This window comes from Oncorhynchus keta, chromosome 18 (assembly GCF_023373465.1).
Source record: "Oncorhynchus keta strain PuntledgeMale-10-30-2019 chromosome 18, Oket_V2, whole genome shotgun sequence".
Lineage (NCBI taxonomy): Eukaryota > Metazoa > Chordata > Actinopteri > Salmoniformes > Salmonidae > Oncorhynchus > Oncorhynchus keta.
In genome coordinates this window covers 17,559,760-17,703,938 of record NC_068438.1, presented here as the reverse complement: position 1 = coordinate 17,703,938, position 144,179 = coordinate 17,559,760, and the positions used below count along the sequence as shown (strand labels likewise).

The 144,179-nt window shown below is 44.2% G+C and overlaps 2 protein-coding genes and 2 long non-coding RNA genes across 6 annotated transcripts; 3 read left to right on the top strand and 1 right to left on the bottom strand.

Annotated features, from left to right (window-relative positions):
• Window positions 1-43,874: 43,874 nt before the first annotated feature.
• Window positions 43,875-71,219, top strand: LOC118396851 (short transient receptor potential channel 4-like). The gene is made up of 18 exons (XM_052467511.1): window positions 43,875-43,944; window positions 44,199-44,299; window positions 44,554-44,630; window positions 44,757-44,944; window positions 45,983-46,201; window positions 53,330-53,470; window positions 53,685-53,861; window positions 54,257-54,457; window positions 56,470-56,651; window positions 59,034-59,188; window positions 60,459-60,598; window positions 61,167-61,310; window positions 61,606-61,778; window positions 62,261-62,456; window positions 66,169-66,363; window positions 67,034-67,075; window positions 67,395-67,484; window positions 67,670-71,219. Exons 4-18 carry the CDS (start codon window positions 44,786-44,788, stop codon window positions 68,270-68,272), a joined length of 2,817 nt encoding a protein of 938 aa, XP_052323471.1. The 5' UTR covers window positions 43,875-43,944; window positions 44,199-44,299; window positions 44,554-44,630; window positions 44,757-44,785; the 3' UTR covers window positions 68,273-71,219.
• LOC127908664 (uncharacterized) lies at window positions 48,098-50,047 on the bottom strand. The gene is made up of 3 exons (XR_008067907.1): window positions 49,469-50,047; window positions 48,231-48,396; window positions 48,098-48,140 (listed from the first exon to the last, which is right to left on the bottom strand). It is a non-coding gene; the product is annotated as an uncharacterized LOC127908664 (long non-coding RNA).
• Window positions 71,220-75,456: 4,237 nt separating the features above from the next.
• LOC118397380 (periostin-like) lies at window positions 75,457-122,900 on the top strand. 3 transcript variants are annotated; one of them, XM_052467509.1, is made up of 22 exons: window positions 75,457-75,670; window positions 76,909-77,007; window positions 97,950-98,014; window positions 98,465-98,622; window positions 98,884-99,048; window positions 99,348-99,494; window positions 99,701-99,842; window positions 104,238-104,450; window positions 104,793-104,927; window positions 106,807-106,955; window positions 107,473-107,609; window positions 108,278-108,408; window positions 108,759-108,889; window positions 112,068-112,170; window positions 117,863-117,930; window positions 118,359-118,404; window positions 118,530-118,562; window positions 120,809-120,942; window positions 121,175-121,271; window positions 121,602-121,664; window positions 121,894-121,932; window positions 122,114-122,900. In XM_052467509.1, exons 1-22 carry the CDS (start codon window positions 75,555-75,557, stop codon window positions 122,155-122,157), a joined length of 2,415 nt encoding a protein of 804 aa, XP_052323469.1. In that variant the 5' UTR covers window positions 75,457-75,554; the 3' UTR covers window positions 122,158-122,900. The 3 variants fall into 3 exon arrangements, with proteins under 3 accessions (XP_052323469.1, XP_035647952.2, XP_035647951.2); XM_035792059.2 differs by having other exon boundaries at window positions 75,458-75,670; window positions 120,809-120,903; XM_035792058.2 differs by having other exon boundaries at window positions 75,459-75,670; window positions 120,809-121,020.
• LOC127908663 (uncharacterized) lies at window positions 78,014-79,334 on the top strand. Its single transcript, XR_008067906.1, has 3 exons — window positions 78,014-78,723; window positions 78,880-78,973; window positions 79,142-79,334. It is a non-coding gene; the product is annotated as an uncharacterized LOC127908663 (long non-coding RNA).
• Window positions 122,901-144,179: the final 21,279 nt, after the last annotated feature.

The window sequence follows — 144,179 nt, the reverse complement described above, 5'->3', positions numbered from 1 at the left end:
ATGATACTCATAGGACTTCATGTTACACAATACATGTATGTTTTGTTCGGTAAAGTTCATATTTATATGAAAAAAACTCAGTAAACATTGACACGTTATGTTCAGTAGTTCTAAAAACATCCAGTGATTTTGCAGAGACCCACATCAATCTCCAGAAATACTCATAATAAACATTGACCAAATATCAAGTGTTATTTATGGAATTTTAGATCCACTTCTCCTAATTAATGCAACCTCTCTGTCAGATTTTAAAAAATCTTTACGGAAAAATCAAACCATGCATAATCTGAGGTCGGCGCTCAGAGCCCAATCAAGACAAAAATATATTTGCCATATTGTGCAGACAACAGAAGTCAGAAATAACATTATAAATATTCACTTACCTTTGATGATCTTCATCAGAATGCACTCCCAGGAATCCCAGTTGCACAATAAATGTTTGACTTGTTCGGTAATGTAGCTATTTGTACATAAATGATGGACCTTTGTTAGCGCGTTTGGTAAACAAATCCAAGGTCACGAAGAGCATTCACTAAAAGCACATGAAAAAAAGTTTCATTACAGTCAGTAGAAACATGTCAAACGATGTATTGAATAAATCTTTAGGATGTTTTTAACAAATCTTCAATAGTGTTCCAACCGGAGAATTCCTTTGTCTTCAGAAATGCGATTGAACAGAACTCACTCTCACATGAACGCACATCATCAGCGCATGTTCAGGTCATGGTAGACCTTACTCAGTCCCCTCTCATTCGGCCCCACTTCACAGTAGAAGCATCAGACAAGGTTCTGAAGACTGTTGACATCTAGTGGAAGCGTTAGGAAGTGCAAAATGACCCATATCCCACTGTGTAGGCGATGAGTTGAAAAACTACAAACCTCAGATTTCCCACTTCCTGGTTGGATTCTTTCTCAGGTTTTTGCCTGCCATATGAGTTCTGATATACTCACAGACATCATTCAAACAGTTTTAGAAACTTCGGAGTGTTTTCTATCCACATATACTAATAATATGCATATATTAGCATCTGGGACTGAGGAGCATTCATCCAAGCTACTCAATACTGCCCCGCAGCCCTAAGAAGTTTAAAGGGCAACAAAGTCAAGGTATTGGAGTGGCCATCACAAAGCCCTGCCCACAATCCTATGAAAAATTTGTTCTGGCAGAACTGAAATAGTGATTGAGAGCAAGGAGGCCTATAAACCTGACACCAGCTCTGGCAGGAGGAATGGGCCAAAATTCACCCAAATTATTATGGGAAGTTTGTGGAAGGCTTCTCAAAATATTTGATCCAAGTTAAACAATTTAAAGGCAATGCTACCAAATACTAAGTGAGTATTAGTAAAAGTCTGACCCACTGGGAATGTGACAAAATAAATAAAGCTGAAATATATAATTATCTCTACTATCATTCTGACAGTTCACATTATTAAAATAAAGTGTTGATGCTAACTGACCTAAAACAGGGAAATTTTATTCAGATTAAATGTCAGGAATTGTGAATTTGAGTTTACATGTATTTGGCTAAGGTGTATGCATTCCGACTTCAACTGTATATGGTACTTTTCATTACAAGAAGATTCTTGACTTCAATTTGCCTAAATAATCCCAAGACCCTGTGAAAGACAGAGTTTTACCTCACCAGCCCAGCGCTGCATCAGCAGCCTGAGCCGCTGGGTTTGTTTCTCCCTGTAGCTCAAGCCACGTTGACTGTCTAATAATCAGTACACACTTGGAGAAGCGCTTGACCTTGATGTCCTGCATGACACCTATTCCCATTTAGTACATTACCAAAGTGCTCTGGATAAAAATAGTGCACTGTATAGGGAATAGGGTACCATTTGGGACTTCCTGTTTTTACCTTCTCAAACAAAAGACCTAAACGAAACGTAAACCACAGAATCATTCATTTTAAAATCAATGTTGTGGCAGAACAGCCTTTGTCATTAGGAATAGTAATGAAAACAGTTAAATATGCTGTTGAACCTATGATATGAATGGGTGTAATGCATCAATATCTTCTCAAGGAGACATCAGTTTAGCATTATGTAGATACTAATAGCGATAAGATGACAAAAATAACTCATTGCTCTGACATTAGTCTTTAATCTCATTCTAACATTTATACTGTTATATAAACTGTCTTCTGTAGGACAGGGAACCCTCAAGTCAATTGCTCTTCTGAGAAGTTCTGTTAATTTCCAATGTATTGTTTTTAACTGTATACTTGTCATTTTATACTATGATCATGACCTGAATATCACCTCAGCATGATGTTAGATCCTGACCCAATATTCAACAGGAGTAGTCCCAAACTACCCTCTGTAGTGCATTGCGGTCATAGGTCGAGTAGTTGCCATATCAGGCAGTGATGCAACCTGCCTCAATGGTGCAGATGTCAAACTTTGGAGGATCTGAGGACCCTTGCCAAAAAATTAAGTTTCCTGAGGGGGAATAGGCTTTGTCATGCCCTCTTCACGACTGTCTTTGTGTGTTTGGACCATTCTAGTTTGTTGGTGATGTGACACCAAGGAACTTGAAGCTCTCAACCTGCTCCACTTACAGCCCCATCGATGAATGAAAGTGTGTGCTCAGTCCTCATTTCTTGTAGTCCACATTCATCTCCTTCTTAGTCTGGTTAAGTTTAGGATAGTTGTTATTCTGGCACCATCCAGGTCTCTGACATCCTCCTTTGTACTCTGTCTTGTCATTGTAGGTGATCAGGCCACTGCTGTGTCATCTGCAAACTTAATGATGATGTTAGAGTTGTGCCTGCCCATGCAATCATGGGTGAACAGTGACTACAGGAGGATACTGAGCATGTAACCCTGAGGGGTTCCAGCATTGAGAATCAGCGTGGGCAGATGTGTTGCTACCACCACCACCACCTGGGGGCGGCCCGTCAGGGAAGTCCAGGATCCAGTTGCAGAGGGAGGTTGTTTAGTCCCTGGATCCTTATCTTAGTGATGATCTTGGAGGGTACTAAGGTGTTGAACGCTGAGCTGTAGTCAACGAATAGTATTCTCATGTAGGTGTCTTTTTCTAGGGTGGGAAAGGGCAGGGTGGAGTGCAATAGAGATTGCATCATCTGTGAATCTGGGCAGTATGGAAATTGGAGTGGGGTCTTGGGTTTCTGGGACAATGTTGATGTGAGCCATTACCAGCCTTTAAAATCACATAATGGGTACCTACCTGAGTGCTACGGGTCTGTAGTCATTTAGGCAGGTTGTCTGTTTGAAACATGTTGGTATTACAGACTCAATCAGGGACATGTTGAAAATGTCAGTGAAGACACTTGCAGTTAGTCAGCACATGCCCACATGCCCCTTCTCCCCCCCTCAACAAGATTTAGATGCAAGTGGCTGTTCCACTGGTTGTCATAAGGTGTATGCACTAATTTGTAAGTCGCTCTGGATAAGAGCGTCTGCAAATGACTTAAATGTAAAATGTAAATGTAACACATGTCCTGTTATTCCGTCTGGCCCGCGGCCTTGTGAATGTTGACCTGTTTAAAGGTCTTATCAAAACGGCTACGGAGAGCGTGATCACACAGTAGTCCAGGACAGCTGATGCTCTCATGCATCCTCAGTGTTGAATACCTTCGAAACGAGCATAGAAGTGATTTAGCTCATCTGGTAAGCTCGTGTCACTGGGTAGCTTTGTGGCTGTGCTTCTCTTTGTAGTCTGTACAGTTTGCAAGCCCTGCCACCTAAGATGAGCATCGGAGCCGGTGAAGTACGACCCAATCTTATCCTGTATTGGCGCTTGCCTGTATGATGGTTCGTTGGAGGCTGTGGCAGGATTTCATAGCCTTCCGGGCTAGAGTCCTGTACCTGAAAAGCAGCAGCTTTACCCTTAGGCTCGGTACGAATGTAGCCTGTAATCCATGGCTTCTGGTTGGGGGTATGTACGTACAGTCACTGTGGGGACGATGTCCTCAATACACTTATTGATAAAGCCAGTGAGTGATGTGGTGTACTCCTCAATACCATTGAAGAATCCCGAACATGTTCCAGTCTGTGACAGCAAAACAGTTCTATAGTTTAGCATCTGCTTCATCTGACCACTTTTTTTATAGATAGTCACTGGTGCTTCCTGCTTTAATTTTGCTTGTAAGCAGGAATCAGAGGATAGAATTGTGGTCAGATTTACTAAATGGGAGGGCGAGGAGAGCTTTGTATGCATCTCAGTGTGTGGGAGTACAGGTGTTCCAGAATTTTTTTCCTCTGGTTATGCATTTGAAATGTTGATAGAGGTGAGGTAAAACTGATTTAAATTCCCTGCATTGAAGTCCCCGTCACTGGGAACATGCCTCTGTTTGCTTATTTCCTTACACAGCTGACTTGCGGTCTTAGTGCCAGCATCCGTCTGTGGTGGTAAATAAACAGCCACAAAGAGTATAGATGAAAACTCTCTTGGCAAATAGTGTGGTCTACAATTTATCATACGATACTCTACTTCAGGCAAGCAAAAACTAGAGACTTCCTTAGATGTCGTGGCACCAGCTGTTGGTTAGAGACCACACCCCTCGTCTTACCATGGGTGCCGTATCTAAACGGTGCAGCAATGTTCCTGCTGAGATCAGTCACTAGAAATCACTATGGGTGCCACATAAGATGTTCAATGTTCCTGGAGAGCAGTTGAGAAATCAATGGGTGCCTCATCTAGTTTTATTATCCAACGAGCAGTTGGAGAAATCAATGGTAACAGAAGCTTTCCACTCGCCTCAATGACCCTGACGAGGCAGTGTCCTCTGTGCCTGGATCTTCCTCTTGCCAATAACGGGTCTTGCCTTGTAAGTTGTTCGAAGAATATCCCAGTTCCTGCTTGAAGCAGTTGGAGTTTACACTTTAAAAACTTCAAAACATGAAATTATAGCATACGATATCAAGGAAATCATGTTTGTTCCTGGAGAGCAGTTGGACCTTTAGTGAAATATCAACATCCTCATCAATCATGGGGTGCCATGTCACACTGAGGAGGATCAATGTTCCTGGAGAGCAGTTTGTAGATGCCAATGGGTACCAGATGTCCAGTGCTGCTAAGGAGACAGAAAGCTCATTTGTAAACACTGACTCAATGCAAGTCAGACTAGCAACAGAATCGATCTCCTGGGGTAGATAATGAATCCGGGTGCACACTGACCATTGTAGCTGGCTAGCCCAGTAGTGGAACACCTGAAACTGACTTTCTCTCATTTGTTTACACATGCATGCATGCACTAGCAAAAAATCTATGAGGGAGACTGGTGTTGTGTTGAGAAGAGCACACAATCAATTCCCAATCCTCACCCCGACTTCCGCCTGAAGAATTGCCCCTGGTGATGTTGAATCATGAGCATCACCATGGCTGGGGCAAGAGCATTCAATCCTGGTGTTCCACCACCACAAGCGGGACGTCCTGATGGCTTCATTGAAATGGTCACTGTTCATACGGTCGATGAGATGAAGGTCAGCAATCTTCCTCCTGAGGAGGAGCCTAGAGGTGCATGGTTTACTCTTGCAGTCCCCATCCTGCTCTGGTCAGTTGGAGGATCAATGGGTGCCTTCACATCTGTGTCCTGGAGAGCAGGGGATCATAGTGCCATATAAGTCAATATTCCTGATGATGAGCAGGGTTGAAGAGGAGGAAGGAGAAGAAGAAAGTTCCTGGAGAGCAGTGAGATAAGGGAGCTTTCAGTGGAAACACCACGCGGTGTGTCAGGGTGCCATCTGCAGTTCCTGGAGAGCAGTCTGCAGCCTCAATGGGTGCCGTATAAGGATCAATGTTCCTCGAGAGCAGTGACTTCAACTGGGTGCCATATAAGGATCAATGTTCCTGACTGAGAAATCAATGGGTGCCATATATGATTGTTCCTGATTGACCAATTCCTGTCATTGTTAATTGTTACGATCATTGAATGCTCTAGAGCATTGTATTGATCAATGGGTGCAATCAGTTCAATTTACCAGAGCAGTTGGAGTGATCTGGGTACCAGATGTCATCCAAACAGAAAGCCTTATTTGCAGCTAATCAGTTACGACTCCTTACCACTACTGACTCATGCTGGCTATCCCGGCTCGTGAACACCTCAAACTTTTCTTCTGGGCAATGGAGGTTACTTGTGTTTGGAAGAGCACAAATCCATCCCCTCACCCCCGTACTGGAGCCCTTATTTGCAGCCCAGGACCTTTTTCAACTTCCACCACTACTGATGCATCATTGAAATGGTCCTTCTGATGAAGTGCAATCTTCCTGCCCTAGAGGTGCATTTCTTTACCCGTTGGTCATTGCCAGTTGCCTGTCCTTCCATCTGTGTTGGTGTTATTTTGTCACCTGCATGATGAGAGGGTTGAAAGAGGAGGAAGGAGAAGAAGAAAGAGATGAGATACAGGGGGCTTTCAGTGGAAACACCAGCGGTGTGTCAGCCTCTCTGCAGCCTCTCTAGCCTCTCTGCAGAAGTGTCGGCTCATCGAGAGCAGTGACTTATACCTTGACTGACTGACAGTTACCTTGATTTGTTGTCCTGATTGACCTTTCCTGTCATTGTTAATTGTTACATCATTGAATGTCTAGTTGTATTGAAATGGGTTTGCAATCAGTTCTTTACCACTACTGACTCCTGTCATCCACTGGAGTCTTATTTGCAATCAGTTCTTTACCACTACTGACTCATGTCATCCACTGGAGTCTTATTTGCAATCAGTTCTTTACCACTACTGACTCATGTCATCCACTGGAGTCTTATTTGCAATCAGTTCTTTACCACTACTGACTCCTGTCATCCACTGGAGTCTTAATCAGTTCTTTACCACTACTGACTCCTGTCATCACTGGAGTCTTATTTGCAATCAGTTCTTTGCCACTGCATTACTGAATCAGTTCTTTACCACTACTGACTCCTGTCATCCACTGGAGTCTTATTTACAATCAGTTCTTTACCACTACTGACTCCTGTCATCCACTGGAGTCTTATTTGCAATCAGTTCTTTACCACTACTGACTCCTGTCATCCACTGGAGTCTTATTTATTTTGCAATCAGTTCTTTACCACTACTGACTCCTGTCATCCACTGGAGTCTTATTTACAATCAGTTCTTTACCACTACTGACTCCTGTCATCCACTGGAGTCTTATTTGCAATCAGTTCTTTATTTAAATCAGTTCTTTACTACTGACTCCTGTCATCCACTGGAGTCTTATTTGCAATCAGTTCTTTACCACTACTGACTCCTGTCATCCACTGGAGTCTTATTTACAATCAGTTCTTTACCACTACTGACTCCTGTCATCCACTGGAGTCTTATTTACAATCAGTTCTTTACCACTACTGACTCCTGTCATCCACTCAGTTCTTTACCACTACTGAGTCTTATTTACAATCAGTTCTTTACCACTACTGACTCTGTCATCCACTGGAGTCTTATTTTGCAATCAGTTCTTTACCACTACTGACTCCTGTCATCCACTGGAGTCTTATTTGCAATCAGTTCTTTACCACTACTGACTCCTGTCATCCACTGGAGTCTTATTTTACAATCAGTTCTTTACCACTACTGACTCCTGTCATCCACTGGAGTCTTATTTACAATCAGTTCTTTACCACTACTGACTCATGTCATGTCATTTGCCACTGGAGTCTTATTTGCAATCAGTTCTTTACCACTACTGACTCCTGTCATCCACTGGAGTCTTATTTGCAATCAGTTCTTTACCACTACTGACTCCTGTCATCCACTGGAGTCTTATTTGCAATCAGTTCTTTACCACTACTGACTCCTGTCATCCACTGGAGTCTTATTTACAATCAGTTCTTTACCACTACTGACTCCTGTCATCCACTGGAGTCTTATTTGCAATCAGTTCTTTACCACTACTGACTCCTGTCATCCACTGGAGTCTTATTTCCTGTCAATCAGTTCTTTACCACTACTGACTCATGTCATCCACTGGAGTCTTATTTACAATCAGTTCTTTACCACTACTGACTCCTGTCATCCACTGGAGTCTTATTTGCAATCAGTTCTTTACCACTACTGACTCCTGTCATCCACTGGAGTCTTATTTACAATCAGTTCTTTACCACTACTGACTCCTGTCATCCACTGGAGTCTTATTTACAATCAGTTCTTTACCACTACTGACTCATGTCATCCACTGGAGTCTTATTTACAATCAGTTCTTTACCACTACTGACTCATGTCATCCACTGGAGTCTTATTTACAATCAGTTCTTTACCACTACTGACTCATGTCATCCACTGGAGTCTTATTTACAATCAGTTCTTTACCACTACTGACTCCTGTCATCCACTGGAGTCTTATTTACAATCAGTTCTTTACCACTACTGACTCTGTCATGTCATCTGTGTGAACTTAACAACGTATGTTATCACATGACTGAAATGTAGTCAGATACCAATACAATACTTCATTCTTTCAACCAAACCTAACCCTAACCTTTGCCCTGAAGTTAACCCCTTACGCTACACCCATCTCCCAAAGACTAACCTCAACCCCTCACCTTAACACATAACTTTAGCTCTGAATTGAACACATTTGGATCCCTATGCCTAATCCTAACCTATGGATCTATCCGGTTGAAAATACACTTCATAAACTATATCTATTTATTTTATTTTTACTGCCACATCACATGGCTAGTACGTATCCTGTCTCTAGCTACTATATAGATGCAGTCACTTACAAAGCCTCCTCAATCAGTCATAGACTGTGTATGGCCATTAGGTTCTGACAAACAACCATCATTTGCATATGTGTAATGACCTGCTGCACCTGTTTGTGACTCACAGGTGTACAAGCTGGGCCTAATAGACCTGGCTAGATTTCAGAACTCAGGAAATGGAAAACGTTTTGAATGAGGTTAAAACCAAAGATGAGCTTTCTAATTGGATACGGAACCCATTTCCATGTGTTTTTGCCCCTGTTATGTTGTGCCTGTTGTGTATGACCCAGCATTTACAATGCCGGTCAAAAGTTTGGACACACCTAATCATTCAAGAGTTTCTTTATTTTTACTATTTTCTACATTGTATAATAAAAGTGAAGATATAACAACTATGAAATAACACAATCATGTAGTAACCAAAACAGTGTTAAACAAGCAAAATAGTAGAAAAAAGTTTTAAAAACTAAACAATGTAAGCCTTCACTGAGTAGGTGTGTCCAAACGTTTGATTGGTACTCGAGGTGAAATAATAATACTAGTATGTACAAAATTACAATACCCAAAGGCAATCTATCAATGGAATGACTCAGCCACCACTACATCAGAGACCACTGATAGAGGACAGTGTCCAAGCCATGGGGAGGAAGAGGAGGGGCTAACACAGGACAGCGTCCCAGCCCTGTGGAGGTAGAAGAGGGACTGATACAGAAATGTGTCCAAGCCCTGTGGAGGTAGAGGAGCTGATACAGGACAGCGTCCCAGCCCTGTGGAGGTAGAAGAGGGACTGATACAGAAATGTGTCCAAGCCCTGGAGGTAGAGAGGGACTGATACAGGACAGTGTAACAGCCCTGTGGAGATAGAAGAGGGACTGATACAGGACAGTGTAAAGCCCTGTGGAGGTAGAGGGGACTGATACAGGACAGTGTAACAGCCCTGTGGACATCAGAGGAGGACTGATACAGGACAGTGTAACAGCCCCTTGGGAGATAGAGGAGGGACAGTGTAACAGCCCCATGGAGATAGAGGGGGCTGATACAGACATTGTCCCAGATCTGTGGAGGTAGAGGGGGAGACTGATACAGGACAGTGTACCAGCCCTGTGGATGAAGAGGAGGGCTGAAACAAGACAGTGTCCCAGCCCAGTTTAGGTAGAGGGGCTCATACAGGACAGTGTAACAGCCCTGTGGAGGTAGAGGAGGGACTGATACACAAATGTGTCCCAGCCCTGTTTAGGTAGGGAGAGTGATACAGCACAGTGTCCCAGCCCTGGGATGCAGAGGAGGGACTGATACTGGACAATGTAACAGCCCTGTAGAGGTAGTGGAATGGTTGATACAGGACAGTGTCCCAGCCCTGTAGGGTAGAAGAGTGTCTGAAACATGACAGGATCCCAGCCTTGTTTATGTAATGGAGAGAATGATACAGCACTGTGTCCCAGCCCTGTGGATGCAGAGGAGGGACTGATACTGGACAATGTACCAGCCCTGTAGAGGTAGTGGAAAGGTTGATACAGGACAGTGTCCCAGCCCTGTGGATGTAGAGGAGGGACTGATACTGGACAATGTACCAGCCCTGTAGAGGTAGTGGAAAGGTTGATACAGGACAGTGTCCCAGCCCTGTGGATGTAGAGGAGGGACTGATACTGGACAATGTACCAGCCCTGTAGAGGTAGTGGAAAGGTTGATACAGGACAGTGTCCCAGCCCTGTGGATGTAGTGGAGAGACTGATACAGCACTGTGTCCCAGCCCTGTGGATGTAGAGGAGGGACTGATACTGACAATGTACCAGCCCTGTAGAGGTAGTGGAAAGGTTGATACAGGACAGTGTCCCAGCCCTGTGGATGTAGAGGAGGGACTGATACTGGACAATGTACCAGCCCTGTAGAGGTAGTGGAAAGGCTGATACGGGACAGTGTCCAGCCATTTGAGTTGTAGAAGAGTGTCTGAAACATGACAGGATCCCAGCCTTGTTTAGGCATAAGAGGGGCTGATACAGGACTGTGCCCAAGCCCTGTGGAGGTAGAGGGACAGATACAGGACAGTGTACCAGGCTTGTTTAGGTAGAGGCGTGGCTGATACAGCACTGTGTCCAAGCCATTTGGTGGTAGAGAAGGGGCTGATACAGGACAGTGTCCCAGCCATGTGGAGGTAGATGAGGGGCTGATACAGGACAGTGTCCCAGCCCTGTGGAGGTAGAGGGGGGCTGATACAGGACAGTGTCCCAGCCCTGTGGAAGTGGAGGAGGGCTGATACAGAACAGTGTCCCAGACCTGTATAGGTGGGAGGAAGGGCTGAGACAGGACAGTGTCCCAGCCATGTGGAGGTAGATGAGGACTGATACAGGACAGCATCCTAGCCCTGTGGATGTAGAGGGTTGATGCAGGACTGTGTCCCAGCCATGTGGAGGTAGATGAGGGGGACTGATACAGGACAGCATCCCAGCCCTGTGGATGTAGAGGGGCTGACACAGGACAGTGTACCAGCCCTGTGGAGGTAGAGGAGGGGCTGATACGGAACAGTGTCCCATTCCTGTAGAGGTAGAGCATTTGCTGATATTGGACAGTGTCCCAGCCCTGTGGAGGTAGAGGAGGGGCTGATACAGAACAGTGTCCCAGCCCTGTGGAGGGAGTGGAGAAGCTAAAACACAAAAGTGTCCCTGCCCTGTAGAGGTAGATGAGGGTCTGATACATGACAAGATCCCAGCATTGTTTAGGTATAAGAGGGGCTGATGGGACTGTGCCCAAGCCCTATTTAGGTAGAGGACGGGCTGATAGACGACAGTGACCCAGCCCTGCAGAGGTATTGGAGGGGTTGATACAGCACTGTGTCCCAGCTCTATGGATGTAGAGGATTGGCTAATACAACACAGCCTTCCCAGCCCTGTTGAAGTAGAGGAGGGGCTGATACAGGACAGTTTCCCAGCCCTGTTGAGGTAGAGCAGGGGCTGATACAGCACTGTTTCCCAGCCTTGTGGATGTGGAGGAGGGGCTGATACAGGACCATGTACAAGCCCTGTGGAGGAAGAGGAGGGACCGATACAGGACAGTGTGCCAGCCCTGTGGAGGTAGAGGAGGGAATGATAAAGTAATGTGTCCCAGCCCTGTGGAGGTAGAGGAGGAGCTGATGCAGGACAGTGTCCCAGCCCTGTTAAGGTAGAGGATGGGTTGACACAAGACAGTGTCCCAGACCTGTGGAGGAAGAGGAGGCTGATACAGGACAATGTACCAGCCCTGTGGAGGTAGAGGAGGAACCGACAAAGAACAGTGTACCTGCCCTGTGGATGAAGAGCAGGAGCTGAAACATGACAGTGCCCCAGCACATTTTAGGTAGAGAAGGGTCTGATACAACACAGTGTCCCAGCCCTGCGGATGTAGAGGAGGGGCTGATACAGGACACTATACCAGCCTTGTGGAGGTAGAGGGAATTATATAGCAATGTGTCCAAGCCCTGTGGATGTAGAGGAGGTGTCACGCCCTGGTCAAAGTATTTTGTGTTTATCTGCATGTATTGGGTCAGGCCAGGGTGTGGCATGGGTTTTTGTATGTGGTGTGTATATATTGGGATTGTAGCTAGTGGTGATCTAGCAAAGTCTATGGCTGTCTGGAGTGGTTCTCAATCAGAGGCAGGTGTTTATCGTTGTCTCTGATTGGGAACCATATTTAGCAGCCATATTCTTTGAGTTTGTCGTGGGTGATTGTCCTTAGTGTCCTTGTAACTATCTACTGTTAGTTTGCACCAGTTTAGGCTGTTTCAGTTTTCATTACGTTTATTGTTTTTTGTATTGATTCGTGTTTACTTTGTTTTTATTAAACATGGATCGCAATCTACACGCTGCATTTTGGTCCGAATCTCCTTCACCACACCTAGAAAACCGTTACAGAATCACCCACCCGAAACGGACCAAGCAGCGTGTCAACAGGCAGGAGCAGCCCAAAGAGGAGATGCGCAATAAGGATTTCTGGACATGGGAGGAAATCCTTGACGGGAGAGGACCCTGGGCTAAACCAGGGGAGTGTAGCCGCCCAAAGGTGCAGCAGGAGAAGAGGCAACTGGAGCAGCCCAAGGAGGAGGACGAACTGGACGGTAAAGGACCCTGGGCTCAGCCTGGAATATATCACCGCCCCAAGGAAGAACTGGAGGCGGTGAGAGCGGAGAGGCGCCGGTATGAGGAGCTAGCACGGCGACTCGGAAGGAAGCCTGAGAGTCAGCCCCAAACATTTCTTGGGGGGGCTCAGGGAGAGTGTGGCAGAGTCAGGAGTCAGACCTGAGCCAACTCTCCCTGTTTATCGTGAGGAGCCAAGGAGGAGACCAGAACCAGAGCCGGTGTTGGAGGTGAGCGAAGCAGAGACTGTGAAGGAGTTAATGGGGAAATTGGAGGAGATAGAAATGAGGGAGTTGCTGTGTTGGTGCTTTTTGCATGGAATTCGCCCGACGGAACGTGTCGGGGATTTGATGGCACCTGGGTCAGCGCTTCCATACTCGTCCTGAGGTGCGTGTTAGTCGGCTGGTGAAGTTGGTGCCAGCCTCAAGCATCAGGCCTCCTGTGCACATCCCTAGCCTTGCACGTCCTGTGCCAGCACTGCTCTCAAGATCTCCAGTACGCCTTCACGGTCGAGCCCATCCTGTGCCACCTCCACACCCAGCCTCCGGGTAGCAGCTCCCGCACCAGGCTTCCTGTGCGTGTCCTCGGTTCAGTTCCACCAGTGCCAGCACCACGCATCAGGCCTACAGTGTGCCTCGCTCCAGTGCTGTCGGAGTCTCCCGCCTGTCTAGCGCTATCAGAGCCTTCCTCCTCTCCAGCTGCCGGAGTCTCCTGCCTGTTCAGCGCAGCCAGAGCCTTTCTCCTCTCCTGCGATACCGGAGTCTCCCGCCTGTTCAGCGCAGCTAGAGCCTTCTTCCTCTACAGTCTGCAAGGTGCTGCCAGCCTGCATGGAGCAGCCAGAGTTGCCAGCCTGCATGGAGCAGTCAGAGCTGTCAGTCTGCATGGAGCAGTCAGAGCTGTAAGTCTGCATGGAGCAGCCAGAGCTGTCAGTCTGCATGGAGCAGCCAGAGCTGTCAGTCTGCATGGAGCAGCCAGAGCTGTCAGTCTGCAAGGTGCTGCCAGCCTGCATGGAGCAGCCAGAGCTGTCAGCCTGCATGGAGCAGTCAGAGCTGTCAGTCTGCATGGAGCAGTCAGAGCTGTCAGTCTGCATGAAGCAGCCAGAGCTGTCAGTCTGCATGAAGCAGCCAGAGCTGTCAGTCTGCAAGGAGCTGTCAGTCTTCAAGGAGCTGCCAGTCTGCAAGGAGCTGCCAGTCTTCAAGGAGCTGGCAGTCTGCAAGGAGCTGCCAGTCTGCCCAGCGCCGCCAGTGCCCCCAGTCTGCCCAGCGCCGCCAGTCTGCCCAGCGCCGCCAGTCTGCCCAGCGCCGCCAGTCTGCCCAGCGCCGCCAGTCTGCCCAGCGCCGCCAGTCTGTCAGGATCAGTTAGATCCGCCAGTCAGCCAGGATCCGCCAGTCGGCCAGGATCTGCCAGTCGGCCAGGATCAGTTAGATCCGCCATTGCCAGGATCCGCCAGTCTGCCAGGATCCACCAGTCTGCCAGGGATCCACCAGAAGTGCCAGTCAGCCAGGATCCGCCAGAGGTGCCAGCTCGGCCAGGATCTGCCCGTCGGCCAGGATCTGCCAGTCGGCCAGGATCAGTTAGATCCACCATTAAGCCAGGATCCACCAGTCTGCCAGGATCCACCAGAAGTGCCAGTCAGCCAGGATCCGCCAGAGGTGCCAGTCGGCCAGGATCTGCCAGTCGGCCAGGATCTGCCAGTCGGCCAGGATCCGTCAGTCAGTCAGGATCCGCCAGTCTGCCAGGATCCGCCAGAACTTCCAGTCGGCCAGGATATGCCAGTCAGCCAGGATCTGCCAGTCAGCCAGGATCCGCCAGTCAGCCAGGATCCACCAGTCAGCCAGGATCCGCCAGTCAGCCAGGATCAGCCAGATCCGCTGGTCAGCCAGGATCTGCCAGTCAGCCAGGATCTGCCCGAACCACCAGCCAGCCAGGATCTGGTAGATCCATCAACCTGCCTGAGCTCCTGAGCTTCCTCTCCTGAGCTTCCTCTCACTCCTGAGCTTCCTCTCACTCCTGAGCTTTCTCTCACTCCCGAGCTTTCTCTCACTCCCGAGGTTTCTCTCACTCCCGAGCTTTCCTCAGTCCCGAGCTGCCTCAGTCCCGAGCTGCCCTTCAGTCCCGATCTGCTCATCAGTCCAGTGGGTTCTGGGTGAGGACTACTAGGCCATGGTCGGCGGCGGGGTGGACAATCCAGGGACGCGAGGAGAGGGGGACTAAGACATTGACTGAGTGGGGTCCACGCCCCGCGCCTGAGCCGCCACCATGGACAGACGCCCACCCGTACCCTCCTATTGTTTTGAGGTGCGTTCGAGTCCGCACCTTAGGGGGTTCTGTCACGCCCTGGCTCAAGTATTTTGTGTTTATCTGCATGTATTGGGTCAGGCCAGGGTGTGCCATGGGGTTTTTGTATGTGGTGTGTATATATTGGGATTGTAGCTAGTGGGGTGATCTAGCAAAGTCTATGGCTGTCTGGAGTGGTTCTCAATCAGAGGCAGGTGTTTATCGTTGTCTCTGATTGGGAACCATATTTAGGGCAGCCATATTTTTGAGTTTGTCGTGGGTGATTGTCCTTAGTGTCCTTGTAACTGTCTAGTGTTAGTTTGCACCAGTTTAGGCTGTTTCAGTTTTCATTACGCTTATTGTTTTTTGTATTGATTCGTGTTTACTTTGTTTTTATTAAACATGGATCGCAATCTACACGCTGCATTGGTCCGACTCTCCTTCACCACACCTAGAAAACACAGAACCCTGTAACAGGAGGGGCTAGACACAGAACCCTGTAACAGCCCCATGGAGGTGGAGGAGGGGCTGACACAGGAGGAGGGGCTGACACAGAACCCTGTAACAGCCCCATGGAGGTGGAGGGGACAGACACAGAACCCTGTAACAGCCCCATGGAGGTGGAGAGGGACAGACACAGAACAGCCCCATGGAGGTACCAGCTCTCTGTGGATGAACATGAGGTGCTGATACATTCCAGTTTCCCAGACCTGTTTAGGTAGAGGAGGGGCCGATACAGAACTGTGTCCTAGCCCTGTGGATGTAGTGGAGTGTGCTGATACAGGACAGTGTCCCAGCCCTGTTGAGGTAGAGGACAGGCTGATACAGGACAGTGTCCCAGCCCTGTTGAGGTAGAGGATTGTCTGATACAGGACACTGACCAAGCGTTATGGAGGTAGAGGACAGGCTGATACAGGACAGTGTCCCAGCCCTGTTGAGGTAGAGGACAGGCTGATACAGGACAGTGTCCCAGCCCTGTTGAAGTAGAGGACAGGCTGATACAGGACAGTGTCCCAGCCCTGTTGAAGTAAGGGGTCAGCCCTGTTGAGGTAGAGGGACAGGCTGATACAGGACAGTGTCCCAGCCCTGTTGAGGTAGAGGACAGGCTGATACAGGACAGCGTCCCAGTCCTGTTGAGGTAGAAGGAGTGCCTGATACGCACAATTCCACAGATCACACTGATGGAGAAAGAAATGGATAATGAGAAAACAGCACAACCGGATCGAGGACATTGTACAAAGACATAATTACTATCACAGAGAGGACGTTCACCATCATGGACACAAGAATCATCAACATGAACTTAAAAACCTTCATCTCCCCTCTCTGTCCCCTTCTTCATAAGGGGACGTTTCAGAGCCCTGAGAACTGAGCGGCATCAGAATGACATCACAAACATTAGGATGATGTAGTTAAAAAAATATTTATTAGGCCTTGAGGCAACTGAGACATGGATTGTGTATAAGTGCCATTCAGAAAGTGAATGGGCAAGACAAAAGAATGAAGTGCCTTTTAACAGGGTTTGGCAGTAAGTGCCAACAGCAGGGTTTGAGTGTGTCAAGAACTTCAACTCTGCTGGGTTTTTCATGCTCAACAGTTTCCTGTGTATCAAGAATGGACCACAACCAGGAAGGGATGTATACCTGAATGGTACATCAACATACTGCTAGACTTTCTTGGTTAACTTCTTGTGGCTGCAGGGGCAGTATTGGGTAGCTTGGATGAAAGGTGCACAGAGGTGCCCAGAGTTAGCGGCCTGCTCCTCAGTCAGACTTGCTAATATATGCATATTATTAGTAGTATTGGATAGAAAACACTCTGAAGTTTCTAAAACTGTTTGAATTATGTCTGTGAGTATAAAATAACTCATATGGCAGGCAAAAACCTGAGAAAAAATCCAAACAGGAAGTGGAAATTTGAGGCTGGTCGATTTTCAACCAAGATACCATTGAAATCACAGCGAGATATGAATGTGTTTGCACTTCCTACGGCTTCCACTAGATGTCAACAGTCTGTAGAACTTTGTCTGATGACTCTACTGTGAAGGGGGGCCTAATGAGAGGAGAATTAGTCAGGTCTGCCATGAGGTGACCATTCTTTGACCATGCACGCTCACATGAGCAATCTCTGTTCCATCGCTCATCTGAAGTCAATGTAATTCTCCGGTTGGAACGTTATTCAAGATTTATGTCAACCTCTTACGGATCCATTCACCCCCTTTCCCGCTCGAATCCCGTTGACAGGATTGCTTTGACCACATCCAGTGAAATTGCATCATGCCAAATTCAAAAAAAGAAATAGTCATAATAAGAATTCATAAAACATACAAGTGTTATACGTCAAAATACAGTTTAACTTCTTGTTAATCCAGCCGTAGTTACAGATTTCAAAAAGGCTTTACGGCGAAAGCAAACCATGCGATTATCTGAGGACAGTGCCCCACATACAACACAAAAATCGACACAAAACTCAGAAATAACGATAAAATGCATGCCTTACCTTTGAAGATTTTCTTCTGTTAGCACTTCAAAATGTCCCAGAAACAACACAAATGGTCATTTTTTTCCGATAAATTCCTTCTTTATATCCCTAAAATGGCCATTTATTTGGCGCATTTGATTCAGAAATACACCGGTTTCAACTCGCCCAATGGGATATAAAACTGATATACTGATTTATGATGGGATATACTGTGTCCAATACAGAATGAAAACAAAATCAAGCGCATTCCAGGTTGCGCTAACTAGAAGACTTCAGTCACTCTGAGTGACATGGAAAGAACAGGACTAATTCATCATTTCTCAAAGAAAACATCAACCAATTTGTAAAGACTGTTGACATCTAGTGGAAGCCATAGGAAGTGCAACCATAATCCTATTAAAAAGGGCTTCCCATAGAAATAATGGAAAACAGATTGACCTCAAAACATTTTTCCCTGGATGGATTTTGCTCAGGGTTTTCTAATGGAACGAGCATGTGTTCTTAATGTTATTGAAGTACATTATAATATGAATATTTATTTGGTAGTATAATTATTTTTATTATTTATTATTAATATACAGACATATGTTTTATTTATCCTCTTTAAAGAAGACAGACAGACAGACAGGAAGTTCCTTAATAAGTATTTATTGATTCACAACAACTACAACAATATCTACAATGTAACTTTCAAACATTATCATTATCCATCATCTCAAGAGAAAACACATGTAAATGATTGGTGCCAGTCTGTTTCTGAATTACAGTGAAATTTTCTTTCTCTCTGCCAATAAAAATATCACAAAAAAGAGGAAACCAGAATGAAACCAGGTCTACAAACAAGTATTTAAAGGTCATTTCTAATTGAGCCGACTTGTAGCATTTTACCCACAGGTGTCGTCTCCATGAACACAGTAAAACAGACATTGTCTACAAGTGCGATCAGTTTGAATCCTGGCCTGTAAATCACAATTGTATTGCTAAATATGGACAAATTTGTAAGTTTGTTAGCTGGTTCACGCTCTATATAAGTACACAAACTGTAGACTCAATATTATCAAAACATAATCTACAAAAATTTAAACCAGCACTTTCTGTGATTACATTGGAAATACATTCAGACATCATGGATTGGAAAACAATAAAATCTATTAAGGAACAAAACTGTACATTAATCTCAGAAATGAATCTGGAAGAACATAAATATACGGTATATCCAACATTTTTATAGCACTAATTGGGTGAAGAGATTTAGACTTTTCTGATACTTGATACAGGGCAGCTTTCCAACCCTGTGGAGGTAGAGGGGCTGCACAAACCCAGAGAGATCACACTTGATGCTGAAGCAAATGGCCATGCCTGAATAAAAGTCCATTACAGGAATGTAACTTTGAGTCAGTGCCATCAATGCCAGTGGGAGTTGAGACACCACAGCATAAACCAGGATAATCAAAATGATCTTAAAGGCCTTCATCTTAATGCTGTTTGTCCCCTCCCTGTCCCCATCCCCCGGCCCTGGACGCTTCAGAGCCCAGAGAACTGAGAGGCAGCAGAATGACATCAGAGAAAAATAGATAATTGTCTGGGCAAAGACAGTGTATACGAAAGGTGGTAAATCAAAACTCAAACATACACAGACAGCAAGAACCAAGAACCATCAGCCAGACAACACTACAACACCCCGCCCTGTATCTCAGGGGTTTGTACTTCAGGAAGACCACAGGATGGACCACCGCCAGGTAGCGCTCCACACAGATACAACACTGGAACAGGGGACGGCCAGTGAAGGTTAGCCCAAAGGAAAAATCTGCAACTTTTTGGAGAAAATCAGACTGGATGTAGAGTTCAGACATGCTGATGGTATTACAGAGGCAGAAGATGATCTCAGACAGGGTCAGGTTGAGAGAGAAGAACTCTGAGGCCATCGACCCACCCTCTCCGGTCAGTATCAGCCACAGGATGTAGACATTGGTGGGGAGACCCAGGATGATGTTGATTGAAAAATGAAGTATGAATGTGGATAGAATTTGCCAAATGGAAAGCCGGTACACCTAGCTCCGTAAGAGAGCTAGGAGAAGGGCTGGACGTGTCATTGACCTTAGTTAAGTACATCTCAACAACACGGGTAACTGTAATGTGTGAAAGTTCTTGAGATCTTTAAGGGAAAACAAACAAAGAAAGAGAGACAGACAGACAGACAGACAGACAGACAGACAGACAGACAGACAGACAGACAGACAGACAGACAGACAGACAGACAGACAGACAGACAGACAGACAGACAGACAGACAGACAGACAGACAGAGAGGAGGATTGTTATACAAACATCAGGATCATATCAAAGTATTTCTGTCTATAAAGATTCAGTCATTACTGATCTAAACATGAATTTATAATAATTATGTTAGCATTGCAATAGGGTGTTAAGTTTTACTCTGGTAAAGACAGTTGTTTTGACCTGGTTGACAAATACATGTAAAACGCTGAGTGCCGTCAATTACTAGTATCACAATGAAGCACACAAAAAAATCCCTGATGAAGTTAAATTAAGAAAGATGCTTTCTAACATTCCTTTGTAGATAATATATGCAGTAGAGATTATCACTTTGTAAACATGATGAAATATCAAAATGTGTCCACAAATTTACATAAATATCCAATAATCCAATTAAAAACATATTTTTCTACATCTTATGCTTTTATGCTATCTATATCAATTAAAGTTTAAATTAAAACATTTAAAATGATTATTTTTTAAATTAAAAACTAAGGTTTTAGCTAACCTGTATAGATGCCTGTATAGATGTATAGATGCAGTGTCCTTCTCTTCTGGGGTGTGGTGTGGTTGACCTGACCTGCCCTGCTCTGACACACCTGAGTAACACGTTAACCTAATGATTTAGACCAGACTGCATCCAAAAAGGCACGCTAATCCCTATATAGCACACTACTTTTGATCAGAGCACTATGGCCCCTAGTCAAAAGTAGTGCACTATAGAGGGTATAGGGTGCCATTTCAGACGCCGACTAGAGCACCAACAAGAGGAGTGTCAGTTTGTAGGCAAATAAGATGCACTCTTGGTTTAAAGCAGGTATATGACAACTTGGTCAGCCAAGAACCTCTTAAAAAACCTACAAATAATAATAAACTAAAGAAGAAACAACACATTTCACTCCAATTAACAAATGAACAGTTAGAAAATAATTTATAGAGAAATTGGAATCCAGGAAATATTGGAGGTAACAAACTAATGTGAAACTAAATTAACAATGGTTTTTCAATTGTGTTTTCTTTAAATGACTGGTCAAAAGTGCTTTAGAGTAAAAGTGCTTTTCAGTTTCTATCTGTAAAATATTAGACCTAGTTTTAGACCTAGTTTCTATCTGCTCTAGATCAGAGATTAGACACCGTTTCTATCTGCTCTAGAAGGGCCTCTGATTAGACCTAGTTTCTATCTGCTCTTGAAGGGTCCCTGATCAGAGATTAGACACAGTTTATATCTGCTCGAGAAGGGCCCCTGATTAGACTCTGTTTCTATCTGCTCTTGAAGGGTCCCTGATCAGAGATTAGACACAGTTTATATCTGCTCGAGAAGGGCACCTGATTAGACTCTGTTTCTATCGGCTCTAGAAGGGTCCCTGATTGTAGATCAGACACAACATCTCAGCAGATCTGGGTTCAAATACTATTTGAAATCTTTTAAATGCTTTTAACTTTGCTCTAAACCAGGGCTGTTCATTTACAGTCCTCGAGGGACGAAGCACTTATATCTTGTCTTTCTACCTGGTAGTTAATTGCACTCACCTGGTGTCCAAGGTCTGCATTAGTCTCTTATTAGAAGGAGAGGATGAAAACCAGAAGAGTTTCATCCCTCCAGGACTGACATTGAACAGGCCTGATCTAGACTAACTGGGTGGGAGTAGGGTAAAGTTGCAGATCTTGGGTCAGTTTATCATTTTCTCAAATAATGGTTATTTCAAATAGAATTTGACCCAGGTCTCCTTCTCAGATTATAATATTTTACTGATTTAAGTTCCTATCTATTAAAATAATGAAAAGTTTCAAAATAATTTGAGGCCTGACATCACCACTTCCTCAGAGACCTCTGATACAGAACAGTTTCCCAGCCCTGTGGGAGGTAGAAGAGGGCTGCACCAATCCACAGGCACAACTGATGGACATGGTCACACTGTCGATGACACAATACATAATCCTTTACGTTCCCAAACAGGAAGTACATGACAACGAACGGGAGCTGGTCGATCAGCATTGTCAGGAAAACCACAGAGACGACAAAGAAGGCTTTTCTCTCATTTACATTTACATTTAAGGCAGACGCACCATCCCTCCACCTTATGACATCCAGTGAACAGTCAATAGTGCATCTAAATCCTCCTTCCTAGGTATTCCTTGAAGAGGTGGGTTTCAGGTGTCTCCGGAAGGTCCCCTGTCCTGGCCTCCACCTCCAGAGCCTCCTCCGCCTCCTCCAGTGCCTCCTGACTGGAGGTACTGAGGTCCTCTCACAGCTCCGCAGGCCACCATGGTCTCCCTTCAACTGAAGCCCCGGTAAGGAACTTGGCACCAGACGGGCTCAGGATGAGTGGGGGTTTAATGGCACAGGCAGGGAGCCCAGCCAACAGGATGGAATCAAGAGGGAGATGACAAGTGCCTGGAAGAGAGGCAGGCCGTACTCATGAGAGCATGAACCTAAGAACGGAACCGATGTTGTAGAACGACAGGGTCCAGGAACGCCAATGTTCTTAGCGCTCTGGGAGGACACTCTGGGCACATCCCTCCGCTGAGGTCATTCTCCCTCCTCCTCCCTCCTCCTCCTCCTCCTCCTCCGCCTCTCCCTCTCCCTCCTCTTCTCTCCGGTAAGGGGCGCCTTCATGATGTGGAGGATGGAGAGGCTGCAGAAGAGATCGACGAGAGTTACCAAGAGGAAGATGTTGTATCCAGAAACAGGGAACTCTGGGAGGTATGCGTAAAAGCACCGGTGAATGCCGCTCCCTCCCCAGACCGATGCCACCAACCCCAACCTGTATCTCAGGGGTTTGTACTTCAGGAAGACCACAGGGTGGACCACCGCCAGGTAGCGCTCTACACAGATACAGCAGTGAACAGGGGCGGCTGCAGTAGAAGACGGCATAAGGGAAGACGATGGTTTCTACATAGTGTTGAAGGCCGGTGACGATGAGATGGACGGTGGTTACGACTGAACGCACAGGCAGAAGATGAGCCCAGCGGCTGCAATGTTGAAAATGAAGATCTCAGAGGCCAAGGCGTTGCCAGTAGTGATCAGCCACAGGACGTAGTCAAAGATAGGTACGCCGAGAACAAAGTAGACCATGCTGATGGATACATAGATGGGAGTGTTACTGGCACATAAGTTCCAGAATCCAGAGGAATAGGAGGAGGCATTTCCACCTGTGGTGTTCATATCTTCAGAGGAAGGACTGGAGAGAATGAAAGATTACTTTAGTTTTATTTCAGTATGCATGCCAGCTAAGTGCTGCTGAATATGTACTGAATACATTAGGAAATTCAGGAAAACTAAACAAATCAATACATTTCAGCAGTTAGCTAATATAGAAATGAAGTCATGGATATGATCATTGATCAGCGTTGAGAGATAGCTTGTGAGAATTCTATTCCAGGATCTATTATTGGGAATTTATATCACTGATATGGTTTATTGATGGAAGAAAATATCCCCTTTTCCTTCTCTGACGCATGAAGATAATTTAATTAGCATAATGTTATACACTATATCTCTGTTTGAATAAAAACACGTAAATAATCATATTTTTCATCAAATAGATATTTAAAGCACTACACACCTGGATGGGTGCAATAGAGCTGGCTGCTTTGTCCTGGACTCTGATGGAAGTGTTCAGTAGAACAGAGAGTGATCCCTGATAGTCAAATCCACCCCTAGAAAGCACACCTGTGTGTGCGTACGTACGTGTGTGTGCGTTTGCACGCGTGGGTCTACATCACCATAGCGATGAATTCCACCTCTGGTTGTACACGGGCTGTCAGCAGGTAGCATTAGACATGCAAATCTATGTGCAGCATGGAAAAGGGCTGGGATGCTTGTGAACTTACATACAATCATATTGTTGTTATGATGTCACACTTTCTAAGACATCCTTTGTCTGCCAGCCTTATCAGTTATATCATATTATATGTACTCCTTTTCACCCATGACTGTGTGACCAAGCACAACTTCAACACCATCATTTCATTTGCTGATGACACAACGTTGGTAAGCCTGTTCACCGACAACGATGAGACAGACTATAGGGAGGAGGTCAGAGACCTGGCAGTGTTGTGCCAGGAAAACAACCTCTTCCTCATTGTGAGCAAGACAAAAGAGCTGATCGTGGACTACAGGAAAAGGAGCAACAAACTGGTTTCATTTCAAGTTCCTTGGTGTCCACATCACCAACAAACTACCATGGTCCAAACACACCAAGAAAGTTGTGAAAAAGGACACGATAACACATTTTTCCTCAGGGGACTGAAAAGATTTGTCATGGGTCCTTACGTCTTCAAAAAAGTTATACAGCTGCACCATCGAGAGCATCCTGACCGATTGATCACAGCCTGGTATGGCATTTGCTCGGTTTCCGACCATGAGGCGCTACAGTGGGTAGTGCATACAGCCTAGTGCATCACTGGAGTCAAGCTTCTTGCCATCCAGGACCTATATACTAGGCGGTGTCAGAGAAAGACGCAAACAATTGTCAAAGACTCCAGTCAAGGAAAGTGGTACCGAATGCCAAGTCAAGGTTCAAAGGCACCTTGACAGCTTTTACCCCTAAGCCATAAGACTGCTGAACAATTTATCAAATCGCCACCTGACTATTTACATTGACATTTGTCTTTGCACTACTGCTTCTCGCTGTTTATTATCTGTGTATTGTCACTTTACCCCTACCTACTTGTACAAATTACCTCGACTAACCTTTACCCCCGCACATTGACTCGGTCCCGATACCCAATGTATTTAGCCTCATTATTGTAACTTAATTGTTTTTTTTAATTGTTTTACATGTGACATGCAATTTGATTTCAACTTGGTAAAAACAAAATTGGGAGATGCAACATGATAGCCAAAAAAGAAATATATTCTTGGTATGATATGCTAGACGAAATGGAAATGATTTATCAAGTTGCACAGTATAACAAACGTACTGGTAGACAGAGAATTGGAAAGATATTAAAATATCTCTGCAAAGGTTAATGACAGTGTCTTCTGACATTTGGTCATTGTTTGTTAGCTGTAGCCTCCTCACATGCTATAGTAGTATAGTAATGAGGTCTGGCCATTTTCTCTTCTTTACAACAAGTAACAGAAGGATACATATGTAGTTCAGCAAAATTATTTATTTAGTATTCAAAGAAGAAACATGTAATATACACACATATTAAAAGTACAATGTGGGTATTATTGCCACATTTCACTATTAAATACAGATATGAAATTAAGTCAAAAAGAAAAATAAGTAAAAATATAAGTAATGTAAGTATAAGTAAATATAAGTAAATAAGTAAAAATAGTTTTAAAAAATGTGAAGTATTCTTGCACTTTTAACTAATGTCTAATCAAAATATTGTATGTCAGCTACAAACATGCTGTAACTAGTTGACAATTTTAACAAGTATTTAATTGAACCTTTATTTAAAACCTCCTTTGGGATAGCAGGCAGCATTTTCACTTTTTGATAAATAGCGTGCCGAATTGCAACTTCCTGCTACTCATGCCAAGAATATAAGATATGCATACTATTAGTAGATGTGATAGAAAACACTCTGACGTTTCTCTGACGTTTCTGTTTGAATCATGTCTGTGAGTATAACAGAACTTATGTAGCAGGCAAAACCCGAGGACTAACCATTCAGATTTTTTTTTGAGGTCACTGTCTATTCAATGTAATTTCATTGGGAAACAAGATTTCTAAGGCACTTGTATGCAGTTCCTACCGCTTCCACTTGATGTCACCAGTCTTTGGAAATTGGTTGAGGTTATTCGTTTGTGTAATGAAGAAGTACGGCCATCTTGAATTTGTGTCATTGGAAGTGTACTTTTGAGAAGGCGCATGACTGGAAAAAGTAGCGTGAGATTGTTGTTTTCCTGTATTGAACACAGATTGTCCCGTCTACAATTTGATCGATTATTAAGGTTTAAAAATACCCAAAGTTGTATTACAAAAGTAGTTTGAAATGTTTTGACAAAGTTTACAGGTAACTTTGAGATATTTTGTAGTTGACGTTGGGCAAAATGGAAGACGTTTTTTCTGGATCAAACGCGCCAAATATTTGAACATTTTGGATATATATCGACAGAATTAATCGAACAAAAGGACCATTTGTGACGTTTATGGGACATATTGGAGTGCCAACAAAAGAAGCTCGTCAAAGGTAAGGCATGATTTATTTCTGACTTCTGTTGCGCACGGCTGGTTGAAATATGACTTTTGTGTGTTTGTATGCAGATAATCACATGGTCTGTGTGCAGGGTTGAAATATGACTTTCGTGTGTTTGTATGCGGGGTGCTGTCCTCAGATAATCACATGGTCTGTGTGGTACCTGCAGGGTTGAAATATGACCTGACCTGCAGGGTTGAAATATGACTTTCGTGTGTTTGTATGCTGCTGTCCTCAGATAATCACATGGTCTGTGTGGTACTCAGGGTTGAAATATGTTTACTGTTCCTCAGATGCTTCCTTAAATGCTACTTCTGTTGTGCTATCAAAAATAGCCTTTTTTCGAAATCTGACATGTTGGCTGGATTCACAACGAGTGTAGCTTTAATTTGGTATCTTACATGTGTGATTTAATGAAAGTTTGAATTTTATAATATTTTATTTGAATTTGGAGCTCTGCATTATCCCTGGCAATTGGCCAGGTAGGACATTTGCGTCCCGCCTGTCCCAGAGAGGTAGCAGGGAGTCATCTTGAAACCACAATCTCTTTTTGCAGTTGAGCCCTGCATGAACACATCAATTAAACAACAATTACACTATGCATTTCTACATGAATATACACATCAATTACATACCTCACCCTTGGAGTCAGGTGCTAGACATACAGGACTAGATAATAACTACTATCTAGCCTCTATTATCTCTTAGAGACCTATGATACAGGGAAGTTTCCCAGCCCGGTAGAGGAGAGGCTGTACCAAACCAGTAATCACATTGATGGTGAAACAAATGCTTAAGGCTGACAAACACTCTCCACCATTCACGTAACATTTTAAAGGTATAGTTATCTCATATGGAAGATAATTCACCACCATAGACAACATGATAATACAAATGATCTTAAACGCCCTCATCTTCATGTTATTTGTCCCCTCCCTCTCCCCTTCCCCCGGCCCGGGACGTTTCAGAGCCCTGAGAACTGAGAGGCAGCAGAATAGCTTCAACAAAAACATCAGAAACTCACACCAGTAAACATTAAATAGAACATATCTTTCATTCACCAGCACAAAGAACAGACAGGATCCAAGAACCATCAGCCAGACAACACCACAACACCCCACCCTTTATCTCAGAGGTTTGTACCTCAGGTAGACAACAGGGTGGACCACTGCCAGGTAGCGCTCCACACAGATACAGCACTGGAACATGGGACGACCTGTCATTATAAAACCGAAAGAAAATACCATGATGTACGAGACAACGATTGTGGGGTGGTGTAGCCAGATAAAATACATGATAGAACACAGGCAGAAGAGGATCTCAGAAACAGCCAGGTTGAGGGTGAAAAACTCTGAGACCATCCTCCCTTCCACTTCAGTCACTATCAGCCACAGGATGTAGATATTGGTGGGGAGACCCAGGATAAAGTTGATTGCATAGCAAGCAGTGCTGATTGTTTGGTCTTGGGACAAGTAGGCAGTAAATGGATATCCAGACAGGGAAGAGTTTGTAGCTGAAGTTGAAGTATTCATCTCTTCACATGGTGCAGTTCTGTGTGTGTGTGTGTGTGTGTGTGTGTGTGTGTGTGTGTGTGTGTGTGTGTGTGTGTGTGTGTGAGAATAATGCATAAAAACACCATATGAACAGACAATCATATAGTTGATGTACATGTGGATTATTACAATTACATGTAGTACTACAATACTATCTAAAACCCAATACATTCATATTCAGAATTTCAGAACTTGCATTGAAATCAAAGGAAATTATATTACTTTTGTATAGGGTACACTCCCTGACCCCCAAGAAACTCAAAAGTGACGACAGCAATAATTCAGATTTTTAGGAGAAAATTACCTAGACTGATGGAGCTCTTCTCTCCTGGAAAGTTTGTGTGTCAAGAAGTGAATGCTGGGTCATACACAACAGACACAACACGGGTGAAACACGGGTGAAACATATGGAAATAAAGGAGGTACTTCCTAACCTTATCCAATGAGAATGCTGATTTTTGTTTTTAAAACCCATTCAAAACCTTTTCCATTTGGTGAGTCCTGAACACAAGTCAGGTCTATTAGTCTCAGCTTGAACACCTGTGAATCACAAACAGGTGCAGCAGGTCATTACACCTATGCAAATGATTGTGTTTGTCAGGACCTAATGGCCATACACAGTCTATGATTGATTGATTGTAAGTGACCACACCTACACAGTCACTAGGAACAGGAGACTTCACAACCATGTGACGTGATCGGAATAATACTGAATAAAAATAGAAATGCAGCATGCACAAATTTCAAAGATTTTACTGAGTTACAGTTGTCCGTAGTTTACGCCTGACTATACCATAACCCCACCGCCACCAATGGACACTCAGTTCAAAATGTTGACATCAGCAAACTACTCACCCACATGACACACGTGGTCTGCACTTGTGAGGACGGTTGGACATACTACCAAATTCTCTTAAACGATGTTGGAGGCAGCTTATGGTAGAGAAATGAACATTCAATTAATAGGCAACAACTCTGGTGGTCAGTCCTGCTCTCAACATGCCATTTACAATCTCCCTCAAAACTTGAGTCATCTGTGGTGTTGTGTAGCGTGACCAAACTGCACATTTTAGAGTGGCTTTTTATCTACCCCAGCACAAGGTCATCCTGTGTAAAAACCATGCTGTTTAATCAGCTTCTTCTTCAGGGCTAAGCTGCCTGCCATCCAGGACCTCTACACCAGGCGGTGTCAGAGGAAGGCCCTAAAAATTGTCAAAGACCCCAGTCACCGCAGTCATAGACTGTTCTCTCTACAACATTTACATTTACATTTAAGTCATTTAGCAGACGCTCTTATCCAGAGCGACTTACATGGCAAGTGGTACCGGAATGCCAAGTCTCAGACAAAAAAGCTTCTCAACAGTTTTTACCCCCAAGAAATAAGACTCCTGAACAGGTAATCAAATGGCTACCCGGACTATTTACATTGTGTCCCCCCCCACCAACCCCTCTTTTCACGCTGCTGCTGTCACGTCGTTCTTCGTTTGTCGAAAGAGAGTCGGACCGAAATTCAGCGTGTTTGTTACTCATGACTTTAATGAATGAAGAGCGTAACATGAAATAACTATAACATATACAAAAACAACAAACGGAACGCCTATTACAGCCTATCTGGTGAACACTACACAGAGACAGGAACAATCACCCACGAAATACAAAGCGAAACCAGGCTACCTAAATACGGTTCCCAATCAGAGACAACGACAATCACCTGACTCTGATTGAGAATCGCCTCAGGCAGCCAAGCCTATACAACACCCCTAATCAGCCGCGATCCCAAATACTACAAATCCCAATACGAAAAACAACATATAAACCCATGTCACACCCTGGCCTACCCAAACATATATACAAAAACACAAATTACAATGACCAAGGCGTGACAGCTGCTACTATCTGTTTATCATACATGCATAGTCACTTTAACTATATATTCTTGTACATACTACCTCAATTGGCCCGACTAACCAGTGCCCCCACACATTGGCTAACCGGGCATCTGCATTGTGTCCCGCCACACACCACCCACCAACCCCTCTTTACTCTACTGCTACTCTCTGTTTATTATATATGCATAGTCACTGGAAACCACATTATGAGGCTGGATTTATTGTAGTCGGGGGATTTTAACAAGGCTAATCTGAAAACAAGGCTCCCCAAATTCTATCAGCATATCGATGTGCTACCAGCCAAACCCTACCACTGTTCTTCTAACGTCGCATTGCGGCGAACAACAACATTGATGAATACGCTGATTCGGTGTGCAAGTTTATTAACAAGTGCATCGTGATGTTGTACCCACAGCGTCTATTAAAACATTCCCAACCAGAAACTGTGGATTGGTGGCAGCATTCGTGCAAAACTGAAAGCGTGAACCACTGCTTTTAATCAGGGCAAGGTGACCGGAAACATGACCGAAAACAAACAGTGTAGGTATTCCCTCCGCAAGGCAATCAAACAAGCTAAGTGTCAGTACAGAGACAAAGTGGAGTCGCAATTCAACGGCTCAGACACAAGAGGAATGTGGCAGGGTCTACAGTAAATCACGGACTACAAAAAGAAAACCAGCCCCGTTGGGATCACAATGCCTTGGTCCCAGACAGACTGAACAACTTGTTTGCTCTCATTGGGGACAATACAGTGCCACTGACACAGCCTGCTACCAAAACATGTGTGTTCTCCTTCACTGTAGCCAACGTGAGTACAACATTTAAACGTGTTAACCATTGGAAGGCTGAAGGCCCAGACGTCATCCCCGGCCTCGTCCTCAGAGTATGCAGACCATCTGGCTGGGGTGTTTACGGACATATTCAATCAATCCTTATCCCAGTCTGCTGTTCCCACGTGCTTCAAGAGGGCCACCATTGTTCCTGTTCCCAAGAAAGCTAAGGTAACTGAGCTAAATGACTACCGCCCCGCAGCACTCACATCCATCATCATGAAGTGCTTTGAGAGACTTGTCAAGGATCATATCACTTCCACCCTACCTGACACCCTAGACCCACTCCAATTTGCTTACCGCCCCAAAAGTTCCACAGACGACGCAATCGCCATCACACTGCACACTGCCCTAACCCATCTGGACAAGAGGAATACCTATGTAAGAATGCTGTTCATTGACTACAGCTCAGCATTTAACACCATAGTACCCTCCAAACTCGTCATTAAACTTGAGACCCTGGTCTCGACCCTGCCCTGTGCAACTGGGTCCTGGACTGGGTCCCCACAAGGGTGTGCTCTGAGCCCTCTCCTGTACTCCCTGTTCACCCATGACTGCGTGGCCATGCATGCCTCCAACTCAATCATCAAGTTTGCAGACGACACTACAGTGGTAGGCTTGATTACTAACAATAACGAGACGGCCTATAGGGAGGAGGTGAGGGCCCTCGGAGTGTGGTGTCAGGAAAATAACCTCACACTCAATGTCAACAAAACAAAGGAGATGATTGTGGACTTCAGGTAATAGCAGAGGGAGCAGCCCCCTATCTACAATGACGGGACAGTAGTGGAGAGGGTGGAGAGTTTTAAGTTCCTAGGCATACAAATCACTGACAAATTGACCTGGTCCACCCACACAGACAGCGTGGTGCAGCAGTGCCTCTTCAACCTCAGGAGGCTGAAGAAATGTGGCTTGTCACCAAAAACACTCACAAACCTTTACAGATGAACAATCGAGAGCATCATGTTGGGCTATATCACCGCCTGGTACGGCAGCTGCTCCGTCCATAACTGGAAGGCTCTCCAGAGGGTAGTAGGTCTGCACAACGCATCACCGGGTGCAAACTACCTGCCCTCCAGGACACCTACACCACCCGATGTCACAGGAAGGTCAATAAGATCATCAAGGATAACAACCACCCGAGGCACTGCCTGTTCACCCCGCTATCATCTAGAAGGCGAGGTCAGTACAGGTGCATCAAAGCGGGGACCGAGAGACTGAAAAACAGCTTCTATATCAAGGCCAGCAAACTGTTAAACAGCCACCACTAACATTGAGTGGCTGCTTCCAACATACTGACTCAACTCCAGCCACTTTAATAATGGAAAAATGTATGTAACCAATTTGTCCAGGCCACTTTATATTTTCTAATGTTTACTTACCCTGCATTATTCATCTCATATGTATATACTGTACTCTATACCATCTACTGCATCTTGCCATCTTGATGTAATTAGCCACTTTAAATAATGCCACTTCATATTATGTTTTCATACCCTACATTACTCATCTCCTATGTATATACTGTACTCTATACCATCTACTGCATCTTGCCTATGCTGTTCGGCCATCACTCATTTATATATTTTTATGTACATATTCGTATTCATTCCTTTACACTTGTGTGTATAAGGTAGTTGTTGTGGAATTGTTACGTTATATTACTGGATAGATATTACTGCATGGTCGGAACAAGAAGTAAACATTTCACTACATTTGCATTAACACCTGCTAACCACATGTATGTGACAAATAAATGTGATTTGATTTAATACATACTCACCTCAATCAGCCTGACAAACCGGTGTCTGTATGTAGCCTCGCTACCTTTATAATTATTTTCCACCATAATTTGCAAATAAATTCATTAAAAATCCTACAATGTGATTTTCTGGATTTTTCTCATTTTGTCTGTCATAGTTGATGTGTACTCTATGATGAAAATTACAGCCCTCTCTCATCTTTTAAGTGGGAGAACTTGCACAATTGGTGGCTGACTAAATACTTTTTTGCCCCACTGTAGTTATCACGTTTCACATTGGTTTATTAACTACAAAAAGGTGAGATGAGAGTGATGCTGCCCATTAGGCTCAGACACCCACATGTTTTCTCCCATCTGTAAACTTATACTGCCCATTAACTGATATAATAAAAAAAAAATGTATCTAAAATTATTTTCCAGGTAAGCTGACTGAGAACACGCTCTCATTTACAGCAACAACCTGGTGAAGAGTTACAGGGGAGAGGAGGGGGATGAATGAGCCATTTGTACTGGGGATTATTAGGCAACCATGACAACACAGAGGCGGATGCAAGATGCAAGCAACGATGGTTTAATGAATATAGTTTACAACAGCAACAGGACAGACAGACTGTACTCAGACGGAATCCGACCCAGGGACTAGGGCGCATCTTCCAATGATAGCGTGCTGAGAAATCCCAGGGAGTGTGTCCGGAATGGGTAGGAAGGAGCACAGCAGATAATCCACACAAGGGCGGCGAGAGAAGAGCACAGACACACGACACAACCTCAGGGAAGTAACAACGATCTGACAACAAGAAACACTGGTTACAGAACATATAAAGGGAAGATAAGTGGTTCCAGCTGGCGCAGACAATCAGGCCGAGATTGGGAACCACGCCCACACAAACACGAGAGAGAGAGAGAGAGAGAGAGAGAGAGAGAGAGAAGAGAAAGAGAGAGAGGCAGTGGATTCATGAACCGTGACAATACCCCCCTAGGAACGCCTCTTGGCGTTCCAGAGCGAATTACCTGTCGATTGAAATCATCGATAAGGGAGTGATCCAGAATGTCCCTAGCAGGTACCCAACTTCTCTCCTCCGGGCCGCAACCCTCCCAGTCCACCAGGTACTGGAATCCGCGTCCCTCCTTCTAGAGTCCAAAATACAATTGACAGAAAAGGTGGGTTCCCCATCAACAAGTCGTGGCGGCGGGGGAACCGGGACCGGCGGGTTAATGCGTGCCTGAAACACAGGTTTTATTTTAGACACATGAAAGGTAGGATGAATTCTCCTATACGCCGGAGGAAGCTTGAGCGGACCGCCACCGGACTAATGATCCTGGTGACTCTGAACGGGCCGATAAATTTGGGGGCAAGTTTGTTCGAAACGGATCGGAGTGGAATGTTCTTAGTAGAAAGCCACACTCTTTGGCCAACGACGTATACCGGAGGCTTCGACCGGTGGCGATCGGCCTTAGCCTTGGTGCGCGCCCCACCCGGAGAAGAGTCTCACGGGCTCTGCTCCATGCGTGACGGCACCTCTGGATGAAAGCGTGAGCGGAAGGAACAGTGACCTCGGACTCCGTACTGGGAAAGATAGGTGGCTGGTAACCTAAACTACACTCAAACGGAGAGAGACCCGTAGCTGCCACTGGCAACGAATTGTGAGCGTACTCAACCATAGAGAGTTGTTGACTCCAGGAAGAGGGATTCTTAGAAACCAAACATCGCAACACTCTCTCCAAATCTTGGTTGGCCCTCTCCGTTTGACCGTTGCTCTGGGGATGAAACCCTGAAGACAGGCTGACACTCGCTCCCAGTAACCTACAAAACTCTTGCCAAAACTTGGACACAAATTGGGGCCCCCTGTCAGAAACTACGTCCATCGGCAGGCCATGTAAGCGAAAGACGTGATCGACGACAGCTACCGCTGTCTCCTTGGCAGATGGTAATTTAGGCAAGGGAATAAAATGAGCCGCCTTCGAGAATCGGTCCACCACGGTCAACACCACCGTCTTGCCCTGGGAGGGCGGGAGGCCGGTAACAAAATCTAGCGCGATGTGGGACCAGGGTCTCGAAGGGACCGACAGCGGTTGGAGTAACCCATCTGGGGGTCGATTAGAAGTCTTCCCAGTGGCACAAACCGAGCAAGCCAAGACAAAACTGTGAATGTCACGAGCCATCAGTGGCCACCAAAAGCGTTGCTTAACCAAAAGCTAGTGCGGCTGACTCCTGGATGACACGCTACGTTGGAGCAATGCCCCACCGAATAACATCGGACCGACACCCCTCCGGCACAAACAACCGATTAGGCGGGCAACCGGGCGGAGGCGTTACCCTTCTAAGGCCGTTTTGACCCTCGATTCAACCTCCCATGTGAGTGTGGATACTACTAGGGTCCCGGGTAGGATGCACTCGGGAGTGGATGGGCGTTCGGAATGGTCAAAATGCGAAAGGGAATCGGGTTTGACATTCTTGGAACCCGGGCGATACGAGAGAGAGAAGTCAAAACGTCCGAAAAGAGTGCCCACCGCGCTGCCTGGAGTTGAGTCGCTTGGCGGTTCTGATATATTCCAAATTTTGTGATCGGTCCAAACTATAAAAGGTACCCCCAACCCTCTAACCAATGGCGCCACTCCTCCAGTGCTAACTTCACTGCCAACAACTCTCTGTTGCCAATGTCGTAGTTCGTTCGCAGGTGATAACCGATGGGAAAGGAACGCACAAGGGTGCATCTTGTCGTCAGAAGAGGAACGTTGGAAAGTACCGCACCTACCCCCACCTCTGAAGCGTCCACCTCTACTACGAACTGACGCGGGATCGGGAGCTATGAGGATGGGAGCCGAAACAAAGCGGCTCTTGAGTTTGGCGAATGCAGCCTCGGCTGTATCGGACCACCTGAACGGCACTCTGGGGGAGGTTAAGGCGGTAAGAGGAGCGACTATCTGACTAAAGTTGCGAACGAAACGCCGGTAGAAATTGGCGAATCCCAGAAACCTCTGTAGGGCCTTACGGGAATCTGGGCTTGGCCAATCCACCACAGCCTTAACCTTGTCAGGATCCATGAATACCTTCAGTCGAGACGATGTAACCTAGGAATGGAACGGATTGTGCATGAAAATGCATTTCTCCGTCTTGACAAAAAAGTCCATTCTCCAACAACCTCTGAAGCACTGCGTCTGACGTGCTGAACGTGTTCCTGGAGAGAAGAAGAAAAATCAGTATGTCATCCAGGTAAACATATATGAACTGATCAATCATATCTCTCAGCACGTCATTGACGAGTGCCTGGAAAAAACGCTGGGGAGTTGGATAGCCCAAAAGGCATGACCAAATATTCAAGTGCCCTCTGGGGTGTTAAACGGTCTTCCATTCGTCCCCTCCCTTATGCGAACCAAATGATATGCATTACGTAAATCCAACTTAGTGAACACGGATGCTCCTGTAACCTTTCAAAGGCTGAGGACATCAACGGTAAGGGATAGGTATTCTTCACTGTGATGTTATTCAACCCACGGTAATCAACGCAAGGACGCAGAGATCCGTCCTTCTTCCCCACAAAAGAAGAACCCCGCCCCGCTGGAGAAGAGAGGAAGGACGAATGAATCCAGATGCCAGAGAATCAGAGATGTATCTCTCCATAACCTCCCGCTCAGGAACAGAGAGTGAATATAACTTGCCTTTAGGCGGGAGACTCACCTGGCAATAATTCTATTGCACAGTCATAGGGACGATGCGGAGGAAGAGAAGCAGCACGGGACTTACTGAACACCTCCTTCAGGTCGAGGTATTCAACGGGCACGTTAGACAAATCCACTGCCTCCTCTAGAAACACAGAATCAGACACAGACGAACAAGCAGACACTAAACAGGACTCAAGACACTTGTTACTCCACATGGATATAGAGTTATGACCCCAGTCAACTCTGGGGTTGTGTTAGGTGAGCCAAGGGTGGCCGAGGACTAATGGTGCAAGGGGTGAGTCCATGAGTAGAAATGATAGTGTCTCAGTGTGATTGCCAGAAGTGATGAGTGTGATAGGTTCAGTGGTGTGAGAAATGTTGGGGAGTTCTTGACCATTGAGAGCGTTGACGGATATCTTGTGCGTGAGTGAGGTGATAGGAATCTGGAGTTTGTGAGCGAGCTTGAAGTCCATGAAATTACCCTCTGCTCCTGAGTCCAGTAAGGCTTGGGTGTCGTGCGTGTGGGTGGCCCATCTTAGTCTTACCGGGAGGAGAGTAGATGATGAGGTCTTCTCTGTGGTGACACCACCCGATAGTAGCCTCATGTTTACTACCGGGCCTGATCTTTTACCGGGCAGGAGTGGATAAAGTGGCCCGCTCTACCACAGTAGAGACAGAGTCCTTGGGATCTCCGCCTCCCCTCTTCCCGGGAGAGGCGAGCTCTCCCAGCTGCATGGGTTCGTGAGCGGAGGCTGAACTGGCCGTGTTCCCGCCGCTGGCCTGCCCGCCCTCCGTGTCGTTATACGGTCTGTTAGGGCATGCTCGGCGGCCAATACGACTCAGACGAGCGTCGACCCTCAAGGCTAGTTCCACTAGTCCGTTTAAACTCCTGGGAAGGTCCAGAACATAAATCTCCTTCTGGATCCGGTCCTCCAGCCCATGCAGGAACATGTCCCACTGCGCCTCCTCGTTCCACTGACACTCTGCGGCCAGAGTGCGGAATTGGATGGAGTATTCCGATACTGAACGGTCTCCTTGGCGAAGGTCAGCGAGTAGTCTGGCCGCCTCCCTACCCGCCACGGCCCGATCGAAGACCCTTCTCATCTCCTCGGAGAGTGTCTGGAAAAGAGGTGCAGCATGGGTCCTGGTTCGCCCACACCGCCGTTCCCCAAAGAGCCGCTTTGCCTGATAGCAGTGTGAGTACGAATGCTACCTTAGACTGTTCACGGTTGAAGGTCCGTGGCTGCAACGAGAAATGCATGGAACATCTCGTAAGAAAGGCTCTGCAATAGTCAGGATCACCTGAATAACCCTCTGGTGTCGGTAGCCGTGGCTCTAGCTGGGAATCCCGGCTCTGGCGGGGCGGGTTGAACTGCCGGTGTAGGTGGCGCAGCGGAACCCCTCAGATGTTGTAATTGTTGGATCAGCTGGGCTACCTGCGTCGCAAGGGCTTGTACTGCCCGACCTGTGTTGGAGATGTTCTCCTCTTGTTGATCCATCCTCGTGATACTGCGGGAAATGAATTCGGTCAGACTCGTTGAACTCGCTGCATCCATGGTCTGGTCAGATCGTTCTGTGACAACACAGAGGCGGATGCAAGATGCAAGCAACGATGGTTTAATGAATATAGTTTACAACAGCAACAGGACAGACAGACTGTACTCAGACGGAATCCGACCCAGGGACTAGGGCGCATCTTCCAATGATAGCGTGCTGAGAAATCCAGGGGAGTGTGTCCGGAATGGGTAGGAAGGAGCACAGCAGATAATCCACACAAGGGCGGCGAGAAGAGCACAGACACACGACACAACCTCAGGGAAGTAACAACGATCTGACAACAAGAAACACTGGTTACAGAACATATAAAGGGAAGATAAGTGGTTCCAGCTGGCGCAGACAATCAGGCCGAGATTGGGAACCACGCCCCACACAAACACGAGAGAGAGAGAGAGAGAGAAGAGAAAGAGAAAGAGAGAGAGGCAGTGGATTCATGAACCGTGACACACGCACGCACGCACGCACGCACGCATGCACGCACCCCCCCCACACACACACACACACACACACACACACACACACACATGAATATTGATGAGACACACACACACACACTCATTCATTTTCTTTCACACTCTTCACATAAGCTGCTGCTACTCTCACTTTACCCCTACCTACATGTACTTATTACCGCAATTACCTCGACTAACCCGTAGCCCTGCACATTGATTTGGTACTGGTACCCCTTCTATATAGTCTCATTGTTGTTATTCTATTGTGTTACTATTTTTCCTTTAATTTATTTAGTAAATTCTTATTGTTGGTTAGGGGCTTATAAGTAAGCATTTCAAGGTAAGGTCTACAACTGTTGTTTTCTGTGCAAGTGATAAATCAAATGTTATTTTATTTGACTCATTTTCTGGCTTGCAGAGAGGACCTTTTCCAAACAATTCTATGTCTTTGTGTCAGATAGTGAATGGTGCTACCTGTCACCAGATGACTAGCAGGCATAGAAATTGGGTGTTATTCTGCTGTGAGGTCTATCCTATGATTCGGTCTGCCATCTGTACTGACAGATGCTTTGCGTCATGCCTAAGAACAACTCTTAGCTGTGGTATGTTGGCCATATATCACAACCCCTCGGGCCTTGTTGCATAAATATTGCATTGCCGGTAAAGCCTATCTGGGTACAGAGTGGTTCTGAAACCACTAAAAGCTGCCATGATATTATGATACTAATGTGGTTGTAGCACTAGAAGATAGAAGATAATAGAACACGGAGTGAAATCTGACTGAGAATACAGAGTAAAAGTGTGCAGAAATGGCCTGGGTGCCATTTGGGATGCAGAGATGGAAACATTGCAGCAATCTAAATCTGATCACCTGGTCATAGTGTAAGAGTACCTCTGGAGTCGTTGTGTGTTTCGATTTGGTATACCCTACCTTCACAGAGCTTAGTAACACAAGGCCCAAACAACTGTCATTCTGCTCACATACACACACGGCTTCCAATGCTGTGGAGGAAAGACTGGTTCAAAACTGGGCTGAGTAGATGTACTGTAGGCCTATATTATTCCCTAGAAATAAAATAATAAAATATACAAAACTGCTTTGTGCTTTTAACATTCTGGGCAATGGTTATATCAAGGCCACACTACTGCAGTGAATGCCCTGATCCTCTATATCAATCTATGTCAATTTGATTGGAGAACCTAATAGACATTATTTGTGGTAGATCACAAGGTCTTATACATTTTGTTTAGGCTAGTTCCATGGTTTTAGATGCATAGGAAGAACAGATGTCGGAAGGCTGTTTTAAGGACCGCTGTTCTTTCAAACATAAGGTCAATTACAGTCGCGTCCCAACTGGGACCTTATTCCCTATGTAGTGCAATACTTTTGACGATACTATTCCCCATTATGTAGGGAATAGGATGCCATATGGGACGCAGCCTAAGAATGACGTTGTGGGGTGGTAATGGACATGAAGAAAACAAGTTCACATCAGTTCCGGCTGATCAAATTATCATTTGATCAAATTATGTGTAAGAACGACAATTATATAAAGAAGACTCCAACTCATCATTGCAACTGCTCCTTGGCCGGTATTCAATCTGTGGAGCACTGTCGACAATGCACCGCTTAAAGGCAATGCTCATGCTTTCACAGATTAAAGATGCAGTCCGGGATCTTAAGGACAACAGATTTGTGACATAATGTACAAATTGGATTCGTAAACACACACGCGCATGCACACACAATCGCACTACACACAAACACACACCTCATGTTCTCCTCTCCTCATTACAGTACCAGAGATGTCTTCTTTAGAGTTATTTGACATCAGCTCGTGCCTGTGTTATAAAGTACTGTTATACTTAAAGCCTTAACAGAGAAGAAGCCTATTATAAATATAGATTGACATGAAGCACACAGGGTGGCACTTTGTTTCAATCTGGAGACTGCCATGTTATAGTCAATGCAGAAGAAGTGAGATGCTGGAGACCTACAGTACATCAGCATTTGTAATGATGCTGGAAATATACGGTAGCCTGGTCCCAGATCTGTTTGTGCTATCACGTCAACTCCTTGCTATGCCAAAACAAATGACAATGTGTGGCAAGGAGTGGTATGATGGGACAAACAGACTGGTACCCGGGCTAAATATACCAACACATCACCATTTATTAATATAATTAGAATACAAGATAATGGGCCCCCCGAGTGTCGCAGCGGTCTAAGGCACTGCATCGTGATGTTGAGGCATCACTACAGCCTGGGGTTCGATCCCAAGCTGTGTCACAGCCGGCATTGACTGGGAGTCCCATACGGCGGTGCACAACTGGCCCAGCGTCGTCCGGGTTAGGGGAGGGTTTGGCCGAGGGGGACTTTCCTTGGCTCATTAAACTCTAGCGACTTCTTATGGCGGGCCGAGCGCAAGCTGACTTCAGTCATCAGTTGAACGGTGTTTCTTCCAACACATTGATGCGGCTGGCTTCTGGGTTAAGCGAGCAGCAATGAGACAACATTTGATCGCAACTGGATGTCACGAAAAAGGGGAGAGGACTGTCATGTGGCTGAGAGAGAGAGAGAGAGAGCAGAGAGAGAGAGAGAGAGAGAGAGAGAGAGAGAGAGAGAGAGAGAGAGAGAGAGAGAGGAGGACTCCTGAGAGACATGGCTGTGGGAGAGAGAGTCTCCTAGACAAAGGACACTGTCATGCCTCTGACAGGGCTGTGGGACTCCTGACTCTGTCTCCTTACTGCCTCTGAACTGTGGGAGAGGGACTCAATGGATCAAACTCCTCATTCTGTCTCCTACTGCCTCTGACAGAGCTGTGGGAGAGGGACTCCTGACTCTGTCTCCTACTGCCTCTGACATGGCTCCTACTGCCTCTGGGCTGTGAGGGACTCCTGACTCTGTCTCCTACTGCCTCTGACAGGGCTGTGGCCACTGAGAGGGACTCCTGACTCTGTCTCCTACTGCCTCTGACAGGGCTGTGGGACAGGGCTGTGGGAGAGGGACTCCTGACTCTGTCTCCTACTGCCTCTGACAGGGCTGTGGGAGAGGGACTCCTGACTCTGTCTCCTACTGCCTCTGACAGGGCTGTGGGAGAGGGACTCCTGACTCTGTCTCCTACTGCCTCTGACAGGGCTGTGGGAGAGGGACTCCTGACTCTGTCTCCTACTGCCTCTGAAAGGGCTGACTCTGTCTCCTACTGCCTCTGACAGAGGGACTCCTCTGTCTCCTACTCTGTCTCCTACTGCCTCTGAAAGGGCTGTGGGAGAGGGACTCCTGAGTCTCCTACTGCCTCTGACAGGGCTGTGGGAGGGACTCCTGACTCTGTCTCCTACTGCCTCTGACAGGGCTGTGGGAGAGGGACTCCTGACTCTGTCTCCTACTGCCTCTGACAGGGCTGTGGGAGAGGGACTCCTGACTCTGTCTCCTACTGCCTCTGAAAGGGCTGTGGCCTCTGAGAGGGACTCCTGACTCTGTCTCCTACTGCCTCTGACAGGGCTGTGGGAGAGGGACTCCTGACTCTGTCTCCTACTGCCTCTGACAGGGCTGTGGGAGAGGACTCCTGACTCTGTCTCCTACTGCCTCTGACAGGGCTGTGGGAGAGGGACTCCTGACTCTGTCTCCTACTGCCTCTGACAGGGCTGTGGGAGAGGGACTCTGTCTCCTACTGCCTCTGACACTGTGGGAGAGGGACTGTCTGTCTACTGCCTCTGGCACGGCTGTGGGAGAGGGACTCCTGACTCTGTCTCCTACTGCCTCTGGGCTGTGGGACTCCTGGCTGTGGGGCTGTGGGAGAGGGACTCCTGACTCTGTCTCCTACTGCCTCTGACAGGGCTGTGGGAGAGGGACTCCTGACTCTGTCTCCTACTGCCTCTGACAGGGCTGTGGGAGAGGGACTCCTGACTCTGTCTCCTACTGCCTCTGACAGGGCTGTGGGAGAGGGACTCCTGACTCTGTCTCCTACTGCCTCTGACAGGGCTGTGGGAGAGGGACTCCTGACTCTGTCTCCTACTGCCTCTGACAGGGCTGTGGGAGAGGGACTCCTGACTCTGTCTCCTACTGCCTCTGACAGGGCTGTGGGAGAGGGACTCCTGACTCTGTCTCCTACTGCCTCTGACAGGGCTGTGGGAGAGGGACTCCTGACTCTGTCTCCTACTGCCTCTGACAGGGCTGTGGGAGAGGGACTCCTGACTCTGTCTCCTACTGCCTCTGACAGGGCTGTGGGAGAGGGACTCCTGACTCTGTCTCCTACTGCCTCTGACGGGCTGTGGGAGAGGGACTCCTGACTCTGTCTCCTACTGCCTCTGGCACGGCTGTGGGAGAGGGACTCCTGACTCTGTCTCCTACTGCCTCTGGCACGGCTGTGGGAGAGGGACTCTTGACTCTGTCTCCTACTGCCTCTGGCACGGCTGTGGGAGAGGGACTCCTGACTCTGTCTCTTACTGCCTCTGGCACGGCTGTGGGAGAGGGACTCCTGACTCTGTCTCTTACTGCCTGTGGCACGGCTGTGGGAGAGGGAATCCTGACTCTGTCTCTTACTGCCTGTGGCATGGCTGTGGGAGAGGGACGCCTGACTTTGTCTCCTACTGCCTTTGACAGGGCTGTGGGAGAGGGACTCCTGACTCTGTCTCCTACTGCCTCTGACAGGGCTGTGGGAGAGGGACTCCTGACTCTGTCTCCTACTGCCTCTGACAGGGCTGTGGGAGAGGGACTCCTGACTCTGTCTCCTACTGCCTCTGACAGGGCTGTGGGAGAGGAATTTATAAAGGAGGCAGTCTAAGAGATGGCGCATGTGCCACATCAACTTCCCTCTCCTGTCCCCTCCTATCCTCTCTTGACTCTCAGCTTGTTTAAAGATGTGGTGCATCGTGTTGACGATGGGAAATGTTCACCAGAGTCTGCTCTGCCCTCCTGACTGCCCTTAGTTTTTGAAGCTGTGCAGTGTGCAGAATCATGGCCCTGCTGCCGGGCTGATGGGAAACATTCACAACTCATGCATCTGCTTTGTCTCACTGTCAATGTTACAACTGATAGTGAGGAGAACAAAACCTAATGTTGCCGTATGTTTACATGAGCTTGTAAAACAAAGTAGGTTACCAATTATGGTGGACCAAACTGTATACTGTAAGGATTGGTTGTACAGTGTTTAATCTTATATACGTTTTTCTACAGAAAAGCTTCTCCAATTTTTATCTTGTGGGGACTTGAGTTGCTCTTAGATGTTCACTAAGATTGTGAACACATCTACATGCGGATGGTAAATGCTGTAAGGATGATAAAAACGGACGAATAGTAATGAAGATTTTAGGACACACCTCACACACATACATGTCCTCAACTGAAAGCTCCACTATCAGGAAGTTCATTAATCCTTCTGTTGCTCAGAACTCCTAACTAAACTAATTGAATGTAACTCAATCATATGATTAATATTAATTCAACTAAAGTCAACTACCCCTCTTCAGTTCTTCTCTAATGTGATACAGACAACTGTTCAGCAGGAAAGTATGTTACACTGTCAGAGGCATGGTAAATGTAAAACTATGTTCAGTCCCTGTCCTCATGCACTGAAGTGAGTGTCTGTCTCTGTTTGTTTCAGGATGAACATCACCTTGGAATTCACAATATTATTTACAATATTAAGTTCCCTCGGGAATGTTCTTCAGTCCCCTCTTCATCCTCTCTGTTGAGTCTTCCTAACTCTACCCAGAGGCTCTAACTAAACCATCACAATTCTCTTAGTTCTACTTTATTCAGATGGAGCCTAATGAAGATATTGAAGTGTCTGTCTAGTGCAGCATAATGTTGTTCACAACGTCAGCTAAATCAACCTCTTATTACAAAGTCAATGCCACGTGTTACACCTCACGAGATATTTCAACCTTGTGTTTTCCTACTCTAAATGTATTGTAAAAGGTTTGCTTAAATGAGAAAAGGATCGTTGAGTTTAATTTGCAGTGGTTTGTGTATTCCTTGCGATGTTGCCATGTGCAATGTTGTCTCTGGCTGGAACAACCTTTTACGTTAAATAATAAAATAAATGAAACCAATCAATCAATTCACATGGACATGCATCTCAAAGGAAGATAGCGGATGGCGCTTCTGTATTATCCCTGCATGTTTTTCTTCTGCGAGCATACACACTCCTACTGAGTCACGAGAAGCTCCTGCAGTTTATCAACGGAAGAGCGCGCGAAGCTGGAGGCAGCGAAGAGGATGCGTGCGTCTCCGGTGGACTTGATTGCTTGCTTGGGAATGTTTTTAACGAGGTTGGATTTCCTACTCTTGAACAAATAATTGTTTCCCAAGATCACACCTCCTGAATTGTTGGACATTCTGGAAAATGATGTTTTTTTGCATGTTTGATCGCGACCAGAGAGGAAGATAGTATCAGCTTGCTCTAATTATAACGCTGTTGCTTTAGGTTACATATTCAGTATAGGCTACTTCTGTCAACTGGAATACCCAAAGGAACAAGGTGGAATAATTTGTATTAGTCCTATTTCTGTTCTGCAACCCACAGAAGCCCTGCTGTAGTAGGCCTATGTGTTTCAAGCAATGAAACAGAAGTGCATAAGTATTTGACAGTCAAATGTCATAGTCAAAACGTACTGGACTGACACGGTAAGTTTAGCTGTGTATTTTTGTTTGCTTGTCAAATGCGTGTGTATAGTATATTGACATTGATGGGATGATCTGCAAACAACCACATTCAACGTTTGTGAATATGAATGGTTTCACCAAATTCAGTTATTACCAGCAGTTGTTGTTATCGTATTCATTTAAAAAATAAACTAAGAAATATTTATATTATCCAGAAAATTTATGTAAATGCTTTGCTGACTTTGTTGTTAGCCTTTGGATTTTTGTTGATTTAGATTCCGCTGGACTTTTTCTTTACTGCCAAGAACGTTGGAATGAGTCAACCTGCCCTCAGGGCAATTAATACGATTTGGTATGTAAATCTGATCCACTCCATTGAGCATGACACATTACAAATCTGATTCCCCCTGTCTCTGTCCACTGCCTCCCCAAAATGTAGATTACGGGTAATCAATGTTATCCAATCTAACCTGTCTAGGTGAGTGAGATTGCCTAGCAGTAGCAGCGATGTCTCGACTGTACTACAGGAGGACAGACAACTCCTCCTACAGGGACCGGATCGCTCTGAGGATTGTCAGGGCTGAGTCTGAACTGTCTGTCCTGGAGAAGAACTACCTGGGAGCAGTGGACAAAGGAGACTATGCCTCAGTCAAACAGGCTCTAGAGGTAGGGATGAAGGGAGGAGTGGAAAGGAGGAGGGAGGAAGGAAGGGAGGGGATGGAGGAGAAAGGAGACTATGCACCTCAGTCAAACAGGCTCTAGAGGTAGGGATGAAGTGAGGCGAGGAAAGGGGGAGGGAGGAAGGAAAGGAGGGGATGGAGGAGAAAGGAGACTATGCACCTCAGTCAAACAGGCTCTAGAGGTAGGGATGAAGGGAGGAGAGGAAAGGAGGAGGGAGGAAGGAAGGGAGGAGATGGAGGAGAAAGGAGGCTATGCACCTCAGTCAAACAGGCTCTAGAGGTAGGGATGAAGGGAGGAGAGGAAAGGAGGAGGGAGGAAGGAAGGGAGGGGATGGAGGAGAAAGGAGACTGTGCCTCAGTCAAAGAGGCTCTAGAGGTAGCGATGAAGGGAGGAGAGGAAAGGAGGAGGGAGGAAGGAAGGAAGGGAGGGGATGGAGGAGAAAGGAGACTGTGCCTCAGTCAAAGAGGCTCTAGAGGTAGCGATGAAGGGAGGAGAGGAAAGGAGGAGGGAGGAAGGAAGGGAGGGGATGGAGGAGAAAGGAGACTATGCACTTCAGTCAAACAGGCTCTAGAGGTAGGGATGAAGGGAGGAGATGAAAGGAGGAGGGAGGAAGGAAGGGAGGGGATGGAGGAGAAAGGAGACTGCACCTCAGTCAAACAGGCTCTGGAAGTAGGGAAGAAGGAAGGAGAGGGAGGGTTGAAGGAGTAAGGGGGAAGGGAGGGATAAAGATGTGGAGAGAGGGTGGAAGGGAGGAAGGGGGGGGGGAAGGGAGAGAGGGAAAGTATACTACACCTCCCTCCAACAAGCTTTAGAGGTAGGGATGGAGGGAGGAGTGGGAGGAGAGATGGAGGGAGGAATGGAGAGAGATGGAAAGGAGGGAGAGAGAGAGGAAGAGGGAAGGGTGGGAGGGAGGGATAAATAAGTCTCAGTTCAAGTACAACATCAATAAACATGATACAATTTGCTATCCCAATACCATATAAATAAGTAAACATCTGTTGTAATTCCCTCTCCCGCCTGTAGGAGGCAGAGATCTACTTCCGGATCAACATTAACTGTATAGACCCGTTGGGCCGCACAGCTCTGCTGATCGCTATTGAGAATGAGAACCTGGAGATTATAGAGCTGCTGCTCAGCTTTAACGTGTACGTCGGTGACGCTCTGCTACACGCCATCCGTAAAGAGGTGGTGGGGGCCGTGGAAATGCTGCTCAACCACAAGAAGCCCAGCGGGGAGAAACAGGTAGAACAGTCACAGAGTGCTTCCCAAATTGCACCCTTTTCTTGAGTGTTGGCATACAGCACGACACACTGTCCTTGTGTTATCACCTACATACCAATAGGCTACCTGCTTTACAATCAGATTGGTCTTGAGAAAGCCCTTAGACCAGACATGTCGATATAGAACAGTCACTACTATATGCCCTCTTCTTGTTTTCCTGTGTTTAACACTACCCCATCCCCTCCCAGGCACATACTCATTCCTATAAGGATTACTTCAACCCTATTTTATTTTTCATGGAATAGATCAGCTATGAAATGAGCAGATTTGAGTCTATTAAATAACATTACTTGCATCACTTCTAATCCCGTCCCCTTCTTATATTTAGTGGACACAACCCTATAAGCCCTTATCAAAATGAATGCACTTATATAGGGAATATGGTGCCGTTGAGACTTAGCCATGAACAGGTGAACAGAGGTATGATAAACCAGACCACTCTGCTCATCACTTTATTTAAATCACTGCTGATCCACTATACTAGATCCTCCTCATCACATCTCCTAGCCCTCCCGTGATTCCTCTGTTTGCTGTCTGTTTACTTATACACTCGCTTCGTGATATGTTAATCATCTGATTTACATGTCTGTTGATCACTATAGCAAACGAGTCAATAGGCAGGTACTGTCTTTCATTTGTATAGGCTACTGTATTTGTCTGATTTGTGTGTACAGTCATACATCTGTAGCCTATTGACGACATCTGGTAATGTGAAAGTGTGACAAGGTTACATGGTCTCACCAGTGCTAAGGGCAGGCAGGCAGTCAGTAGGAAAAGGATAAGGTGCAAAAATAGATTTGTCTAAATAACGGTAGTGATGGTAGAATAAATAAACATGTTGGGAAGATAGGCAAAATGACCTACAAAAACAAACGAACTAGGAGGAAAAATGTATTTCCCCGATGCGCCAGGTAGCCTAGTGGTTAAGAGCCTTGGCACAGTAACTGAAAGGTTGATGGTTCACTGTCCTGTATGCTCTGAAGGGGAGAGTAAACATATGTGGGTGGGGAGCGAGGGAGCTCCAAGAAGCAACACACAAGGACACGGTCAAACTATTCAAAATACATGCTCAAACTGAAGGAAAATAACTTCACTAGAATCACATAGATAATTGGACACTTGCAAACAAGTATTTAACAGCGGTGCACATGTTAAAAACAGTAACAATATAAACAGTAACATAATTAGGCCTATTTTTTATTTTTTTATTTTACCTTTATTTAACTCAAGGGTGCACAAGTGAGACCGGGGCTATGGCCATGGCAGGCAAAACTCTTCCTAACAAAGGATACAATATCTTGAATTATGATATTAGGCTATTTAAACTGAACCATATATCTTGAAAAAATATATTTTAGTGTGACTATTACTCTTGTTTGCAGAGGGCCAAAAATAGAATGTGAAATGTAACCGGAAGACACAGTCCTGAAATGCATACAACTTTATAAAATACACTGCATTATCAAGTATATGATTCAGCTAGTTTTAAAACATGTAACAGAACAGAATACAGTAGGTCTGACACACACACACACACACACACACACACACACACACACACACACACACACACACACACACACACACACACACACACACACACACACACACACACACACACACACACACACCTCTCCTTCTCCATCTCTACTGTATCCCCACCTCTCCTTCTCCACCTCTCTTCCTCCATCTCTACTGTATCTCCACCTCTCCTTCTCCACCTCTCTTTCTCCACCTCTTTCTCCACCTCTTTCTCCCACCTCCTTCATCTTCCTCCATCTCTACTGCATCTCCACCTCTCTTTCTTCACCTCTCTTCCTCCATCTCTACTGCATCTCCACCTCTCTTTCTCCACCTCTCTTCCTCCATCTCTACTGTATCTCCACCTCTCTTTCTCCACCTCTCTTCCTCCATCTCTACTGCATCTCCACCTCTCTTTCTTCACCTCTCTTCCTCCATCTCTACTGCATCTCCACCTCTCTTTCTTCACCTCTCTTCCTCCATCTCTACTGTATCTCCACCTCTCTTTCTTCACCTCTCTTCCTCCATCTCTATTGTATCTCCACCTCTCTTTCTCCACCACTCTTCCTCCATCTCTACTGTATCTCCACCTCTCTTTCTCCACCTCTCTTCCTCCATCTCTACTGTATCTCCACCTCTCTTTCTCCACCTCTCTTTCCACCTCTCTCCCTCTCTTTCTCCATCTCTTTCTCCATCTCTACTGTATCTCCACCTCTCTTTCTCCACCACTCTTCCTCCATCTCTACTGTATCTCCACCTCTCTTTCTCCACCTCTCTTCCTCCATCTCTACTGTATCTCCACCTCTCTTTCTTCACCTCTCTTCCTCCATCTCTATTGTATCTCCACCTCTCTTTCTCCACCACTCTTCCTCCATCTCTACTGTATCTCCACCTCTCTTTCTCCACCTCTCTTCCTCCATCTCTACTGTATCTCCACCTCTCTTTCTCCACCTCTCTTCCTCCATCTCTATTGTATCTCCACCTCTCTTTCTCCACCCCTCTTCCTCCATCTCTACTGTATCTCCACCTCTCTTTCTCCACCTCTCTTCCTCCATCTCTACTGCATCTCCACCTCTCTTTCTCCACCTTTCTTCCTCCATCTCTACTGCATCTCCACCTCTCTTTCTTCACCTCTCTTCCTCCATCTCTATTGTATCTCCACCTCTCTTTCTCCACCTCTCTTTCTACACCTCTCTTTCTCCACCTCTCTTTCTACACCTCTCTTTCTCCACCTCTCTTTCTCTTTCTCCACCTCTCTATTGTATCTCCACCTCTTTCTCCACCTCTCTCTTTCTCCACCTCTCTTCCTCTTCCTCCATCTCTACTGCATCTCCACCTCTCTTTCTCCACCTCTCTTTCTCCACCTCTCTTTCTCCACCTCTCTTCCTCCATCTCTATTGTATCTCCACCTCTCCTTCTCCACCTCTCTTTCTCCACCTCTCTTTCTCCACCTCTCTTCCTCCATCTCTACTGCATCTCCACCTCTCTTTCTTCACCTCTCTTCCTCCATCTCTACTGCATCTCCACCTCTCTTTCTCCACCTCTCTTCCTCCATCTCTACTGTATCTCCACCTCTCTTTCTCCACCTCTCTTCCTCCATCTCTACTGCATCTCCACCTCTCTTTCTTCACCTCTCTTCCTCCATCTCTACTGCATCTCCACCTCTCTTTCTTCACCTCTCTTCCTCCATCTCTACTGTATCTCCACCTCTCTTTCTTCACCTCTCTTCCTCCATCTCTATTGTATCTCCACCTCTCTTTCTCCACCACTCTTCCTCCATCTCTACTGTATCTCCACCTCTCTTTCTCCACCTCTCTTCCTCCATCTCTACTGTATCTCCACCTCTCTTTCTCCACCTCTCTTTCTCTACCTCTCTTTCTCCATCTCTACTGTATCTCCACCTCTCTTTCTCCACCACTCTTCCTCCATCTCTACTGTATCTCCACCTCTCTTTCTCCACCTCTCTTCCTCCATCTCTACTGTATCTCCACCTCTCTTTCTTCACCTCTCTTCCTCCATCTCTATTGTATCTCCACCTCTCTTTCTCCACCACTCTTCCTCCATCTCTACTGTATCTCCACCTCTCTTTCTCCACCTCTCTTCCTCCATCTCTACTGTATCTCCACCTCTCTTTCTTCACCTCTCTTCCTCCATCTCTATTGTATCTCCACCTCTCTTTCTCCACCACTCTTCCTCCATCTCTACTGTATCTCCACCTCTCTTTCTCCACCTCTCTTCCTCCATCTCTACTGCATCTCCACCTCTCTTTCTCCACCTTTCTTCCTCCATCTCTACTGCATCTCCACCTCTCTTTCTTCACCTCTCTTCCTCCATCTCTATTGTATCTCCACCTCTCTTTCTCCACCTCTCTTTCTACACCTCTCTTTCTCCACCTCTCTTTCTACACCTCTCTTTCTCCACCTCTCTTTCTCCACCTCTCTTTCTCCACCTCTCTTTCTCCACCTCTCTTCCTCCATCTCTACTGCATCTCCACCTCTCTTTCTCCACCTCTCTTTCTCCACCTCTCTTTCTCCACCTCTCTTCCTCCATCTCTATTGTATCTCCACCTCTCTTTCTCCACCTCTCTTTCTACACCTCTCTTTCTCCACCTCTCTTTCTACACCTCTCTTTCTCCACCTCTCTTTCTCCACCTCTCTTTCTCCACCTCTCTTCCTCCATCTCTATTGTATCTCCACCTCTCTTTCTCCACCTCTCTTTCTACACCTCTCTTTCTACACCTCTCTTTCTACACCTCTCTTTCTCCACCTCTCTTTCTCCACCTCTCTTTCTCCACCTCTCTTCCTCCATCTCTACTGCATCTCCACCTCTCTTTCTCCACCTCTCTTTCTCCACCTCTCTTTCTCCACCTCTCTTCCTCCATCTCTACTGTATCGCCACCTCTCTTTCTCCACCTCTCTTCCTCCATCTCTACTGTATCTCCACCTCTCTTTCTTCACCTCTCTTCCTCCATCTCTACTGCATCTCCACCTCTCTTTCTTCACCTCTCTTCCTCCAACTCTACTGCATCTCCACCTCTCTTTCTCCACCTCTCTTTCTCCACCTCTCTTCCTCCATCTCTACTGCATCTCCACCTCTCTTTCTCCACCTCTCTTCCTCCATCTCTACTGCATCTCCATCTCTCTTTCTCCACCACTCTTTCTCCAACTCTCTTCCTCCACCTCTCTTCCTCCATCTCTACTGTATCTCCACCTCTCTTTCTCCACCACTCTTTCTCCAACTCTCTTCCTCCATCTCTACTGTATCTCCACCTCTCTTTCTCCACCTCTCTTTCTCTACCTCTCTTTCTCCACCTCTCTTTCTCCACCTCTCTTCCTCCATCTCTACTGTATCTCCACCTCTCTTTTTCCACCTTTCTTTCTACACCTCTCTTTCTCCACCTTTCTTTCTCCACCTCTCTTTCTCCACCTCTCTTTCTCTAGCTCTACTGTATCTCCACCTCTCTTTCTCCACCTTTCTTTCTCCATCTCTACTGTATCTCCACCTTTCTTTCTCCACCTCTCTTTCTCCATCTCTACTGTATCTCCACCTTTCTTTCTCCACCTCTCTTTCTACATCTCTTCTGAGGGAGATTAGAGATAATGATAATAAGGTCAGACACCATCTAAATAGCATGACCTAACTGCCAGCGATGCTAGTCATTGTTTCAACATCACATCGTTAATGCATGGTCCTCTGGACCATACGCATGCACGCACACATACCATCAGGAGTATCAGGAATCAATGACAAGAAGACCTGTGGTTTACGGGAACATCACTTAGATCTGAGTTGTTGTGATAAGAGGAACAGTAATGTAATCCTGTTAGCTAGTATTTCCTCGTACTTTAAGTGAAGTGGTCACTCAAGTGCCTCTTTCCTTATTATCTCCTCCCAGAGGGAGACCAATCAGACTGTGGTTGTGTCCCAGATGGCCCCCTATACCCTATATAGTGCACTACTCTTGACCAGAGCCTTATGATGGTGCCATTTGGGATGCACGCTAAATGATTAGACCCTATCAATCAATCAATCAAACTAATTTATAAAGCAGATGTCACAAAGTGCTTTTACAGAAACCTAGCCTAAAACCCCAAAGAGCAAGCAATGCAGATGTAGAAGCATAGTGGCTGGCTAGGAAAAGCTCCCTAGAAAGGCAGGAACCTATGAAGAAAAACGAGAGAGGAATCAGGCTATGAGGGGTGCCCCCCCCGGGGCCAGACTTCACTCAATCCCAGGACGCACTGAAGAGATGAGTCTTCAGTAAAGATTTAAAGGTTGAGACCATTCCATAAAAAGTAACCTCTATAGGAGAAAGCCCTGCCTCCAGCTGTTTGATTAGAAATTCTAGGAAAAATAAGTAACCATGCAATGCTTTGTAGGTTTTCAGTAAAACCTTGAAATCAGCCCTAGCCTTAACAGGAAGCCAGAGGCTTGCACTGGAATAATATGATACAAATGTTGGGTTCTAGTCAAGATTCTAGCAGGCGTATTTAGCACTAACTGAAGTTTATTTATTGCTTTATCCTGGGTAGCCAGAGAGTAGAACGTTGCTGTAGTCTAATCTTGAAGTGACAAAATCATGGATCAGCATTTCTGCATAATGTTTTGACAAAAAAGTTTCTGATTTTTGCAATGATAAGAAGATTAAAACAATATGCTCTTTAAATATGTTTCATATGTTTGTCAAAAGAGAGATCAGGGTACGGAGTAACACCGAGATCCTTTCATAGTTTTATATGTGATGAGATAAATTGTCAGATCAAACAGCAGATCTCTTTGTTTCTTGGGACCTCTGTTTTGTCTGAGTTTAAAAGTAACAAATGTGCCACCATCCACTTCCTTTTGTCTGAAACACAGTCTTCCATGGTAGGCAATTTTGGGGCTTCGCCATGTTTCATCGAAATGTACAGTTGTGTGTTGGGATGGTGTTTCCGAATGACCTCACCAGGAGGTAGCACGTACAGCACATTAGGAAAGTATTCAGACCCCTTCCCTTTTCCACATTTTGCTACGTTACAGCCTTATTCTAAAATATCTTACATTTAAAATGTTCCTCATCAATCTATACACAATTCCCCATAATATCCAAGCAAAACAGTACATTTTTTATTTTTGCAAATGTATATATATATAAACCCGATCTAGACCTGAAAATAGCTGTGTGGCGACGCTCCTCATCCAACCTGACAGAGCTTGAGAGGATCTGCAGAGAAGAATGGGAGAAACTCCCCACAAACAGGTGTGCCAAGCTTGTAGTGTCATACCCAAGAAGACATGAGGCTGTAATTGCTGCCAAAAGGTGCTTCAACAAAGTACTGAGTAATGGTTTTAATACTTGTGTAAATCTGATATCAATTCTTTTTTTTCTCTAACATATTTGCAAAAAATGTCTAAAATATACATTATGGTATTGATATTGATAATACTACAATGTTGTTATTAATTCAGTTTTGTCTAATTCAGTTTTCTTCAATCGATATCTGGTTTGAACACATATCTTCTCTCTTGCCCATCATCATCCCTATCTGACTATAACCCTTCTTTATCTCTGTCCCGCCCTCCCTCCAGGTTCCTCCCATCCTATTGGACAAGCAGTTCTCTAACTTTACTCCTGACATCACACCCATCATCCTGGCAGCTCACACCAACAACTATGAGATCATCAAACTGCTGGTGCAGAAGGGGGTGTCCATGCCCCAGCCACATGAGGTGGGTCTGAACCAGGATATATGCTACACTATGGTGTAGTACTATGGTAAATGATTAAGTACTACATGCTACAGTATGATATAGTATGTAATGTAGTACAGTACAATAGTCACAGCAGGCTACACTACACTATACAGTATGATACAATAGTAGAGTGCAGTATGATAGTTACAGTACTGCCCTCCGTCCCCTAACTCTCCACTATGTGTTCCAGGTGCGCTGTAACTGCATGGAGTGCGTGTCCAGCTCTGATGTGGATAGTCTGCGTCACTCCCGCTCACGTCTAAACATCTACAAGGCCCTTGCTAGCCCATCACTCCTGGCTCTCTCCAGTGAAGACCCTTTCCTCACAGCCTTCCAGCTCTCCTGGGAACTACAGGAACTCAGCAAGGTGGGGCTTTTAGCAGATATTTGCTACGTTTATTTAATTGAATTCAATTGAGGTGGAGAATGAGTCAAAGAAGAGTGAGGAGTTGTCTCAGCAGTGTAAGTACTTTATAAGCAGTTTATGGACTATGAATTGACTTTATCCTCTTCATTCTTATGTGGAACATAAGGCCTCCACAAGAGAGTGCACAGACACCCATCTTCTGCCTGTTAGGAGATGGACTGTGTTGTATGACAGTGTTTTTTTGTGCTTGACTTTTAACTAACAGTTTATTCCTGTTTCAGGTGGAGAAAGAGTTTATGTCAGAGTATGAGGACTTGTCCTGGCCGTATAAAGGTTTTATAAAGAGTTATTAACTAGTTTATTGACTGTTAACTAACCGTTTCTGTCTGTTTCAGGTAGAGAATGAGTTTAAGTCGGAGTATGAGGAGTTATCTCAGCAGTGTAAACAGTTTGCCAAGGACCTGTTGGACCAAACCAGAAGTTCCAGAGAACTAGAGCTGATCCTGAACTACAGAGATGACATCAACCCTCTACTGGATGAGAACACCAACGATCTGGCCAGACTCAAACTGGCTATCAAATACACACAGAAAGAGGTAAGACAACCCATGTTTCCTCAGGTGTGTTTATTCTTATTTTACTGCATGTTGAAGCTCAGCCAGGTGACTCTCCCTCCCAATGTCTTTAGTACAGCTGAGGGTTTTACATGTTGTATTTCAGCGGATAAAGCATGAAGCTAATGTCTGCTGTTATCTCTAAAATAGGATTTAGAAGTAGTAGATGGCCAGATTGGGGTGGAGACTTCCTATGGGAGTTGTAATTTTGTGGTAATCACCAGGTTGTGTCTGAAAATGGCATCCTTCCTTAGTGAAACAACACATTACTGGAGCTATGTCTCAGTCTGCTGTCCAGTCCCTTGATGGGAACGTAATGAAACATAATGATAAAGTAATAAGGATGCTACTAATAGGATAATGTTTGCTTGGAATACTAACTCGCAATACATCTAAATGACACAGAAAGCAGCATGTTGCACAGGAAAACAACAACCTTGGCCATGTCCTATATGGCCCCCTATTCCCTAGTACACTTATGAAATGGAAGTTGTGAAATGTTGCCCCCTACTGAGTAGACGGGGACACGACATCTGTACTCACGTAGAGAGTGAAGATGACAGAGAACTGCAGAAACAACACACACACTCATTGCATAATACTTTTAACCCTTTCCATGAGACGGACATTTACAGTATGACACTGCTGAAAATACACAACATGCTACATCCCTTTAGGGTTAGGGAGAGACATTTATAAGAACTCCATGTTCCTGTTTGAAAGAGTGCCTGTCCGTCAAATCTGTTCCTCATGAAACATTGTTATGTTTTTCTCTCTGGGAGATTTGATTGAACCATCTGCGCTGCTCTGTGTGACGGTGAGGTTAATCTCAGTCTAACCGAATTACGAACAAATTACAACCAAATGGATCCCCGTCACTTAGAGCAGGGCATTGTGGGGTATGAGGTCATCAGTGATGTCATCAGTCAGAGAGCGACTGAGACAGAGAGTGTTTTAGATGGACCCTGAGACAGTCATAGTGTTCCTTATCAAACCTTGTGAGCAGAGGCAGATCTGAAAGAAATGCCCCTTTCACAGTACTGAGCCTAGTTGAGCCAAGCTGTAATGGTCTTGTTACACATCCACTGCAGTTCCTGGAACTGTGCTGACAAGGACAATATGAAGAGAAAGCATCCGGCGCAGCGCAGTACAGTGTGTGAGGAGGATATTAGAGAGGAACAAAGATGCCAAGGAGGGACACTTGGGACCAGGGCAGGGACAGCTGGTAACACTCACCAGAATGATCAGGATGATTAAGGTCTGGAGGTGCTGCTGGACTAAACCAGACTAAACAGTCATTGACTGCAGCCCAAATGGCACATAGGGTGTAATTTGGACCTCCTCCATTAGCTGAGTGTGTTTACTGCTGTACCCAACTGTCCAACTCTCAGTATGCTCTATGCTGTACTCAACTGTCCAACTCTCAGTATGCTCTATGCTGTACTCAACTGTCCAACTCTCAGTATGCTCTATGCTGTACTCAACTGTCCAACTCTCAGTATGCTCTATGCTGTACTCAACTGTCCAACTCTCAGTATGCTCTATGCTGTACTCAACTGTCCAACTCTCAGTATGCTCTATGCTGTACTCAACTGTCCAACTCTCAGTATGCTCTATGCTGTACTCAACTGTCCAACTCTCAGTATGCTCTATGCTGTACTCAACTGTCCAACTCTCAGTATGCTCTATGCTGTACTCAACTGTCCAACTCTCAGTATGCTCTATGCTGTACTCAACTGCCCAGGCTTGCTTAAGATGTGCCTGTTTTCGTGTCAGTTGTTTGTCAATGTGGAGTGGAAAGTAAATGAGAAAGAAATGTAAACATTGTGAAGTTGCATTAGACACACGTCTCCACTAACAACTAATTAGTAATGTATCATAAAGGCTGACTCCCTCCCCCCCTACTCTTTGCCCTTTCCTTTCTCCCTCTCCCCCTCTCCATTGCTCCCTCCCTCCCCTTTCCTCCCCTCCTTCCTTCAATCTCCCTCCTCCAGTTTGTAGCCCAGCCTAACTGTCAGCAGCTGCTTGCGTCTCGTTGGTACGATGAGTTCCCTGGGTGGAGGCGTCGTCACTGGGCAGGGAAGTTCCTAACCTGTGTCTTCATCGGCCTCCTCTTCCCCCTCTTATCCCTCTGCTACCTGGTCTCTCCTAAGAGCCGCTATGGACACTTCATCAGGCAAGTAGCCTAGAGGTTAGATAGGCAGGCCAGCAACCGAAGGGTTGCCAGTTTGAATCCCTGGTCTGATGGGAAAAATCTGTCAGGAAGCTGAATTTCTGTTGGACCTATTGGTCAATTACAGTTTTTTTTATTGCTTAAGCACGATTTTCAAAACAGGGCCCGTGTTTTCAAAACACTACACACAATTAGCACAACCACGCACCCAATTAGCAAAACACCACAGATCCTTTGCAAAATTAAACACTTGTAAAAACAGTACACTTCTTTTTAAAAACCACACTTTGTTACCATATGAAACACACACGTTTCACATTACTATACTCTGTTTGCACGAGTTACACTCTGCTGTGATAAACCTAAAACACTTCCCTATGATTAGAGTAGGCTACTATCAACAAAGTACAAATATAATGTCAATTCACCAAACACTACACAAGACCAATGTTGCAGACTGAAGAAACTCATTTATTTCTGCCCAAAATGTTGACATGGAGATTCATAATACTGTAACCAAACGTCACTTTACGTATTGTAAAAAAAAACAACTAGACATTGTCTCTTCACCTAGCTGGATCTGGCCAGAGAATTTCATCAACATCGCAGGCAATGTTGTCATTAGTAAGACACCTTGGAAAGAAACGTCTTGAATGACAAATCCATCCTTGTATTGCTGCTACCTCCATCTGGTCACAGGCCTCCATGGCTTGGATGAGGGGTACCTCAGCCTGGAGACGGAGATCATATACCTTCCACCGCCATGCTGAGAAAAACTCTTCTATAGGGTTGAGGAATGGAGAGTATGGTGGAAGATATAGGACGGTGAAATGTGTATGTTGTTGAAACCAGATCTGAACCAGAGCAGAGCGGTGGAAAGACACATTGTCTCAGACAACAATGTATTGCATATGATCAATTTGATTTGCTGCTGTTATGTTGTGCAATTGGTCCAAGAATGTAAGTATGAGTGCTGTGTTGTAAGGGCCCATATGGGCATGGCGGTGGAGGACACCATTCTGTGTAATGGCTGCACAGAGTGTTATACAACCCCCACGTTGCCCTGGGACATTGACTATAGCCCTGGGGCCAATGATGTTTCTTCCCCTCCTTCGTGTTCTCGTCAGGTTGAACCCAGCCTCATCTACGTAAATGAACTCATGCTGGATATCCTCTCCATCCATTCGTAAAACTCTGAAAAACAGTGTCAGGCAAAATTGTGTAGTTCAGTGTAGATCTAGTATACATATTACAGTACAAGATTATGAGACAGTATGCAAGATCACACTGCTAAAGTGAATACATACCTCTGCATAATCATGCCGCAGTCGTTTCACCCTTTCGGAATTGCGCTCGAAAGGCACTCGATAAATTTGCTTCATTTGAATATGTTTTTTTTTTGTTGATGCGTGCCAGTGTTGATGTTGAGACCTGATGGATGTCGTTGAAAATGGCGTGGTTATTGACAATGTTAGCTTGGAGCTGCTTGAGTGTTATAGCATTGTTGGCCAAAACCATGTTTACTATCTCCCTCTCTTGCTGTTCTGTGAACATAGGCCTTCCGCCTTGTCGTCCCTGACCCTCAATCCTATGTAGAAAAAAAACAGTATAAAATAGTACAGTAATTTCACAGGAAAAGGTAACAGAAGTGCTGATAGTGCATCGAATACAGTACTGTAAGCAGTTACTGAAACCGTGCAGATGTTTTTGATATGATGATATTTTTACAATACCTATTTTCCAGTCTAAATGTTCTCATCACACTTGCCACTGTATATCTGCTTAGATTTGGCTGTACTCGCAGTCCAGCCTCCCTCAGCGTCAGGCCGTGGTTGAGAACGTGGTCAACCAGTGTTGCGCGGATCTCATTTGTCAGAGTCGGTCCTCTTTGAGCACCTTCTTCTTGTCGTCGTCGTCGTCGTCGTCGTCGTCCTCCTCCTCCTCCTCCTCCTCCTCCTCGTCGTCTTACTCTTTCTCTGACTCTTTCCATTGTGCTTGAAGACCGACAAACTCACCTGCTGCTTTTTATAGTGCTCATTGGTGTGTCTACAATTAAGCAAACGAGTGTTTGCACACCTGATAACTGTGTTGAACCAATTGGTTGGACGGTGTGGTAATTTGACAGTCAGCGCTTTGGTATTGCAAGGACGTGACTTCATGATAGATTTTTGCGTGCAATGTATGTTTAGTGTGTTTAGTGTTTTGCAAATCACTGTGTGTAGAGTTTTGCTACAAGTGTGAGGTTGACAATGTGCTTATAGTTGTGCAAATATGGGCTGATGTTTTGCTTCTTGAGTGTAAGGTTTTGCTAATAGTGTACTACTTTTAATTTTCGTGTGTAAACAATCCAAAAAAACTGTAAGTAATCTTCTTCTTCCTCATTAGGAAGCCCTTCATCAAGTTTATCTGCCACACAACGTCGTATCTCACCTTCCTGTTCCTACTGCTGCTGGCCTCCCAGCACATCGTCTCTACAGACCCTAACAGACAGGGGCCGCCTCCTACTGTGGTGGAATGGATGATACTACCCTGGGTACTGGGTAAGAAAGTGTGTGTGTGTGTGTGTGTGTGTGTGTGTGTGTGTGTGTGTGTGTGTGTGTGTGTGTGTGTGTGTGTGTGTGTGTGTGTGTGTGTGTGTGTGTGTGTGTGTGTGTGTGTGTGTGTGTGTGTGTGTGTGTTGCGTGTGTGTGTGTGCGTGTGATTGTGTGTTTTACGTGTGCAGAGTTGCACAACATGGTTGATCAAGAAAGGAAAGACTTGGACACGTGCTTCATTGATACAAACAACATGTCAACTCCACAGAAGGTCAGCTGACAATAGAGTCATTTGAGACATACCAAGTAGACTGCTATTGATGCTAATGATAGTTGATCACAATTCTGACAGGAAATGGAGGAAACCAAGCTTGTGTTTCAGCCAAATACTCTATCAACCGTTTACACCTGGTTTTCATGCATTGAACGCACACTGCATTGTCAGACAACCCAGCACATGGGCGTCCTATGTAACTTCCATTATGGTGTTCTGTAGGATCTTCATTTGAGCCAGTTTGCTACAGCAGGAAACAAATCCTGCAGTCCAGGAAATGTGAATTATTATGTGGATTATAATTCATGGACATTTTGATAGGGGTTGATACATTTTTCATTAGGGCAAACTTTAGAAGCCTTGTTAAAACTCAAATACACTACAAGTTTGCATTTCCTGCTATGCAGGAACATCCTCAGAAAACAAAAAAGTGATACAATGAAGATCCTACATCTGTACACACACATGCATACTGAGTCACTTTACCCTGCCTTGTACATATCTCACCGAAATAGTGGTATGATCTGGTACTGGTACTCCCTGTATATAGCTCCATTCAGTGTATTTTGTTCCGCTTGTGTTACTAATTATTATAATAGTTTAACTCTGCATCATTGGGAGGGGCTCGTAAGCAAGCATTTCAAGATTAAGTCTTGTATTTGGCGCATGTGACAAATACAATTTGATTTGATTTTAACACCCTCTTCACCTGAGGAATGTGGCTGTAGATCAGAGAAGTGAGACAGACATGATAAATTAGCTCTGTCGGGCATCAGACAGGCATGACAACCCTAACCTAGGACTGCGTCCCAAATGGCACCATTTTCCCAATTTAGATCACTACTTTTGACCAGGCCCCCACAGGCCCTCTTCAAAAGTAGTGCACTATGTAGGGGATAGGGTGAGTTACATAGGGCTCAGGTCAAAGTAATGCACTTTGTAAGAGACAAGGTGCTATTTGGGACATTATCATAATCTGCTGGTCTGTTCTCTGTCCTGTAGGCTTCATCTGGACAGAGATTAAACAGATGTGGGATGGAGGGTTCCAGGACTACATCCATGACTGGTGGAACCTCATGGACTTTGTTATGAACTCTCTGTACCTGGCTACCATCTCTTTGAAGTTCGTTGCCTACGTCAAGGTATGATGGTTGTTGTGTACGAGATAATATGAAATACGCTTGAAATACCCTCTCTCCCACAGTAGACTCTGACCTGTCCCCTCTGTGTCTCCCTCTCTCCCACAGTAGACTCTGACCTGTCCCCTCTGTCTCCCTCTCTCCCACAGTAGACTCTGACCTGTCCCCTCTGTCTCCCTCTCTCCCACAGTAGACTCTGACCTGTCCCCTCTGTGTCTCCCTCTCTCCCACAGTAGACTCTGACCTGTCCCCTCTGTCTCCCTCTCTCCCACAGTAGACTCTGACCTGTCCACTCTGTGTCTCCCTCTCTCCCACAGTAGACTCTGACCTGTCCCCTCTGTCTCCCTCTCTCCCACAGTAGACTCTGACCTGTCCCCTCTGTCTCCCTCTCTCCCACAGTAGACTCTGACCTGTCCCCTCTGTGTCTCCCTCTCTCCCACAGTAGACTCTGACCTGTCCCCTCTGTGTCTCCCTCTCTCCCACAGTAGACTCTGACCTGTCCCCTCTGTGTCTCCCTCTCTCCCACAGTAGACTCTGACCTGTCCCCTCTGTGTCTCCCTCTCTCCCACAGTACAGTGGCTTCAGGGCCAGGAACGAATGGCAGATGTGGCATCCTACCTTGGTAGCAGAGGCTGTGTTTGCCATCGCTAACATCTTCAGCTCCATCCGCCTCATCTCTCTGTTTACAGCTAACTCCCACCTGGGACCTCTACAGGTCAGGATTATCATACAACTGTGTTTCTGTCATTATGTCCAGGAGTATATGTATTAAACATCTTAGAGTAGGATTGCTGATTGAGGATCAGTTTTTCCTTTTAATTCGCAATGAATAATGTTACATGGTCAGGGGAGGACCTGATCCTATATCAGCAATCATACTCTGATAAGATTGGTACATATGGCCCCTGATCTGTAAAGCACTTTGAGCTGCAATTTATTGTATGAAAGGTTCAAGTTTATGATGATGATGACTATGATGATGAATATGATAATAATCCTCATTATTCCAGATCTCTCTGGGCAGGATGCTGCTAGACATCCTTAAGTTCCTGTTCATCTACTGCCTGGTGCTTCTGGCCTTCGCTAACGGGCTCAACCAGCTCTACTTCTACTACGAGACAGACGAGGGACTGAAGGGATGCAAGGGCATCCGCTGCGCAACACAGAACAACGCTTTCTCAACGTTAGTAAAGACCATGCCATTATAATGTGTTTGTTTGTAAAGTTTTGGTTGGGCTGCAAAATTAACTTTCCCAATATTCCCAGAATCAGGAGGCAATTATCATTTTTGTAATTTAGGCGGATATGTATGTTTTGACAATTACCTGGATTGTGGCAAAAGTAGAATGGTAGCCTGTTATGATAAATGGACAATTCTTGTAAATCCTGCTTACCTTATATATTTAGAAATATAACCCTTCCTCTCTCATCCCTTTCTACTCTCTCTCTCTCTCTCTCTCTCTCTCTCTCTCTCTCTCTCTCTATATATATATATATATATATATATATATATATCATCCCTTTCTACTCTCTCGCTCTCTCTCTCATCCCTTTCTACTCTCTCTCTCTCCTCCATGTTCTACTCTCTCTCTCTCTCTCTCTCTCTCTCCATGTTCTACTCTCTCTCTCTCTCTCTCTCTCTCTCTCTCTCTCTCACTCCTTTAGGTTGTTTGAGACGCTCCAGTCGTTGTTCTGGTCTATCTTTGGGTTGATCAGTCTGTATGTGACCAACGTGGAGGCAGACCACCAGTTCACAGAGTTCGTAGGGGCCACCATGTTTGGAACCTATAATGTCATCTCTCTGGTGGTTCTACTCAACATGCTGATCGCCATGATGAACAACTCCTACCAACATATCGCTGTGAGTGTAACCCTAACCTTAACCCTAACACCAACCCCAGCCATGATGAACAACTTAACATATCACTGTGAGTGTAACCCTAACCTTAACCCTAACACTAACCCCAGCTATGATGAACAACTTAACACATCACTGTGAGTGTAACCCTAACCTTAACCCTAACACTAACCCCAGCCATGATGAACAACTTAACATATCACTGTGAGTGTAACCCTAACCTTAACCCTAACACTAACCCCAGCCATGATGAACAACTTAACACATCACTGTGAGTGTAACCCTAACCTTAACCCTAACACCCTAACACTAACCCCAGCCATGATGGACAACTTAACATATCACTGTGAGTGTAACCCTAACCTTAACCCTAACCTTAACACACAACCCCAGCCATGATGGACAACTTAACACATCACTGTGAGTGTAACCCTAACCTAACCCTAACACCAACCCCAGCCATGATGAACAACTTAACATATCACTGTGAGTGTAACCCTAACCTCAACCCTAACACCAACCCCAGCCATGATGGACAACTTAACACATCACTGTGAGTGTAACCCTAACCTTAACCCTAACACCAACCCCAGCTATGATGAACAACTTAACACATCACTGTGAGTGTAACCCTAACCTTAACCCTAACACCCTAACCCTAGCTATGATGAACAACTTAACACATCACTGTGAGTGTAACCCTTAACCCTAACCTTAACCCTAACACCAACCCCAGCCATGATGGACAACTTAACACATCACTGTGAGTGTAACCCTAACCTTAACCCTAACACTAACCCTAACCCTAACACTAACCCCAGCCATGATGGACAACTTAACACATCACTGTGAGTGTAACCCTAACCTTAACCCTAACACCAACCCCAGCCATGAACCTTAACCATCACTGTGAAACCTTAACCCTAACACCAACCCCAGCCATGATGGACAACTTAACACATCACTGTGAGTGTAACCCTTAACCCTAACACCAACCCCAGCCATGATGAACCCTAACACATCACTAACCCTAACACCAACCCCAGCCATGATGAACAACTTAACACATCACTGTGAGTGTAACCCTAACCTTAACCCTAACACTAACCCTAGCCACAACTTAACCACTAGTGTAACCCTAACCTTAACCCTAACACTAACCCTAGCCATGATGGACAACTTAACACATCACTGTGAGTGTAACCCTAACCTTAACCCTAACACTAACCCCAGCCATGATGGACAACTTAACACATCACTGTGAGTGTAACCCTAACCTTAACCCTAACACTAACCCTAGCCATGATGGACAACTTAACACATCACTGTGAGTGTAACCCTAACCTTAACCCTAACACCAACCCCAGCTATGATGAACAACTTAACACATCACTGTGAGTGTAACCCTAACCTTATCCCTAACCTTAACCCTAACACCAACCCCAGCTATGATGAACAACTTAACACATCACTGTGAGTGTAACCCTAACCTTAACCCAACCCCAGCTAATGAACCTTAACCATCACTAACACCAACCCCAGCTATGATGAACAACTTAACACATCACTGTGAGTGTAACCCTAACCTTAACCCTAACACCAACCCCAGCTATGATGAACAACTTAACACATCACTGTGAGTGTAACCCTAACCTTATCCCTAACCTTAACCCTAACACCAACCCCAGCTATGATGAACAACTTAACACATCACTGTGAGTGTAACCCTAACCTTAACCCTAACACCAACCCCAGCTATGATGAACAACTTAACACATCACTGTGAGTGTAACCCTAACCTTAACCCTAACACCAACCCCAGCCATGATGAACAACTTAACACATCACTGTGAGTGTAACCCTAACCTTATCCCTAACACCAACCCCAGCTATGATGAACAACTTAACACATCACTGTGAGTGTAACCCTAACCTTAACCCTAAACCCTAACACCAACCCCAGCTATGATGAACAACTTAACACATCACTGTGAGTGTAACCCTAACCTTAACCCTAACCTTAACCCTAACACCAACCCCAGCCATGATGGACAACTTAACACATCACTGTGAGTGTAACCCTAACCTTAACCCTAACCTTAACCCTAACACTAACCCCAGCCATGATGGACAACTTAACACATCACTGTGAGTGTAACCCTAACCTTAACCCTAACACCAACCCCAGCCATGATGAACAACTTAACACATCACTGTGAGTGTAACCCTAACCTTAACCCTAACCTTAACCCTAACACCAACCCCAGCTATGATGAACAACTTAACACATCACTGTGAGTGTAACCCTAACCTTAACCCTAACCTTAACCCTAACACTAACCCCAGCCATGATGGACAACTTAACACATCACTGTGAGTGTAACCCTAACCTTAACCCTAACACCAACCCCAGCCATGATGGACAACTTAACACATCACTGTGAGTGTAACCCTAACCTTAACCCTAACACCAACCCCAGCTATGATGAACAACTTAACACATCACTGTGAGTGTAACCCTAACCTTAACCCTAACACCAACCCCAGCCATGATGGACAACTTAACACATCACTGTGAGTGTAACCCTAACCTTAACCCTAACACCAACCCCAGCCATGATGGACAACTTAACACATCACTGTGAGTGTAACCCTAACCTTAACCCTAACACCAACCCCAGCCATGATGGACAACTTAACACATCACTGTGAGTGTAACCCTAACCTTAACCCTAACACCAACCCCAGCCATGATGGACAACTTAACACATCACTGTGAGTGTAACCCTAACCTTAACCCTAACACCAACCCCAGCCATGATGAACAACTTAACACATCACTGTGAGTGTAACCCTAACCTTAACCCTAACACCAACCCCAGCCATGATGAACAACTTAACACATCACTGTGAGTGTAACCCTAACCTTAACCCTAACACCAACCCCAGCCATGATGAACAACTTAACACATCACTGTGAGTGTAACCCTAACCTTAACCCTAACACCAACCCCAGCCATGATGGACAACTTAACACATCACTGTGAGTGTAACCCTAACCTTAACCCTAACACCAACCCCAGCCATGATGAACAACTTAACACATCACTGTGAGTGTAACCCTAACCTTAACCCTAACACCAACCCCAGCCATGATGAACAACTTAACACATCACTGTGAGTGTAACCCTAACCTTAACCCTAACACTAACCCTAGCCATGATGGACAACTTAACATATCACTGTGAGTGTAACCCTAACCTTAACCCTAACACTAACCCTAGCCATGATGGACAACTTAACACATCACTGTGAGTGTAACCCTAACCTTAACCCTAACACCAACCCTAGCCATGATGGACAACTTAACATATCACTGTGAGTGTAACCCTAACCTTAACCCTAACACTAACCCTAGCCATGATGGACAACTTAACACATCACTGTGAGTGTAACCCTAACCTTAACCCTAACCTTAACCCTAACCTTAACCCTAACCTTAACCCTAACCTTAACCCTAACACTAACCCCAGCCATGATGGACAACTGCTACCAACACATTGCTGCGAGTCCTACTCTATCACTGGAATGCAAAATCATTCATTCATTCACTTGTTTGTTTATGAGTCCAACAACCTGTCTGCTGTCATTTAATATCACACAGTTTTGTTCATATCACTTGTTCAGTTGCTTAGCATGTGTTGTTTCTGTTCAGGATCATGCAGACATTGAGTGGAAGTTTGCAAGAACCAAGTTGTGGATGAGTTACTTTGAAGAGGGAGGGACTCTACCTTCTCCATTCAACATCATTCCTAGCCCCAAGTCAATCTGGTACTTCATCTGCTGGATCAGGAAACACATCTTCAAGATCACCAGGGCCAAGAAAACAGAAACATTTGGAACCATAGGGGTGAGGATGTGGTCTCTAGTCTACATCAACAGTACTCTTACTGAACAGTAGGGTTGCAAAATTCTAGTGAAGTTACTGGAGTTCTGCAACTCCACTGACCAGCTTCCAGTTGAAACTCCTTCTCTTCTCTGGTCTCAGTGGGTTGTTCACAACTAATTATCATGAATGAAATGACCTGTTCTTCCCAGAATGGTTAGACGTGCATCATGAGACATAACTGTTCTGATAGCATCAGCAGTTAGAAGTTAAAGGGATAGTTTGGGATTTTGGCAATGAACCATTTTTATGTCTCTGCGTCCAGTATGAAGGAGGTTAGAGGTAGTTTCACAAGCTAATACTAACTAGCATACGCGCTAGCTTAGCAAAAAAGACGTAGCCCATAGACGGGAAGTCTTCTCATACAGCTAGTTAGCATTGGCTCACAAAACCACCTCTACCTTCCTTCATACTGGATCCAGAGACATTACAATGGTATCCACGAGTTCATCTGACTCTGGAGAAGAAGATAAAGGGCTTCATTGCCCAAATCCCAAACTATCCCTTTAACAGAGAATGGGCAGGTGATGACAGCGCTAACTGGCCAACTCTCTACCAAGCAGGAAATCACATGAACTGATTCGTCATGCTGCGTGGTGTGCTTTTGGAGTAAATTAATGTTCCTCTTTTGTAGAGACGGGCTGCCTTAAACGTAAGAACAAACCATCAGTATCAGGTATTTATGTGTTTCTTTTTTCAATATAAAATTCATTATGTTTCAGTTTTCAATGTGTTTCATTCTGTAGATGCACATATTTTGACCTTGATTTTTCCCCAAATGGCACCCTATTCTCTATATAATGCACTACATTTATGGCCATGGTCAAAAGTTATGCACTACAGTATATAGGGAATAGGATGCCATTTGGAACACATTCCTGTACCTGTCCACTCTCAGGATGATGTTTTCCATATTATCGCCAGAAGTTGTTAGTAACCCTGCAGTGGATGTATTTGATAGGATTTTATCAACCTGTGGACTGTGTTGTTTTCAGGAGGTTTTGAGGAACCTGGTGAAGAGATATGTAGCAGCCATGATCAGAGATGCCAAGACAGAGGAAGGACTGACTGAGGAGAACTTTAAGGTAAGGTTTGGTTTCCTCTGACATTACACATGTATTTACATTTGTTTCTCTATCCAGCACCAGACAGGGACTACAGAAGAACAATAAGAATTGTTTCTAACTCCAGCATTGAATGTTGATTCATGTCCACTGTAAATGTCATAAATAGATAAACAAGTTGTATGTGTGTATGTTTCTTTCCCCAGGAGCTGAAGCAGGACATCTCCAGCTTTAGGTATGAGGTCCTGGGGATGATGAAGGGGAAGGTGGGGCCCGGGGGTGGGGGCGTGGCAGAAAGTAAACCCAGTGAAGAGGCAGGGGCCTCCATTCTGGTCTACCCTGACCACTCCTTCAAGTACTCCCCCAAGTTCTCCCCAGCCACGCCTAAGACCAACATGTTTCCCGACACCACATCCATACTCCAGCAGAGAGCAGCCCTCTCCTCCACCTCCTCCACATCCCCTTCCAACTCTCAAGGCTTGAACCGACTGGTCAACGGCTCTGTGGTACCCTCTTGGGCCTCCACTGACACCTCCTCCAGCCCCACCTCCTCCACTCCCATCTCCTCTTCCTCCTCCACTCCCATCTCCTATTCCTCCTCCACTCCCATCCAATGCTCCACCAAAGACAGGCTGGCCAGGAAAGACTTTCCCAAAGACATCTGTGACTTTGGGCTCTACTCTGTGTCTGAGGAGATGGGAGAAGTTCACCTGGAGGAGCTGGACTGTGATGGAGAGAAGGAGGAGCAGGGTGGAGCGAGGGAGAGGACGTGTACAGAGAAGGAAGAGAACGAAGGGAGGGGAGAGTGAAGAGAGAAGGAGGAGCAGGGTGGAGCGAGGGAGAGGACATGTACAGAGAACGAAGAGAGGGGAGAGTGAAGAGAGAAGGAGGAGCAGGGTGGAGCGAGGGAGAGGACGTGTACAGAGAAGGAAGAGAACGAAGGGAGGGGAGAGTGAAGAGAGAAGGAGGAGCAGGGTGGAGCGAGGGAGAGGACGTGTACAGAGAAGGAAGAGAACGAAGAGAGGGGAGAGTGAAGAGAGAAGGAGGAGCAGGGTGGAGCGAGGGAGAGGACGTGTACAGAGAAGGAAGAGAACGAAGGGAGGGGAGAGTGAAGAGAGAAGGAGGAGCAGGGTGGAGCGAGGGAGAGGACGTGTACAGAGAAGGAAGAGAACGAAGGGACGGGAGAGTGAAGAGAGAAGGAGGAGCAGGGTGGAGCGAGGGAGAGGACGTGTACAGAGAAGGAAGAGAACGAAGGGAGGGGAGAGTGAAGAGAGAAGGAGGAGCAGGGTGGAGCGAGGGAGAGGACGTGTACAGAGAAGGAAGAGAACGAAGGGAGGGGAGAGTGAAGAGAGAAGGAGGAGCAGGGTGGAGCGAGGGAGAGGACGTGTACAGAGAAGGAAGAGAACGAACAGAGGGGAGAGTGAAGAGAGAGAGTCCACGTTAAAACAGACTGTTGAGGATGAGACGTGGAAGGACTTATTTTAATGTATCATTATGATGAGTCTTCTTGGAGGCCTGTGTAGTAGCTCGCCTTGCTTCTCCAGAACCAATTCGGCTCTCAGACTAATATATTCTGGTCTATAAGACAGAATGTATAAGCTGGAAAACAGGAGACAAGAAGTCTGTTTCTTGGTCTGTGTCCCAAATAGCACCCTATTCTCTATTTATTAACAGACCCTGTCTCTGCTGCTTCTCCCAGTCAGCCCCCTGCTATTTGCAAAACAATCCTTTGCCATAATGTATAATGGAAAACGCTAATAAATCTTGCAGGTAGATCTATACAATGTCACACATTGGCAAATAACTAGTTGGATGATGCTGTCTAGTCTATTATCTCGGGTGTTTCCCAAAAGGCACCTTATTCCCTATATAGTGCACTACTTTTGACCAGAGCCCTATGGAGTAACACATGGAGAAGTATGCAGGTGCTCGCAGGGCTACTCCTGATGCTCGCAGGGCTACTCCTGATGCTTGCAGCGCTACTCCTGCCCCCCTCCAACCAAGCCTTCACATGCCCTGTCTGCCACTGCAGCTGGAAATCCAGGATTGGGCTCCACTACCACCAGAAGACCAGAAGTAGGGCCTACAGAAGATTGGTTTTCTATGCAAGCGAGTAAGACCTTTAGAAGCAATGTTTTCTTTCAAGTGAAATCCCACAAGAGATGCTATACTGTACATGTAGGGGAGAGTGGGGTAAGTTGAGCCCCCCTTGTTTCTGGGGAACCATACACCAAATTAATAATTGGACCAAATGTTTAGGAAGAGGTAATTTTATGGATTCTGTGAAGATGCATGGGAAAATTAGTGAGCAAAAATGGATTTTCACCAAGTCAAATAAATGTATTGTGTTAGAGGTTTCATGATGCTTGTATCTAAACAAAAGTAGATAATTTTAAGATTGTTCTATACATCAGTTGAGGTTATAGGCTGCAATATAGAGTCCTAAACCTAGCATGAAAGTACACCCTAGTAGCTGTGTTGGCTAATATGTCAAAATGTTTGCCTTGGTGTAGGTTTTGAGCCAATGGCCATGGGGTAAGTTGAGCCAATGGCCATGGGGTAAGTTGAGCCAATGGCCATGGGGTAAGTTGAGCCAATGGCCATGGGGTAAGTTGAGCCAATGGCCATGGGGTAAGTTGAGCCAATGGTCATGGGGTAAGTTGAGCCAATGGTCATTGAGTAAGTTGAGCCAATGGCAAGTTGAGCAAATTGAAATGTTTTCTTCCCAGGCCTATTGCAAGGCATTATCGCTGGGATAGGAGGTAACAACAGAGACTGGCCTATGTTAAATAGTGCTTTAAAATGTACATTGTTTTTTAGGTGTTAAGCCTGTGTTAAAAGATGCTTAAACTTATTTAAAGACAAAAAAGTGATTTTAATTGTTTTAAAGATGGTTTTTAAAAGTTAGTGGTAATATTTCATTCAGTACAGAAATGTGAAGGCGTCTTAACTTACCCTGTCCTGTAGCACAACTTACCCCATACCCAAGGTAAGTTGTGCCAAGAGACCACTTTTTTTGGACAAGCTATGTTTTTAAAACTGTAATGTTTACTGGAATTCTGATTATTTCCATGGATACACAACATCCTGAAATATATGTAGATATCTTTGTTAGAAATAATACTATATTTCCCTTGATGGAGTGATACTGAATGTAAAAAATGGCTCAACTTACCCCACTCTCCCCTACAACTGAATGTTGACATGGCTTAGCTTGTGAAATCCAATTCCTTAGCAGTTAGCTTTTGTGAGGAATTCCCCACGTTCTTACCATATGATGCTATACTCAGTACTGACATTAACACTGCACACCAACTCAGCTCCCAGCATCCCATTGTTAACCTTAAAGGGGAAACCTGAGATTGGTACATCCATTTGTGCATATTTTTATAGCTCTGTTTATGAATGTAAGTATATTTCTTTCTTTCGGCCCATCCCTCAGCTTTTTATTACAACAAGTAGCAGGGTTGCCACTGTTGTTTTTGGAATCACAAATTTGCCCTTTAAATTACTATACTTGGACTCTCAGCATCCCATTGTTAACCTTAATGACATAATACTGCATTCACATATGAAATATGAAATGGTATTCTGTTATTCTGATATGCAAGTTGGTTAGATATGTATAATTTCTGAGGGAGTGCTAATGTTGCCAGTATTTTTATTGTATTTTATTTCTGGCATTCATTCAAGCTCCAGAGGGCTATACAACATGAATCAATAAACATAATATGTTTTTAACATAAATGATTTGAAGTCAGTATCACCATCCTTTCAATAGACAGTGAGAGTTTCTCACATACATATCACCATTCCTCATTCAGCTTTTTGCACTTCCATGGATAAGATCTGCTGGAGTGTCCCATCTACTCATTAGATCTCTGTCTCCATGGTAACATGAATTGGAAGAATCCTTTTCTATTATTTGAATGCATTGAACCTTTATTTAACTAGGCAAGTCTATAATGAAGGTACTTCACTGCTACTTCGGACTAGTTAAGGTCACACAGAGGAACCCTGTCTTCGATGATACTATTTTCCCCCGATCGTCTGACATTTTTAAAATATATTTTTTTATGATAGGATAGATATGTACAGTTTGGGAGATAGACATAAAGGATTTAAGGGCACAGACAGACAGCTGAGCCGGGACTCAAACCCCCGTTGCCCTGTCGCACTATGGGCTGTGGTCAACATTTGTGCACTTTATAGGGAATAGGTTACCATTTCAGAGTCAGACATAGCCCGTCTTCCCTGCTGCTCTTCTCCCCAGTCACTCAGTGTTCCAGCAGTCTGCTGGCCTTTACAGGGAAATGTCACACTGCATGTGTTAAATGAGTTGACCAGTCTGGGTGTAAAAACACTGTCATTACTCTCTCATCTAACAGGGACATGCTGCTCCGGGAGATTGCCTGGTAACTCTGGCTAATGGAAATACTTCATTATGGATTGTAGAGTGAATTGATTGTAGATTGTTTAATAGGATTCTAAACTGTATCAAATCACCATGGATGTGGTGGATGTTTGGCTTGACAATGACAGAGATTGGAGTCAGGAAACCCTGATTTTGGACTATGGGCTGTAAACAACTGCCTGCATTCTCCACCGTATGCGTCATAAACTGTGAGTGTTAGGGTTCAGGGGACGTGTACTGTGTAGTTTCTGGCGTGTATACGGTCTACTGTGTAGTTTCCTCTGTTTGTGCAGAATCTAGTGAACAGTAGGCGTGTTCTGTTCATCTAACCAGATAGAGAGAGAGACTGCCCTCCCCGACGGTAGGGTTATCTCTATGGTCCTGCCAACCTCACATATCGCTGTCTCTCATAGTGCATGTGAGGCAACTCAAAACAATGATTGACTTGTTAGTTGGTTTTGTTTGGTGCAGACTCAACTCTTCAAGTAGCTCTGAGAAAGAATTTGATTCGATTGCCCCATTTCCAAAGGTACAGTAAAGTTGCACAGCTCATTTTAAATATGTCATTTCAAACACATGCAAACAATCAACAGATAATATAAATAATTGATCTTGTTCCTTTCTGTTAGAAGTTAAGTGATAACAGACCCATATCACCAACAAACACTGTTATGAGGGCTCTCTTACACAAACACTGGTATGAAGGTCTCTTACACAAACACTGGTATGAGGGCTCTCTTACACAAACACTGTTATGAGGGCTCTCTTACACAAACACTGTTATGAGGGCTCTCTTACACAAACACTGTTATGAGGGCTCTCTTACACAAACACTGTTATGAGGGCTCTCTTACACAAACACTGTTATGAGGGCTCTCTTACACAAACACTGTTATGAGGGCTCTCTTACACAAACACTGGTATGAGGGCTCTCTTACACAAACACTGGTATGAGGGCTCTCTTACACAAACACTGGTATGAGGGCTCTCTTACACAAACACTGGTATGAGGGCTCTCTTACTGTTATGAGGGCTCTCTTACAAACACTGTTATGAGGGCTCTCTTACACAAACACTTATGAGGGCTCTCTTACACAAACACTTATGAGGGCTCTCTTACACAAACACTGTTATGAGGGCTCTCTTACACAAACACTGTTATGAGGGCTCTCTTACACAAACACTGTTATGAGGGCTCTCTTACACAAACACTGTTATGAGGGCTCTCTTACACAAACACTGGTATGAGGGCTCTCTTACACAAACACTGGTATGAGGGCTCTCTTACACAAACACTGGTATGAGGGCTCTCTTACACAAACACTGTTATGAGGGCTCTCTTACACAAACACTGGTATGAGGGCTCTCTTACACAAACACTGTTATGAGGGCTCTCTTACACAAACACTGGTATGAGGGCTCTCTTACACAAACACTGTTATGAGGGCTCTCTTACACAAACACTGTTATGAGGGCTCTCTTACACAAACACTGTTATGAGGGCTCTCTTACACAAACACTGGTATGAGGGCTCTCTTACACAAACACTGTTATGAGGGCTCTCTTACACAAACACTGTTATGAGGGCTCTCTTACACAAACACTTATGAGGGCTCTCTTACACAAACACTTATGAGGGCTCTCTTACACAAACACTGTCTCTTATGAGGGCTCTCTTACACAAACACTCTCTTACACAAACACTTTATGAGGGCTGTCCTCTTACACAAACACTGGGGCTCTCTTACACAAACACTGAGGGCTCTCTTACACAAACACTGGTATGAGGGCTCTCTTACACAAACACTGGTATGAGGGCTCTCTTACACAAACACTGGTATGAGGGCTCTCTTACACAAACACTGGTATGAGGGCTCTCTTACACAAACACTGGTATGAGGGCTCTCTTACACAAACACTGTTATGAGGGCTCTCTTACACAAACACTGGTATGAGGGCTCTCTTACACAAACACTGGTATGAGGGCTCTCTTACACAAACACTGGTATGAGGGCTCTCTTACACAAACACTGGTATGAGGGCTCTCTTACACAAACACTGGTATGAGGGCTCTCTTACACAAACACTGTTATGAGGGCTCTCTTACACAAACACTTATGAGGGCTCTCTTACACAAACACTGGTATGAGGGCTCTCTTACACAAACACTGTTATGAGGGCTCTCTTACACAAACACTTATGAGGGCTCTCTTACACAAACACTTATGAGGGCTCTCTTACACAAACACTTATGAGGGCTCTCTTACACAAACACTGTTATGAGGGCTCTCTTACACAAACACTGTTATGAGGGCTCTCTTACACAAACACTGTTATGAGGGCTGTCCTACACAAACACTGTTATGAGGGCTCTCTTACACAAAAATGTTTTTAGAAGGGTGTTATGTTTTCTGGATTTTTTATGCCCATAATGCATCACTGGGAATTTTGCAAATTTCCTCCCACAACAATTGAGTTTGTTAAATTCTGAATTCAATTTTTTAAAGGCTATTGGATGTATGAGACACTGGCTTGTGTTTGTGGCATTGTTTGTTCCTCTGATGTGTAGACTGACAGGCTGAGCGAGGCCTCCCTCCCTAACATCTCTAGTGTATTAAAGAGTTCATATGGCTCTGGTATTTACAGCCACACTCTGAACCTCCTCTCCTCTACACACTCTTATCCTCTCCAATAGTCATAGGCTCCTCTATGTCACACTCCCCTCAGTCCCCTAGGTGGGGCTAAACACAAACTTACTTCTGACAGAATCCATTTTTCACTCCTACCTCAGTGTGAGTTTTGTTTGTGTGGTTTAATAATTAGGAGTTGATATACAGATCAGTGACTGGCACTGGAGGACTTAGCTCCTTTAAGTCCATCTGGAGTGTGTTTGTGGCTTTTTAAATCTGGAGGCCAGCTTTGTTCTGAATAAAATGACTTACAGCCTCCAGTGGTGCCTGCCTGTTCACAGAGGTGACTAATGCTGCAATATGAAACCATGTCTGTCTGGACCTTGTCTGACTAGAACAAGATAACTCTCTGTCTAGCTACTTGTTTTCAGACAGGAACGGTGGATCTATGTTCTGGCTTCTACATGCCAGTGTGGTTTCCACAGGCATGTGTTTTCCATAGCATAAGTGAATACAATATGTATGATCTTGTCTTGGTTTTTCCTTTAATTTAAACGGAATCTTAATTTAAACGTAATCTCAATTTAAACGTCATCTCAATTTAAACGTAATCTTAATTGAAACGTAATCTCTATTTAAACGTAATCTCAATTTAAACGTAATCTTAATATACACGTAATCTCAATTTAAACGTAATCTCAACAGAGTCTGAAGTACAAAATCTGAAGTGAGAGCAAATTATCAGTATGAAAATGATTACTAAATAACAATCTCAAGGATGACAACACCTTCCGTTAATCCTACAACTATTTCCCTGTACAGTAGCATGTCCACCACACAGTATTAGTGTAGAGTGAGTAACATGGTTTTGGAGGGGGGCTGGGTGGTCCAGGCGTGGCTCTGACTTTGATGTGTTGCATTTCTCCCTCTTAGTTCCTCAACCAGCCAGCCTAGTGAGTCTCTCCTACTATATAAGTTCCCTCTCCCCAGCCAGATCCCATTTCTCAGTGTTCCTGTGTACCTGGAGGAGCTTCCTGGGATATCATCATGAAGATCCTGTTTGCAGCTCTCCTTGCTGTGTTTGTCCTGTCTAACTTTGACATGGTGGACTCTTCTTATGATAAGATAGTCTACCACAGTAAAGTCAGAGCAAGAAAAGAGGGGTAAGTTTATTATTTTGGTTATTATTGTTATTAATGTTGGTAATAGAAGTAGTTGAAGTAGCAGTATTGTTATTATTATTGCTATTATTATTTGTATTATTATTGTTGTTATTATTACTATTATTATCTGAAGGACTTGCTCTGCAGTCACTGATTTATGCTGATCCATACCCAGTCTCTACAAATGTGTCATGCAAAAGTCATTTTTAATGTAAACTTTTACTGAGTTGAAACAATACTCTTTTTCTGCTTTTATAATACTTTACAAAGACTTTAATTCTGAATATGATTATTTCATAAATTATCAATTGATCACGCTTTAAAGTTCACTAAACGACATTTAAGAGCTAATGTCAAATCAAATCAAATCAAACGTTATTGGTCACATACACACGATTAGCAGATGTTAATGCGAGTGTAGCAAAATGATTGTGCTTCTAGTCCCGACAGTGCAGTAATATCTAACAAGTAACCTAACAAATTCACAACGACTACCTAATACACACAAATGTAAAAGGATGAATAAGAATATGTACATATAAATATATGGATCAGCGATGGCCGTGCGGCATAGGCAAGATGCAGTAGATGGTATAAAGTACAGTATATACATATGCAATGAGTAATGTAGGGTATGTAGACATGATTGAAGTTGTGTTATTTAAAGTGACTAGTAATACATTTATTACATCCATTTATATATTTTTAAAGTGGCCAGAGATTTGAGTCTATGTTAGTGATGGCTGTTTAACAGTCTGATGGCCTTGAGATAGAAGCTGTTTTTCAGTCTCTCGGTCCCCGCTTTGATGCACCTGTACTGACCTCGCCTTCTGGATGGTACGGATTAATGTAAATAACTTGCTATGTCAGATACATTTTTATGAAAGAAAATATTACCAAATTGACAAAAGTGAAATAGCAAAAGTGAAATATACTGTGAAAGTGAAATAACAAAAGTGAAATATACTGTGAAAGTGAAATAACAAAAGTGAAATATACTGTGAAAGTGAAATAACAAAAGTGAAATATACTGTGAAAGTGAAATAACAAAAGTGAAATATACTGTGAAAGTGAAATAACAAAAGTGAAATATACTGTGAAAGTGAAATAAGGATAAGAAATCAAACAGACATATACTGTAGTATTTACTACATGGTATGCTGCATGCAGAACACTTTAGCTATTCCAACTGTGTTCATTCAACATTCTGTCTCCTCTGTTTCCCTGGCGACCGTTAGACCCAACGTGTGCGCTCTGCAGCAGGTCATGGGGACCAAGAAGAAGTACTTCAGCACGTGTCGTAACTGGTATCAAGGGGCCATCTGTGGAAAGAAAGCGTAAGTGACTTTTAATCATTTTTTAGGCTCCTCCTGGACACATTCTTTCCTCTGGGTTCAAAGATGAATAATATGACACTGCTAGGTTTAGCTTCAGGGCTTTGATGTGGACCACAGAGGATGTGTCCAAAATGGCATCGTGTTACCTGTATAGTGCACTACTTTTGACCAGAGTCCGTAGGCTTCTGGTCAAAATTAGTGCACTATACAAAGAATAGGGTGCCATTAGGGACAGACATGAACCCAGGAATTATGTAGTCTCATGTACCACACAGAAATGTCCTCATGAACACTGGATGCTCCCTAGTGCCATGGAAACCACATAACCTCAGAGCAGAGCTTAAAATAGCAATAATAATAATAATAATAACAATAATTGTTAAGTGGGTGCTTATATTTGTCCTTTTTCACATATGTACAAGTAAGTGTGTATTAATACACGTGTGAATTGGAAATGTGTTTTTTTTGCATATCCCAACTCCCCCGTTGGTATACAGCCAGGGGTCACATTCCTTCACTTGGAAGTCAATGTAACAGATTTATGTGCCTTTCGTGAGGCTTTGAATCAGTTCCAGAGCCGAATATGGTACGGATTATACGGGTTATGTGTTATGGGACGGTTTATACGGGTTATGTGTTATGGTACGGTTTATACGGGTTATGTGTTATGGTACGGTTTATACGGGTTATGTGTTATGGTACGGTTTATACGGGTTATGTGTTATGGTACAGATTATATGGGTTATGTGTTATGGTACAGATTATATGGGTTATGTGTTATGGTACAGATTATATGGGTTATGTGTTATGGTGCGGTTTATACGGGTTATATGTTATGGTACGGTTTATACGGGTTATGTGTTATGGTACAGATTATACGGGTTGTGTTATGGTGTTATATGGTATGTGTTATGGTACGGGTTTATATTAGGTTTATACGTATGTTATGGTACGGTTTATACGGGTTATGTGTTATGGTACAGATTATACGGGTTATGTGTTAAGGTACGGTTTATACGGGTTATGTGTTATGGTACAGATTATACGGGTTATGTGTTAAGGTACGGTTTATACGAGTTATGTGTTATGGGACGGTTTATACGGGTTATGTGTTATGGTACGGTTTATACGGGTTATGTGTTATGGTACAGATTATACGGGTTATGTGTTATGGTACGGTTTATACGTGGTATGTGTTATGGTGCGGTTTATATGGAGTATGTGTTATGGTACGGGTTATGTGTTAAGGTACGGTTTATACGAGTTATGTGTTATGGTACGGTTTATACGGGTTATGTGTTATGGTACGGTTTATACGGGTTATGTGTTATGGTACAGATTATACGGGTTATGTGTTAAGGTACGGGTTATACGGGGTATGTGTTATGGTACGGGTTAAACGTGGCACAGTGGTATAAGGCACTGCATCTCAGTGCATGAGGTGTCACTATAGTCCCTGGTTCGAATCCAGGCTGTATCACATTCAGCTGTGATTGTTAGTCCCATAGGGCAGCGCACAATTGGCCCAGCGTTGCCGGGGTAGGCCGTCATTGTCAATAAGAATTGACTTGCATAGTTAAAAAAAAAAATTTTTCAATAACTGGGTATGTGTTATGTCACGGGTTATACAGGGTATGTGATATGGTACGGGGTATGTGTTATGGTACAGGTTATACGGGGTATGTGATATGGTACGGGGTATGTGTTATGGTACAGGTTATACGGGGTATGTGATATACAGGTTATACGGGGTATGTGTTATGGTACAGGTTATACGGGGTATGTGATATGGTACAGGTTATACAGGGTATGTGATATGGTACGGGGTATGTGTTATGGTACAGGTTATACGGGGTATGTGTTATGGTACAGGTTATACGGGGTATGTGATATGGTACGGGGTATGTGTTATGGTACAGGTTATACGGGGTATGTGATATGGTACGGGGTATGTGTTATGGTACAGGTTATACGGGGTATGTGTTATGGTACAGGTTATACAGGGTATGTGATATGGTACGGGGTATGTGTTATGGTACAGGTTATACAGGGTATGTGTATGGTACGGGGTATGTGTTATGGTACGGGTAATACAGGGTATGTGATATGGTACGGGGTATGTGTTATGGTACAGGTTATACGGGGTATGTGATATGGTACGGGGTATGTGTTATGGTACAGGTTATACGGGGTATGTGATATGGTACGGGGTATGTGTTATGGTACAGGTTATACGGGGTATGTGATATGGTACGGGGTATGTGTTATGGTACAGGTTATACAGGGTATGTGATATGGTACGGGGTATGTGTTATGGTACAGGTTATACGGGGTACGTGTTAAACGGGTATGTGTGTAGATTTACGATCACCCTTTAAAAAACAGTCAGGAATTTTGAGCTTATGTCCCAAATGGCACCCTATTCCCTATATAGTTGACCAGAACCAAAAGTAGTACACAATATAGGGAATAGGGTGCCATTTGGAATGAAGCAGGGAGTTTTAGGGAAGATAACAAAGGTCTGTGTTATCTTTGACTTATTTTGTCACCAACATCAGAGGATGTAGGAGGATGTTGAGAAACAAAGAGACCTTTAACAGAACTATGCCTGAATTTGAATTTGAGAGGGAGAGCAGTTAAGAAGTATAGGTTAAATTAACAGAAAAATGAACAGCACTCAAGATTAATATAGGAGGATGACGGACCATCAAATACCCTCTCTTCATCCAGTGTGTGTTGGGAAACAAAGACTAGTCTGAAGCAGAGGAGTTCAGAGGGTTTAGTAGTGGACGTCAAAGGAACAAGATTGAAGATTATGCCCAAGCAAGCCTTCAACTCTTGCACGAAACATCAATGCACAACCACATGCATTATAAAGGTCCTAGTTACTATGGTTATGATGGTTATTATGGTATGGTGAGCGTGGACGCCGTAGGGGCGCCACTGTGGTTCACTGCTGGGTCCTGGCTCTAATAGGGCAGTAATGTGTCAGCCATATTTACTGGTTGGAGGTTGAAACATTGGAAACTCTGTGAGTACAGACAGAGAGGACAGAGCCCACATAGTACAGAGAGGTTTCCCACATAGTGCTGCTCACATAGTGCTGCTCACATAGTGCTGCTCACATAGTGCTGCTGCTCACATAGTGCTGCTCACATAGTGCTGCTCACATAGCGCTGCTGCTGCTCACATAGTGCTGCTCACATAGTGCTGCCCAAATAGTCCTGCTACTCACATACTTCTGTTGCTGCTCATATAGTGCTGCTGCTCACATAATGCTGCTGCTCACATAGTGCTGCTGCTCACATAGTGTTGCTGCTCACATAGGGCTGCTGTCCACATAGGTCTGCTGCTCACATAGTGCTGCTTCTGCTCACATAGTGCTGCTCACATAGTGCTGCTCACATAGTGCTGCTGCTCACGTAGTGCTGCTCACATAGTAGTGCTGCTGTCCACATAGTGCTGCTGTCCACATAGGTCTGCTGTCCACATAGGGCTGCTGTCCACATAGTGCTGCTCACATAGTGTTGCTCACATAATGCTGCTGTCCACATAGTGCTGCTCACATAGTGCTGCTGCTCACGTAGTGCTGCTCACATAGTAGGTCTGCTGTCCACATAATGCTACTGTCCACATAGTGCTGCTGTCCACATAGGTCTGCTGTCCACATAGTGCTGCTGTCCACATAGGTCTGCTGTCCACATAGTGCTGCTGTCCACATAGTGCTGCTGTCCACATAGTGCTGCTGTCCACATAGTGCTGCTGTCCACATAGGTCTGCTGTCCACATAGTGCTGCTGTCCACATAGGTCTGCTGTCCACATAGGTCTGCTGTCCACATAGTGCTGCTGTCCACATAGTGCTGCTCACATAGTGCTACTGTCCACATAGTGCTACTGTCCACATAGGTCTGCTGTCCACATAGTGCTACTGTCCACATAGGTCTGCTGTCCACATAGGTCTGCTGTCCACATAGGTCTGCTGTCCACATAGGTCTGCTGTCCACATAGGTCTGCTGTCCACATAGTGCTGCTCACATAGTGCTGCTGCTCACATAGTGCTACTGCTCACATAGTGCTACTGCTCACATAGTGCTGCTGTCCACATAGTGCTGCTGCTCACATAGTGCTGCTGCTGCTGCTCACATAGTGCTGCTGCTGCTCACATAGTGCTGCTGTCCACATAGTGCTGCTGCTCACATAGTGTTGCTGCTCACATAGTGCTGTTGCTCACATAGAGCTGCTGCTCACATAGTGCTGCTTCTGCTCACATAGTGCTGCTCACATAGTGCTGCTCACATAATGCTGCTGTCCACATAGTGCTGCTCACATAGTGCTGCTGCTCACGTAGTGCTGCTCACATAGTAGTGCTGCTGTCCACTGTCCATAGTGCTGTCCACATAGTGCTGCTGCTCACATAGTGCTGCTGCTCACATAGTGCTGCTGCAGCTGCTCACATAGTGCTGCTGCAGCTGCTCACATAGTGCTGCTCCCTGTATAGTGCTGCTGCCCACATAGTGCTGCTGCTCACGTAGTGCTGCTGCTCACATAGTGCTGCTGCTCACATAGTGCTGCTGCTCACATAATGCTGCTGCCTACATAGTGCTGCTGCCCACATAGTGCTGCTGCTCACATAGTGCTGCTACTCACATAGTGCTGCTGCTCACGAAGTGCTGCTGCTCACATAGTGCTGCTCACATAGTGCTGCCCACATAGTGCTGCTCACATAGTGCTACTGTTCACATAGTGCTGCTGCTCACATAGTGCTGCTGCTCACATAGTGCTGCTGCTCACATAGTGCTGCCCACATAGTGCTGCCCACATAGTGCTGCCCACATAGTGTTGCTGCCCACATAGTGCTGCTGCTCACGTAGTGCTGCTGCTCACATAGTGCTGCTGCTCACATAGTGCTGCTGCCCACATAGTGCTGCTGCCCACATAGTGCTGCTGCCCACATAGTGCTGCTGCCCACATAGTGCTGCTGCTCACATAGTGCTGCTGCTCACATAGTGCTGCTACTCACATAGTGATGCTGCTCACGTAGTGCTGCCCACATAGTGCTGCTGCTCACATAGTGCTGCTGCTGCTCACATAGTGCTGCTGTCCACATAGTGCTGCTGCTCACATAGTGCTGCTGCTCACATAGTGCTACTGTCCACATAGTGCTGCTCACATAGTGCTACTGTCCACATAGTGCTGCTCACATAGTGCTACTGTCCACATAGTGCTACTGTCCACATAGTGCTACTGCTCACATAGTGCTACTGTCCACATAGTGCTGCTCACATAGTGCTACTGTCCACATAGTGTTGCTCACATAGTGCTGCTCACATAATGCTGCTGCCCACATAGTGCTGCTCACATAGTGCTGCTGCTCACATAGTGCTGCTGCTGTCCACATAGTGCTGCTGCTGTCCACATAGTGCTGCTGCTGTCCACATAGTGCTGCTGCTGTCCACATAGTGCTGTTGTCCACATAGTGCTGCTGCTCACGTAGTGCTGCTGCTCACGTAGTGCTGCTGCTGCTCACATAGTGCTGCTGCTGCTCACATAGTGCTGCTGTCCACATAATATAATAATAATAATATATGCCATTTAGCTGACGCTTTTATCCAAAGCGACTTACAGTCATGTGTGCATACATTCTACGTATGTGTGGTCCCGGGAATCGAACCCACTACCCTGGCGTTACAAGCGCCATGCTCTACCAACTGAGCTACAGAAGGACTCACACATAGTGCTGCTGCTCACATAGTGCTGCTGCTGTCCACATAGTGCTGCTGCTGTCCACATAGTGCTGCTGCTGTCCACATAGTGCTGCTGCTGTCCACATAGTGCTGTTGTCCACATAGTGCTGCTGCTCACATAGTGCTGCTGCTGTCCACATAGTGCTGCTGCTCACGTAGTGCTGCTGTCCACATAGTGCTGCTGCTCACATAGTGCTGCTGCTCACATAGTGCTGCTGCTGCTCACATAGTGCTGCTGTCCACATAGTGCTGCTGTCCACAGAGTGCTGCTGTCCACAGAGTGCTGCTGTCCACAGAGTGCTGCTGCTCACATAGTGCTGCTGCTCACATAGTGCTGCTGCTCACATAGTGCTGCTGCTGCTCACATAGTGCTGCTGCTGTCCAAATAGTGCTGTTGTCCACATAGTGCTGCTGCTGTCCACATAGTGCTGCTGCTCACATAGTGCTACTCACATAGTAGTGCTGCTGTCCACATAGTGCTGCTGCTCACATAGTGCTGCTGCTCACGTAGTGCTGCTGTCCACACAGTGCTGCTGCTCACATAGTGCTGCTGCTGCTGCTCACATAGTGCTGCTGTCCACATAGTGCTGCTGCTCACATAGTGCTGCTGCTGCTGCTCACATAGTGCTGCTGTCCACATAGTGCTGCTGCTCACATAGTGCTGCTGCTCACATAGTGCTGCTGCCCATATAGTGCTGCTGCCCACATAGTGCTGCTACCCACATAGTGCTGCTGCCCACATAGTGCTGCTGCCCACATAGTGCTGCTGCCCACATAGTGCTGCTGCCCACATAGTGCTGCTCACGAAGTGCTGCTGCTCACGTAGTGCTGCTCACATAGTGCTGCCCACATAGTGCTGCTGTCCACATAGTGCTGCTGCTCACATAGTGCTGCTGCTCACGTAGTGCTGCTGTCCACACAGTGCTGCTGCTCACATAGTGCTGCTGCTGCTGCTCACATAGTGCTGCTGTCCACATAGTGCTGCTGCTCACATAGTGCTGCTGCTCACATAGTGCTGCTGCCCATATAGTGCTGCTGCCCACATAGTGCTGCTACCCACATAGTGCTGCTGCCCACATAGTGCTGCTGCCCACATAGTGCTGCTGCCCACATAGTGCTGCTGCCCACATAGTGCTGCTCACGAAGTGCTGCTGCTCACGTAGTGCTGCTCACATAGTGCTGCCCACATAGTGCTGCTCACATAGTGCTGCTGCTCACATCGTGCTGCTGCTCACATAGTGCTGCTGTTCTATGCTCCTGGATCCTGAGTAGTGTTCTATGCTCCTGGATCCTGAGTTATGTTCTATGCTCCTGGATCCTGAGTAGTGTTCTATGCTCCTGGTTCCTGAGTAGTGTTCTATGCTAGCTATGTGCCTGGATCCTGAGTAGTGTTCTATGGACTTCCTGGACTTCTATGCTCCAGACTTCTGAGTCTGTTGGAGACAATCAGCTTGAGTTGGACCAGGGTTGTCAAACCCTGGTCCAGCAACTGTCAAGCCAACACCTTAAGTGTTACACTAACAGGTCCAAACATCTTGGTGGAATGGTTAATGTGTTGGATTCCATGGTTGGTTCCATTGACTGTCCCCTTAAACTGCCCCATAATTGACCCAATTTAAGCTGTAATTTCTGAGTCTGTTGGAGAGGATCAGCTCGAGCAAATTGAGGTGTTGAATCACTGATCTAAAAATAGTATTGCCTGTCAAATAACAGACTTTGTGGAATTAAGATTCGTAGAGCTACGCTTCCCTGGCTTAGGCGATCCCCCCACCAAACACTCACGCACAATCAGACATTTATTGAGTAATTGATTGATTGGAGACAGCTTGTTTCAATTAAATAACATGTCCTAACATTTTCTATCTGCAGCAAACCTAATGGATAATTCTGGATAGATAACACCCAGAAAAAACTACCAAAACAACTGGCCCTGCTCATTAGTAATGATATGTGTTTTGGAAACAGAACAGTTTTCTCCTGTGACCACATGCCAGTACTACAGTAGTATTGGTTTGGCTGGCTGACATACAGAGATCTCCAGCATAAAGTAGAGCTGCTGACCAGACAGAGGGAAATTTCCAACCCCGAGGCCAGGCCAGAGGGAGTCTTGGTTCTCCTGTATGTGCGTGGGAGAGTGGAGATGGTTTTGCTGACTGTGCCTCATCAGGACATGTGTGATCTCATGCCTGGCTCGTCTCCCCACTCCTCTTCTCTGTGTTTCCAGGGGCTAAGTTCAAAAGAAGACAACTATGGCAGCCATGAGCCATGGTCTCTTCTCTCCCATCTGCATCCCTATTGGCACCTGAGTCCCTCAAACTCAACTCTGGGCCTCAAAGCCAGTTACTCTGCATTTTTTCATAGTTGCCCTCTAATCAGAAAGTGATTTAGAGTTGGGACACCAGGTGGATGCAATTAATAATCAGGGTAAGAGTTGAATACCTCTGTTCTATATAGTGCAACACTTTTGACCAGAGCCCTATGGGCCCCTATGGGCCCTGGTCAAAATGGTGCATTATATAGAAAATAGGGTGCCATTTGGGACGTAGCCCTTCTCATCGTACAGCAGGCCTTGATCGTACAGCAGGCCTTCTGTCAGCTCTGTGTGTGTGCGTTTGCATGCATGTGTATCTGAGGGATGAGCCGTGGATGACAGCCCTGAACACCCAACCACACTGTAGCCTCATCGTCTGTCTCTCTGAAGGAAACAAGCCACTGTAAACCTCACTCCATCCTGCCCTCGATCCCTCTCTCTCCAGTCAAACTCTGTTGATTTAGACAATGCTGTCTTGTCCTAGTATGGACCCAGCTACCACTGGAACATGGAGAACATGTGGAAATGTTTTTCTGGTTTGCAGACGTCCCAGGGGGGACCACTGATGAAGAAGCACAGCTGGACTTAAGTTCCAAGCCACCACAGACTGAACAATCAGCAACCATTACTCATAAACCATTACTCAGGAGAAAAGAAACTAAATCCCCTTCCATCATCCAGACATGTGTTAGTGAGTTACCTAGGTTCAGCATCATGCAGGGTGAGCTCACTGGGCACAAAGGTCAATTCAATGTCAAATTTGGTTAAAATAACTTGGAAAGAATGTTGATTCAACCGGTGTGTGACCAGTGGAAGGGTTCAGAAAGCATAAAGCTTTCTTCAGAGAAGTGGGTTTCACCACACTAGACATTTCAGTTTCACAACCACGTAAGGTCTGGTCTATATTAAACTGGACATGTGTCTCCTACTCTAGCCTACTTCATCTATCGTTATTATTTGTATATTCAGCATTTGCTGATTTGTTGTCGTGGTTTAGAATTTCTACAGCCGAAAACAGTGGAATAGTTTGCTGTCCAGGAGTGTATTTCTACATCAAGCTGCCTCACGTTTGTCTCTAGCTCAGAAAAGGCTTACTTACATTTGACATTTTAGTCATTTCTTCTTATTAAACAGTAGAATACACCCTGGGGTATTTACTGGCATATCATAAAGCAAAGTCTATGAGTTCTCCTCTCTCAACAGTACCTCTGGCTCTGCACAAATTGAAGCATAATTGTTCTGCTTTAACAAGTCATGTCATGGTTCATGAGGTGTGGGATTATGAAATTGTCTAGCTAGCCTGTGTCCCAAATAGCACCCTTTTACCTTTATAGTGCACTACTTTGATCAATGCCCATAGGGTTCTGGTCAAAAGTAGTGCAATATATAAAGAGTAGGGTGCAATTCAGGAGTCAGAGAGTGTCATTCTATGGTTTTTGTCTATTAACCCCAACAGAGCTGGAAGGGCTCTGCTTATAATTAATTAATTAAACTCTGATGCCAACTTTGTGCCCATGTGGTACTGTTTACAGTTTAAATACCTATGTACCGCTAAAAACAGAGATGAAGAGTAGTGGCGCGGTTTCTCTGAGTGAATAAATCAGACTTTTACTGTACGCTCAAAAACGTGCACACACAGACTCTCTCTCTCTCTCACACACACACACACACACACACACACACACACACACACACACACACACACACACACACACACACACACACACACACACACACACACACACACACACACACACACACACACACACACACACACACACACACACACACACACACACACACACACACACGCTCAGATAAGTCCCTTTATAACAGCTGCAGGTTGGATTTCCCCGTCTTTATATCTTATAATTCTTTGTAGTAATTTATAGCTATGATGTCCTGTTCCCATTCAATTAGATTAAACAGGACTTCACGTCGCATGTTGATACAAGTCACAAGACATCTAACCTTGTCCCCAGGCTCAATTGCTAGAGAGACGGCTGGCTGGGTGGACGAGATATAGGGTGCCAAATGGGACACAACCCAAGCCTTTGATACAGGGAGAGAAAAGGGTTTTGTAATGTTACCATAATGTTTGAGTGTCCAGTTTTCCATTAGTTAGGGGAACACTGGGGGCGGCAGGGTAGCCTAGTGGTTAGAGTGTTGGACTAGTAACCGGAAGGTTGCAAGTTCGAACCCCCGAGCTGACAAGGTACAAATCTGTTGTTCTGCCCCTGAACAGGCAGTTAACCCACTGTTCCTTGGCCGTCATTGAAATTACGAATTTGTTCTTAACTGACTTGCTAAGTTAAATAAAGGTACAATTTTAAAAAATCTATGTTAGCAAAAACCTTCTGAGAACATGTTTTGGCATTAGTTAGGAGACAGAAAACAGAAAATGCCCATAACGTGGTTACCATGTTCTCAGAATGCACAATATTAATGTTCTAAACACGAGTCATTGGATGTGGCAAGAACATTCATGTGTCCAGTTTTTTTAGGGTTTGGAGAATGTTCCATCAACGTCCTACCAAACATACACAGAACATGGTTGCCATGTGCTCAGAATATAGGATATTCATGTTCGAGACACGTTTTATGGGAACGTTGCAAGAACATTCACGTGACTATATTTCAGTGGTTTATGAAAATATTCCTTCAACGTCCCCCGAGACGTTCCCCCAAACATACCAAGTTCGGCATGTGGAATTCTAATCATCCTATTTAATCTGCACTCGTAGAAAAAATATGCTATCTAGAACCTAAAAGGGTTCTTTGACTGTTCCCATGGGAGAACCCTTTGAAGAACACATTTTGGATCCATGTAGAACCCTTTCCACAGAGGGTTCTACGTGGAACCCAAAAGCATTCTACCTGGAACCAAAAGGGTTTTCCTATGGGGACAGCCGAAGAACCCTTTTGGAACCACGCCCACAAGCCCCACAAGACTCATCTGAAGGTCCCCAGTACAAGTTTGAATGGATGGATGGAAGTACATTGAACAAAAATATAAACACAACATGTAAAGTGTTGGTCCCATGTTTCATGAGCTGAAATAAAATATCCCAGAAATGTTCCAAATGCACAAAAAACATATTTTTCTCAAATGTTGTGCCCAAATTTGTTTAGAGATCTGTTAATGAGCACTTCTCCTTTGCCAAGAAAATCCAATCACCTGACAGGTGTGGCATACAGTTGAAGTCGGAAGTTTACATACACTTAGATAGGAGTCATTAAAACACGTTTTTCAACCACTCTACAAATGTCTTGTTAACAAACTATAGTTTTGGCAAGTTGGTTAGGACATCTACTTTGTGCATGACACAAGTTAGTTTTCCAACAATTGTTTACAGACAGATTATTTCACTTACAATTCACTGTATCACAATTCCAATGGGTCAGAAGTTTACAAACACTAAATTGACTGTGCCTTTAAACAGCTTGGAACATTCCATAAAATTATGTCATGGCTTTAGAAGCTTCTGATAGGCTAATTGACATCATTTGAGTCAATTGGAGGTGTACCTGTGGATGTATTTCAAGGCCTACCTTCAAACTCAGTGCCTCTATGCTTGACATCATGGGAAAATCAAAGGAAATCAGCCAAGAAAAAATTGTAGACCTCCACAAGTCTGGTTCATCCTTGGGAGCAATTTCCAGACGCCTGAACGTACCACGTTCATCTGTACAAACAATAGTATGCAAGTATAAACACCATTGGACCACGCAGCCGTCATACCTCTCTCATGAAGGAGACGCATTCTGTCTCCTAGAGATGAATGTACTTTGGTGAGAAAAATGCAAATCTATCCCAGAACGACAGCAAAGGACCTTGTGAAGATTCTGGAGGAAACGGGTACAAAAGTATCTATATCCACAGTAAAACGAATCCTATAGACATAACCGGAAAGGCCGCTCAGCAAGGAAGAAGCCACTGATCAAAACCGCCATAAAAAAGACACACTACGGTTTGCAACTGCACATGGGGACAAAGATCATACTTTTTGGAGAAATGTTCTCTGGTCTGATGAAAAAAAAATAGAACTGCTTGGCCATAATGACCATTGTTATGTTTGGAGGAAAAAGGTGGAGGCTTGCAAGCTGAAGAACACCATCCCAACCGTGAAGCACGGGGGTGTCAGCATCATGTTGTGGGGTACTTTGCTGCAGGAGGGACTGGGGCACTTCACAAAATAGATGGCATCATGAGGATGGAAGATTATTTGGATATATTGAAGCAACATCTCAAGACATCAGTCAGGAAGTTAAAGCTTGGTCGCAAATGGATCTTCCCAATGGACAATGACCCCAAGCATACTTCCAAAGTGGCAAAATGGCTTATGGACAACAAAGTCAAGGTATGTATGAGTGGCCATCACAAAGCCCTGACCTCAATCACATAGAACATTTGTGGGCAGAACTGAAAAAGCGTGCTCAAACAAGGAGGCCTACAAACCTGACTCAGTTACACCAGCTCACCCAACTTATTGTGGGAAGCTTGTGGAAGGCTATGCGAAATGTTTGACCCAAGTTAAACAATTTAAAGGCAATGCTACCAAATACTAATTGAGTGCATGTAAACTTCTGACCCACTGGGAATGTGATGAAAGAAATAAAAGCTTAAATAAATAATTCTCTCTACGATTATTCTGACATTTCACATTCTTAAAATAAAATGGCGATAACTGACCTAAGACGGGGAATTTTTAAATGTCAGGAATTGTGAAAAACTGAGTTTAAATGTACTTGGCTAAGGTGTATGTAAACTTCCGACTTCAACTGTATCAAGAAGCTGATCATTACACAGGTGCACCTTGTGCTGGGGACAATAAAAGGCCACTCTAAAATCTGCAGATTTGTCACACAACACAATGCCACACATGTCTCAAGTTTTGATAGAGCGTGTAATTGGCATACTGACTGCAGGAATGTCCATCAGAGCTGTTGCTGTTAACGTTAATTTCTCTACCATAAGCCACCTCCAACTTTGTTTTCAAGAATTTGGCAATGCATTCAACCGGCCTCACATCTGCTGATCACGTGTGGTGTCGTGTGGGCTAGTGGTTTGCTGATGTCAATGTTGTGAACCGAGTGTCCAATTGTGGAGGTGGGATTATGGTATGGGCAGGCATAAACTATGGAAAACTAATACAATTGCATTTTTAAAATTATTTTTTAAATTTGACCCCTTTTTCTCCCCAATTTCGTGGTATCCAATTGTTTAGTAGCTACTATCTTGTCTCATCGCTACAACTCCCGTACGGGCTCGGGAGAGACGAAGGTTGAAAGTCATGCGTCCTCCGATACACAACCCAATCTGCTTGCTTGCTAATTCGGCCTGCTAACTGCTAGCTTGTTTAGCCCCGGCCTACTAACTGTTAGCTTGTTAGCACAGGCCTGCTAACTGTCTGAATCGCCGCATCCCCAGCCAGCCCATCCACTCACTGGTCCCATATTTACTTTCAATCTCTTTTCGATTTTTAATTCGATTATACCTTCCGGTAACCTGCCTCACCCAATGTGATACGGAATCGCTAATATTTTTTATTTTTAGAACAAATTCAAGAACCTCCAGAAGCTAACCAGCTAACTAGCTACAAGCTATTTAGTCATTGTTAGCCAACTGCTAGCGGCTTTTACCTTTAGCACAGCCAGCCAGTTTTTCTTAGCCTGGATAATACTCGCCAGTCTAGCTTCCCTGTCCCAACCACTGCTGCCCCCTGGATACTGTGATCACTTGGCTACATAGCTGATGCCTGCTGGACTGTCCATTAATCACGGTACTCCATTCTGTTTGTTTATGTTTTATCTGTCGGTCCCAGCCGCACTCAGGCTCTGTGTGTAGTTAATCCGACTCTCTCTGCCTAGTCAACGCCATTTTACCTGCTGTTGTTGTGCTAGCTGATTAGCTGTTGTTGTCTCACCTACTGGTTTAGCTAGCTCTCCCAATCAACACCTGTGATTACTGTATGCCTCGCTGTATGTCTCTCTCAAATGTCAATATGCCTTGTATACTGTTGTTCAGGTTAGTTATCATTGTTTTAGTTTACAATGGAGCCCCTAGTTCCACTCTTCATACCCCTGTACAGCACTTTGAGATATCAGCTGATGTACGAAGGGCTATATAAATAAATTTGATTTGATTTGAAAAAAATTGATTTGAAATAAATACATTTGATTTGATTTGATACCTCGTTTGTCCCACCTCCCACACATGCGGTGACCTCACCCATTACAACCAGCATGTCCAGAGATACAACCTCTCTTATCATCACCCAGTGCCTGGGCTTACCTCCGCTGTACCCACACCCCACCATACCCCTGTCTGCGCATGAATATATTCCACCATACCCAGAAATCTGCTCCTTTTATTCTTTGTCCCCAACGCTCTAGGCGACCAGTTTTGATAGCCTTTAGCCGCACCCTCATACTACTCCTCCTCTGTTCCGCGGGTGATGTTAAAGTAAACCCAGGCCCTGCATGTCCCCAGGCACCCTCATTTGTTGACTTCTGTGATCGAAAAAAGCCTTGGTTTCATTCATGTCAACATCAGAAGCCTCCTCCCTAAGTTTGTTTTACTCACTGCTTTAGCACACTCTGCTAACCCTGATGTCCTTGCCGTGTCTGAATCCTGGCTCAGGAAGGCCACCAAATTCTGAGATTTCCTTACCCAACTATAACATTTTCCGTCAAGATAGAACTACCAAAGGGGGAGGAGTTGCAGTCTACTGCAGAGATAGCCTGCAACGTAATGTCATACTTTCCAGGTCCATACCCAAACAGTTCAAACTACTAATTTTAAAAATTACTCTCTCCAGAAATAAGTCTCTCACTGTTGCCGCCTGCTACCGGACCCCCCTCAGCTCCCAGCTGTGCCCTGGACACCATTTGTGAATTGATTGCCCCCCATCTAGCTTCAGAGTTTGTTCTGTTAGGTGACCTTAACTGAGATATGCTTAACACCCCGGCAGTCCTACAATCTAAGCTAGATGCCCTCAAACTCACACAAATCATCAAGGAACTCAACAGGTACAACCCTAAATCTGTAAACAAGGGAACCCTCATAGACGTCATCCTGACCAAGTGGCCCTCCAAATACACCTCCGCGGTCAAACGACCACCCCTCATCACTGTCAAACGCTCCCTAAAATACTTCTGTGAGCAGGCCTTTCTAATCGACCTGGCCTGGGTATCCTGGAAGGACATTGACCTCATCCCGTCAGTTGAGGATGCCTGGTCATTCTTTAAAAGTAACTTCCTCACCATTTTAGATAAGCATGCTCTGTTCAAAAAATGCAGAACTAAGAACAGATATAGCCCTTGGTTCACTCCAGACCTGACTGCCCTCGACCAGCACAAAAACATCCTGTGGCGGACTGCAATAGCATCGAATAGTCCCCGCGATATGCAACTGTTCAGGGAAGTCAGGAACCAATACACGCAGTCAGCCAGGAAAGCAAAGGCTACTCGCCCAAGCCTCTCCAGGTTCTCCTTTACCCAAATCCAGATAGCAGATGTTCTGAAAGAGCTGCAAAACCTGGACCCATACAAATCAGCTGGTCTTGACCCTCTATGGACCCTCTATTTCTGAAACTATCCGCCGCCATTGTCGCAACCCCTATTACCAGCCTGTTCAACCTCTCTTTCATATCGTCTGAGATCCCCAAGGATTGGAAAGCTGCCGCAGTCATCCCCCTCTTCAAAGGGGGAGACACCCTGGACCCAAACTGTTACAGACCTATATCCATCCTGCCCTGCCTATCTAAGGTCTTCGAAAGCCAAGTCAACAAACAGGTCACTGACCATCTCGAATCCCACCGTACCTTCTCCGCTGTGCAATCTGGTTTCCGAGCCGGTCACGGGTGCACCTCAGCCACGCTCAAGGTACTAAACGATATCATAACCGCCATCGATAAAAGACAGTACTGTGCAGCCGTCTTCATCGACCTTGCCAAGGCTTTCGACTCTGTCAATCACCATATTCTTATCGGCAGACTCAGTAGCCTCGGTTTTTCTGATGACTGCCTTGCCTGGTTCACCAACTACTTTGCAGATAGAGTTCAGTGTGTCAAATCGGAGGGCATGCTGTCCGGTCCTCTGGCAGTCTCTATGGGGGTGCCACAGGGTTCATTTCTTGGGCCGACTCTTTTCTCTGTATATATCAATGATGTTGCTCTTGCTGCGGGCGATTCCCTGATCCACCTCTACGCAGACGACACCATTCTGTATACTTCCGGCCCGTCCTTGGACACTGTGCTATTTAACCTCCAAACGAGCTTCAATGCCATACAACACTCCTTCCGTGGCCTCCAACTGCTCTTAAACGCTAGTAAAACCAAATGCATGCTTTTCAACCGTTTGCTGCCTGCACCCGCACGCCCGACTAGCATCACCACCCTGGATGGTTCCGACCTAGAATATGTGGACATCTATAAGTACCTAGGTGTCTGGCTAGACTGTAAACTCTCCTTCCAGACTCATATCAAACATCTCCAATCTAAAATCAAATCTAGAGTCGGCTTTCTATTTCGCAACAAAGCCTCCTTCACTCATGCCACCAAACTTACCCTAGTAAAACTGACTATCCTACCGATCCTCGACTTCGGCGATGTCATCTACAAAATGGCTTCCAATACTCTACTCAGCAAACTGGATGCAGTTTATCACAGTGCCATCCGTTTTGTTACTAAAGCACCTTATACCACCCACCACTGCGACCTGTATGCTCTAGTTGCCTGGCGCTCGCTACATATTCGTCGCCAGACCCACTGGCTCCAGGTCATCTACAAGTCCATGCTAGGTAAAGCTCAGCCTTATCTCAGTTCACTGGTCACGATGGCAACACCCACCCGTAGCACGCACTCCAGCAGGTGTATCTCACTGATCATCCCTAAAGCCAACTCCTCATTTGGCCGCCTTTCGTTCCAGTTCTCTGCTGCCTGTGACTGGAACGAATGAAGTTGAAGTTGGAGACTTTTATCTCCCTCACCAACTTCAATCACCTGCTATCTGAGCAGCTAACCGATCGCTGCAGCTGTACATAGTCTATCGGTAAATAGCCCACCCAATTTTACCTACCTCTTCCCCATACTGTTTGTATTTATTTACTTTTCTGCTCTTTTGCACACCAATATCTCTACCTGTACATGACCACCTGATCATTTATCACTCCAGTGTAAATCTGCAAAATTGTCATTTTTTGTAATTGCCTTTTGCACACAATGTATATAGACTCTCTTTTTTTCTTTTTTTTTCTACTGTGTTATTGACTTGTTAATTGTAACTCTGTGTTGTTCTCTGTTCACACTGCTATGCTTTATCTTGGCCAGGTCGCAGTTGCAAATGAGAACTTGTTCTCAACTAGCCTACCTGGTTAAATAAAGGTGAAATAAAAAAATTAAAATAAAACCAAGCTGCACTGCTTCTTAACACAGCGCGCATCCAACCCAGAAGCCAGCTGCACCAATGTGTCGGAGGAAACACCGTGCACCCGGCAACCTTGGTTAGCGCACACTGCGCCCGGCCCCCCACAGGAGTCGCTGGTGCGCGATGAGACAAGGATATCCCTACCAGCCAAACCCTCCCTAACCCGGACAACGCTAGGCCAATTGTACATCACACCACGGACCTCCCGGTCGCAGCCGGTTACGACAGAGGCTGGGCGTGAACCCAGAGTCTCTGGTGGCACATCGCCCTTAACCACTGCGCCACCAGGGAGGCTACAATTGCATTTTATTGATGGAAATTTAAATGCACAGAGATACCGTGACCAGATCCTAAGGCCCTTTGTCGTGCCATCCATCACCTCATGTTTCAGCATGATAATGCACGGCCCCATGTCGCAAGGATTGGACGCAATTCCTGGAAGCCGAAAATGTCCCAGTTTTTCCATGGCCTGCATTCTCACCAGACATGTCACCCATTGAGCATGTTTGGGATGCTCTGATCCACGCCCATACTTTTTTAAAGGTATCTGTGACCAACAGATGCATATCTGCATTCCCATGTGAAATCCATAGATTGGGGCCTAATTTATTTATTTCAGTTGACTAATTTCGTTATATGAACTGTAACTCAGTATAATCTTTGAAATTGGTGCATGTTGCATTTATATTATTGTTCAATATATATATGGAGATAGTTTAGTGCCTAAAATAAGGGGTTAAATACATGTTGATTTTTTAAAAATAGTTTCCTTATATCTCTCAGATATAAGATAGACACTTCAAAACAAATTTCCTTTGATTTTTGGGGGGACTATCTGTTGTTCCATGTAGTGAATCTGTTATTCAACGTGTTTCTTTTGGCTAATAGTAGTAATGCCAAATTCAATGTTTCATTAAATATATATATTTAAATTATATACCTTAAGGAGTCTTAGACAGGGCTTAGACTCTAGAGCAGGGTTTCTCTTACCCAAGGGGTGCACATTTAGTTTTTTGCACTAGCACTACACAGCTGATTCAAGTAATCAACTAATCATCAAGCTTTGATCATTTGAATCAGCTGTGTAGTGTTAGGGTAAAAACAAAACGTGCACCCCTTGGGGTCCCGGGGAAATGCTGCTTGCTGTAAAGGGTTAATGGAATGGTCTCTTGGAAACAATATCTTGCATATCACAGGAAAATTCCTATGGAAATGTTAGTTAATGACCCAATGAGATTCCCAAGGGAACGTTCTCTATAGTTGTGGGAATGCTTGTTGTTAGCTGGGTTGCAATGTCATGGGGTTTAATTAAAGAGGCCTGTTCTGTTTTTGTGTCCCTGTGATTACGACTGCTGTTCAAAGCTGTTTGATTTAGATGAAAGATTACAGTGCCATTTCCTCAAATCATTCCTCCTCCATTAGTCATTTCTAATGAGCTAGTCTGTTACAGTTTACACATAGCCCATTCAACAGTTTGTGGCATATGCAGGAGTTGAAAAGTTCCATTTCCTAACCAAGGTTGTCAACTGCTTACAGATTTGATTTCAAGACCCAAAACATAATGTCTTAGAGGTTAAATAAGGCTAAATCATGGACTAGAGGGCTAGAATAATTGTTTGTTTAGCTTCAAAGGGGCAGGGTCCTTGGTAAATGACACCCTATTCCCTACAAAGTGCATTATATATGGACTAGGGTGCCATTCGGGAGGCAGACAGTTTATGTATCTACAGTATACAATGTGGAAGCGTTACCCTGGAGGCGTGCTGGGCCCTGGGACCACAAAGCCTTATGGTTAATAAAACAGATGATGAGGACCATGTGGAAACAACTGAACACACACACACACACACACACACACACACACACACACACACACACACACACACACAGGAGCATGAAACAGACATTAGTGATGATTCAGCTGAAATAAAATAGGATGAACTCCAGGATAAATATACGATGTGCTCTGATGTTCTGAAATAAGTTATAGAACACTCTAATTACATGGGATGTGGTGATCACTGTTTATGTACCCCGACTCTGAATATTTAAACAGAGGATAGGGTATGTCTCTTTCTCTAACTCGTGATCTGTCCGTCTGTGTGTTGTCTCTGTCTCTAAAGCGTGATCTGTGCGGGATGTCTCCATCTCTCCCTCCTCTCTGTCTCTAACGTTTGTGTCCCTGTGTTGTCTGTTGGACAGTGCTGTTTATGGTGTATCTCTGTGTGTTGTCTCTGTCTCTAAAGCGTGATCTGTGCGGGATGTCTCATAGATTTGGTCTCTGTGTGTTGTCTGTAGGATGGTGCTGTATGAGTGATCTGTCCCTAAACATGGTGTGTCTGTGTCTCTATGTCTGTAGGACGGTGCTGTATGAGTGGTCTGTCCCTAAACATGGTGTGTCTGTGTCTCTATGTCTGTAGGACGGTGCTGTATGAGTGGTCTGTCCCTAAACATGGTGTGTCTGTGTCTCTATGTCTGTAGGACGGTGCTGTATGAGTGGTCTGACCCTAAACATGGTGTGTCTGTGTCTCTATGTCTGTAGGATGGTGCTGTATGAGTGGTCTGTCCCTAAACATGGTGTGTCTGTGTCTCTATGTCTGTAGGACGGTGCTGTATGAGTGATCTGACCCTAAACATGGTGTGTCTGTGTCTCTATGTCTGTAGGATGGTGCTGTATGAGTGGTCTGTCCCTAAACATGGTGTGTCTGTGTCTCTATGTCTGTAGGACGGTGCTGTATGAGTGGTCTGTCCCTAAACATGGTGTGTCTGTGTCTCTATGTCTGTAGGACGGTGCTGTATGAGTGGTCTGACCCTAAACATGGTGTGTCTGTGTCTCTATGTCTGTAGGACGGTGCTGTATGAGTGATCTGACCCTAAACATGGTGTGTCTGTGTCTCTATGTCTGTAGGATGGTGCTGTATGAGTGGTCTGTCCCTAAACATGGTGTGTCTGTGTCTCTATGTCTGTAGGACGGTGCTGTATGAGTGGTCTGACCCTAAACATGGTGTGTCTGTGTCTCTATGTCTGTAGGACGGTGCTGTATGAGTGATCTGACCCTAAACATGGTGTGTCTGTGTCTCTATGTCTGTAGGACAGTGCTGTATGAGTGATCTGACCCTAAACATGGTGTGTCTGTGTCTCTATGTCTGTAGGACAGTGCTGTATGAGTGATCTGACCCTAAACATGGTGTGTCTGTGTCTCTATGTCTGTAGGATGGTGCTGTATGAGTGATCTGACCCTAAACATGGTGTGTCTGTGTCTCTATGTCTGTAGGATGGTGCTGTATTAGTGGTCTGTCCCTAAACATGGTGTGTCTGTGTCTCTATGTCTGTAGGACGGTGCTGTATGAGTGATCTGACCCTAAACATGGTGTGTCTGTGTCTCTATGTCTGTAGGACGGTGCTGTATGAGTGATCTGACCCTAAACATGGTGTGTCTGTGTCTCTATGTCTGTAGGACGGTGCTGTATGAGTGCTGTCCAGGGTACATGAAGCTGGACGGAATGAAAGGATGCCCTGCAGGTATGTAGCTACGGTCGGTTACAGTGTATGTAATGTTATATGGTACAGGATACGCAGTGTACTCAAGTTTGTAGTGCACTTAATGTTATAGTGTACTTCAAAGGTTCAACCAGAGGTTAAACGAAGACAAATCAATGGGTATTACATTTTCTCATAAAATGTACGAGTTACAACGCCACACCAACATCAAGATTCAGCTGGCACATCATCCTACCCATACATGTTCCCTTTCAGCGTCATCCGGCTGTCTTTGGGGTTCTTTATAGTTGTTAGTTGTTTTAATGAGGCTTGTGTGTGTCCCAAATGGTACTCTATTCCATATGTACTGCAATATTTTAGGGCTCTAATCAAAAGTAGTACACTATATAGGGTATAGGATGCCATTTGGGATCACTCCTGGTATGTAGGGAGATGTATTCATTATGGTACCTTCTCTTCCCTGTTCCACAGTGGCCCCTATAGACAATGTGTATGGTACCTTGGGCCTGGTCAAGGCCATCTCCACCCAGGAATACTCTCACATCTCCAAGCTAAGGGAGGAGATAGAGGGATCTGGGTCATACACCTTCTTCGCTCCCAGCAACGATGCTTGGGACTTGTTAGATGGGGTAAGTCAGGATAAGTGTCATCTCTTACAGCTGGACAATTCCAGGTAATTCAGATAAATTACCTGTAAAAATGAACCCACCAGCGATAGTAGTAACTATTCCAAAACCAAAACCATTCAGTGCTTGTAATGTGACCATTTAAAAGAGCTACAACATTAATCACCAGAATGGTTGATATACCTGAACCCTACAGCCAGTTGCTGTCGTCACTTCGTGTTAAGTATATATGTTAAGCCTTTTTATTCTGCATTCCTTCAACAGGAAGTGCGTAGTGCGTTGGTGAGCAACGTGAACATTGAGCTGTACAACGCCCTGCACTACCACATGGCTAACAAACGCCTACAGACCAAAGACCTGAAGAACGGCCTGGTGGTCGACTCCATGTACAACGACCTGGGACTCTACATCAACCACTACTCCAACGGGGTGAGCATCCCACTAAACCTACACAACATCATCTTCTGCATCCCAAATGGCACCCTACTCCACATGCAGTGCACTAATTTGACCATTGTCCATGGAATGTATTGGCGATCCACTAGTTTCCATGCCATGAGATAGGAAAGTTAACATCATGGAGAGCTAAGGCTTTATTGTGTGCAGGTAGTTGTTGAAGGGTGTGTTGTGTGAACATGGGAGAGTTACGGACGGTATGCTGTTGTGTGATGTGTGCAGATACTAACTGTGCGGTGCATGTCCTATGCGGTGTGTTATTATGTATGAAGATCGTGACGGTGAACTGTGCCAGGATTATCCATGGCAACCAGGTTGCCACCAACGGAGTGGTGCACGTCATTGACCGTGTCATCACTGGCGTGAGCAACACCATCCAGGATGTCATTGAGGTTGACGATGACCTCACCACTCTCAGTGTAAGTTTTATTTTCTTCTGTTCTCCTCTCCTCTCTTCTTCCCCCTTCATTTCCATTCCTTTCACTTCCTTTCCTACCTTTTTCTTCATTATGGTTCTCCTCTTGTCTCCTTTCCTCTTCTCGTCTTTTTGTTTTCATTCTATTCGATTTACACAGGGTGGCGCACACAGTATTAACGGATGATATGATGTGTTCTTTCACTACAGGATGTGGCCCTGGCCTCAGGCCTGCTGGACAAGCTGGGACAGCCCGGCCAGTACACCCTGTTTGCCCCCACCAACGATGCCTTCGCCAAGCTGGACTCGGATGTGCTGCAACGACTGATGGGTGACAAGGGTGTCCTCCAAGGTAAACCAAACCGCTGGGCCAGTCTTCAACGGTCTATCACCTCTCTGGAATGTCTTCTATGAATACAGAGAGCAGCTCCCAGGAGAGTACTGTAAAGCAGAGGGGAGACATTTAGACTTTATATAAACCTCCAAACGCAGGCCATATCCGTGTTTAATGAGATGAAAGTGCACGAAAAGGAACTCAATGGTTCCCGCTCGCCATGTTTGCAGGGCTGAGTAACCGCAGACTTTTTACATGTAAGCGCCTTTTCCTACTCTAAACAGATGGAGCCGACTAGTTACAGTCTGAGCTGTGGATTTTGAATTCTCAGACAGTTGGCAAACTGAGCGTTCACCACAGTTTTGTGAGTGAGTTTTGAAAAACAAAAGAGGTCTAGTTTCAGATGATGGGCTACAAAATAATGGCTATTCAGACATACACCTTCATATGGTGAAGCTTTTTGATAATTTGACACATTAAAGAGCTAAACATTTACTGTCACTCTATAATTTATGTCTGGGTGGCACACAATAATAAAACACTCTCACTTGTTCCAAAACATTTCCAAAGAGGTATCGTTCATATGGTTCTAAACACCACAGGGCAGGAAGCAGGAAGCACCCCGCTCTGCCTGTGTCCCAAAGGCAGTGCACCTTATTCCCTACTTCGATCATACGGCTATGGTCAACAGTAGTGCACTATTAATAGGGTACCATTTTGGGACACACCCCAGTCAGAGGGTTGGGACTGGAAAGGTTCAGAAGGTTCAGAGCATTAGGAGGGTTGGCAGCGGCGTGATGATCCCTAATATTAGTCCTAGGACTTCCCTGAGCTATGAGATCACACAACTTCACACACAGTCGAACAGAGTCAAACAAGGCAGTAAAACAGTCAGGAATCTCCCTGCACTCAATAGTCTCCCGACACCAGAACCCATGAGATCTAAGGGATCTCCAGGTCTCCTGAATTTCATAGGCTGCGTCCCAAATGGAACTCGATTCCCTATTTAGAGCACTTCTTTTGACCAGGGCCCATAGGGATCTGGTCAAAAGTTGAGCACTTGTAGTACAAAAAGTTTTTTCCTGTGTTTTATATACACTCGGTGGCCAGTTTATTAGGTACACACATCTAGTACCAGGTTGGACCCCTTAGTGGTTAAGTGGTTAATTTAGAGCGTTAAGCGTTATTAAGAGCATTGGGCCAGTAACCGAAAGTTGCTTGTTCGAGTCCATGCGCCAACTAGGTGAAAAATCTGTTGATGTGCCCTTGAGTAAGGTACTTAACCCTAATTACTCCTGATAGTCGCTCTGGATAAGAGTGTCTGCTAAATGACTAAAATGTAAATATAGAACAGCCTGAATTCTTCAGGCTTAGAAAGGTCTCTTGATGCCAATTGAGCAACTTAACGTGTGCCAGGAAAACATTGCCTACGCCACTAGCCTGTATCGTTGACACCAGCCAGGATGGGGCCATGGGTCAAGCTGCTTACGCCAAATCCTCAATCAGAATAATGCAACAGGAACCGGGATTCGTAGGACCAGGTGATGTTTGCCACTCCTCGACTGTCCAGTGTTGGTGATCGCGTGCCCACTGGAGCTGCTTCTTCTTGTTTATAGCTTATAGACCTGGAACCCAGTGTGGTCGTCTGCTGCAATAGCCTAACGGTGACAAGGACCGAAGGTGACAAGGAGATGTCGTTCTTCACACCACTGTTGTACTGCGCCGTTATTTGCCTGTTTGTCGCACCATGCTCGGTAAACCCTAGACCGTTTCTGAGATACTGGAACTGGCGTGCCTGGCACCGACGATCGTACCATGCTCTAAGTCGCTTAGGTCACTCGTTTTGCCCATTCTAATGTTCATGTGAACAGCAACTGAATGTCTCAATGCCTGTCTGCCTGCTTTATATAGCAGGCCGTGGACACATGACTCATTTTTCTATCTCAAGTCTTTATATCTTTTACCTCCAGCTAAGGTGTCTTGTGCATGAAGAAGGATTTTTTTTGTTAGGTTCAGTTTGATAATGTGCACCTGCTCATTAGTTAGCTAGCTAGCTAGCTTACTTTAACTTGCTAACTGAGCCATGCCGTCACACACACTTCATATGAAACAAATGGGGTGGTAAGTGCAGCACAATGTACACAACACTAAATGCTTTACCAAGCTAGCAAGATGATGAAGAAATATTTAAATTAATTCTCCATTATCCCATACTTCCAGTATCAGTTTGCTTCCTAGCTAACTTTAGCTAAACGGTTAGCATCGCAATTTAGCACAACATAGCCAAATCAAATCAAATCAAATGTATTTATATAGCCCTTCTTACATCAGCTGATATATCAAAGTGCTGTACAGAAACCCAGCCTAAAACCCCAAACAGCAAGCAATGCAGGTGTAGAAGCACGGTGGCTAGGAAAAACTCCCGAGAGAGGCCAAAACCTAGGAAGAAACCTAGATAGGAACCAGGCTATGAGGGGTGGCCAGTCCTCTTCTGGCTGTGCCTGGTGGAGATTATAACAGAACATGGCCAAGATGTTCAAATGTTCATAAATGACCAGCATGGTCAAATAATAATAATCACAGTAGTTGTCAAGGGTGCAGCAAGTCAGCACCTCAGGAGTAAATGTCAGTTGGCTTTTCATAGCCGATCATTAAGAGTATCTCTACCGCTCCTGCATGTCTCTAGAGAGTTAAAAACAGCAGGTCTGGGACAGGTAGCACGTCCAGTGAACAGGTCAGGTTTCCATAGCCACAGGCAGAACAGTTGAAACTGGAGCATCAGCACGGCCAGGTGGACTGAGGACAGCAAGGAGTCATCATGCCAGGTAGTCCTGAGGCATGGTCCTAGGGCTCAGGTCCTCCTCCGAGAGAAAGAAAGAACGAGAGAAAGAGAGAATTAGAGAGAGCATACTTAAATTCACACAGGACACCGGATAAGACAACAACATTAGCACAGTTGTCATTATTGGCTATAGAGTAAAAATGTATGAAAACAAAAATGTGCTTTTTAGTCATAATTTGAGTTTAGGGTTAGGCATAAGGTTAGCAGTGTGGTTAACGTTAGGGTTAAGGTTAGGTTTAAAATAATATTTTAAGAAGATTTTTTGGGTAGAAATTAGGTGGGGTTTATGACTTTGTGGCTGTGATAACGAGTGATGACCCATGAGCACAGCTTGCTAGTTAGCTTACATTATCTACAGCAGGCATGAGACAAACAAGCTGCTGCCACATTGTGGCCTGGATTATTTAAACAAAACAAATCGGAGGTTTTGGCCTTAACACCATGCGGTAAATTAGTTAATGGACCAATAAGAAAGAGAGTTCCAAACCTCTCTGCCAATAACAGCACATTTTCAGTTTTCCCTCCCCACTCAAACCACTCCCAGACAATCCAAGCAAAGTTCTTGCTTTAGAAATTGCTGTTTGCTAAGAAGCTATTTTTGTTACTTTTTGACCATTTTAATTGAAAACAATCACAGTAAGGTACTACATTTTTACCCAGAAATGATTATATTTTTAGATAAAAATGGCTACATTGGACCTCTAATGGATAATAGGGTGCCATTTGTCACGCAACCTGTGATTCATTCGCTATTCTGAAGCCTGAAATGTGGCAAAAGGTCGCAAAATTCAAGGGGGCCGAATACTTTCGCAGGGCACTGTAAGTAGCCTTGCACAAGTGGGCAGGGCAGGAGCCTATCTCCTGATTAGTAGTAGCCTATCTCCTGATTAGTAGTAACCTATCTCCTGATTAGTAGTAACCTATCTCCTGATTAGTTAGTAGTAGGCTACTACTAATCAGGAGATAGGCTATTTCCTGATTCTGTAGTGTGAGGCAGCTTGATGTACATCCCCAGTCCATCACATGGCTTTACCCCCAATCTATCTACTTAACACTGAGTGACAAGGGAAGATGCACTCAGGTCCCAGTTTTTCAGTCTTTGTTATGACCCTGCCAGGGATTGAACTCACAATTTTCCAATTTCAGGGCAGACACTCTAACCACAAGGCCACTGAGTTGACATTTTTGTGAGAAGATCCATTTTCGTCATGTCTCATGGTCTGACAAACTGTAACTTGGCTAACTTCCATCGCAGATGCGGAAGGCCGACATAGGAGGATGTGGTGGATTGACACGCAGTCCATGCAAAAAGTCACTAACTTAAACTGACTGATTTTTGGGGATTCTTTTATTATGTTACTAAGGATAAAAAAGTATGCCTTGCTAGTACAGTATATGAATTCAAATTTTCTCAGGATGCTGGGCCAGTCATGTACAATAAAAAAATGCTGTTAATCAATAACGGTATATATAGAAGTTTCTGAGTCTGTGGATCCGATTAACACTTTTCTCCTCTCCTCTCCTCTCCTTTCCTCTCCTCTCCTCTCCTCTCCTCTATCCTCTTCCTCCAGCCCTGCTGAACTTCCACATGCTGAACTCTGTCCAGTGTTCAGAGGGCATCATGTCCGGCCAGACCTTTGAGACCCTGGAGGGCCACAATATTGAGATTGGCTGTGATGGGGAAAGCCTGACGGTGAACGGCATCAAGATGGTGCTGAAGAAAGACATTGTCACCACCAACGGAGTCATCCACCTCATTGACGAGGTCCTCATGCCTGACTCAGGTTAGCTCTCAGCCCACCTAATAAAAATACATGTCATTTGTATAGTGCTTTCATTACAGAGCTGTAACACACATCTCAGAATATGCATGTATTTGCATTTTCATTTCTTTGTTGAAATGTAAATGGAATGAACTATTTCACGAAATACACAACACCTTTATTTGGAGCTCTCTTTGATGTTACACTAGTATACAAGTCAACCATACACATAGGAAAATAGATGGAAACAATGACACAATGACACCAAGACTAAGATAAAATCTTTAAACTCTGAATAAGTGTAGAAGTGTTGATCTTTTAGTGGAAGAAAAGCTTTTAATGGTGTTGTCTGTGTCCTCTAAGCCAAGCAGGTGATGGAGCTGCTCACCCCTTCCCAGTCCACCTTCAGTGACATGGTGTCAGAGCTGGGTCTGTCTGCAGCCATGGAAGCCAAGGCAGAATACACACTACTGGCCCCGCTCAATTCTGTCTTCACTGGTGAGTAACACACTACTGGCCCCGCTCAATTCTGTCTTCACTGGTGAGTAACACACTACTGGCCCCGCTCAATTCTGTCTTCACTGGTGAGTAACACACTACTGGCCCCACTCAATTCTGTCTTCACTGGTGAGTAACACACTACTGGCCCCGCTCAATTCTGTCTTCACTGGTGAGTAACACACTACTGGCCCCGCTCAATTCTGTCTTCACTGGTGAGTAACACACTACTGGCCCCGCTCAATTCTGTCTTCACTGGTGAGTAACACACTACTGGCCCCGCTCAATTCTGTCTTCACTGGTGAGTAACACACTACTGGCCTCGCTCAATTCTGTCTTCACTGGTGAGTAACACACTACTGGCCCGGCTCAATTCTATCTTCACTGGTGAGTAACACACCACTGGCCCCGCTAAATTCTGTTGTCACTGTGATTACACATCATGGCCCGGCTCAATTCTGTCTGTAACACTTCTCTCGTTCCCTCAAACATTCTTGAACATCCTGAACTGAACATCCTATCTCTCTCTGTCTCTCCCTTTCCCTTTTGCTCTTTCTAGCTCCTCTCTCCGTCCCCCTCTTCCTCTCTCTAACTCCTCTCTCTATCCCCCTCTTCATCTCGCTATCTCCTCTCTCTGTCCCCCTCTTCATCTCGCTATCTCCTCTCTCTGTCCCCCTCTTCCTCTCTCTAGTTCCTCTCTCTGTCCCCCCTCTTCCTCTCTCTAACTCCTCTCTCTGTCCCTCTCTTCCTCTCTCTAGCTCCTCCCTCTGTCTCCCTCTTCATCTCTCTAGCTCCTCTCTCTGTCCCCCTCTTCATCTCTCTAGCTCCTCTCTGTCCCCCTCTTCATCTCTCTAACTCCTCTCACTGTCTCCCTCTTCCTCTAACTCCTCTGTCACTACTTTATCACTCCTCTCTTTTTTTCTGTTTCTCTCCTTTCAACAGGTGGGTAATGCACACTGAGCTCCAAACTGTGACATTAGTCTTGCTGTCATGCTGACTCACTAGTAAGCTTCATATACTAGACTTACTATATACGGGTCACCGAGGGAAGAGTGCTGGAATGATTTATAGCTGGAGCTTTTTGCCATGCAAACCAGACACACACACACCGCATAGGAACATAGGAACCTCAAAAGGCGTGGGGAGAGATATCTCCTACCTTAATCCAACATTTGTAACGCACATGTGATAAACTGAACCACAGTATAATAATCACCAGTATGATAGACTAGCTTGCTGCACGCCCCAGGAAATAAAATAATTCCCCAGGGTGGAAAAGCTGTGTTACGGCGTTGAGCTCGTAAATTCCCCCACTGAACTGTTCTCTGATTTAGACCCTACATAATCTGTCCATTTTCGACGTAAAGTACAGTGTGGAACAGCTCTGTATCTCAGACAGCTCAGCAGCTGTTAAAAGTTCCTCTGTTAATAGAGCCATAGTTTCCTCTCTGGAGGAGGCAGCTCTTCTTCCACAGGACATCAGTATAGTCGGTATGACAACCCCAGGGTAATGCAGACTGGAACAGTCCCTGGTTGTGTCCCAAATGGGACCCTATTCCCTATATAGTGCACTACTTTTGACCAGAGCCCTATGGGAATAAGGAAATAAGGAGACAATTGGGATACAGACACTGTTACAATGTGGCTGATCAATCTGGTTTCCTGGAAAATAAGGTTGACATTTTACAATGACTGACTAGACCACCAGACTGCATCATTAGCCTATATACTTTTTTTATCGTCTGTGTCCTGGGAAAACCTTGTATCTCCATTTTTGCAGAATTGGGGATAGTTTCTAAAAAGTTATTGTTTACAAACATATTTAATGTCATATTTTGATCTCTTACAATGTATCTATATGATATATCTTGTCTTCCAGATGAGGTGATGTCCATTGACCAGAGCTTTCTGAGGATGATTCTGGAGAACCATATCCTGAAGGAGAAGATTACTCTGGGACAGCTGTACAATGGACAGCGCCTGGAGACCATTGCCGGGAAGTTCCTCAGAGTCTTCATCTACCGCACAGTGAGTCTGTGTGTGTGTGTGTGGGGGGGGGGGGGGGTCTGTGTGCGTTTGTGTGAGTACATGACAGTGTGTGTGTATGTGGATGTGCGTGTGTCTCTTGTCTCTGAACAGCTGGTCAAACACAATGGCCATACTACACAAATCCATTTCACTGGGCTATCCATCTACTGGACCGACTAAGAGGCTGTTAATTCAGTAGCTAGCAGACTGTTCAATTCCATGCCTCATAAAGAGCCACTTCAGCAGATGTCAAATTTCAGTTTTAAAGATGCTCAAAACAGAAGTCAGGTGACTGGAGAAACCATTAGCCTAGCTAGCTAACTATCTGTCTAGCTAACTAGTTAGGTGTTTATGCTAGCATACCCACATGCCCAAATATGTAATAATTTTGCTAGAATTAGGATATTAGGACTAGAGTTACATTATTAGGATAAAACCCAGAAAAACAGTTTTCAACAACAACAAAAAGTAGACTTTTCACTAAAGTGGTTCTTTAACCTGTCCTGTCTGTCTGTAGGCGGTGTGCATAGAGAACTCCTGCCTGGTGCGCGGCAGCAAGGAGGGCAGTAACGGAGCCCTCCACCTGATGAGGACTCTGATGAAGCCAGCTGAGAACACCATGTTCCAGATCCTCACAAACAACGGAAGATTCAAGTAAGCTGCTTGGGCACATATAGACTCTGTGTGATTTAGCCTGGTCCCAGATCTGTATGTGCTTCAGCAAATGAAATAGTCAGAGAAGTTAGCTCAAGCTCATACAGATCTGAGACCAGTCTAGTGGAAGGATTTTGATCAAGGGACAGACAAAGATTGTTCTGATTTTGCGGCCAATTCAGGAATATACTGTAAACTAAACAGTGTTGGACAACCTTGTCTCACTCCCTACTCAAGAAAGGATGTTCTTTAGCTAACCAAACAGCCAGAGAATCAGAGAGAGTTCACTAGTCAGACAGAGTTCAATCAAATTCATACAGACCTGGGAGCAAACTAGGAAAACAGTTTATACAGACATGTGGGCCAACTTCTTTCTCAATCATGTACACCTCTTGCAAGTTATCTTATTATCTAATTAATACATAGGATCTCATCACTGAAGAGGATCCTGTTCTATAGGTCAATCGGTTTGTACATTGTCAAGCCGGCGGTCACGTGTGTTGGCGAGGTAGAGAACCCTGGTCAAGCCCGGTCAGAGACGAGTTTAGGGAGGCAGCGCTATATGCTAAGCTATCACACTGGCACCGGTTACCGGTTATACAGTATCTACCCTCAATGGTTGTTATGAGTGGCAGGTAACTGTTTCCTTAATGTTGTTTTGTTTGCAGGATCTTCCTGTCACTGATGGAGACGGCTGGTCTGACTGACCTGCTCAAACAGGAAGGAGAATACACTCTGTTTGCTCCCAGTGATGAGGCCTTCACTGGTGTCAGAGACAGCAACCTGGCTCTGCTCAGAGGTTGGTTTGTCTCTCTCTCCGTCTCTCTGTCACTCTCTCCGTCTCTCTGTCACTCTCTCCGTCTCTCTGTCACTCTCTCCATCACTCTCTCCATCATTTTCTCCGTCCTTCCTAGTCTGTGTCAGTCTCTCTAAAAAAAATCATGGCCAGAGGTTTTTCTTGTCGGGCCACATCATGATGGTCAGGAAAAACTGCTGACCTTAACCATAGCTAACATAGCTACCATAGCTACTAGCTTTCTCCTAAAGGTTGTAATGTCAAAGGAACATCCATAAGACGTAGTGGTTGTATGTATGACACGTTCTATGGTACTGTAGTCTTCCGTCTAAAGTCCTGTCTGTCCTGGCCAGGTAATATGAATGCCCTGCGTACCATCCTGCTCTACCACTTCAGTAACGGAGTTTTCATCGGTGGAGGTCTGGAGACTGGGGTGACCAACCTTCTCAAGTCTCTGCAGGGCAATAACCTCCGAGTGCTGCATGTGAGTCCAAATCTCTCAACATTCAACAAGACTGTAAATATAAGAAATCATGGCATTTTCCAATGTACGTGTGTATGAAAAGCCGGGGAAAAAAGCTATTATCAGACAGACCCTGAAGAGATTGTACAATGTTTTTACAGTGAATCAAGAGCCTCTCCTCCAGATCCACTCAGTATTACTAACATCCGCAATCCTTTGTCATCAACAATGTAAACCAACTTTCAAAGTAGGAATTATGACTAAATAATACTTATTCGAAAACGTATATATGACAGTTAAACGTGGAGAAAGAGGACGTCTGAATTAACGTTTATCTGATGAGTAAGAATCCAAAACGTATTTGTTGGATTAACTTCCCCGGAAACAAATTCCCAAACATAATTCAGCATGCTGACAGGATTCAGGATTTCACAAAGGCTTGCATTGACCTTTGATATTTACTGTTTTGAGCTTGGGTTAATTTTATACTTAGCTTTTAAGTTTGATTACAGCAATGTCCTTAGGGTCATATTCTAAGATCATTCAAACAAATCCTTTCTTGAAATAAACCATAAAGCCATGTGAAGTCCCTGGATGTTTGTAGTGCAGACTATTCATGATTTAGTTTAGATTACATTTTACTTCTAACAACAGACAGTTGCATTCCATTGCTACTAATTACTTCACACTGGAAAAAGTTAAGCTACACTAAAGATACCCTTAAAAAAATATAGTTCACTTAACTACAGTTACTATGAAAATGTTGTTCACTATATCCAAATGACTTTGTGATAAATGATCATACAGTATGTAAATCTGAAATGTCATAGACTACAATCCGCAAGAACATATCACTTTGGGGTCAAATGTCAACAGCATGTTTAATTTAGCCTATTAATTAAAAACAAAAACAATGGTTCAAGTGAGAATTAGACAGGTCTGATGCCGAAAAGGAAATTAAATCATTGCCAACTTCACCCATGTTTATTATTATTTTTTTTGCAAAAAAAAGTAGTGTAGTTCCAGTAGTTATCTACACTGCTACATGACAGAAAAATGATTAACTAATGAATTTAAAACTACCACCAAGTTACTGAAAAATGTACACTACCGTTCATAAGTTGGGCTCACTTAGAATTGTCCTTGTTTTTGAAAGAAAAGCACATTTTATATATATTAAAATAACATCAAATTGATCAGAAATACAGTGTAGACATTATTAATGTTGTAAATGACTATTGTAGCTGGAAACTGCAGATTTTTTATGGAATATCTACGTATATAGCCGTACAGAGGCCCATTATCAGCAACCATCACTCCTGTGTTCCAATGGCACGTTGTGTTAGCTAATCCAACTTCTATAATCAAGTCTACCACTGTAGTGTCGTCTGCAAACTTGATGATTGATTTGGAGGCGTGCATGGCCACGCAGTCATGGGTGAACAGGGTGTACAGGAGAGGGCTGAGAATGCACCCTTGTGGGGCCCCATTGTTGAGGATCAGCGGGGTGGAGATGTTGTTTCTTACCCTCACCACCTGGGGGTGGCCCGTCAGGAAATCCAGGACCCAGTCGCACAGGGAGGTGTCGAGACCCAGGGTCTCGAGCTTAATGACGAGTTTGGAGGGTACTATGGTGTTAAATGCTGAGCTGTATTCGATGAACAGCATTCTTACATAGGTATTCCTCTTGTCCAGATGGGTTAGGGCAGTGTGCAGTGTGATTGCGATTGCGTCTGTGGACCTATTGGTGCGGTAAGCAAATTAGAGTGGGTCTAGGGTGTCAGGTAGGGTGGAGGTGATATGATCCTTGACTAGTCTCTCAAAGCACTTCAAGTGAGTGCTACAGGGCGATAGTTGTTTAGCTCGCTTACCTTAGCTTTCTTGGGAACAGGAACAATGGTGGCCCTCTTGAAGCATGTGGGAACATCAGGCTGGGATAGGGATTGATTGAATATGACCGTAAACACACCAGCCAGCTGGTTTGCACATGCTCTGATGACGCGACTAGTGATGCCATCTGGGCCGGCAGCCTGGCGAGGGTTAACACGTTTAAATGTTTTACTCACGTTGGCTGCGGTGAAGGAGAGCCCGCGGGATTTGGTAGCCGTCCGTATCGGTGGCACTGTATTGTCCTCAAAGCGAGCAAAGAAGATATTTAGTTTGTCTGGGAGCAAGACATCGGGGTCTGCGACAGGGCTGGTTTTCTTTTTGTAGTCCGTGATTGATTGTAGACCCTACCACATACCTCTTGTATTTGAGCCGTTGAATTGCGAATCTACTTTGTCTCTATACTGACGCTTAGCTTGTTTGAATGCCTTGCGGAGGGCATAGCTACACTGTTTGTATTCGGTCATGTTTCCGGTCGCCTTGCTCTGATTAAAAGCAGTGGTTCACGCTTTCAGTTTTGCGCAAATGCTGCCATCAATCCACGGTTTCTGGTTGGGGAAGGTTTTAACGTGGGTACAACATCACTGATGCACTTGCTAATAAACTCGCTCACCGAATCAGCATATACTGTACATCAATGTTGTTGTCCGACGCTATCCGGAACATATCCCAGTCCACGTGATCGAAGCAGTCTTGAAGCGTGGAATCAGATTGGTCGGACCAGCGTTGAACAGACCTGAGCAAGGCATTTCCTGTTTTAGTTTCTGTCTGCAGGCTGGGAGCAACAAAATGGAGTCATGGTCAGATTGCCAAAAGGAGTGCGAGAGAGGGCTTTGGATGCATCGCAGAAGTTAGAGTAACAATGATCCAGAATTTTGCCGTCACGTGTCGCACATTCGATATGCTGATATAATTTAGGGAGCCTTGTTTTCAGATTAGCCTTGTTAAGATCCCCAGCTACAATAAATGCAGCCTCAGGATATGTGGTTTACATAGAGTCAAATGAAGTTCTTTCAGGGCCGTCGAGGTGTCTACTTGGGGGGGATATACACGACTGTGATTATAATCGAAGAGAATTCTCTTGGTTGATAATGCGGCCGGCAATTGATTGTAAGGAATTCTAGGTCAGGTGAACAAAAGGACTTGAGTTCCTGTATGTTATGATCACACCACAACACCACAACTGTTGCAAATGTTCTGTATATAATGTCATCAATGCCAACCCAATTGAGAAACATATGGTGCATTACCAGCTTGTACTCATCAGCTCATCAGTGTTTGGATCTTAATCCTCTCTACTCCTCTCCTCCAGGCTAACAACACAATCAGAGTGAACACTATTGAGGTCCCTGAACACGATATCATGGCCACTAATGGAGCCATTCACTTTGTCAAAACCCTCCTCTACCCTGGTGGTAAGACTGACTCAAACATCTCTGACTGCCATCTCCTCTGTTGGAGAAACTGATTATACCCTGATTATATTGTCATGTGTTGAGAGACGCACTGTGCAGTGAATCATTTATTGATATAATACACATATTTAGCAGTGCTGAATGGTTCAGTACGTCTAACACCCTGTGCTGTATGTATGCTAATGTATGTATGTATGTAGAGGTAACTGCCAAAATAAAGAACACGCCAACATAAAGCGTCTTAATAGGGCCAACACAAGCCCGAACGTGGTTTTATGCTCATCAAATCATTCAGTGATCACTCGTGCCTTGTGGATGGGGGCATTGTCATTCTATGGGCGCATAGCCATGATAGCCAAAGAATGGCCTGCCCTGCATTTTTATTCATGACCCTAAGCATGATGATATGTTAATTGCTTAATTAACTCAGGAACCACACCTGTGTGGAGCCCCTGCTTTCAATACCTTGTATCCCTCATTTACTCAAGTGTTTCCAATGATTTATTTTGGCAGTAACCTTTAGTATAAAGTGTTACCAGTATGTCTAACACCCTGTACTGTATGAACACTAGTATAAAGTGTTACCAGTATGTCTAACACCCTGTACTGTATGAACACTAGTATAAAGTGTTACCAGTATGTCTAACACCCTGTACTGTGCTGTATGAACCCTAGTATAAAGTGTTACCAGTATGTCTAACACCCTGTACTGTACTGTATGAACCCTAGTATAAAGTGTTACCAGTATGTCTAACACCCTGTACTGTACTGTATGAACCCTAGTATAAAGTGTTACCAGTATGTCTAACACCCTGTACTGTGCTGTATGAACACTAGTATAAAGTGTTACCAGTATGTCTAACACCCTGTACTGTACTGTATGAACACTAGTATAAAGTGTTACCAGTATGTCTAACACCCTGTGCTGTACTGTACTGTATGAACTCTAGTATAAAGTGTTAGCAGTATGTCTAACACCCTGTACTGTATGAACCCTAGTATAAAGTGTTACCAGTATGTCTAACACCCTGTACTGTATGAACCTAGTATAAAGTGTTACCAGTATGTCTAACACCCTGTACTGTATGAACCCTAGTATAAAGTGTTACCAGTATGTCTAACACCCTGTACTGTATGAACCCTAGTATAAAGTGTTACCAGTATGTCTAACACCCTGTACTGTACTGTATGAACACTAGTATAAAGTGTTACCAGTATGTCTAACACCCTGTACTGTACTGTATGAACCCTAGTATAAAGTGTTACCAGTATGTCTAACACCCTGTACTGTATGAACCCTAGTATAAAGTGTTACCAGTATGTCTAACACCCTGTACTGTACTGTATGAACCCTAGTATAAAGTGTTACCAGTATGTCTAACACCCTGTACTGTATGAACCCTAGTATAAAGTGTTACCAGTATGTCTAACACCCTGTACTGTATGAACACTAGTATAAAGTGTTACCAGTATGTCTAACACCCTGTACTGTACTGTATGAACCCTAGTATAAAGTGTTACCAATATGTCTAACACCCTGTACTGATGAACCCTAGTATAAAGTGTTACCAGTATGTCTAACACCCTGTACTGTATGAACACTAGTATAAAGTGTTACCAGTATGTCTAGCACCCTGTACTGTATGAACACTAGTATAAAGTGTTACCAGTATGTCTAACACCCTGTACTGTACTGTATGAACCCTAGTATAAAGTGTTAGCAGTATGTCTAACACCCTGTACTGTATGAACACTAGTATAAAGTGTTAGCAGTATGTCTAACACCCTGTACTGTACTGTATGAACCCTAGTATAAAGTGTTACCAGTATGTCTAACACCCTGTACTGTATGAACACTAGTATAAAGTGTTACCAGTATGTCTAGCACCCTGTACTGTATGAACACTAGTATAAAGTGTTACCAGTATGTCTAACACCCTGTACTGTATGAACACTAGTATAAAGTGTTACCAGTATGTCTAACACCCTGTACTGTACTGTATGAACCCTAGTATAAAGTGTTACCAGTATGTCTAACACCCTGTGCTGTATGAACCCTAGTATAAAGTGTTACCAGTATGTCTAACACCCTGTACTGTATGAACACTAGTATAAAGTGTTACCAGTATGTCTAACACCCTGTACTGTATGAACACTAGTATAAAGTGTTACCAGTATGTCTAACACCCTGTACTGTGCTGTATGAACCCTAGTATAAAGTGTTACCAGTATGTCTAACACCCTGTACTGTACTGTATGAACCCTAGTATAAAGTGTTACCAGTATGTCTAACACCCTGTACTGTGCTGTATGAACCCTAGTATAAAGTGTTACCAGTATGTCTAACACCCTGTACTGTACTGTATGAACACTAGTATAAAGTGTTACCAGTATGTCTAACACCCTGTGCTGTACTGTACTGTATGAACTCTAGTATAAAGTGTTAGCAGTATGTCTAACACCCTGTACTGTATGAACCCTAGTATAAAGTGTTACCAGTATGTCTAACACCCTGTACTGTACTGTATGAACCCTAGTATAAAGTGTTACCAGTATGTCTAACACCCTGTACTGTATGTACCCTAGTATAAAGTGTTACCAGTATGTCTAACACCCTGTACTGTATGAACCCTAGTATAAAGTGTTACCAGTATGTCTAACACCCTGTACTGTACTGTATGAACACTAGTATAAAGTGTTACCAGTATGTCTAACACCCTGTACTGTACTGTATGAACACTAGTATAAAGTGTTACCAGTATGTCTAGCACCCTGTACTGTATGAACACTAGTATAAAGTGTTACCAGTATGTCTAACACCCTGTACTGTACTGTATGAACCCTAGTATAAAGTGTTACCAGTATGTCTAACACCCTGTACTGTATGAACCCTAGTATAAAGTGTTACCAGTATGTCTAACACCCTGTACTGTATAACACTAGTATAAAGTGTTACCAGTATGTCTAACACCCTGTACTGTACTGTATGAACCCTAGTATAAAGTGTTACCAGTATGTCTAACACCCTGTACTGTATGAACCCTAGTATAAAGTGTTACCAGTATGTCTAACACCCTGTACTGTATGAACACTAGTATAAAGTGTTACCAGTATGTCTAGCACCCTGTACTGTATGAACACTAGTATAAAGTGTTACCAGTATGTCTAACACCCTGTACTGTACTGTATGAACCCTAGTATAAAGTGTTAGCAGTATGTCTAACACCCTGTACTGTATGAACACTAGTATAAAGTGTTAGCAGTATGTCTAACACCCTGTACTGTACTGTATGAACCCTAGTATAAAGTGTTACCAGTATGTCTAACACCCTGTACTGTACCAGTATGAACACTAGTATAAAGTGTTACCAGTATGTCTAACACCCTGTACTGTACTGTATGAACCCTAGTATAAAGTGTTACCAGTATGTCTAACACCCTGTACTGTATGAACACTAGTATAAAGTGTTACCAGTATGTCTAACACCCTGTACTGTATGAACACTACCCTAGTATAAAGTGTTACCAGTATGTCTAACACCCTGTACTGTATGAACACTAGTATAAAGTGTTACCAGTATGTCTAACACCCTGTACTGTATGAACACTAGTATAAAGTGTTACCAGTATGTCTAACACCCTGTACTGTATGAACACTAGTATAAAGTGTTACCAGTATGTCTAACACCCTGTACTGTACTGTTACCAGTATGTCTAACACCCTGTACTGTGCTAGTAGTATAAAGTGTTACCAGTATGTCTAACACCCTGTACTGTACTGTATGAACACTGTATAAAGTGTTACCAGTATGTCTAACACCCTAGTATAAACTCTAGTATAAAGTGTTACCAGTATGTCTAACACCCTGTGTTGAACCAGTATAAAGTCTAGTATGTCTACCCTGTACTGTATGAACCTAGTATGTTACCAGTATGTCTAACACCCTGTATAAAACCCTAGTATAAAGTTTACCAGTATGTCTAACACCCTGTACTGTACTGAACCCTAGTATAAAGTGTTACCAGTATGTCTAACACCCTGTACTGTACTGTATGAACACTAGTATAAAGTGTTACCAGTATGTCTAGCACCCCAGTATGTCTAGCACCCTGTACTGTATGAACACTAGTATAAAGTGTTACCAGTATGTCTAACACCCTGTACTGTACTGTATGAACCCTAGTATAAAGTGTTACCAGTATGTCTAACACCCTGTACTGTATGAACCCTAGTATAAAGTGTTACCAGTATGTCTGTAGTATAAAGTGTTACCAGTATGTCTAACACCCTGTACTGTACTGTATGAACCCTAGTATAAAGTGTTACCAATATGTCTAACACCCTGTACTGTATGAACCCTAGTATAAAGTGTTACCAGTATGTCTAACACCCTGTACTGTATGAACACTAGTATAAAGTGTTAGCAGTATGTCTAACACCCTGTACTGTATGAACCCTAGTATAAAGTGTTACCAGTATGTCTAACACCCTGTACTGTACTGTATGAACCCTAGTATAAAGTGTTACCAGTATGTCTAACACCCTGTACTGTATGTACCCTAGTATAAAGTGTTACCAGTATGTCTAACACCCTGTACTGTACTGTATGAACCCTAGTATAAAGTGTTACCAGTATGTCTAACACCCTGTACTGTATGAACACTAGTATAAAGTGTTACCAGTATGTCTAACACCCTGTAACCACTAGTATAAAGTGTTACCAGTATGTAACCACTGTATGAACACTATGTCTAACACCCTGTACTGTACTGTATGAACCCTAGTATAAAGTGTTACCAGTATGTCTAACACCCTGTACTGTATGAACCACTAGTATAAAGTGTTACCAGTATGTCTAACACCCTGTACTGTATGAACACTAGTATAAAGTGTTACCAGTATGTCTAACACCCTGTACTGTATGTACTGTATGAACACTAGTATAAAGTGTTACCAGTATGTCTAACACCCTGTACTGTATGAACACTAGTATAAAGTACCAGTATGTCTAACACCCTGTACTGTACTGTATGAACCCTAGTATAAAGTGTTACCAGTATGTCTAACACCCTGTACTGTATGAACACTAGTATAAAGTGTTACCAGTATGTCTAGCACCCTGTACTGTATGTACCCTAGTATAAAGTGTTACCAGTATGTCTAACACCCTGTACTGTACTGTATGAACCCTAGTATAAAGTGTTACCAGTATGTCTAACACCCTGTACTGTATGAACCCTAGTATAAAGTGTTACCAGTATGTCTAACACCCTGTACTGTATGAACACTAGTATAAAGTGTTACCAGTATGTCTAGCACCCTGTACTGTATGAACACTAGTATAAAGTGTTACCAGTATGTCTAACACCCTGTACTGTACTGAAACCCTAGTATAAAGTGTTACCAGTATGTCTAACACCCTGTACTGTATGAACACTAGTATAAAGTGTTACCAGTATGTCTAGCACCCTGTACTGTATGAACACTAGTATAAAGTGTTACCAGTATGTCTAACACCCTGTACTGTATGAACACTAGTATAAAGTGTTACCAGTATGTCTAACACCCTGTACTGTACTGTATGAACCCTAGTATAAAGTGTTACCAGTATGTCTAACACCCTGTGCTGTATGAACCCTAGTATAAAGTGTTACCAGTATGTCTAATACCCTGTACTCTAATGTCCTGTAGAGCTGCCTGCTGGAAACTCTGACCTGCTTGGGCTGCTGAGAAGACTCATCAAGTACATGGAGATCAAGGTACAGTACCAGGCCACACCCACATAAAGGAACAGACCACACCCATATAATGAACCAGGACAATACGCCACACCCACATGACTATCGTGCCACAGCATTACTTACAGTACTGAACAAGGCCAGACAGGTTATTATGATTAGGAAAATGACTACAATGCCAGAGAATCCTGAGCTAACAAGATGAGATTAACCTCTAAGTGTTTGTTACAAAATTACCTTAAGATGACAAGACGTCATGTAAAGCCTTGAGCAAATACAGTACCCACCACATAAAAGTGGCAGACATTTCTCCTGCCTTCACAAAACCCAAGCAGTGCATCTGAAGGTTCATTGTTGCCCTCTGCATTGGAGTTGAGCAGAACGATGTGTACACAGACCTACAATAATATGGTTTACAGCCTCTAATCCTTCTTTCCATTCATTCGCAGTTCGTGTCAGGATACAGCTATAAGGAAATCCCCCTCACATTCATGAGTGAGTTAAACTATATCTGTTCAAGTCTTAGATGTCCGCTGTACTTTTTTGCTTTGAAATTACATTTATTTGTAACTTTGTTGTTGTCCAGTGAGTAATTGCTGTGTGTCTTCTGTTTCTTCTAGAGAGGACGGTCATCACACGCTTCATTGAGTCAGGTAAGTTACAGTTAAAGGATCGAAGCAACATTCTTCATGCATAAATCTTAGCTTTGTGTAATATGCTGAGTGTACAGAGCATTAGAAACACCTTCCTAATATTGAGTTTGCACCCCCTTTTTCACTCAGAACAGCCTCAATTCGTAAGTGCATGAACTCAACAAGGTGTCGAAAGCGTTCCACAGGGATGCTGGCCCATGGTGACTCCTATGTTTCCCTAAGTTATATCAAGTTAGCTGGAGGTCCTTTGGGTGGTGGACCATTCTTGATACACATGGGAAACTGTTGACCATGAAAAACCCAGCAGCATTGCAGTTCTTGACACACTCAAACTGGTGCGCCTGGCACCTAATACCATATCATATTTTGCCTTGCCCATTCACCATCTGAATGGCACACATACACAATTCATGTCTCAATTGCCTCAAGGCTTAAAAATGCGTCTTTAACTTGTCTCCTCCCCTTCATCTACACTGATTGAAGTGAATTTAACAAGTGACATCATTAAGGGATGATATATTTCACCTGGATTCACCAGGTTAGTCTATGTCATGTAATGTTTTGTACACTCAGTGTATATAATTGTAAATTATATTTCACATTTAGTCTTGGAAAGACTTGAAGACATTGTGCTACAAAAGTTGATAGAATAGTTGGCACAGTTCAGATAGGGAGGATATCGGCCTTCAATAAAATTCATGACCCACGTCCAAGAGGAAAAACCATTATGGCTGTTCAGATAATTACAGTACAGACAGCAACAAGAAAATACTTGCCATAGTAGCAGACACCTGGGAAGGTTTTTATCTGTTCTGGGTAAAATAACCCTTCTTTATTGGGCTTAATCCTGACCTTTGATTTGTGTTGTTAATTCCTGACTTCAAAGAGAAATATACACAGAAGTTCAAGTTACTGTCTATACAATTATCTCTAGTCAAGATTCTGAAAGAGATACACTACCGGTCCAAAGTTTTAGAACACCTACTCATTCAAAGGTTATTCTTTATTTTGACTATTTTTCTACATTGTAGAATAATAGTGAAGAAATCAAAACAATGAAATAACACATATGGAGTCATGTAGTAACCAAAAAGTGTTATATTTGAGATTCTTCAAATAGCCACCCTTTGCCTTGATGACAGCTTTGCACACTCTTGGCATTCTCTCAACCAGCTTCACCTGTAATGTTTTTCCAACAGTCTCGAAGGAGTTCCCACATATGCTGAGCACTTGTTATATGCTTTTCCTTCACTCTGCGGTCCGACTCATCCCAAACCATCTCAATTTGGCAAAATATCAAAACCAGATCCGAGTCCAGACGGTACAGAGTGACAGAAAGGCTCGTGGTCAAGGCAGGCAGAATGGTCAGGCAGGTGGGTACAGAGTCCAGAACAAGCAAGGGTCAAAATCGGGAGGACTAGAAAAAGGAGAACAGCAAAAGCAGGAGTATGGGAAAAACCGCTGGTTAACTTGAAACATACAAGACTAACTGGCACAGAGAGACAGGAAACACAGGGATAAATACACTGGGGAAAATCAGCGACACCTGGAAGGGGTGGAGACAATCATAAGGACAGGTGAAACAGATGAGGGCGTGACAGGCACACCTGTTAATTGAAATGCATTCCAGGTGACTACCTCATGAAGCTGGTTGAGAGAATGCAAAGTGTGTGCAAAGCTGTCATCAAGGCAAAGGCTGGCTACTTTGAAGAATCTCAAATATAACAAATATTTTGATTTGTTTAACACTTTTTTGGTTTTGGTTACTACATGATTTCAAGTGTTATTTCATAGTTTTGATGTCTTCACTATTTTTCTACAATGTAGAAAATAGAAAAAACAAGGAAAATCCCTTGAATGAGTAGCTGTTCTAAAACTTTTGACTGGTAGTGTAGTTGCAATTCTAAGGGGAAAACTGATGTCATGGAGAAAGCCTTTACCTGGAAAGTATCCGCAAAGCACATATCCACAATTCCTTTGATTATGTAAAATATTCCAGTCATATGAATCCTTTTAGAGTCTGTGAAATATTGCCATTCAGTCTAATTTGATAAAACCTATAAACTGTCATCTCTATTAAAGAAGGAGTAGAGGAACCACTGACACACTACATGTCTGTAGTTTGTGGAGTCTAGAGTTCATTCGATCCTTCAGATCGTGCCCTTTAAACTTCATGTTCTTCAATGACGCTTTTGTTGTTGTTTATTCCAGTTAATAAACTTGTTGTCCTCTCTCTCTTTCTAAAGTTCCTGATGTGACCCAAGTGACTAGGGTTATCGAAAGGGAACCTACCATCACCAAGGTGACAAGGGTGATTGAGGGAGAGCCTACCATCACCAAGGTGACAAGGGTGATTGAGGGAGAGCCTACCATCACCAAGGTGACAAGGGTGATTGAGGGAGAGCCTATCATCACCAAGGTGACAAGGGTGATTGAGGGAGAGCCTACCATCACCAAGGTAACACCAATGTAACAACCCATGTTTCAACTGTTGTACCCAGTCATGTACCCAGTCATGTACCCACCCATGTACCCACCCATGTATCCACCAAATCACTTTTAGCAATCGGGAAAAGCGTTACATAAATCTAATACATGATTATGATTATTAGGTGACCAGAGTCATTGAAGGTGAGCCAAAGTTCACCAAGGTCACTCGACTCATCGAGGGAGAGCCCAAGGTCACCAAAGTTACGAGAGTGGTCTCAGGTACGTACCTCACAGACACACATGTCTTTATTGACTCTTGTCCATGAGGTCTGAAGAACTCTGGGTACATAGTAACATCTAGTAAAATAAACGTATTGTAGGCTACAGTATGCTATGCCTGTTTTGGTCTATAGTTGCGATATAGTGTATTGATGCACTACATGAAACAAAGAAGGGTGTGTTTGGTTTGCTGAGGTGAGACAGTCTTTTGTTCTGAATCCCCTCTACTGTACGTCACCCCCCTCATGACTCCTACAGCTGCCCCTCTGTGAAAACATGATGTTTCTATGTGAAGACTGATGTAGTGTCTCATTATGATGTCATCCACAGGTCCTCAGTACTCAGCCAGCAACAGTGGCTCCAGCATTGGTATCGCAAACCTCCAGCAGAAAGGTCAGTAAACATCACCCCTCTGGTCAAAGATAGATAAGTTAATATAGAGGAAATAATGCAATGTTTCATTGAAAATCACGTATATGCATGTCACTGGGTGGACATGTGACAGGTTATGTTAGAATCTGGGTTTAGCAGATAGTGTGAAGCAGAGACTGACGAACAGGATTCAAACTAACTGTCACATTTCCACCCTGGGATATTTGACGTCGTAAATGTGTCTTCACAGTGGGAAACCCAAGACCAGTAATTAGCAGGAGAATTCCAGGTAAAACATTATTACTTGGAAGGATTCAAATGATTGGCAATATCATCCTATGAGGAGCTGTAATTGTGACCATATACATAGAATGACCAAGAACATTGACTTGAATGGGAATGTCCATTCTAGGAACTTTATTTCTATGATTTTGAGTGTATGATGATCTTTCTGTTGTCTCTGTTCCTAGCTGGTCCCAGAAGGAATGTCAGACCAAAGGAACAAAGTGCATGAACATGGACAGACCAGGTGACTGAAGATGCACCAGCAACCAGAGAGGAACAACAGAGATAATGTCAATGATTGGTCTCCCATACAAGCGCTACACTCCAAATGACGTGTGTGTAGACATACAGAACTTGAACTTAGCGAGACCAGTAAAGCCATTTGCTAAACAAAACACAAATCATTGGTGAATATATCTAAAGATCTAAAGCCATCAATATATGTAAATAGTGTACACATATTTGTGGGTTTTGGGGGTGTATTAGAGATTAAAGATTAAAAGCTAGCCAGAGGTAGCAAAATAATCTTTAAAACCAAGCTATTGGAAGCCTTGACCATTGGTTGATGTGATACAACAGGATTTTTGGGAAGTTTTAGTAATTTTTGGGAACTTTTTAAATTTACCTCTGCATAATATCAAGTTTGTGGTGCTCACATAAAAATAAATAAAATTACAAATGTGATTTTATTACAAATGTGTATTTTCTGACTGTACTTCTGCAAATGTTTATATTTTTCTACCAGATGTAATTTCAGCTCTGATCTGACTTGAATGTCACAGTAGTGTTGTTTGCTTTCTCTTTCTGCCTTTCAGTCTACCTCGCTAAACATTCAGATATTGATCTTGTCTTTGCTTTTAGATGTTTCAAATGTGCAACATTCTGACAAACTTAACTTCTCACATACTGTATTCTCTCAATAGCTTTTTTACTGCAGTTTTTAAACCTTTTTCAATAAAGTATATTCTTGGATATGAAGTGCATCATTCGCCAGGAGAAAAACCTTAGTTGGAAAACCTTTTAGTAGTTCATCACTATAAGGAAATAAAGTCAAGTTACATTTTAGAATCACATTTACTCAATTTGCGGAGAAGATGTATGATAACCAAATCTAATTGGTGCCAATGTACTGGTCCCTGCCTACTTAATTCCATTTTCTTAGTATAATGCTAGTTATTTGAGGAGGGAAAAGGGATTGTCTGTTTTTTAGATCTCCCAAAAAATATAGAAGAGTCTGACATTGCTAGAATTGTTACTTTAACCTAGCTCCCTCTAAAGAGAAACTCATAAAGTGAGAACGAAGCCAAATCTAAAGCAAATGTCAAATATCAGAGTGTGAATGATACCGTGACATTCAGGGGTCTCTATTTATTTGACTGGACCTCCTGTGTGCACGCGCTTGCGCGTACATAAAAAAAAGACATGTCATTTAACAGTATTTTTTATTTATTACCTTTTAATTTGGCATGAACACAACCAATCATGATGTTTTCAACTTATTAAATCACTGTGCACTGTTTGGATGCTGGAACTGTTTTGGAGTGGACGAACATGCGCAGGTCGCCTACTTTTTGAAGTGATTTGTTTGACAATAAGATGAAAACATCATGACTGGTTGTGGTCATGCCAACTTAAAAGTGAATAAGTAAAAAACACCATTAAATGACGTCTTTACTATTAGGCCCATAAAAAAAATGTCATGGAAGTTTGTGCACACATCCAGTCAAAAAAAATAGAAACCCCTGAATGTCAGACTTTAAGGGTGAAGAGTTTAGACTTTAAGACTTTAAGGGTTCTTCGCACCATTTGATGAATGGAAATAGACATCTGTTACTCAACACCAAAAAGTGTAATGACATTCTACGATTGTCATTGGGTCTACACTCTTAGACTTTTTATGTAGAATGAAAAGTTGGGACACCTAAAAAGGGGGTGAGATAGGGGAGTGTCCCGGGATGTACAGACACATGAGATTATTTTTTAAACCATGACAAAGAGGTGGGGGTATTAGTTGAATTTGGAATAAGCTCTTATTTTCATATATACCACTGTACCGTAGCAGTACAAATTGCATTAAAAAAAAAATTGGAGCATGGTTAAATTAGCATTATTTAGAAATCCCCCAAAATCTGACTTTGTTGCATTTAGGGGGCCTCATGTCTCATTCAGCAGGTCCAGAGTACTGCTGGTTTTCTACTCTACCTGATAATGAATTACACCCACCTGCTGTCCCAGTTCTCAATCCTCGATTAGAGGGGAAGGATGAAAATCAGAAGTAGAACTGGCTTCGAGGTCCAGATGAACATTTTTGTGTTTGTAGGGCCATAGAGTACTTGCTATATGATTGGTACGTCAACTATCTGCTTCTATCCAGACTATAACCACAACCAGCTGATCCCAGAACAGGAGATGTATTGGTCTGGCAGGAATACAGATCAGATCAGGAGGTTATTATCTCGATCTGGCTGCAGATCTACAAACAGAGGCCAAGTGTTCGTGTACAATAAGCCAGTGTTTATGGCTATACGGTTCAACAGTTGCACTAATAGTTCCTTTCACTGGATCCTACACTATTTTAGAAAAAATGGTTATTTATCTGTACTCACCACAGAAGGTTGGTGGCAACTTAATTGGGAAGGATGGGCTCGTGGTAATGGCTGGAGCGGAGTTGGTGGAATGGTATCAAATACATCAATACACCATATCAGACCACCATATGCATTTGACGTTAGCTGCAATATGTAACTTTATGGGTGACCCGACCATAAGTCTGAACAATAAAAATTACCAAATAAAATGGCAGTAAACCCAAAATGGCTTTGTACATAAAAGTATACCAGTGACTGAGCCTACCAGTGACTGAGCCTACGAGCGACTAGAGGCCAGCCAGCCAACCCTGGTATACAAAGTGCAGTGGTGCGTAAGTGTTTTGCAGTTTAAAATACATCTCAATGCGCCATGGTAAAGGGTATCAATTGATCTCAAACACTGAGCAGAAGCATTCATATATAAAATATCCCCATAGTCTAGTAAAGGCATAAATGTAGCTGATACTAGCCTCCTTCTGGCTTCAAAAGAAAGGTTCAGAGATATATGTTTTGCTTTAGAAAACACCATCATTTTAGTTTTGTAAGTATTGAATATAAGCTTCAAAAACTTCAAAAGGTATGTTGAACAGTATAAAAAGTATAAAACAGTATAAAAAGCAGTCTTCAAGTTCTGGAAAGCTTTTGTGAGAGATGAGGCACAAGAATAAATAACAGTATCATCAGCATAAAAGTGATGTTGCACATTTGACAAATTGTTGTCTAAATTATTTATATAAATAGTGAATAAGAGGGGACCAAGTACAGCGCCCTGGGGCAGACCATTACAGACAGACAATTTGACAGACATGAGCCCATCAAATTGAGTGCACTGAGTTCTATCAGACAGATAGTTAGCAAACCATGCAACTGCATGTTCCGAAAGACCTACACTCGACAATCTCTGCCTCAGTATAGCATGATCAACTGTATCTAAAGCCTTAGAGAGGTCAATAACAAGTGACACAGCACTGTTTTTTTTGTCAAGGGCTTCAGTGATGTCATTTAAGACCTTCATGGCTGCTGTAATTGTGCTATGCTTCTTCCTGAAGCCCGATTGGTACATTGATAAAATAGAGTTAGTATTTAAAAACTCTTTTAGTTGTTCACTCACAAGGGTTTCAGGTATTTTTACCAGGGGTGAGAGCTTTGAGATTGGTTTATAATTATTTAAAAGAGTTGGATCTCCCCCTTTTAAAAGTGATAGAAAAGTTCAGCTATGAAATCAGCTGCCAGATTTAAAAAGCAGGGATCAAGAAGATCAGGACCCACAGGCTTTCTCTGAACTAAGGATTTCAGGGCTATGTACCTCCTGCACTGAGAATGGCAAAAAGCTAAAAGTTTGACCAGCTCTCGCTGGTTCATCCACACAGGGTTGTACAGAGACAGAGAACACTGAATCAAACAGCCTATCAGATGATACAAAGTGCTCATTGAAACAATTCATCATTGTCATATACAGTCGTGGCCAAAGGTTTGAGAATTTTTGAGAATGACACAAATATTAATTTTCAAAGTCTGCTGCCTCAGTTTGTATGATGGCAATTTGCATATACTCCAGAATGTTATGGGTTGTGCTGTGGTGGAGATCTTTGTGGCCTTTACTCGGCCTTGTCTCAGGATGGTAATTTGGTGGTTGAAGATATCCCTCTATTGGTGTGGGGGCTGTGCTTTGGCAAAGTGTGTGGGGTTATATCCTTCCTGTTTGGCCCTGTCCGGGGGTATCATCGGATGGGGCCACAGTGTCTCCTGACCCCTCCTGTCTCAGCCTCCAGTATTTATGCTGCAGTAGTTTATGTGTCGGGGGCTTTCTTTCTCTCTCTCGGAGGACCTGAGCCCTAGGACCATGCGTCAGGACTACCTGGCTTGATGACTTCTTGCTGTCCCCAGTCCACCTGGCCGTGCTGCTGCTCCAGTTTCAACTGTTCTGCCTGAGGCTATGGAATACTGACCTGTTCACCGGACGTGCTACCTGTCCCAGACCTTCTGTTTTCAACTCTCTAGAGACAGCAGGAGGGGTAGAGATACTCATAATGCTTGGCTATGAAAAGCCAACTGACATTTACTCCTGAGGTGCTGACTTGCTGCACCCTTGACAACTACTGTGATTATTATTATTTGACCATGCTGGTCATTTATGAACATTTGAACATCTTGGCCATGTTCTGTTATAATTTCCACCCGGCACAGCTAGAAGAGGACTGGCCTCCCCTCATAGCCTGGTTCCTCTCTAGGTTTCTTCCTAGGTTTCCTAGAGTTTTTCCTAGCCACCGTGCTTCTACACCTGCGCTGTTTGGGGTTTTAGGCTGGGTTTCTGTGCAGCACTTTGAGATATCAGCTGATGTACGAAGGGCTATATAAATACATTTGATTTGAAATTTGATTTGATTCACAGGCAAGGATATTGCTGCCAGTAAGATTGCACCTAAATCAACAATTTATCGGATCATCAAGAACTTTAAGGAGAGTGGTTCAATTGTTATGAAGAAGGCTTCAGGGTGCCCAAAAAAAGTCCAGCAAGTGCCAGGACCGTCTCCTAAAGTTGATTCAGCTGCGGGATCGGGGCACCACCAGTACAGAGCTTTCTCAGTAACGGCAGCAGGCAGGTGTGAGTGCATTTGTACCCACAGTGAGGCGAAGACTTTTGGAGCATGGCCTGGTGTCAAGAATGGCAGCAAAGAAGCCATTTCTCTCCACGAAAAACATCAGGGACAGACTGATATTCTGCAAAAGCTACAGGGGTTGGGCTGCTGAGGACTGGGGTAAAGTCATTTTCTCTGATGAATTCCCTTTCCGATTGTTTGGGGCATCCGGAAAAAAGCTTGTCCAGAGAATACAAGGTGAGCGCTACCATCCGCCCTGTGTCATGCCAACAGTAAAGCATACTGGGACCATTCAAGTGTGGGGTTGCTTCTCAGCCAAGGGAGTGGGCTCACTCACAATTTTGCCTAAGAACACAGCCATGAATAAAGAATGGTACCAACACATCCTCCGAGAACAACTTCTCCCAACCATCCAGGAACAGTTTGGTGACGAACAATGCATTTTCCAGCATGATGGAGCACCTTGCCATAAGGAAAAAGTGATAACTAAGTGGTTCGGGAAACTAAACATCGTTATTTTGGGTCCATGGCCAGGAAACTCCCCAGACCTTAATCCCATTGAGAACTTGTGGTCAATCCTCAAGAGGTGGGTGGACAAACAAAACCCCACAAATTCTGACAAACTCCAAGCACTAATTATGCAAGAATTGCCTGCCATCAGTCAGTATTTGGCCCAGAATTTAATTGACAGCATGCCAGGGCAGATTGCAGAGGTCTTGAAAAAGAAGGGTCAACACTGCAAATGTTGACTCTTTGCATCAACTTCATGTAATTGTCAATAAAAGCCTTTGACACTTATGAAATGCTTGTAATTATACTTCAGTATTCCATAGTAACATCTGACAAAAATATCTAAAGACACTGAATCAGCAAACTTTGTGAAAATTAATATTTGTGGCATTCAAAACTTTTGGCCACGACTGTACAGCAACAAAGTCCTTCAGTACACATGACGGTAATTCATTAACATTACTGTTACCAGACATAGACTTAATAGCCTTCCAAAACTTTCTAGGGTTATTCAGATTATTAGTGGTAACAGACATAAAATATTCAGACTTGGCCTCCTGAGAATAAAAGAACACTTGTTTCGTAACTGCCTAAAAATAAGCCAATCAGCATCAGAACATGATTTCCTTGCTTTAGCCCAGGCTAGAATACGGTTGTGAATAATACAAGACAGCTCAGAAGAAAACCATGGATTATCCCACCCTTTAACTCTGAACCTGCAGAATGGGGCATGTTTGTTTACTATTTGAAAAAAAAACATAATGAAAGAATTTCCAGGCAGTTTCCACATCAGGAATAAGCTCAATCTTGCTCCAGTCAAAATAAAACAAATCATGAAAGAAAGCTTGCTCATTAAAACTACAATTTCTCTTACGAATAAAGCGTGGGTTTGTCTTAGGAACTTTAGTATTTCTAACAGCACAATGGTCACTTAAATAATTACAAATAACACCCGCAGCAGAATATTTATATGGAATATTTGTCAATATCTGTACGCTTGTCTTCGTCCTCCCCTGACGAGGAATAAGAAATGTCAGACCATTTCTAACTTGATCAGTGCGATACACATTGTAACCATGTTACAAATATCCTTATCAACAACAGGCTTGCTGAGCCAGGTTTCAGAAAACACAATTACATCAGCATCAGTTGATTTAGCCCAAATCCTAACCCCATCCATTTTTGACAACAGGCTATGTACATTTAAATGAAAAATACCAAAACCAGATCTAGATTTAAAATCAGAGGGGGTTTGGAGACATTGCATATCAGGACCAGGGTTAGGTTGCACGTTACCTGATATCAACAAAAGAAGAATAACGAGGCACCTCTGTTTAATAACCTTTCCCAGCTTCTCTTTTTTAAGAGACCTACTGCAAGCGAATTCTACAAGTGAGTTTCCAGACAATACAAAACAGTCATTTAAAACCATTAGACTTTGGTAGTGACCCAAGTACTGTTCACATCATGCCACAAATGCATCGGCACTTGGACAAGTGGACAGAGTGAAAAAGAGCGAGTTCCCGCAGACAAAATGTCTAATGGTCGGAAGAGCACATTGTCAGATATACTCACCCAGCGATAATGTTCGTTATCTCCAGAGTTCAGTAAAGTCAGTGCACAAAGCAATACCACGAAAATTGTCATTTTCTCTGAGAGATGTAAGTTATAGAGGCCAGGGAAAGGTAAAGGGAGAGAGGGACAGTGTTTATGTATGAGTCTGTATGTGACCGTGTTAGTGATGAGTCGTTCGCGAACGAGTCGGCTCTAAAAGCCGAGTCTAGCTGTCTTCTGGACTACTTTGAGTTCGACCACATACACACCTCAGATAACTTGGCAGAGGAACTGTTGAGAGTGGCCAGAGAATGGCAAGTAGATGGAAAAGTTGTCTGTTGTGTTAGCGACAATACAGCTAACATAACCAAAGCCATGAACATGTTTAAATGGACCCATCATCCATGTCTTGCCCACACAATCAACCTGATTGTAAGAGATGTTCTGAAGGTGATGAAGCCCACTGTGGACAAGGTGAAAGCAGCTGTGGAAAACTTCCACAGGAGCACAGTAGATGCTGAATAACTAAAGTCTACACAACACCAGATGGGGATGCCTGAGCTGAGGCCTAAACAAGACTGCACTACAAGGTGGAATTCAACATTTTATATATTGATGCGTTTCTTGAGTCAAAGGATGCCATCATCTCTACCCTGGCCATTTTCAAGGCACCTGTTGATGCTCTGACCCAAGAGGAATGGGAGGTGGTGGAGGAAGTGTGCAGAGTCCTGGAACCCTTTGAGCAGGTCACTGTGGAGATCAGTGGAGAGAGGTACAGTAAGCAGTTATTACTACATCATTATTTAATCCAGTATTATATATTGTGGCAGACGAGGGGGTTTGGTCAAGACGTTTACATAGACCAGACACGGACAGAGTATGATTAGCTCGGTTTCAAGGGTGTTTATTAAATAATAAATCAAAAAGAAAAGAACAGGTCTCCCCCATGAGATCCTCTCCGGGATACCTTCTCCTGGGATCCGGGTCCTCCTGTATCCTGTCGGGCACACAAACTCAACTCCCTCGGCTTAGCTCGGGTAACCATATCCAACCACACGGAAGATACCTCACTTCCCCTAGTTCTCTCCCTGTGTCCTGTCCGGAGAGCCCGTCGAGACCTGGCATGTCCAGCAGATGAAGCCACCGCCTTGTGATTTATACTCCATCTGTTACCAGGTGGCTGACCTGCTGTATGCTTCTCAACCATAGCAAAACAAGCATTTGTGTAACAGTATTGATAGCTAGCGTAGCATTTAGCGTTAGCATTCAGCAGGCAACATTTTCACAAAAACCAGAAAAGCATTCAAATAAAATCATTTACCTTTAAAGAACTTCAGATGTTTTCAATGAGGAGACTCTCAGTTAGATAGCAAATGTTCAGTTTTTCCTGAAAGATTATTTGTTTAGGAGAAATCGCTCCTTTCTGTGCGTCACGTTTGGCTACCAAAAAAACCCGAAAATTCAGTCATCAAAACGCCAAACTTTTTTCCAAATTAACTCCATAATATCGACTGAAGCATGGTAAACGTTGTTTAGAATCAATCCTCAAGGTGTTTTTCACAGATCTCTTCGATGATATATCGTTCGTGGAAATCTCCTCTCTCCCCTGAATCACATGGATGAATGCGTGCAGCTTGGAGATTACGCAGCAATTTCGACAAAGGACACCGGGCGGACACCTGGTAAATGTAGTCTCTTATGGCCAATCTTCCAATGATATGCCTACAAATACGTCACAATGCTGCAGACACCTTGGGCAAACGGCAGAAAGCGTAGGTTCGTTCAGGGCACATTCACAGCCATATAAGGAGACAATGGAAAACAGAGCCTCAAATTCTGCTCATTTCCTGTTTGAAGTTTCATCTTGGTTTCGCCTGTAGCATCAGTTCTGTGGCATTCACAGATAATATCTTTGCAGTTTTGGGAAATGTCAGTGTTTTCTTTCCAAAGCTGTCAATTATATGCATAGTCGAGCATCTTTTGTGACAAAATATTGCACTGAAAATGGGCACGTTTTTTTTTATCCAATAATGAAATAGCGCCCCCATAGCTTCAAGTGGTTATTAAGAGAATCGGATGGGAGCACAGCGCTTCCTTCAGACTGTTGAATGCCGCTTCTGTCGCATCCGTCCATTTCACTGTTTTCGGGAGGCAGGCCCTTGTGAGATCGGTGAGGGGGGAAGCTTTAGCCGCAAAGTTGGGGATAAACTGGCTATAGTATCCTGCCAGTCCCAGGAAGGACTTGACCTGTATCTTGGTGTGTGGAACGGGCCAGTCACACACTGCGTGAACCTTCCTCTCCTGGGGCTTGATGTACCCCCGTCCGATCAAATACTGCAGGTTCTCCGCCTCCTCGAACCCTAGCTTGCATTTCTTGGGGTTTGCGGTCAACCTGGCTTGTTTGAGCACGTCCAGCACTGCCTGGAAGTGTGTCAGGTGCTCTTCCCAACCTTGGCTGTGGATGATGATATCTTCCAGATAGGCCGCTGCGTACTGCTAGTGGGGTCGAAGCACTCTGTTCATCAGTCGCTGGAATGTGAGCTGGGCTCCGTGGAGACCGAACGGGAGCACCCGGTACTGATACAACCCATCTGGTGTAGAAAACGCTGTCTTCTCCCGGGAGGAGGCTGCCAACGGTACCTGCCAATAACCTTTGGTCAGTTTAAGGGTGCTGATGTACCGGGCCTCTCCCAATCGGTCAATGAGCTTGTCCACCCTCGGCATGGGATATGCGTCAAACAAGCTGATGTCATTCACCCCCGGAAATCATTACAGAAGCGGAGGCTATCGTCCGGTTTGGGCACCAACACGATGGGGCTGCACCATGCACTGTGGGATTCTTCCACGAACCCCATCCTCAGCATAGCCTCCACTTCCTGTTTCACGGCCTCCCTTCGGGCCTCCGGAATCCGATATGGCCGCTTTCGTACCGTTTCACCGGGCCGGGTATGGATGTGGTGTTCAATGAGGACCGTGAGGAAAGGCTTCTCGGAGAAGACCACAGTGTTCCGATCGACGAGCTCCCTGAGCTCTTGCTTCTGGGCCGAGGTCCTCATTGCTCGGGACCTCCACTGGTACCGTTGGCGTCCTGGGTCCCGACCCTAACCCATCTCCCAGGTTGCCATACGCGGTAATTGACAGGTCCCAGCTTCTCGATCACCTCGTATGGTCTGTGCCATGTTGCCAGGAACTTACTTTCAGCCATGGGGATCAAGGCCAACACCCTGTCTCCCACCTGGAATTCCCAGGGCTGGGCTCCCCGATTGTAGACCTGGGCTTGGGCACGTTGGGCCTTCTCCATATGTTCCCTCACGACTGGCCGTATGGCTGTCATCCGCTCCTGCATCGTCTTCACGTGTTCTCCAACACTGCATAAGGGGGTCGGTTGAGCTTCCCACACCTCCTTGGCGAGGTCCAGTAGGTGGTGTGGCCTCCTCCCATAGAGGACTTCAAATGGGGAAAACCCAGTGGAGGATTGGGGTACTTCTCGGATTGAGAACATTAGGTGTGGTAGTAGCTGGTCCCAGTTCTTCCTGTCCTGCTCGATGACCTGCCGCAGCATCTGCTTGAGCGTTTTATTAAAGCGCTCGGCGAGCCTATCCGTCTGCGGGTGAAAAACAGAGGTCCGGATCTGCTTGATCTGCAGGAGGGCACACCACTCTTTCATGAGGCGGGACATAAACTCTGTCCTTTGATCTATCAGGATCTTTTTAGCCTGGTGGGCATCCCGAACGAGGTGGAACAGCTCCTGGGCGATTCCCTTGGACACCGCCGCCCGTAGGGGAATGGCCTAGGGATACCAAGTGGCATAGTCCACTATTACAAAGATGTACCTGTGTCCTCGTGCAGTCTTTACCAGGGGTTCCACTATGTCCGTGGCGATGCGTTCAAAGGGCACCCCGATTATTGGCAGGGGGACCAGAGGGTTCCGGAAGTGTGCTTTCGGGGCAGTGAGTTGACACTCCGGAAAGCTGCGACAGTAGTCTTCCACGGACCTTGTCATCCCGTGCCAGTGGAACCTTGGCGGCGATGTTCCCAGGTCTTCTCCATTCCCAGGTGCGCCCCCAACAGGTGTGTGTGGGCCAGCTGAAGAATGGTTCCTACGTACCGTCGGGTCAGCAACAATACCTCTCGAAGTTCCCCATGTTGGTGCGACACCTGATACAAAAAGTTATTCTTGATTTGGAAATGGGGGTATCGCCAGTCACTCACCCCCGGAAGTAGCTGTCCATCCACCGCTATCACTTGGGCGGCGGCAGCTTTCAAATTCGGATCCTCCCACTGGGCTGCCCCGAATTGTCCCTTCAGTTGGCCCCCCACGGGGGGCTCGACTGGCCCCTCGAAATCAAGGAGGGGGAGGCTGGGCTCCTCTTCAAGTGGTTCCCCAGGGGGTTCGGGTCCCGGCTCCCCCTCCGACTCCGGACCCGTAGAGTCAGGTTAGTTAACCGGTGGCTTCCGGGCCACACAGGCGATGGGTCGTCCCCGCTCTCTTCTTCGGCCGGCTCATACTTTCTTCCTCAACTCGTGCCCCCGTAGGGCCGCAAACAGCGGACAATCCCATCCTACTAGGAGAGGTGCCGGCAGCTCTGGTCCTGCACCCACCATCATCTGATCCCTTGTGGCATTACGATGTTGGTCCATACGGTGGGATACCGTTTTGTGTCACCGTGAACACAGAAAATTGACATCTCCCCGTTCGGTCTCCTGGTTCAGCAGGCTCGTGGTTACAAGTGTAACCATGCTTCCGGAGTCTAATAGTACTTCCGTGTCATGTCCGTCAACCTTCACCGGGACCATGGGTGCAGTTGACTCGTGGTGCGCCCAACAGGAGTTGACATAGTTCACGGCTTGACCCACCTCACCTCCGGGGCTAGCTGATGGCATCGACTCCTTTCGAGCCGGGCAATTCCAGGCAATGTAACCCCGGGCGCCACACACCAAAACATCTCCTTTTGGTCTCCATCTACCTGGGGTTGTCGGGTCGGGTCAGCCCTACCCCCGCCTTCTCTCCACGGGTTTGCGGTCTTTTGGCCCTGCTGACTGTCGGTTTGGGGTACACTGCGGTGGGGCTGTCCTTCCGTCCCTTCGAACGGGTCGCCGACTCGTCCCGGCTCCCACTCAGCAGTGCTGAGTGTTCTTCTGCGTCTCCACTGCTTCCAGGAGGCCCTCAAAGGTTGGGGTGCGCATAAACTTGCTGCCCTCTTCATGTCTTACAGGTAGCGCCCGTAAGAAGCAATCCAGGACCACTTTGTGGCAAAACTGATAGAGACATACCCCAAGCGACTTTCAGCTGTAATCGCAGCAAAAGGTGGCGCTACAAAGTATTAACTTAAGGGGGCTGAATAATTTTGCACGCCCAATTTTTCAGTTTTTGATTTGTTAAAAAAGTTTGAAATATCCAATAAATGTCGTTCCACTTCATGATTGTGTCCCACTTGTTGTTGATTCTTCACAAAAAAATACAGTTTTATATCTTTATGTTTGAAGCCTGAAATGTGGCAAAAGGTCGCAAAGCTCAAGGGGGCCGAATACTTTCGCAAGGCACTGTATACTCCATCTGTTACCAGGCCTCGACGAGTCTCCCCCTGGTGGCTGACCTGCTGTACGCCACAATATGTATATGACCAGTAGATGAGAATGTAGTGTCAGTAGACAAAACATGAATCTGAACTAATAATTTACTGTCCTCTCGTTTCAGTTATGTGACAGCCTCAAAAATGATACTCCTGTGTAAGGGTCTTCAGCGAATCACAGCGAGCCGCCAGAGAGAAGCAAATGTAACCACAGGACATGTGACAGAGTTAATGGATACCCTATGTTCATCAATGGACAGAAAGTTCCACAGAATAGAATATAATAATATAATAATAATAATATATGCCATTTAGCAGACGCTTTTATCCAAAGCGACTTACAGTCATGTGTGCATACATTCTACGTATGGGTATACCCACTAACCTGGCGTTACAAGCGCCATGCTCTACCAACTGAGCTACAGAAGATAATCACATGCTATCAGAAATCGCTGCACTTGACCCCACGTTTAAGAAGTTAGCCTTCAGTGATGCCAGAGTGATTGATGAGGCTCTTCACAGAATAACCTCAGCAGCAGGGAGGGACAGACCCAGCAGTCAGCTGGCTCAAGCACCAGGGCAACAAGAAGAAGATGGATCAGATGAAGCAGAAGCACCAACAGTAGTGCCAAACGTCTGCTGTTTGACGAGAGAGCAACTGGGGATGCAGCACGAAGGAATCCCTCAGCAGATGCCATAATGGAGGTCCGATCCAATTTGGAGGAGCCCTTCTACAGATCCTCTGAGCTGGCAGAAGAACAGGGCCTCTGTCTACCCACGGCTTACTACAGTCATGACAGGGAGACTGCATCGTGGCCACATCCGTTCCCTCAGAGGGTCTTCTCAAAAACGGGACAAGTAATTACTGAGAGAAGGAACCGCATCAGCCCCTCGAAAGTCTGAATGCAAATCTCTCATAAAAGCAAAATATGGTCAGCATTTCTGTGTGCTGCTGGTTATAACATGGCAATAAAGGAGAGAAAAGAGGGACCAGTTTAATGTTTTAAGTGGGATGCTGCAGTTTTGCACATTATTTATTTTTCTTTGATATGATACAATATTCTATTATGTTGTTCAGATTGTATTTGTTTTGAATTGTTACATTTATATGCACTCTGTTTATATACATTATAAAAGTTATACTTTAAATGCAAATGTTTAATAGCATTATTTTTCATAACAAACCAATGCATTTTTTAAAATATATTGTGGTTAAGGTAGAGTATGATTTCATTTAATAATTTAATTAGAATTGTTTTAACACCAATCATAGTCAAACTATCACAAACTGTTTGACTTGAAAAAATACAAAACATGTTTTTTTAAAGAGCCGTTTGGGAGCCAAAAGAGACAGCTCTTTTTGGTGAGCTGAGCCGAATGAGCCGGCTCACTGAAAAGAGCCGGAATACAAATTACTAGAGTGTGTGCGTGTGTGAGTAGATTGGGTGTGGGGGTCGATGGAGAAAACGGGTTGGGGATTGTTGAGCTGCTTCTGACAGCCAGGCGGAGAGCGAAGAGGAGCAGCTTGGACGAGACACTCCGTGGAGGGAAAGCTGAAGAAAGAACTCAGGCCAGCCAGGGGTTACTTTGGTAAACTTCAAGTAAAGAAATGCAAATATCGAGAAAAAAATGCATCCGAGTTGAGGGAGACCCTCGATCTTCACACCAGCAAAACAAAATAGTTTGCACTACGCAAGGAAATTGTTACTCAACCATAAATAAATAGGTTATTAGTAGGTTAATAAAATCTACTAGTCACAGACAAATAACTTGACATGCTGCCATCTTGGATTTCTAGTTTTATTATTATGATTATTATTATAGATCGGGAAATCTCATTGAAAGAAAGTATAATAAGTGGAAGATCTGTTCTATGTGCGCTATTTCTATGCTTCCCATTCTTAAGTTTTGTTTTTGCATCTTTTACTTTCGGTTTTGTACATCAGCTTCAAGCGGTTTAGATTGTACAGTGATTCTCTACACTAAACTTGCTTGTTTTGTCACATACACTGAAATTAGGCGAACTATTAAAATTTTAGCAACCAGGAAATGGAGCGATTTCTGCATAGTGCATCTTTAACTTGTTAGGGACTGTGGCGGGATCAAATCAGCGGAAATTTTAGAGCGCCACCTCTAGTTTTCGATAAAACTCAAACTTTCATTAAAACACACATGCAAGGTACTGAATTGAAGCTACACTCGTTGTGAATCTAGCCACCAAGTCAGATTTGTAAAATGCTTTTCGGCAAAAGCATGAGAAGCTATTATCTGATAGCATGCATCCCCCAAAATACTGGAACGTCACCTAAAACAACAGATTTTGCAGTAGCCGGCGCTACCCAAAACCCAGAAATAAAACATAAAACATTCATTACCTTTGACGAGCTTCTTTCTTGGCACTCCTATATATACCATAAACATCACAATTGAGTCTTTTTCCCGATTAAATCCGTCATTGTATAGCCAAAATGTCGTTTTCCTTAGACCGGTCTGATCCAGGAATATTCCATTTTACAAGACGCAACGTCACTTTTTAAAATTACAAAAGTTGCCTATAAACTTTTACAAATCACTTCAAACTACTTTTCAAATCACTTCAAACTACTTTTCAAATCACTTCAAACTACTTTTCAAATCATTTCAAACTACTTTTCAAATCACTTCAAACTACTTTTCAAATCACTTCAAACTACTTTTCAAATCACTTCAAACTACTTTTCAAATCACTTCAAACTACTTTTCAAATCACTTCAAACTACTTTTGTAAACCAACTTTAGGTATTAATAAACGCATCCTCATTTATTTCCAGTCGCCTTAAACATTGACTGGAGGATTAATATATTTTTTGTGTTTTTGGTGAACAGTTTGAGGGATTTTTACTCCTAAACACGTTATGTTATAGCCACAGACACGATTTAACCAGTTTTAGAGACTTCAGAGTGTTTTCTATACACACATACTTATCATTTGCATATACTATATTCCTGGCATGAGTAGCAGGACTTTGAAATGTTGCGCGATTTTTAACAAAAAGCATGATCCATAACAGGTTTTAACAAAACACTTTCAAATGTCATATTTCTGTTTACAGTGGTTGCTTTCCAAGTGTCATCTGTTTTTCTTTGTGCTGGTTCTCTCTCTGAGAGGTTGAATTTCATGCTTATGATCTTTAAATCCTCACCAAGAAAAACACTGCAACATTTCCAACTGCAGAAAAGCAACACATCCATCTTAGAGACTATTCCACTGTCAGTGGAGAGGGTAAGCCTTGGCCTACTGTTGCATCCTGGGGCTGAAAAGACATCAATTATATTTACAGTTATGCTGTAGGACGGTGTGACGCACAGAGACTGGTATGATTTTACAGAGACAGGGAAATCACAATAAGGAGCCCTGACACAAACTTCCATCCAAAAACAAGTGTAAAAACCTCACACAAGAAAAGACAGGCGACCGACCTTGACTTATTATTCTTCATTCCATTTATTTTTCATTTGCAATGCATCAATGGACAACGCTATTCACTTCTTCAGGTTTGTTTGTTAACAGTACAGCAGTTCTTTATTTCTCAACCTGAAAAGAGTTTACTTTAGGTATACAGTATTTTTTATTTTATTTTTCCTCTGCTCTGCATCAACGAACAATGCGTTTCTTGTACAGCTTCTTCAGGTTCTCATGTTGACTCTAAGACAGTTTTTTTTGTGAAAAGAGGATCAGTTCCAGTGAACAACAGATTAACATTCAGACTTGCAGAGGCAAGTTCCACATATCCCTGCAACTGAGCACTACAGTACCACTGACGTGCTGTATTCTAACCTCTGAGTCAAATGGTCTATATGCCCATACTCGTATGGAACATTTCTGCAAGAGCTATGATTGGCAGGATCTTTTCCATAATGTCAGTGTCTAAGGCTTTGCTGTCTTAATGGAGACCATCAGCAACCACCACATGTCATATGTACTTCAGTAAAGGCCTTTTCCGTTTATTACGGTGCTTCTTATTCCACTGACAGGACTTTTCCCCTCTTTCCCCCATCCCTCTCTACCCCGTCCCCTATTTCCTCTTCTCTCCTCTCCCCTCTCCTCCCTCTCTCCCCTCCGCTATGCCCCTGCCCCCGTCGCCTGTCCCTCGTCCGTCCAGGATTTCCACAGGCCTCTGATTTACACATGAGATGGAGGTCAGTAATGGTCATTACTGCTGGGTTTAACTATAGCCCTCTCACTGTTCATACACTCTTAGAAAAAAAGGTTATATCTCGAACCAAAAATGGTTCTTCGGCTGCACCCATAAGAGATCCCTTTGAAAAAAAACATTTTGGTTCCAGGTAGAACCCTTTTGGGTTACATGTAGAACAGAAGAGGCTAGTGGGGGGAGCTATAGAAGGATGGGCTCATTTTGATGGCTGGAATGTAATAAATGGAATGGTATCAAACATATGGAAACCACATTTGACTTTGCTCCATTAATTCCTATTCCAGCCATTACAATGAGCCTGTCCTCCTATAGCTCCTCCCACTAGCCTCCTCTGATGTAGAAGCCTTTCCACAGAGGGTTCTACATGGAACCCAAAATAGTTATATTTGGAATCATAAAGGCTTATACTTAGAAATAAAAAGGGTTCTCCTAGGGGACAACCGCAGAACTCTTTTGGAACCCTTTTTTCGAAGAGTGTACTGCTGTGTCAGACTAGAGCAATGACACTAGGAGCTGTAGATGCACACCCACTGATAAACTGATTGAGTCCCAAATGACATTTGCCCGTCTACACAGTGGACAGTGCATGTCAGAGCAGAAACTGTACCATGAAGTCCAAGGAAGTGTCTGTGGATTTCCAAGATGTACTGTATATCTGGGGAAGGGTATAAACCTATGTCTAGAGCGTTGAATGTTTTAAGAGCACAGTGGTCTCCATCATTGGGAAATGTAAAAAATATGGACCTACCCCAACTCTGTCTAGAGCTGGCTGGCCGACCAAACTGAGAAACCGGGCAAGAAGGTCCTTGGAGGTGACCAAGAATCCAACAACCACTCTGACAGAACTACAGAGTACCTTGGCTTAGATGCATCTGCTAGAAGGACAACAGTCTCTACAGCAACAGCACTTCACTATTCTAGGCTTTATGGGGCAGTGGCCAGACAAATCCAAATGTGCAAAGCTGATAGAGACATACCCAAGATGACTCAAAGGTTTAATTTCTGCCAAAGGTGCTCCTACAAAGTATTGATTACTTATCTGTATTTCGTTTAATTCATTTGCTAAAATAAAACATTTTATTGAATCAATTTTAAATTCAGACTATAACACAACATTTTAAGGGGTATGAATATTTTCAGTAAAATATCCTGATGGTCTGAAGGATTGATGTTGAATGTGTTCAATGACACAGACATGTTTGTGAACAGAATGATGATCCGAGCCTACTTCATGCAAATCTATTCAAAGTTAGAGGGCATCACTATCAAAAGGGTTGACTACATGCTAAGGCAAGGAAAAGCTTTGTATCAAATAATTGTAGATCTTGTCAATCGAAATGAACCTGCACACTATAAATACAAATAAATGTTTGTTTAGCCAATCGTGTTGCAGATCATTACAGTAACTTGTTCAGACCAGAGTGAGTTTGAAGTATGGGACTAGAAGTGGCGAAGTGCCAAGGCTGGAATCCACTGGGGTACGCCAACATGATATGTAGCTTCTTCTGATACCATACGTGTTTTAATGGATGGCTGACATTGGCAGCTCCAGGGAGGGGTTTGCCAGTACTGAAGCCCTCTCAAGAATAAGCCTAGCACCCATTTAGCAATGTATTAGTACATACACTCATGTACCCCATAGATTGCAAGCACGGCTACTTTGCGTGGTAAAAACCCTGTGACTAAAATTCAGCCAGTGCTGATTCAATAGGCTGCTGTGGGCCTGTTTGAGTCTACTGTGTTTTGTTCATCGTTCTAAAGTAGATTCTGGTATTAAAACCTATCTAGAGTATGTGGGATGGTAGCGTCCCACCTGGCCAACATCCAGAGCGCCAAATTCAAATACAGAAATACTCATTATAAAAATTCAGAAAAGATACAACTATTAAACATAGGTTTAAAGATGAACTTCTTGTGAATCCAACCAAGTAGACGAGTTACACAAGTCAGAAATAGAGATAAAATTAATCCCTTACCTTTGATGATCTTCATATTTTTGCACTCAGAAGACATTAATTTATTCAATAAATGTTCCTTTTGTTTGATAAAGTCTCTTTTTATATCCAAAAACCTCTGTTTTGTTCGTGCTTCCTTCAGTAATCCACAGGCTCAAACGCAGTCACAACACGCAGATAAAAAAATCTAAATTGTATCCTTCAATCCTCAGGTTGTTTTTAGCCTATATGATCTATAATATTTCAACCGGACAATAACGTTGTCAATACAAAAGGTAAACAAGAAAGGCACTCTCTCTGGTCACGCGCATGAATAAGCTCTGTGACAAGGTAGGGTCCACTCATTCAGACTGCTCCCTCATTTTTCAGAATACAAGCCTGAAACTATTTCTAAAGACTGTTGACATCTAGTGGAATGCATAGGAACTGCAATTTGAGTCCTAAGTCAATGGATACTGTAATGGCATTGAATAGAAAGCTACAAACAAACAAAAATCCTACTTCCTGAATGGAGTTTTCATAGGTTTTTGCCTGCCAAATCAGTTCTGTTATACTCAGATACATCATTTTAACAGTTTTGGAAATGTTAGAGTGTTTTCTATCCAAATCTACTAATTATATGCATATCCAATCTTCTGGGCCCGAGTCGAAGGCAGTTTAATTTGGGCATGCTTTTTATCCAAAATTCCAAATGCTGCCCCCTACCCTAGAGAAGTTAAGATTTAAAGAACTAAAGGACTTCTTTTTCCTGATGGGAATCTGTGAATAAGGGAGATCTGACCACAAAGAGGCTGACAAAGAGTTCCATACTTCACAATACTGACAATTACATGTGATTTCCAGTCAGAAGCCTATTCAGAAGTGTTTAAAACGTTCTCTGTATTGTAATATAGTACATGTACATAGAAACCATGTGAAAGGGATTCCTATTGCTTTTCCATGTGGTTTTGGAAGTACAAAAATATACTTAGCCCTGATCTTTCTATCATTCAGTTTACATTTTATGAGACTGTGGAAGAGATGGGGGAGATCAACCACAAGCAATACCAAACTCTGACAAACAGCAACACAGTCATTTTCAAGGGGCAAATTACCTACATTCTGGAGCGATACGCCATCCCATCTGGTTTGGGCTTAGTGGGATTATCATTTGTTTTTCAACAGGACAATGACCCAACACACCACCAGGCTGTGGAGTTCGTCTCCTTACAAAGACCTGGGGCTGTTTGATAATTGGTGCATGTACTGTATACATCTAAAGGTCAGGTCAGTCCTGAAAACATATTTGTACATGACAAATAATATCCACCAATACAGTACTAAACACACATGCCCTTCCCATATCCCCAAGGCTTTATTCAACCATGCCAATAAAAGCCTTTTTAGTTGGTAATAATAAGACATTCCCCAGTAACTGCTCATAAAGAGAATACAATGCCTGAGGGTATATGTGTTATTGAACTCAATAAACGGCAGGGTCCCAAATGTTACCTTATTCCCTATTTAGCGAGCACATAGGGCTCTGGTCAAATGTAGTGCACTATGTAGGGAATAGTGTGTAATTCGGGACACAGGCTTAATTTTACAGGAAGGGCATTTAAGGTGTATCATTGCGTGTGGTGAGAAGGTGCATGCGTTTTCAACAGGAAAAGGTCAGGACTGAAATGGTATCTCAGACTGGCAGCATGGAACAGCAAAAAGTTGCACCCTATTCTCTATATAGTGCTGAGATTTGACTCAAGCCCTATGGGTCCCCGTCAAAAGTAATGCACTATATAGAGAATAGGGTGCAACTTTTTGCTGTTCCATGCTGCCAGTCTGAGATATCATTTCAGTCCTGACCTTTTCCTGTTGAAAACGCATGCACCTTCTCACCACACGCAACGATACACCTTAAATGCCCTTAAATGCCCTTCCTGTAAAATTAAGCCTGTGTCCCGAATTACACACTATTCCCTACCATTCCCTACATTATTATTTGCACCTGTGCCTCGTTTCCCCTGATTGTATTTAAACCCTTTGTTTTACTCAGTTCTTTGCTCTGTGTTTGTATGTTAGCACCCAGCCCTAGTAATCTGTGAGCTCTTGTTGATCCCGGTGGACTCTCTTGTGGAGTTCTGTTTTTTGTTCTTGTTTGTTTGTTTTTGAGTATCTTTTGAGGCTTTTTGTGCTGTGCCTTCCACCTTGTGGATTTGCCTTTTTGTCTTGGAGGATTGCCTTTGTTCTTGTGGAATTCCTTTTGAGGTTGTGGAGTTACATGTTTTCCTGAAGAACTTCACTTTTTACTTCATTAAATACACCGTCTCAAGTACTGCTGTGTCTGCCTCATCTTCTGGGTTCTGCTGACTATTCGTGGCTCAGTTGGTTTAGTGACTGTTTCTCACTCCGGAGACTCGGGTTCGTAACCGGGTCCTGACAACGAACTCATGAAAACTCTTGTTGTCAAAACTCAATGCCAGTTTTTCACTATCAAGTATCCATATTTTGGAATTGAAATCTGCAGTGTTTGCTGCCTTTTTTGACTTGGAATGAATACTGCTGTGAGTCTGTATTTCTGTCACAATTCGGTGAGGTTTAGGGTCTGTGTTTGAGTCGGGCAGCTGGTATGTACTTATCAACAAATACACAATTTCTCATCAGGGTCTACCTCAATGGGGAATCTGCGGTCCAGATTAAGTGATGTTTGAGCTCTCCGACCAGAGTGCGCAAAACCCTCCCATCCGGTTTGAAGTAGCAACAGAAAACAAGAGTGTGTGGACTCTGAGTGAGTATTAGTGAGCAACAATCATCCTGGGACTCAGTTTTCTTCCTAAACCTCACCAACAGGCTTTCACTATACAATGTAAATTATACTGTTGTTGTTCCTAATCTAAACCATAACCTCAGTCAGACTCCATCATTTGGGAGGTACATTTTTTGTTTTACTGAATGAATATCAACAAGGAATAGTTTGTCACCAGCAGCTATTCCTGCCTTCACATGTCAACTCAGCTTGGCTAAATCAAGGGTAATTTCTGTAGGAGGTCAAATGCAGGCAGAAATGATTGTGTAATAAATATATAATATACAGTATTCAGACCCCTTGACTTTTTCCACATTTTGTTAGGTTACAGATTTATTCTAAAATTGATTAAATCGTTTTTTCCCTCATCAATTTACACACAATACCCCATAAAGGCAAAGCAAAAACAGGTAAAACCATTTTTAGCACATTTTCATAAGTATTCAGACCCTTTACTCAGTACTTTGTTGAAGCACCTTTGGCAGCAATTAAG

Excerpts from the sequence above, each read along its gene's own strand:
- LOC118396851 (XM_052467511.1), top strand. The coding sequence starts at position 44,786 with ATGTCTCGACTGTACTACAGGAGGACAGACAACTCCTCCTACAGGGAC. Across the intron at positions 62,457-66,168 it reads ACTCCTACCAACATATCGCT|GATCATGCAGACATTGAGTG; the intron begins GTGAGTGTAACC and ends GTTTCTGTTCAG. Across the intron at positions 66,364-67,033 it reads AAACATTTGGAACCATAGGG|AGACGGGCTGCCTTAAACGT; the intron begins GTGAGGATGTGG and ends CCTCTTTTGTAG.
- LOC118397380 (XM_035792058.2), top strand. The coding sequence starts at position 75,555 with ATGAAGATCCTGTTTGCAGCTCTCCTTGCTGTGTTTGTCCTGTCTAAC. Across the intron at positions 75,671-76,908 it reads GTCAGAGCAAGAAAAGAGGG|ACCCAACGTGTGCGCTCTGC; the intron begins GTAAGTTTATTA and ends GGCGACCGTTAG. Across the intron at positions 117,931-118,358 it reads TCAAGTACATGGAGATCAAG|TTCGTGTCAGGATACAGCTA; the intron begins GTACAGTACCAG and ends ATTCATTCGCAG.